The sequence below is a fragment of the Microtus pennsylvanicus genome, chromosome 8 (genome assembly GCF_037038515.1).
Source record: "Microtus pennsylvanicus isolate mMicPen1 chromosome 8, mMicPen1.hap1, whole genome shotgun sequence".
Lineage (NCBI taxonomy): Eukaryota > Metazoa > Chordata > Mammalia > Rodentia > Cricetidae > Microtus > Microtus pennsylvanicus.
Genome location: NC_134586.1, coordinates 3361669 through 3505123, shown reverse-complemented (window position 1 = coordinate 3505123; position 143455 = coordinate 3361669). Strand labels below are relative to the sequence as shown.

At 45.6% G+C, this 143455-nt stretch overlaps 4 protein-coding genes across 11 annotated transcripts; 2 read left to right on the top strand and 2 right to left on the bottom strand.

Annotated features, from left to right (window-relative positions):
- Window positions 1-41292: 41292 nt before the first annotated feature.
- On the bottom strand, window positions 41293-70619 carry Ints13 (integrator complex subunit 13). 4 transcript variants are annotated; one of them, XM_075982270.1, is made up of 18 exons: window positions 70458-70596; window positions 69440-69675; window positions 67956-68030; window positions 62932-63134; window positions 62148-62228; window positions 58376-58466; window positions 56348-56476; window positions 54784-54868; window positions 51128-51217; window positions 50850-50957; window positions 49329-49507; window positions 48203-48373; window positions 47782-47936; window positions 47277-47507; window positions 44835-44974; window positions 42401-42536; window positions 41740-41826; window positions 41456-41641 (listed from the first exon to the last, which is right to left on the bottom strand). In XM_075982270.1, the coding sequence occupies exons 2-18, from the start codon at window positions 69662-69664 to the stop codon at window positions 41602-41604; spliced, it is 2226 nt and encodes a 741-aa protein (XP_075838385.1). In that variant the 5' UTR covers window positions 69665-69675; window positions 70458-70596; the 3' UTR covers window positions 41456-41601. The 4 variants fall into 4 exon arrangements, with proteins under 4 accessions (XP_075838388.1, XP_075838387.1, XP_075838385.1 ...); XM_075982271.1 differs by having other exon boundaries at window positions 50850-50939; XM_075982273.1 differs by lacking the exon at window positions 41740-41826 and having other exon boundaries at window positions 41293-41641; window positions 50850-50939; window positions 70458-70619.
- Window positions 70620-71261: 642 nt separating this feature from the next.
- On the top strand, window positions 71262-92044 carry Fgfr1op2 (FGFR1 oncogene partner 2). Of its 5 annotated transcripts, none has more exons than XM_075982276.1 (7): window positions 71262-71402; window positions 79450-79586; window positions 81515-81632; window positions 83096-83238; window positions 85995-86108; window positions 88312-88425; window positions 90234-92044. In XM_075982276.1, exons 2-7 carry the CDS (start codon window positions 79452-79454, stop codon window positions 90369-90371), a joined length of 762 nt encoding a protein of 253 aa, XP_075838391.1. In that variant the 5' UTR covers window positions 71262-71402; window positions 79450-79451; the 3' UTR covers window positions 90372-92044. The 5 variants fall into 5 exon arrangements, with proteins under 5 accessions (XP_075838391.1, XP_075838393.1, XP_075838394.1 ...); XM_075982278.1 differs by having other exon boundaries at window positions 90214-92044; XM_075982277.1 differs by having other exon boundaries at window positions 71401-72001.
- A 2714-nt stretch (window positions 92045-94758) lies between these two features.
- Tm7sf3 (transmembrane 7 superfamily member 3) lies at window positions 94759-123063 on the bottom strand. Its single transcript, XM_075982274.1, has 12 exons — window positions 122846-123063; window positions 116018-116172; window positions 113811-113961; window positions 112284-112404; window positions 108865-109036; window positions 107361-107538; window positions 103460-103546; window positions 103001-103081; window positions 101407-101559; window positions 99031-99128; window positions 97264-97426; window positions 94759-95306 (listed from the first exon to the last, which is right to left on the bottom strand). The coding sequence occupies exons 1-12, from the start codon at window positions 122919-122921 to the stop codon at window positions 95044-95046; spliced, it is 1698 nt and encodes a 565-aa protein (XP_075838389.1). The 5' UTR covers window positions 122922-123063; the 3' UTR covers window positions 94759-95043.
- Window positions 123064-131952: 8889 nt separating this feature from the next.
- Med21 (mediator complex subunit 21) lies at window positions 131953-137982 on the top strand. The gene is made up of 4 exons (XM_075982269.1): window positions 131953-132046; window positions 135869-135983; window positions 136640-136740; window positions 137511-137982. The coding sequence occupies exons 1-4, from the start codon at window positions 132005-132007 to the stop codon at window positions 137685-137687; spliced, it is 435 nt and encodes a 144-aa protein (XP_075838384.1). The 5' UTR covers window positions 131953-132004; the 3' UTR covers window positions 137688-137982.
- Window positions 137983-143455: the final 5473 nt, after the last annotated feature.

Here is a 143455-nt window from a genome sequence, read left to right as displayed (position 1 = left end):
GCAGCAATGCGCACCTCTCCTGAACACGGAGCCGGGTGGGCTCAGCACAGCAGCAGCAATGCGCACCTCTCTCCTGAACACGGGGCCAGGTGGGCTCTGCACAGCAGCAGCAATGCGCACCTCTCTCCTGAACACGGGGCCGGGTGGGCTCGGCACAGCAGCAGCAATGCGCACCTCTCTCCTGAACACGGAGCCGGGTGGGCTCAGCACAGCAGCAGCAATGCGCACCTCTCTCCTGAACACGAGGCCAGGTGGGCTCGGCACAGCAGCAGCAATGCGCACCTCTCTCCTGAGCACGGGGCCGGGTGGGCTCGGCACAGCAGCAATGCGCACCTCTCTCCTGAGCACGGGGCTGGATGGGCTCTGCACAGCAGCAGCAATGCGCACCTCTCTCCTGAGCACGGAGCCGGGTGGGCTCTGCACAGCAGCAGCAATGCGCACCTCTCTCCTGAGCACGGGGCCGGGTGGGCTCGGCACAGCAGCTCACCCATAGCGCTCAGGTCTTCACAGCTCATCCCTTCTGTATCCTCCACGCAGAAAAGGGATTTTAAACATAATATCCTCTTTTAGAAATATATTTTATTTTATATGTGTGAATGTCTTGCCTGTGTGTATGCCTGGGCACTATAAGCATGCCTGGTGCCCCCAGAGGCCAGAGGAGGGCATTGGATCCCCTGGGACTAAAGTTACAGACCTTTGTGAGACACCATATGGGTGCCGAGAATTAAATCCACATCTTCTTCACATGCATAACCTAGATTTAAGGACTTATTTATTTGTTGGGTGTGTGTCTGTGTGTGCGTGCAAAGGACAGATGAGTGTGGCAGGTTCCCTCCTTGCTCACCCTCTACCTTTTCCTTTTAGGCAAAGTTTCTTCCTGAGGCTGGGCTCTCTCATTCTCAGCCGGGCTAGAATGCAGCAAGTTCCAGCAAGCTTCCTGTCTCCACCCTGGCCCCTGGAGCTGGGATTACAGGTGTGTGCAGGAAACCTGTTTGGTTCTGTGGTTGCTGGGATACAAACCCTGGTCCTCAAGATTGCACATAAAATGTTCTTAACCACTGATCCAGAACACAGATTGGAAACTATGCATACTCTACACATGCGTGTGTGTGTGTGTGTGTGTGTGTGCGTGTATGTGTGCGCATCATGAAATTAAAAAGAGGGCTCATGAGAGGGGAGGAAACAATCTCAAGGGAGGTAGGAAATGGACTATCTGTGATAAGAAGGAAGTTGGAATTTACCTTTGGGACAAAAGGAAACCTGGAGCAGAAGAATGGGGCATGGGAGGGAATGGGGGCCTATGAATGAGAACCAAGTATCGTCACATAAATGTATGATATCACCATAATGAAACCCATCACATTGTAATGATAACCTGGACAGTTAATTGTTAATGGTGAGAAATATTCTCCCACCTAGTTTGTAGGACCACAGTTCTAGACATACTGACACTCCTCAGACTTTCATCTGACAACAGCATCTCGGCCCTGCAAGACCTATCGAGGATGCTGCAGCCAGAAGCACTGTGTTCAGGAGGAACACAAGGTATCAATTTTTGGAATATTGTAAAACATCATGATCATGGGTGTGTATAGCTCAACAGGAGAGCATTTGTTGAGCATACAGGAGGCCTTGGTTTTGATCGCTAGCGCAGAAGAATGAAGAAGTGGAGGAGAATGAGGAGCAGGAGAAGGGGAAAAGAATAAACTAGAATTGAGATTCATCAAAATATTAACAAGAATACCAGTTCGCGAATTAACTCTTTGTCAATATTTATGCAAATAGTGAACCCTGGGACCTCATTTTCCCTATGTGGAGAGTGAGCACAATATGATGCCTACAGTAATGGTCTAGATTAGAAAATACGTTTAATGGCTTTGGCATGGCAGACCCTGGCATAAAGCAAGTGCTCAAACAGATGCTAGTTGTTGAGACAATGGGTGTCACAGGTACCTCACAACCAGATGTCACCACCAGAGCAAAATGCCCCTGGTGCCTGAGCCCCTGCTGGCACCACCTCCAGAGACTTCCTCAACAGCTCTTCCATACACGCGCCAGACCATCTTGGAACACGAGCGAGCACTTGCTAATTGCTGGCGTGTGGGTTCTCTCAGAGACATCACCTGACCTCCTTTAATACATGCAAAAGAAATCATTTTTTTAAACAGGCAGACATGACAAAGGAGTATTGTGACACTAAAATAAATAAATAAATAATGCATTTAATTTTTTTAAGGAGGCTAAATAACCACCTACAGATGCCCTGTGAGAACGCCAACTTCCACAAGCCAAGGCTTTCTATCTTTTCTCAGAATAGAGCACATAAAACCCACAGAGAGACTGCACTGCTTTGCTTGCATCCCAGGGGAAGGACAGACACGCCTACAAACTCTGTAACATGGACATCAGTGTACACAAAGAATGTCGCGTGGCCAGTTAGGGTTCTAACATACCAAGAGAGATTTGCAAAGCATGGTCCCATTTCCAAGATCCCTTGGGGGTCTCTGCACTGATCTCAATTGCTCCTATCAGGATTTGAACCCTGGCCTGACATCCAGAAGCTCCTCGCTGGCTGGTAAAAGCTAACAGGGAGTGAAAGACTTCAGAGAGTCTGCAAAGATGAAAACCGCGTGCTGCAAGGAAGAAACTGGATTGTGTCTGTGTGGAACATTCACGGTAGCAAGCTTTCTTGTCGGACTTTCTTTGGATCCAGCCCCAAAAGAATAACACAGAAACTTATTATTAAGTATGAAAGCTTGGCCTTTAGTCTAGGCTTGTTTCCAACTAGCTCCTATAACTTAAGTAACCCGAATGTTTGTTAATTCCCCATGGGGCTCCTTATCCTCCCACAACAGGTTCACATCTGTTCTCTGAGCCTACTGCAGTTCACACTCAGTCCTCCCATGGGACAACCTACCGATAGCCACGCTGACAAAGGACCTGAGACTTAGGTCATTTTCATGTCACTATGACCAAGTCTATCTGACAGATAGACTTTAATGAGGACAGTCAAGTAAGCAACATGATGTCGTATCTAATCATTTTAAATGTCAGCATGGGAATGTAAACGTGTGTCCTAAGGAAATAAGCTGATGTATCAAAAATACTATCTTCACAGTTACACAGAATTGCTAATAAAGTAAATGGTGAACAACAGCAGATCGGTGTTGGCATGAATCTTAGTCTGCGAGTCTTATGAACATGGCTGGAGGGGTGCTGAGCAGCTAAGAGGGCACACTGCTCTTGCTGAAGTCCCAAGTTCCATTCCCAGTGTCTATATCAGACACGCAAACCACCTTTAACTCCAGCTCCGGGTATCCATTGCCCTCTATGGCCTCTACTAAGATTGCAGTCCTGTGCACACATCCACACACAGACATCCATACATATACATCATTTCCAAAAGAAAATGTAATAATAATTATTTTTAGGATGACAACCAGGTGTGACGGTGCACATCTTTAATCCCAGCACTCAGGAGGCTGAGGCAGGTGAATTTCAGTGAGTTCAAGGCCAGCCTGGTCTACAGAGTGAGCTCCAAGACAGACAGGGCAACACAGAGAAACCCTGCCTCAAAAAAACATGAGTAAAATATAAAAAGAGCAAAATAATATTCCTATAATGCTTTATGCAGTTGCTGTGATGTATTAGTTAGGCAGAACAGCACACACCTCTAATCCCAGCGCTCAGGAGGCTGAGGCGGGAGAAGCACAGATTGAGGGCAGCCGTGTGTGGAAGACAAGAGATGGAAAAGTAGATGGGCATGGTTGAAAGGACGGGCGCCTTCTCTGCTTTCTTCATATAGCGATAAACGACATTTGCTCTTAGGAAACTGTAGCCAAAGGGAAATTACATGATAGGCTTTGTCAAAGACCTAATAATGACACGGTAGACCGAAGGCAAGGCCGAGGAGAGAACAGTGAGCAGAACGCACGGCCAGAGCCTGGAGACGGTCTCTCGTGTTTTCACGGATCTTTTCCAACTGTGGCATATTGTAAGAAACTGCTGGCTCAGCTTCCAGAGTGCTTGTCTACTATGCCAAGCCCTAAGTTCAGCCTCTGCAGCTGCATAAACCTGGGTGTACATCTGTAAACCCAGCACTCAGGAGGTAGAAGCCGGAGGATTATGAGTTCAAGGTGACCCTTAGCTACAGAACAAGCTCAAGAATGGCTCTAGTCATATGTGAGAACCTGTCTCAACAAAAACTGGGCAAGGGAGGTGAGGACAGAGCCTCTCATTCTCCACAGTGAGACACAGCATAGCCGGTTGGGAGGCAGTGGCCTCCCCACCATTCACCTTCTGGGCGGCAACAAAACACCATGACCAAAAAGCAAGTTGGGGAGGAAAGGGTGTATTTGTTTTACACTTCAGCATTGCTGTTCATCACTGAACAAAGTCAGGGACAGGAACTCAAACAGGACAGGATCCCAGAGGCAGGAGCTGATACAGAGGCCCCGCTTACTGACTTGCTTCCCTTGACCTGCTCAACTCACCTTCTTATAGAACCCAGGACCAGCAGCCCAGGGATGGCACCACCCACAGTGGGCTGGGCCCTCCCACATGGATGGCTAAATGAGAAAATGCCTTACAGCTGGATCTCAAGGAGGCATTTCCTCAACCGAGGCTCCTTCCTCTGATGACTCTGTGCCAAGTTAACTCACAACCCAGCCAGCACAGCCAGTATCTCATCTCTCAGGACATCTCGATGGAAAACGTGTGTATTAGAAATTCATGAAGCCTGTTAGGACTGGAATCCACCCATCTTGGCAGAAGCTGACGAGGTTGGAATGCAACCCTTCGTGACAGCCTTATCAGGGCTTGGGGCCTGCCTGCCTGTTTGGAGGCACCGTGTTCCAGGAGAGGGCTGCTACTGAGCCACAGTGTTGGCCTTAGTTACAGCGTCAGATTAAGCAGAGATTTGGCGTCCTTTATATTATAATCTCGGTTCATCAAACTAGAGCAGGTATTGTATTTAACAGTCCTAGCAATAAATGACAGAATGCTGACGGAGATAAAATGCTGATCTCTTTTAAATAGGAACTGTCTATAGATCATAGGCAAATATATGGGCCTCAACTCGGCTCCCAAACGCTCCCAAATCCACCCATCTGCTCTCAACGATGATCCTCACAAGACCCAGGATCTTTCCTGTTAGAAAACAAATTCGTCCTTTAAAAGTCAGGTCTTCAGAGCTGCTTCACACAGACTTTTGTTTCCCCCAAGGGGAAGTCACCTGCCTAGGATGTCACCTCCACTCGGAGCTGTCTGTACAGGGAGACCACAGACACAAGGTTTTAATACACACGTCCTCTCGGACCACCCAAGAGCCTGTCTGTGTGGCAGAACCGCTGAGACACTGCGAGAACAACCGTGGCGAGGGACACAGGAATAGGTGGGCTCAGGAGACTGCAGAATGGTCTCCAGAAAAGCATGCTGCTCCCACTGCAAGCCAACATGCTTCATGACACTTATTGTTGCTACGACAAAACACCTGACAAATGTAATTTGAGGAAGGAAGGATCTAGTGTGGTTCCAGGTTGAAGGGTGCAGTGGTGGAGAAGGCACGGCGGCACCGTGCACGATGACGGGATGCACGGTGGCGGGGCGCACGGTGATGGGGCGCACGGTGGCGGGGTGCACGGTGACGGGGTGCACGGCGGCGGGGCCCACGATGACGGGGTGCACGATGAAGGGGCGCACGGTGACGGGGCGCACGGTGACGGGGCGCACGATGAAGGGGTGCACGATGAAGGGGCGCACGATGACAGGGCGCACGATGACAGGGTGCACGTGACGGGGCGCACGGCGACGGGGCACATGGTGGAGAAGCAGCTGGCCTTTAAGCAGAGCGGTATGAATTCTCCTTTTCTGATTTCCCTCTTCTCTTTATGAGACTGGGACCCCCAGTCTGTGGAATGGTGCTGCCAGGTTTAAGATGAGTCTCCCATCTCCATTAACCTGGTGTGGAAACTCCTACACAGATGTCCACAACTTGGAATCCTTGGTGTGTCCAGATCCTACCATGGTCACATTCCATACCAACCACACAACCTCCTACGCTTCTATAATTTATACAACATTCAATAATTTCCTCTTACTTCTGCTGCATAGAATCATTGAGGGGTCAGTAAGATGGCTCAAGCTACTTTCATCAAGGCCAGCGACCTGAGCTCAATCCCCGAGACCACAGGGAAGGAGAGACCGGACTCACACAGCTGTCCTCTGACCTCCACACGCATACCACGGCATGCACATGCAAATAAAGAAATGCAATAAAATTTTAAGCTAATGAAAAGGTATCGCTGTCATGTTTATAAAAACAAAAGAACCGTTTATATTTACCATGCCCGACACATCTAGGCAAACACATATTTGTGTAAAGACCTACCATGTTGGTTTTTTGGCAGCCATATTACCAACCTACATAAAGTTTACATGGTATGCTCACAGTTTAAAATTATTTGTTTTTAAGGTATTAATGTTTTCTTCTAACAACATTGAGCTACGTTTTCCCCCTTTGCTGTACTCTGTTCAACTTATTCTTAGGCAAAATATGGAAAAACGGGAAGAGATGTCTCAGAGATATGACTCTCTAGGGCTCACCTCTGCCGCATGGTCCAGCAAACCGTGCCTCCCTCCCTCATGACTCCATCAGCATGGCTCTGAGCAGTCACCCTTCACCTCTGATAGCCACTCACTTCTTCCTTTCCAATGACGGGAGTGCAGCTTTCTCTCTCCCCAGCCCCCAACTGGATGTCACAGTTTGGACGTGAAATGCTCCCCCATCCCATGTGTTTGAACATTTAGTCTGCAGCAGCTGGTGCTTCAGGGAGCAAGTGGGGTCTAGCAATGGAAGAAAGCATCTGGGGGCCAGCCTTGCTGTTTATGGCCTTGCTGGTGTCCTAGCTCCTCTCTGGTTTCTGGTTTATCGAGACATAGCAGACTCTCTGGCAGGCTTTCTCTGCCACGATGGATTGTAAGCCTGAAAACCATGAGCCAAACAAAAACCCCCTTAAGTTGTCTTTGCTCATTACTCTGTAGTCTTTGCTAGTTACTCTGTCTCCCGACAAGAAAAACAATCACCACACAGAACCTCCCTTGTGTTACTCTTAGCTTACTTGTTTTTCTTTTTCATTCACAACTAAATCAATTTGTAGCCAATGAGCTCTTGACCTGGAAACAAAACTAAAGATGCCTTTATCTCTCCAATGGCTCTCTGGTAAGGCAAAGAAACAGGAGTGGTTAAATGCTTTACGCTGCAGCTGATTGAAGAAATGGGATGTACTGTGGTCACTGTATGCACTCAGCAAATATTTACTGAGCATCTTGGATGTGCCAAGCACCCTAAGGGACATTTATATGAGAGTGAAGATGAAGTTATATGTACTTACAAGGAGCTTGGCCTACCTACCTAACACCTAGAAAAAACAGTTTTGGAAGCCATGCACAATAGAGCATTGAGAAGAAGGAAGCTACCATTGTGTGAGGCATGGCTAAGGTAATGTCAATCCATCTTACATGAAGAATGATTTCCATAATCAGAACTCAGGTGCCAACTGAATGTTTTTAAACTGCCTTGTATGCATTAGAATTGCATCAGGACGTTAAGACAGGCACAGAGCCTCTGAAGGAGGAGCTGCACCAGTGAGAGGAAGCAAACCTCCCTGCTACTAAACAAAATGCTAAACTCTAAATTCAACTCTTTCGGCTTCACAAAAAAAAAAATGAAACCCCTGGATTTCTCGTATTCCTCTCATTGCTGTACGTACAATGATCCCTGCCCTCGAAAACACACGTATGAACAAACTTATTGTCCATTCCACTGTGTGTTGCTGACAAAACGTGTGACCTGAGTGTTTTGTAACAGAGACCTAGTTAGCTCACAGTTTTTTTTATTTATTTTTTTTTTTTGAGAAAAGGAAGAAAAACAAGTTTCCGCCTCCTCCCAGCCTCCCATTTCCCTCCCCCTCCTCCTGCCCTTCTCCCCCTCCTCCCACCCTTCTCCCCCTCCCTCCACTCCTCTCCCCCTCCCTCTCCAGTCCAAAGAGCAGTCAGGGTTCCCTGCCCTGTGGTAAGTCCTAGGTCCTCCCCCCTCCGTCCATATCTAGGAAGGTGAACATCCAAACTGGCTAGGCTCCCACAAAGCCAGAACATGAAGTAGGATCAAAACCCCGTGCCATTGTCCTTGACTTCTCATCAGCCCTCATTGTTTGCCATGTTCAGAGTCCGGTTTTATCCCATGCTTTTTCAGTCACAGTTCAGCTGGCTTTGGTGAGCTCCCAATAGATCAGCTCCACTGTCTCAGTGGGTGGGTGCACCCCTCGTGGTCCCGACTTCTTTGCTCATGTTCTCCCTCCTTCTGCTCCTCATTGGGACCTTGGGAACTCAGTCCAGTGCTCCAGTGTGGGTCTCTGTCTCTATCTCCATCCATCACCAGATGAAGGTTCTATGGTGATATACAAGATATTCGTCAGTATTGCTATAGGATAGGGTCATTTCAGGTTCCCAATCCTCAGCTGCCCAAGGAACTAACTGGGGACATCGCCTTGGGCTCCTGGGAGCCACTCTATGTTCAAGTCTCTTGCCAACCCTAAGATCTTCTGGAGGCATTACCATCCCTGACTTCAAACTCTATTACAGAGCTACAGTGATGAAAACAGTGTGGTACTGGCATAAAAACAGAGAAAAGACCCGAATTTTACCCACAAACCTATGAACACCTCATTTTCGATAAAGGAGCTAAAAGTATACAATGGAAGAAAGAAATCATCTTCAACAAATGGTGCTGGCATAATTGGATGTCAACCTGTAGAAGAATGAAAATAGACCCATATCTATCACCATAGCTCACAGTTTTGAAGCCAGAGGTTCAAGATCTGAGGCTCCATCTATGTGGCTACTCGAGAGGACAAGTTTGGCTGCATCCAAGCATGGGGAGAATCAGAAAGAAAAGGAGGACCAATGCAAATAAGGCTAAGCGCAAAAGAAACCCATGGTTGGACAACGCACTCACATGGACTAACTCAGCCCTGGTGACTCAACGGCCTCCTGCTAGAGACCACCTCCCACTAGGCTCCACCCCCCACTAGGTACCACCTCCCACTAGGCTCCACCTCTAATTAGGCTCCACCTCCCACTAGGCTCCACCTTCCATAAGGCTCCACCTCCCACTAGGCTCCACCTCCTACTAGGTTCCACCTCCCACTAGGTACCTAGTTTCAATTCTGTTTAAGAGAAGGGCTCACTCAAGGAAGAAAGAAAGGAAGAAAGGAAGAAGGGAAGGAGGGAGGGAGGGAGGGAAAGAAGGAAGGAAGTGAGGAAGGAAGGAAAGAAGAAGGGATGGAAGGAAGGAAAGAAGGAAGGGAGGGAGGGAAGGAAGGTAAGAAAGGAAGGAGAGGGAAAGGGAAGAAAGGAAAGAAGGAAGGAAGGGCTCACTCAGTAGAATGTCCACATCATAGCAATGATAAGGTGTTTATATCTATACATAATTTCCAACTAACATTTTTAAATTATTTCATACATGAAGAAAGTAAAACCTATAATAACCATGTAGATGTTTTTCTTAATGTTTACCAAAATGCAAACGAGTTGAACAAATGGGAACAACCCCTCTCTGGATGATTCAGGATCCATTGAAACAGCCGCACTCTTGAGTTTAAGCTTTGTGCTCTTGTTTATATTTCTGTTTTGTTGTTTTGTTTTGAGCCCAATTTTCCTATTGATTTTGCAAACGGAACACTCCCAAACTGGAAAACATCTCCACACCTAGATGACTATCATTTTTTTCCATTTTTTACAAATAGAAAAAAACAGCAAAGAATCATTTAAATGAGGTGACTCATGCAGAAACCCTCCCCTCCCCACCCTCTCCTCTCACCATTGCATCAGATGTGTCAATCTACAGCTGAGCATAGTAATCTTCCTCCACTGGAGATCTTGTCTGGGGCAGGACCAAAGGTCATCAGTGTCTGGAAATGATAAACAGGTCTGTGTATCACAGCGTGCTGTAAAGTGTTCTTATTTTATCATTAGCTAATCTCTTACTCTGCCTAGTCTCTAACCTAAACTGTGCCGTGGGTGTGTATGCATAAGAAAGCACAACAGAGTTAGCACTGGGTTCTGTAATATTCACAGCTTCAGGGACTTTGGACCACATTCCCCATCAGTAAAGAAGGGCTACATAAACCCTGTTTGTAATAACTCTGCCTAGTTTCAGATGACATACAAAAAAATCATATTACAAGTTCTTGTCAGATAGGTCTTTCACTTCTTTGGTTAGTGTTACTCCAAGATAGTTTATGTTATTTGTGGCTATTATGAAAGGTGATGTTTCTCTGATTTCCCTCTCAGCTTCTTTATCATTTGTATATAGGAGGGCTACTGATTTTTTTTAGTTGATCTTGTAACCTGCCACATCACTGAAGGAGTTCCCTGGTAGAGTTATTGGGGTCACTTATATATACTAACATATAATATGCAAATAATGAAAGTTTGGATTCTTCGTTTCCAATCTGAATCCCCTCGATCTCCTTCTGTTGTCTTATTGCTATAGCCAAAACTTCAAGAACTATGTTGAAGAGATATGGAGAGAGTGGACAGCCTTGTCTTGTTCCTGATTTTAGTGGAATTGCTTTGAGTTTCTCTCCATTTCATTTGACGTTGGCTGCCAGCTTGCTGTTTATTGCTTTTATTATATTTAGATATGTTCCTTGTATTCCTGATCTCTCCAAGACCTCTATCATGAAGGGGGATTGAATTTTGTCAAATGATTTTTCAGCATCTAATGAAATGATCATCTGTTTTTTTTTCTTTCAGTTTATTTATATGATGGATTACAATGACAGATTTTCACATGTTGAACCAGCTCTGCATCTCTCGGATGAAGCCAACTTGATCATGGTGGATGATTTTTTTTGATGTATTCTTGGATTCGGTTTGCCAGTATTTTATTGAGTATTTTTGCATCCATGTTCATGAGTGAGATTAGTCTGTAATTCTCTTTCTTGGTTGAGTCTCTGTGTAGTTTTGGTATCAAGGCAACTATAGACTCATAAAATGAGTCTGGCGATGTTCCTTCTGTTTCTATCATGTGGAACACTATGAGGAGTCGGGTATTAGTTCGTCATGAAAGAAGAGGTTCTGGTAGAATTCTGCACTAAAACCATAAGGCCTTGGGCTTTTTTTAGTTGGGAGGTTTTTGATGACAGCTTCTCTTGCAGTTTATATGTCTATTTAAATTGCTCACCTGGTTTTGATTTAATTTTTGTATATAGTATCTATCTTTTAAAAAGTTCATTTCTTTTATGTTTTCCTGTTGTGATTCAGCTGCCCTCACTCCCCCTGACAAACAGTGGAACTTCCTTGTGGTTTGTAACTGACAAGGATGTTTGTGTTCTTTCTGGCCAGTGGTTTTCCACAGAAGCAGTAAAGGTATAAAAGGCTTTGGCTCAGAGAAAAATAAAGATTGCTATTCATTTATTTTTAATTTTTTTATTGAGAAAAAAAAAGTTTCCGCCTCCTCCCAGCCTCCCATTTCCCTCCCCCTCCTCCTGCCCTTCTCCCCCTCCCCCCTACTCCTCTCCCCCTTCCTCTCCAGTCCAAAGAGCAGTCAGGGTTCCCTGCCCTGTGAAAAGTCCAAGGTCCTCCCCCCCCTCCATCCAGGTCTAGAAAGGTGAACATCCAAACTGGCTAGGCTCCCACAAAGCCAGAACATGAAGTAGGATCAAAACCCCGTGCCATTGTCCTTGGCTTCTCATCAGCACTCATTGTTCGCCATGTTCAGAGAGTCCGGTTTTATCCCATGCTTTTTCAGTCACAGTCCAGCTGGGCCTTGGTGAGCTCCCAATAGATCAGCCCCACTGTCTCAGTGGGTGGGAAGGTGAACCCAAAGAAAAACATATAGTTATCCTCCTGGCTATGAGAAGTAGACAAAATTGCCGGGCAAAAAATTGGGATCTTGGGGGTGGGGTGGATGGGGGTAAGGGGAGATGGGGAGAGAAAAGTGAGAAGGGGAGGATGGGGGGAACTTGGGGAAACAGGATGATTGGGATAAAGGAAGGTTGGATGGGGAGCAGGGAAGCACATGTCTTAGTTAAGGGAGCCACCTTAGGGTTGGCAAGAGACTTGAACCTAGAGTGGCTCCCAGGTGCCCAAGGCGATGTCCCCAGTTAGTTCCTTGCGCAGCTGAGGATAGGGAACCTGAAATGACCCTATCCTATAGCAATACTGATGAATATCTTGCATATCACCATAGAACCTTCATCTGGTGATGGATGGAGATAGAGACAGAGACCCACACTGGAGCACTAGCCTGAGCTCCCAAGGTCCCAATGAGGAGCAGAAGGAGGGAGAACATGAGCAAGGTTGCTAATCTTTCACCTGAAAAGAAGCCTCCGTGTCTCAATCCTGGCACCCCCTGCCAGGCTCGGCATCGAGGCTGCACTGGTGTGGCATTTTCCAATTTTGTAGAGTACAGGTTTTTGTAGTATGACCTAATGATTCTCCGAATTTCCTCATTGTCTGTTGTCATGTCCCCCTTTTCATTTCTGATTTTATTTTAGAACTATAAGTCTTTGAAGAAAGAAATTGAAGAAGATACCAGAAAATGGAAAGATCTCTGATGCTCTTGGATAGGTAGGATCAACATAGTAAAAATGGTATGTATAATTAAAAAAGATAGTTTGTTTTCTTTTAAAAAAATGTAAATATAAAAAAAGAAATCTAAAAAAATAAATAAAAATAAAAAAATAAAGTACCCAAACACACACACACACACATCATATTACAGGAGGAAATAATGACTCACCATAGAAAAATGACACACCATCATTCTTTCAGAGTACGTGTTCCCATCACCCCGGTGAATCTTTTTAGTATCCGCTATTTGTGTATATTTATAGAGATAATATATTTGTCAAAGAAAAATTGAAATCCTCTCTGAACTATGTAGAAACAAACTTTTCTCTCTAATATATTACTAACATAGTGTCAAGGCAGACGTGAGAGGTATAAGATTTGCTACAGTAGACATGCAGAAAGGTCGCTATTTATTCTGTGTTGCTTGCATTACATGTGTGGGCGGGCACATGCCATGATACACACGTGAAGGTCCACAGAGACCTTGGGGCAGTCCTTTCTCACCTTCTGCATTTGCTCTGGGTGGTTGTGGAAAACACCATAACCAAGAGCATCATGGGAGGAAAGGGTTTGTTTGGCTTACACTTCCAGAGCATCCTACAGAGTAGTCAGAGGGGGGCTCACCCCAGAACTGAGGCGGAGACCTCCGAGGAATACAGACCACGACCTCACGCCCTCTCTCTCACTTGCACATGCTCGTTCAGCTTCCTCTAACAGACCAGACGACCTGCCTAGGAAAGGTGCCACTCACACCCACAGTGGGCTGGGCCCTCCTACATTAACTAGAAATAAAAACAAGTTCTTATAAATACCTTTACACACGGAGCCATCTCACCAACCTGCCAATGCCACATCTCGTGGCGTCTCAGCCATCATGGCTGTAACATTTGTGGCTGTGGCTTACCCAGTAATGTTTCCAGTGTCTGTCTCTGGCAGGCTACGTGGCTTCTCCTGACTCCACCCTTTTTTCTCCCAGCACTCAGTCTAGTCCTCCCTCCTAACTCTGCTCCGCCCCACCCTACTCCTCCATAGGCTCAAAGCCGTTCTTTATTTATTAATGGTGATCATAGCATACAGAAGGAAATCCCACATCAGTATCCTGCAGGGAAGTTCATTAAGCTTAGAAAGCAACTCAGAACCTTCAAGGAGTTCCTAAAACTGACCAGATTCACTAGGCTCCTCATTCCCCAAGTGTCTACGAGCAGAAAGAACTCCTGAGAGATACTCTTAGACCAGTCCTTCTGCCTGCTGCCTGGAAAAAACTCTCCAGCTACTCTCTGCCTGCAGGCTGTGCGTTGCCCTCCAGGTTTTGGGAGCTGTCACCCATGCTGGTGTGGGCTTTGGTGATGCAGCTGCCTTTGGGCCACTTCTGCTCCTGTGACTCCTTCGCCTTGCTTCTATGTGGACCCCAGCAGGCTCATTGGTTCACCTTGCTTCTATGTGGACCCCAGCAGGCTCATTGGTTCACCTTGCTTCTATGTGGACCCCAGCAGGCTCATTGGTTCACCAGTAACTCAGTGGTGTCCTTACGTTGGACTATCACTGGTTTCCTATCCTGGGTGAGTAGATGTTTCTCATGTCTCCTCAGGAACAGTGTCATACTGGAGTCTCAGGTGGTTGTGAACAGTATGATGTGGGTGCCAGGAACTGAACATGGGTCCACAGCAATACCAGCATGCACTTTGACCCATTGTGTTGGGAGCTGTGAACCCCCAGATCCTGAATTTCTTGTAAACAACTTGTTTTACCCTGATCTGAGTGCCTACACTGCTCTGAGCACGAGACCCTGATGTCAGGCTGATCGGTCTGCAGCAGAAAGATCCTAAGAGCTGGGGTGTGGCCAGAGCACTATATAAGCTGCCCCTGAACACAATAAAGGCGGCATTCTTGGGGCATTCCTGTCTCAAGGATTCTGGCATCAAGGATGATGCGTGTCTCTGAGTCTCTGTGTGTATCTCAATCTCCAGCCCCTTTCCCGGTTCACGAACTGTATGGTGGAGCATAGAGCGCAGATGGGTGTAGTGAACAGTAAAATGTGGGTGCTGGGAACTGAACATGGGTCCTCTGCAATACCAGCATGCACTCTGACCCACTGCGCCGTCTCTTCATCCCCTGTGACATGGATTGTAAGACACAGTTTGAGAGATTTCAACATCATGTCACACTGTCTTCCTCTCCTCCCCAAGGGCAAAGCCGTCCTTTCCTGGCCTCCTTCTGCCCACAGCCTTGCTCATGAGGAAGACAGAAGCCTCAGAACCCAGCCACAAATGGCTGCCAATGCTCCTAGGCTGACGGGGCCATGCTGCACCTGGTTTGCATTCTGTTAAGAACATAAAGCCCAGGGTCTCCTGGAAAGACCTATGCATGCATGTTTGTAGTCTCTAGTTGTTCTCTCCTGAACCTTTTCCCTCTGCCCACACCAATACATCAAAAGGGCTCTTGTTGAGGTCCCCTGTGACCTTCAGAGGTTCATGCTCCCCCAGTTCCATTTTCATGTTACCTAGCCCACCAGCAGCATTTGCATAGTGGGTGACTTCCTTCTCCTTGGTGCCTTCTACATCCCCAGAGTGTGAACTGTGTCTGAGGATGCAGACTTGAGTGATAGCCCTCGCTCACAAGTTTTCCACCTCAACTTGAACCCCAAAGTCTGTGTGATACTGCCTGGACATCTGCACAGATGTAACAGACACCTTCCAGCTGTGCCCAGCAGTATGTGCACAAGATTATCCTAGCTGTGTAGGAGGGATCCCCGAAGAAGCAGAAATGAGGCCACACAGAGCTCGCTATTCTCCCAAGAAACCCTTTGCAGGTCCCAGTGGATCCTGGAGCCATGGACAAACGACGTGGACAAACGTGGACAAACAACATGGACAAACGTGGACAAACAGCGTAGACAAACAACGTGGACAAACAACACGGACAAACGTGGACAAACAGCGTGGACAAACAGCGTGGACAAACGTGAACAAACAGTGTGGACAAACAACGTGGACAAACATGGACAAACAGTGTGAACAAACAACGTGGACAAACGTGGACAAACAACGTGGACAAACAACACGGACAAACGTGGACAAACAGCTTGGACAAACAACGTGGACAAACAACATGGACAAACGTGGACAAACAGCGTGGACAAACAAGGTGGACAAACGCTTACAAATGTGGACAGAGCTCAACAGCAGTGTCTTCCCTCAATATACACGCTTGCAGTGAAACAACTTTTAAATTGGGCACAGAGAGAGACTAACAACGAAGTAGGAACAATACTCTGTGCGGTCATAAAAGTGACGTGACTGTGTCCAACTCTGCATCTGATTCACCTATCTCCATTTGCTAATATGGGACAGGACAGCGCCTCCATGAGGAGGCAGAGTGAAGTGGATGAGGTAGGCGCCATGATGGAGTGTTAGTACTATGTAAATCTTAGTAGAACACAGTCATTGTGATACCATGACAACGGATCAGATCACTGAGATGGCTACATGGTGACAAAGGGAAGGTGGTGTCTATGGTATGGATACACTGGACAAAGGGAATTCTTGCCTGGGCATGAAAGAGCAGGACAAGAATTCATCAAGCTGTTATTGGATTATAATTAAACATTTAGGCATTTTTTTCTAGAATTTCTCTATTTAATATTTTTTGGACTGCTGCAATTAAGGACAGGAATCTAAAACTCTGGAAAGTGATATTCCAGAGCAGAGTGGGCACGGGGGCAACAGATGTGTCTACAGTGCAACCCTGGCACCCGAGGCTCCAGGACCGTTGTGAAAGGAAGGGTAGAAATATGGTGAGCGCCAGAGGGATAGGGAGTTTGCTGAGATTATTTCCTAAGCCTATCAGATGTCACAGCTGAAGCTCACCAACAGAGCCACCAAACAAGAGACAGCAAGGACAACACTAGGCATGCTGACATGGGTTAGGGAGCGAGGCGGATGAGCAAAGTCAGCCCCAGGTTACAGGGTGGACAATGGAAAAGCAAGTCTCTGAAGCGCACTGTAGGGACAGGAGGGAGGTGAGCGTGGAGAAACGTTCATTTTGATCTCTCTAAATTCCGGGTGCTTGATGAATCTAGTTGATGGTGTAAATAAATTAATTTGAATGCAAGAAACTGAAATTTACAAGACATGATGTGATCAAAACACAAAATTGGGAATAGGCTGGGGGAGGTGGCTCCACAGTTAGGAGAGGGGACCCAGATTTGATTCCAGCACCCACATAGAAACTCAAAATCTCCTGTAATTCCAGTTCTAGGTGATCCAAGACTTCCTCTGGCCTCTGTGGGCACTGCACACACACAGTAGACACTTACACAGGCAAAATGCATGCATAAAATTAAAGAAATAGAACTTTTAGAAAATGCAAAGCTGAATCAAGTGTTACTGAGCAATAAGTAGGGGTGGGAACATGGCCCCAGTGGAGCGCTGAGGATCAGGCTTGGGACTGGGCGCATTACCATGAGTCACACCTCAAGGTTTAAAAAGCGACCTTAAAATGAAGCAGGTTGGATGTTGCTTTAATCTGCTGAGATCAAGTGGGGTGTTGAAGGATCCAGAAAACAAATGGCCAGACGAACCAACATGTCAAACAAAGAACCAGTGTATGGAGCATGTATCTGACCTCCTGGCATGAGGAGATACAGTCCACTGTGTGGGGGAAACATACGGCAGCTGTCCCTTCATACAGTCAGCAAGCTGAGAGAGGCGGATGCTGGCCCCATCTCAATTTGGCCATTTTGTTCAGTTCTGGGTCCCAAACCTTGGGATGGTGCAGGGTGGGTCATCACTCCTCAGACCACCCAGGAGACACCAACAGACATGTCTCCTAGGTGATCTGAAATCTAGTCGAGCTGACAATAAAGACTGACTTTACAAGAGGCTACCTCTTCCACGGGAAAGAAAAGAGGAGCGTTGGGTGCAGAGACAGGCATGTCCATGGGGCGCTACGAGGAGATGAGGGAACACAGGCGGCTGTCCTTTTCCATCTCAATAAACCGAGATGAGAGACGGACACACACACAGAGAGAGAGAGAGAGAGAGAGAGAGAGAGAGAGAGAGAGAGAGAGAGAGAGAGCAGAGAGAGCGAAGATAGCAACTACTCAGGGGACTGAGACAGGAATATAAAAGTTCAAGACCCACAGGGGCTACAAGGCACATTCTGGGCCACCTAAGCAGCTTAGTGAGACCCTGCTTCTAAGTGAAAACACAGAAACGGACAGGCTCCAGGTCAGCGTTGGTGGACTGAGGCCCTGACTTTACTCCCCAGGGCCACAGAAAGGAGGAAGAAGTAAGAGAAGGGCTAAACAGAGGAAATATGCAAAGTCACTGTGGAGACAGAGAGCTGAGCACAGGAGGGAAACCTTTTGTCAATCAGAACACTAACAGACCAGACACGCTCTTCAGAAAGCAGCGTGTGTTGAGGGAGAGGGTGGATATAGCTGCGTTGCGAACACGCACCAAATCCCACGCTCATTTGCACTCCGAGTAAAAGGAGCTGTACAGTGTAGGTGTTGCAGACATCATTAAGTATTAAGTAAATGTAAACCTTTATCTTGAAATGACAAGATGAAATTTATTGCCCTGAAATAAATAGGAACCTATTGCCTTTGGTGGAAACAATAAGGAAAAACATTAATCAGCAGGAATTCTGCTAATTGTCACTTCACTGAGACCATTTCCTCTCTTTGAAATCCATCTGGATGTGATCACAGGGCAAGGAGGGCCTTTGCAGACCCAAAGTACACAGCTGAGTTTGGAGACAAACAGAGGAAATGAACCCTCCATAAATCTGTCGGCCAGTGGGACGCCCAAACCAACAGTTACAAAGGCCTTATCTGCTGCAGTGTGCTGTGACCTGTTCCTCTCTGCTTCCTCAAGCAGGGGTGCTGGCTGCTACACCGAGTGAGTGTGAGGTGAGACAGGCATGGTTTCCGGCTGTTGTGATTTCAGAAGAACGCCATGTGCGGGAGTCGCTCTCAAGGGCACCACACAGTGGCTAGAGCTTCGGTCCTTGGTTGTGGAATCACACCCCTGGCCTAGCTCTCAGAGTAACCTCTATGTTGTCCCTTCAAGGAGGGAAGGCAGTTCACATCTTCCTCCAAAGTTTTTTCTACAGTAAATATCTCCAATGCCATTTTGCATTTCATCCTTCTTAGGTGCTTCCAAAATATTTGATTGTATCCGAGTGTGATTATATTGGAAGGTGTGACTCCGAAGATGGAACCCAGTTGTTTGGGAATCTTGAGAGGACACCCAGATAATCGACATTTGGACTACTGTATTTTGGTAACAGTATGCTTATTGTAGATATAAAATTGATGTATTTGTTACCAAAGCAGTCTTTCATTCACATTCTTAATGTACCCAGGGATGGATGCCTTTACTCTTGACACTAACCTGCTGCTGCCAGCTCCTTGTGACAGGCTGAACAATGGTTCAAAGATGAGCATGTCCTAAGCTCTCAGGAGACGTTACACAGAGTGTTGATGCCCCTGGGCACCTGCCTTCTCATCTCCCTCAAGGAACGGCTGCCTGAGGTCTCCAGGATGGCAGTAAGCCAGAAGCCTCTCCAGTCACACCTCTCACTGAGCATGAGCCAACCAACTCCCAACTCTCCCCTTTCCCACGTCACCCCATGCCCGCAGGAAGTAGCCAGACTTTATCCAAGGAGTCTGGAATGTTTGGTGGAAAGTTCCAAGTCCCCTCCCCTGGTAAATGCTTCAGAACAAACTACACCTCCAAGAAAGTCTGCGAAATGGTGACCCTCCCCAGAGAAGGTCAAGACCACTCCCACAGGCTATTTAAACTGCACCCCAGAGAATGAACACATGGTCTTCCCTGTTTTCCTTCCCCCTCTCCATGTTTGCCTGGGGCCACCCAGGAACACTGGCATCCATTAAACCTGGGCTTCTTCTGATTTGGATTATTGTATCTGTGGAGAGGTTTATTGGGCCAAAAAACCACTTACATCTTAAATTAACCCATTTCTATTATTTTATATTTTACCACATGGCTTGTGGTTTGTTGTTACCTTTTGCTTCTTGGGCAGCTACATGGCATCTTCCTGATCCCGCATTCTTTCTCCCTGCATTCAGTTTAGTTTTCCTGCCTACATCTATTCTGCACTGCCATAGACCAAAGCAGCTTCTTTATTAACCAATAGTAATAAAACATATTCACAGGATATAGAGGGGAATCCCATATCACTGGGAGACCATAGGCAAAGGCTGGAAGAAACCTCTAGAAGCCGAAAAAGACAACCAGACTCCTGGCATTTCTTCAGAAGGAACATAGTCCTGGCATTTCTTCAGAAGGAACATAGTCCTGGCATTTCTTTTAGCCTTTAGGCATCTAGAACTGGAAAAGAATAAATGTGTATGCTGTGGGTGTTTGTTCACACTGACAATATGAGACTCACAAAGAAGCTGAACCTGGAATCAAGAGGCAGAGGCCACAACTGGCTGACTGGAATTAGCCATAGAGATTTTGAAAGGCCAGATAGAGAGGTACAAGAAGGGATAAGGAGAGGCTTAGGGAGATTTTCTGTTGAAGGAGCTGCGGGCTGGCATTCCTGCCACCTGGCTCCTGGCCGCCTGGCTAGCTTATGCCCCAAAATAACAACACACAAACTGTATTCATTTAAACACTGCCTGGCCCATTTCTATTAATGTGTGTAGCACCGAGGTGCGCTTACTGGGAAGATTCTAGCCTACGTCCATCCTGGGTCGGAGCTTCATCGCGTGTGCCTCAGAGAGCAGAGCATAGCATCTGAGATCAATTCCTCTTCCTCCCAGCATTCTGTTCTGTTTACTCCACCCACCTATGTTCTAACCTATAAGGGCCAAGCAGTTTCTTTATTAATTAACCAACGACCTTACTCCATCAATTTTCAAGTTTTTGTTTTCATTTGGGAAGAAGAAAAGAAAGAGTCAGCACATCGCTTCTTAGCTGCTTTCTTGACCTATTGACCTATCAGGTTTGTACCCCAACATCTGACTCCTGAGTTTTTATTGATAAAAGAATAATTTAGATTAAACACATCAAGGGTGTCTTTTTAAGACACTACAGTTCCAGTAATTTGTTAGAACAAAAATAGGGAACAAGTTACTCATATTTAGGTTGGTAAGCATCTTGTTTATGTATATCATAGCTGAACCCCAATATCTAGTCTGGCCTTTACCTCTCTACAAGTTCTACCAAGTTCATGTCAAAATATTTCAAAGAAGAAGGAGGAGGAGGAGGAGAAAGGGAGGAGGAGGAGGGGAGGAGGAGGAGAAAGAGAAGAAGGAAAAAGAGAAAAGGAAAGAATGAATGAATGAAGAAAGAAAGAAAGAAAAAAGGAAGGAAGGAAGGAAGGAAGGAAGGAAGGAAAGAAAGAAAGAAAGAAAGAAAGAAAGAAAGAAAGAAAGAAAGAAAGAAAGACAGAAAGAAAAGGTGTGTGTAAAAGCCAGGCAGGATTGCAGTCCCAGTGGGGATAAAGGGTAGCTGTGAATGCAAGGCCAGCCGGGACTAACTGGTCCTTATTTACAAAAGCTGGGCGGTGGTGGTGCACACCTCTAATCCCAGCCCTCGGGAGGCAGAGGCAGGAGGATCTCTGTGCCTTTGAGGCCAACCTCGTCTACAAGATGTCACCACGCGATGTGATCTCATGGACCCCCATCCTGTACACGGTCTCTAGCTGACCAAGCCCTCCACTCACACACACGAATGTGGATGTGTTACCAGCTGCAACAGAAGTCTGTTTCTCTTCCTGGTGATGACGGGACGAACTCAGATAGCTGTTGGTGGGAGTCTCCTCAAAACACACTCAAGACAATAGAACTTCCACATGCTCCTGAAGCCGTTTCAGGGGTATATACCCAAAGAAGATACAAACAGAACACCAGCAAAATTCATGCTCCCGTAGCTACTGTTCCCTGAACACAACAGCTGAGACAGGATCGACGCGATGGTTGTCAGCAGCAAAGACATGGTACGTGTGCACAATGGAATGATATCAAGCTGTGAAGAGCATGAGATTCTGTCAGTTAGAGCGACAAAGACAGAACTGACTGGAGGGCATTAACATCAAGTGTGCCAAGTGCTCATATGTATGTGCTAAAGACTGGTGTCACAGAGAGAAGAGCAGCAGTGCCCCCAGCCTGGAAGGGTGTGGGATGGGCAGTGGGCACAGGTGCAGTTAGAGAGGAGGACTTCAAATCTGCCAGCAAAACATAGGAAGATAGAGAACACAGTCTCGATGTATTTTAACATCTGTGTTTTAATCTATTTGCATGTGAGGCTGCATGTGTGTGTGCATTTGTGGCTGGGGGAGCTGGGGGGTCAGCAAGAGTCCACCTCTTTGGTTGCCATCTACATGTTTTTGAGATGAGGTCTCTCACTGGTCTGGAACTTGCTCATGAAGCTCGGCTGGCTGACCAGCAAGCCCAGGAACCCACCTGACTGCCTCCTCGGTGCTGGAATGAGAGCCCTGCATCACCAACGCCCGATGGTGTTCTGTGGGTTCTAGGAATCAAACTCGCTAGCACTCCTAATTGAGCCATCTCCACAGGCCATATGGCTATCTATCTATCTATGTATCTATGTATGTATGTATGTATGTATGTATGTATGTATGTATCTATCTATCTATCTATCTATCTATCTATCTATCTATCTATCTATCTAATATCTATCTATCTATCTAATATCTATCTACCCATCTATCATCTATCTATCATCTATCTATCTATCTATCTATCTATCTATCATCTATCTATCTATCTATCATCTATCTATCTATCTATCTATCTATCTATCTATCTATCTATCTATCCATCCATCTGGTTTTTCAAGACATTTTCCTCTGTGTAGCCCTGGCTGTCCTGGAACTCACTCAATATACAAAGCGGGCCTTGAACTCACAGAGATCCACCTGCCTTTGCCTCCCAAGTGCTGGGATTAAAGGTGTGCACCACCATTACCTGACTACTGATGATTTGTTGAGTCAAGATCTCATATAGCCCAAGCTAGCCTAGAATTCACTATGCACTATGACTTCCTAAACCTACTGCCTCCACTGTCTCAGTGGTGAGATTACAAGCTACTCTAGGCTACAATAAACATTACTAATAAAAGCCTAAAAATGACTAATTTATTTAAAAATGTCCAATTAGGATGATTGTGCTTCATATTTGTGATAAATAAGCATTACTCTCACTAACAAAATCTGGAAGAGAAAATAAAGATTTGGCAGGAAGGAGCCGTGCCCAGGGTAGCACACAGTTGCTTTGGGGGCTGAAACACTCACTGTGCCTTGGCAACTCTCCGCTCATTATTTCGTAGCCTGATACATTACTTGGCATCTCTGACACATTTTTACCACTAAACTACATAAAGCACTGTGGCATTTTCCTCTCTTTGTGCTTAGCTTGTCTTTCAGGGGTTCCTCCCTCCCGCCCAGCCTCATGCTGGCTCTTTGTAGGAACTGTCGTCAAATTAACATTTAAAGTGTGCTCAGTAAGCGCCGTGGTTAATCACACGATTATAATTACACAGTTATTACTGATTGTGAGTCGTCATGAGCCATGTCTGCTGTTAGAACCTCTCATCTTCCACACGGAAACAGCTCATCGGAATACTTTATTTCCCTTGACCGAGGTCTGTGCTTCTAGACAACCGCCTCTTGCTCCATCTCTGCTGCTTCCCGGTGACCTGGAGCTCCATGCTGAGTCTCCATGGGCTGGCTATTCAGCTTTTGTGCCCAGTGCTGAACCCGTGGAGATGATGCTTCAAGCTTTTACCACCCAAACTGAATCCCAACAAGAAACAGGAAGGAGAGGGTGGGAAGCACCTGAAGCGTCTGCCCCACCTGCCACTCACTCACTGCAGCCTTCGGACCTCCCCATCAGACTTTCTGGGCTCGGGTTACCCCATCTCCTCCATCTGTCCCTTTGCCATGGGCGGGATGAGCTGTCACTGCTGGTGTTATCTGACTATCCCCGTCTATGACGGACAGATCTGCTTAGAGCTGCTTACACTGAAACCTTCCTCCATCCCCGTACTCTGGCACCTCTCACGGGGCTGTAATGAGATGCAAGTGAAGCTGTCAGCTGGACTCAGAGCAACAGGGGCTGCAAACTGAACTGGATGGGCATCGTTATCCTTCCAGCCACCCACCAGTGTCTCCTGCTCATCCTGAAAGACAGGACTGAGGTTGGCAAGAACCGTGAGGGCCCGGTTTCTAGTCTTGTGTGCCCAGAGGCCTCCTCAACCTCCTTCCATGAAGATATCCACAAGACTTGGATGGAGACTACAGATGGCCACCCTCCGTGGGCCCACCCTCTGTGGGCCCACCCTCCGTGGGCCAGACCTCAGGGGTTTCCTAGGATGGTAGTCATGGAATGAAAGACTTGATTTAAGACTCAGTCCTGGAAAGATTTGCGATTCAGAAATTGAACTTCCAATTAGCTCAGTTTCTTCCAGGTTAGAACTTCCAGTTCTAACTTGAGATTATCCTTTGGCCAATAGGCTAGCATGCACGGGAGGCTAGAACACCAAGACCTGCTGCTCGTACTTCCCAGCTGGGCCCAAGCCAGCCTGCTGACACCCAGGTCCTGAAGGCCAAGGGAGCCCGAGTGTTTGGATTAGCAGATCTTACTAAGAAGAGAGCCAGCTACTCTGGTGTGGGCTCATGTTTATTCTGGCGGAAGCTGGAAGGGAACACTCTCTGTATGACAGGGTTGGGAGGGCGCAGAAGGGAGCCCAGAGGTGAGTGCTCAGAGCAGGACCATCAAGACTCTGGGAACCTAACAGGACTAGGAGCTGCTCTGTCTCAACACTCCGAACTTCACGCTATGTCGGTGATGGCCTGAGCTGGGCCTGGAGCAGTGGGTCTCACCCTTCCTAAAGCGGCCACTCTTTACTACAGTTCCTCATGTTGGGGTGACCCCAGCCATAAAATTAATTTCATTGCTACTTCATAACAGTAATTTTGCTATGATTATGAATCGTAATGTAAACATCTGATATATAGGATATCTGATATGCGGCCTCTGTGAGAAGGTTGTTCTACGGGGGGGGGTGGGGGGGTGACCCACGGATTGAGAACCACTCACTATCTGGGGCACAGCCTGTTAACCCAGCTACTTGGGAGCTTGAGGAAGGATTTAAGGTTCAAAGTTCCCTGAGAGTTCATGTCTCGAGTGGACAACTTACTGATATGAAATTTTAGAAGGGCTGGGCATATAGCTCAACAGTAGAATGCCTACCCAGCACGCGCCAGGCCCCACTCCAGTTCCTAGGGCTGCAAACATGACATTTAATTTAAAAACATAGTCTGTCCTTAGAGTGGCCATGAATGCAAAAATAGCAAAGTCAGGCAGATCTTCACAGCACCCGACATGCGCTGCCTGCACCCTTCAGCGGCCGCCATTCCTAAGAGCCGCCCCAGTTCCTAGCAACGGGGGAGGGGGGTGAGAATGCTGCAGATCCACGGCCGTGAAGGAGAACCAGGGTGTGTGAGGAAATGGTGGACAAATGGGTGCTTGCAGGAGGCGTCAGCCAACCTGGTCGCTCCTTTTCTCACAAGGTCCAAAACCAGAAAAATTGTGATGATGACCTAAAACTCACACGGAGTGGGAGGGGAGTGGGTCTGTGCTCTGCAGAGGAGCAGAATTCAAGATTTAACTTGGAGCCAGGCACTGTGGTTCAGGCCTGTAAACCCAGGTAGGGAAGTAGAGACAAGAGGATCAGAAACTCAAGGTCATCCTCAGCTACATAGTGAGTTTCAGGGCAGCCTGGGCTACGCCAGGCCCTGTCTCAGTTAGTCAATCAATAAGCAGATTCTGAGGTGAGACTATGGGGTTCCAGTTCTAGCAATTCCAGCCCAGAGTTCTTTGAGTATGGGACAGCCTTGTTCCATCAAGCGCCCTTGTTCTCACCTGTAAAGGAATAGCACCGAAAGTCCCTCATAGACAGTTATGAATATTACTGAGAACACACCTGAGGATCCATCGGCAAATGCCAGCTCCGCGTTGGTCTACTTCCAACAGAAGTGCGAGGGTTTCTTCTGGAGAGGTAGCTCAGTGCTTCAGAGCATTAGTTGCTCTTGTAGAGGGCCTGGGTTTAATTCCCACCCACTAGGTGGCTCACCACCCTCTCTAACTGTAGCTCCAAGGGATCTGATGCCCTCTTCTGGCCTCTGTGGGCCCTGGACAAACACCTTACCATATAGAGAGACAAAATAAAACACCCACGCTGTCTTAGGTTTCTGTTGCCTTAAGAGACACCATGACCATGGCAGCTCTTTCAAAGGAAGCCATTTCATTACAGTTTCAGAGGTTCGTTCCATTATCGTCTGTCCGGAAGCAAGGCAGCATGCAGGCAGACGTAGTGCTGGAGCTGAGTTCTTACATCTTGAACAGGAAGTGGTCTGTCTCACTGGGCAAGGCTTGAGCATATATGAGACCTCAAAGTCTGCCTCCACAGTGACACATTCTCCAACAAGGCCACACCTCCCAACTGTGCCACTCCCTCTGAGGGCCATTTTTGTTCAAACCACCACACATACACATAAAATATAAGTAAATCTTAATATTTTTGCATTTATTTATTTATTGGGGCACAGGTGGGTGACTATGTCACGAGTCACTTGTGGAGGTCAGAGGGCATACGAAGGCAGTCCGTTCCCTCCATCCATCTGAAGTCATGGATCAAACTCTTGGTGAGATGGCTCACTGACCCGAGTTCCAACAGTAACTAAAATAGAGGTTTCCTAAGAACATAAGGAGGTCTCATCTTACATAAAATTCTGCTCTCTGGATGAGGCATGGAGAGATCAGGAGAGACATCATTTCAGAAATGGAAGGTGGTGCGTTTTTTATGTACATGAAGAAAGGCTCTCCGTCACGAGAGGAGCTGTTTCTGCTCAAATCTCCTTTCCCAAAAACTAACTGTGGCCCGTGGAAGCCCTGGGTGTGAATGCTGTTTCATAAGCTCCCTACGTGGATCTGCAGGTGCCTGAGAAACAGCCATGCTGAGGCCACACCCACCCGACAACCTGATTGTCTGCATCATCCGCTCTGGCTGTAGTCTGGCCACAGAGGGGCGTACCTGGAGAAAGGGAAGATGCAGGGTGAGCCCACAAATGGATGCCCTGGCCGCTGGGCCTGGTCACTGCTCCAGGTTCATCCCCAGCAAGGTCCAGTGTGCTGGCCTGAAATCATAGGTCCTCAGAAGGTTGAGGCAGGAGGATAACCACAAACTCAAGCCTATCTGGGTTACAGAGTGTCAAGGATAGCCTAAGTGGCTTAGTGTGACTGTTTCAAAATGGAAAGTAAAGATGAGGATCGGGGTGTAGCTTCGTGCCGGACTGGTAGAGCGCTTGCCTAGCATGTGTATAGCCACAGATCCAAGCCCCAGTGTGGAAGAAAAGGGAGAGAGAAAAAGAGGGGAGGGAGAGAGTGGATTCAGTTTCTACAAAAATCTTAGGGAGCTGGTGGGGACCATGAAGCCCTTGGTTTGATCCTCAGCACTGGACAGAGAATCAGGGAGGGAGGAAAGGAGGGAGGAAGGGAGGAAGGGAGGGGATGGGGGAGAGGGACTACCCTCATCTCAAAGAACAAATGTACTCACCTAAGAAATGCAAAGTCCTATGCTTAGAAGGGAAGCAATAAACCCCGGGCTCTGTATTGGTCAAAGTAGAAAGTGGGCCCCATCCTGGTGCGACCTGATTATATCCTAAATCATTTCCATTTGTTGATACACATGTATAATGAAAATGTCACAGTTTCTTTGTATTGTAACTGAAATGATAATAGTTGGTTTCCACATGTTACAGGGATGTTTCTTCTTTAATTTACTATTTCTTATATGTAAGGGTGTATTGCCTGCATGTATGTCTGAATATGTACATGTATGTCTGGTACCCACAGAGGCCAGAAGAGGGTGTTGGTCACCCAAGACTGGAGAAAGAGACAGTTGTCAGCTGCCATGTGGGTGCTGGGAATCGAACCTGGGCTCTTAGGAGGATCACAGTGTTCTTAACCACTAAGCCATCGCTCCAGCCCCAAGTATTTTATTATAGCCTACATGTTTTATTTAGCAAACATGAAGACAAAAAGTTAGATTTTATTCTCGGATGCCAGTCCAACTACCCGTGTCTGCTAGATAATGAGTCAAGAGGCTGAGGTGGGGTATTTTTCAGTAATAATCACTACTCAATATATTTTTATCCTAGCTCTTCTGTGTGTACTATGCCCACAGTGGCTGCTGTTTATCCCAGGCATTTTGACCTGAGGCTCTTCGCCCCAGAGAGCAGCAAGCTCAAACTGGCTAGGGCAACCTTGAAACCCATCTCTTTGAGGAAGTGTTGTAAGTGAACCCTTGGGGACAACAGTGGTTGCTCCTTCTCTTGGCACGTTTGTCAGGCAGGAAGGTCAGTCACGTGGACAAGAAAAAGGCTTGCTTATGGAAACAGGAAGGCCTGATCCAGAAATGAGGGGTGGGGGCTGGAGGTGTAGTTCAGGGTGGCCTTTGTTCAGTCTATAGGGTACCCTGGAATTGGACCTTGGTGAAGGAGAGGTGGGAAGAAAAGCAGGGGGGTGGGCTTGGGGTAGAACAGAGGAAGAGAGAAAGAGAAGAAAAAGAAAAAAAGAAAGGAAGAAAAGGAAGAGGAGATGTAGGAAGACAGGAGGGGGAGGAAGAGGAGGGAGAGGGAGAAAATGGACTGAGCTGGGAAATGAGAGTAAGCAATGCCAGCTGCCAGAGGAAGAGTCACAGTTAGGTGACCAGGCTCTACCCTCCACCCACTTCCAGTTGGCTTGGGATAGCAGTCACCATCAGAAACGAAGGTGAAGTGTGTGTGTGTGTGTGTGTGTGTGTGTGTGTGTGTGTGTGTGCGTGTGTGTGTGTGTGAAGCTAGGAACTCGAGAGCCTATTCTCATTTGCAGACCCAGTGTACCATGGTCATTTAAAGGTCCTGAGTGTGCAACAATCAGCCTATGTAACCCTCAGCCAGAGTTTCCAATCTTATTTGAATACAAACAAAACACTTCCTGCCGGCCCATTAACACCCTGCCAAACAAGTTTCTCTTCACCCAAGTTAGAGAACTGCAGACAAATGCTTGGACATTTTCTTTCTTTTTTTAATTTATTGCCTTTCTGATGTTTTAATGTATTTTTTCATTTTACTTATTTACTTATTTTAGTATAATTCCTAATAGTTACCAAAAAAAAAAAAAAAAAAAAACCTCTCACTTTGCTTGTCCCTCTAACCAAACAATTCCTTGTTTAGGGATACAAAAACCTAGAACCCTTCTGGAGTTACTTACCGAATCCTAATGTCCATGGATGTCACAGCCCCTCCTCCTCCTGCAGGCCTCTGTGTGTATGTGTGTGTGTGTGTGTGTGTGTGTGTGTGTGTGTGTGTGGTGTGTGTGTGAGAGAGAGACTGCCCTGTTTCCTATCTGCCTGCACCCCTAGCTCACATAAGACTTGCAGATAACTAGACCAGCCATTCTTATGAGCTCTTACCCATCTCCTGGCCCACCTTCCAGATGGCTTGCTGCAGCAGGACCTGTGGGAAAGGGAAGGCCTCTCACTGGCCATGCATTTCTCTCCAGAAGATCAACAGCAGCTTACTGCTTCCCCCACACTGCAGGGCTGTCCAGCAGCAGCCTGCAGTGAGTCACAGGGGTGACTGCTTTTGTTTTGTGCCATTTTACTCTAGAGGAAAAGTGAGGCTGTGTGACAGGAAGCGGAAGGTGAGAGTGAAGCTTGCCTCTTGTTGGTTTGATTTTGTTGTTGCTGCTGCTGTTGTGGTTTTAGAGATGGGGTCTCACTATGTAGCCCTGGCTGGTCTGCACCTTGCTATGTAGACCTACTAGAGTGAGGGGCAAGTTCCATTTGCACGGTCCCATTTTTCTTATCTTCTTCAGTTAAACTGGATCTATATTGTATGGCAGCTCAGTGATCAGCTAATTGCTTAGCATTTATGCCTCTGAGTTCAACCCTTAGTATGAAAGGCAGGAAGGGAGGGAGGGAGGGAGGCAGGCAGACAAGACTATTACATAAATCTCTAGAAGGCATATCTACAACTATGTGCCCCAGTAGCTATGAATGCCCAACACAAATTTGTAAACTTACTTAAAGCATTGAGCTTTTTTTCTTTTCTTTTTCGCAATCGTTTTTGTGACTTGGTTGCACAGTTCTCTGGCGTGACAAAATCACATCATGACAACAGGGCAGGAAACCCCTACTAGTCTATTAAAGTACTTGGGCTGAAAACTTTGTTTAAAGCAGTAACATTGTTTCACAAATGTTTGGTGGGAAGTAAGTCATAATTAGGGTCCCAAGAGTTCCAAACCTTGGGGCCAGAGGGGCAGCTCAGCTGCTAAAGCAGGTGTGGCTCTTGCAGAGGACCCAAGTTTGCACCTGTGCACAGCCACCTGGAACCCCAGCTCTGGGGGAACCCCCGTCTCTCCTGGTGATGGCGAGTACCGGCACTCACATGCACACGCACACGCACACGCACACGCACACACACACACACACGTACTTAAAACAAACAACAAAAAAATCCCAAGCCTGGGGTATTGATAAGGTTGAGACCAGCCAAAAGGGGAATTAAATTGAATATCACAAAATACACAGAGAAACAATGTACCCTGAACACTCTGGCAGAAGAAACAGGAAGAGACTCAAAACAACTATGTTGGGATTATTCCACACATGATGCAAGTAATTACAACATCTTTAAAAGTAAGATACTGTAAGCAAAGAACAAGGCATCCTAAATAATAAGACATTTATTTTTAATTTTGTTTTTATTTGTTTTATTCAAGACAGGATTCCTCTGTGTAGCCTTGGCTGTCCTGGAACTCGCTCTGTAGACCAGGCTGACCTTGAACTCATACGGTTCCACCTGCCTCTGCTTCCCGAGTGCTGGGATTAAAGGCATAGATCACCACCACTCAGCAACATTTTAAAAAAAAAAAACCAAACAGAATGTTTAGAAGTCACAAATAAAAGAATGAGCAGACAGGAGTGATCACAGAAGAAATGTCTACACCTGTAGAAAGAGTTTGCAAATGGGAAGACAGACACAAAGGAACCCTGAACATCCCAAACAGAGCAGGAACTGTGAGACAGAAGTTGAAAGAGTGAGATCTAGAGCTAACAAGATGACTCAGGGCCAGGCCTGAGGACCTGAGTTCAGTCCTGGAAGCCACATGGTGGAAGGAGAGAACTGACCTCACAGGTTGTCCTCTGACCTCACACGTGAGCCATGGGTCCTGCACACAAGCACACAACAGTGAGGTCTAATTATTCCAGAACAAGGTGATGATGTAGAGGAATTCGGAAGAAATACTATCTACCAAAATAACAGCTGTGTATTAGTCATGTTTCTATCGCTGGGACAAAATACCTTAAAAAAAAAAGCAACTTAAAGGGAGGAATTTCCCATTAAAAGAAAGCAAAAAGCCAGACACGGTAGCACAGTTCTGCAATTCTAGCACTAGGGGATGGATGTAGGGAGGTGGCAGCAAAGATCGGGAGTCTGAGCTTAAATAAACTCTAGCTCAAAAGCAAAAACAAACAACAACAAAGGAAACAAATGGGGAAGGGGGAGAGGTGACAGCATAGAGGGCTTGCCTATCAAACGGGAGGTCCTGGGTTGTCTTCCCAGCACAAGGTAAATGAATATTAAAGTGGGTATTTAAAAATTCAAATATTTAAGGCTGTTACTTTCAAAATAAGAAAACCAGAAGGAACTTTCTCTTTAGGGCAGGCTAGCCTCCAACTCACCCACTCCCTGCCTTAACCTCCCAAACGCTAGGTTACAAGCCTGTCCCATTCCTGGCTCATTGTATTGCTATGGTTTCTTTGTTCCTGCTTCTGTCAGCCCTGACTGTATGGAAACAGTTCCTGTGTTTGAGCAATTTGTTATGGTGCATGCAGAGCTCCCACTGCCAACAGTGACATGACCATCTTCATTTTGCCAGTTCAAGAGAAACCCAATGATACTTTGTAGAAGGAGCTGTGGGCAGGCCTGCTTTTCGTCCCACCCTGCTCCCCGCATGGTTAGCTTTACACCCGAAATAACAACATGGAAACTGTTTTCTTTTAAACACTGCTTGGTCCATTAGCTCTAGCCTCTTACTGGCTAACTCTCACATCTTGATTAACCCATTTCTAATCATCTGTGTAGCACCACGAAGTGGTGGCTTACAGGAAAGGATTCTAGTGTACGTCCATCTTGGGCTGGAGCTTCCTCGCATCTGACCCAGAGAGGAGAGGCATGGCATCTGGCTCACTTCCCTTCTTCCCAGCATTCTGTTCTGTCTACTCCACCCACCTATGTTCTGACCTATCAGGCTAAGCAGTTTCTTTATTAATTAACCAACGACCTTCCCACATCAATACTTCATTCCACTGATGACCAGTTTTGATTCTCCTCTCTTCACAGTAGCTGAGCCACTTGACAGCCTCATTAACTGTGCATGAATGGTCCAGTTTTCCAGTCAACTGGAAGTAACCATTCTAGACACTATGCAGTTCTTACATCCTAGGAACTATTTGCATGATCCAAGGTCATGCAGATTTTTCTTCTATTTCTTCTTTGATAGCCTTGCTTTTGTAGCTCATGTGTCTACAATCCCTCCCGACCCTCTTCCCCACAAGTTCCCCCCTACTTCATGTGTGTTCCACTGCACGTGTGTATGAGGAGGCCAGAAGTGGGACTCCCATGACCCACACTGTTGTTATTTCTAAGTTTTTGAGATGGTTTTCTCTGTATTGCTTTGGCTGTCCTTGAACTCCCTACCCAAGGCAGAGATTGAAGACGTGTGCCACCACACCTGGCTCCCACATATTGTTTTGAGACATTTCTTACTGAACCAGGAGTATATTACCATTTCAGCTGGATGGACTAACCAGCCAGTCCTTGGGGTCCCCCCATCTCTGCCTCCTGTGTGGGGGCTGCAGGAACTCACTGCCATGCCCAGCTTTTATGTGGGTGCTGGGCCCCACACCCAGGTTCTCATGTTCTCATGACACTGCAGCCATTTCCCGTCCTTCTTCAAGTAACTTTTAAATAGAGTTAACTATCATTTGCTGTCTTTTTCTCAACCTAAAATTCTGAACATGTCCTCTAGAAAGCTGCCTTTAACTTCTAAAACAATCTCAATCTATTTATGAATTTACAGAAACAGCCAATGGCCCCAAACAGCAGCCCACAATTTATAAGGTGCTTCTATATATGTCAGTACAGGGGCCTTTTCTCCTCATTTCTCCCAAAGGGTCTCTTTCCTTAGATTGTGTCGTCTGTTTGCCAGGTTTCTGGTCTGTGAGTTGATATGGAGAAGCCTCTGAGTTCACAGTGGATACATGAGCACGGTACACAGAAATACAGAATAAAAGGTGTAGGAACCCAGTACAAGGGACTCAGTGGGATCACTTGCATGCGCTGAGGCCAAATTCAGTCTGAACACTATTTGGGAAGATGCTGTTTGCAAAGCTGGGTTAATGTCAATGCTGGGTTTTTGTTGCTGCTGTTTTTAAACAGGTTTTCACAGTGTAACCCAGGAAGGTTCAAACTAGTCATCCTCCTGCCTCAGATCCTCCAGTGCCGGGATTACCAATGTGTGTCACCATGCCCAGCATGCTGAATAGTAAAGTTGAGGTCAGGTATATAAAAGCACAAAAACTACTGAGCCCAATAATGGGCCAAGCAGGGTGTGTTGGGGAGGCCCTGCAGCCACCTACTATTTTTTTTTGTTTGGTTTTTCGAGACAGGGTTTCTCTGTGGTTTTGGAGCCTGTCTTGGAACTAGCTCTTGTAGACCAGGTTGGTCTCGAACTCACAGAGATCCGCCTGCCTCTGCCTCCCGAGTGCTGGGATTAAAGGCGTACGCCACCACCGCCCGGCAGCCACCTACTATTGATCCACAGGGACAATTAAGGAGTGGGAGGGAACAAGGCTAGAGAGGAGAGGAGATTCGGGATTTTAAAAATCCTCATAGTGAAGGTGTAAGTCACAAACAATGCCACACCAGTTTGGAATTATGATTAATAGGGTGGTATTTATTTAAAGGGGAAAAAACTTACAGAAAACCGTCCCAGACAACAGCCCTCTGCGCAATCAGAAAGGAGTCTAGTCGCCGGAAATGGAGCAGGAAGCGAAGAGAGTGAGAAGGGAAGTGGCCACTTTTTTAAAGGGAGAGAGACCACGCCCCAAGGGGCTGGTATCTCAGCGGCGATAGGCTGGAGTAGTGGGAGGACCTCCCGCAACATCCATGCGTAATTTATCATTTAGACCAGTATTACTTTTTACAGCACAAATTGGAGCTTTTAATTTTCTTGGTGAGGCACGTTCTCCACTGTGACTGGGAATGACTGGGCCACTGTTGGCTTAGGGGCCTGCGAGAGGCCCCTCAAGGAGTTTCCCGAAGGTATCGGGTTGCCTTGTCTGCCTGTTGTTGACCTGCATTCGTTGGACCAATGCCTGCCTTTACCGCATCTCCTACATATACCTGAAGGCTGAGGTCTCCTGTTTTTGTCATTCCCAGAGGAGATATTATTCCTAGAAATTCTGTGCCTGCAATCCCTTTTCAGATGTCCTAATTTACCACAATTAAAACACCTGGCAGTTTGATGTCTCCTCATTGCTTTGGAAATTGCTTCTCCTACCCAAGATTCATCATTATAGCTAAACATCTCAACATTCATCGTATGCTGAATCCATTCATCCATAGGTGCTGATCTAGACTTTAAAGGCCCAATTATCTTTTTACATTCTATGTTTGCATTCTCAAAAGCTAGAGATTCAAGAAGTATTCATCTAGTTTCTGGGTCTGTTACCCCTATGTCCAGAGCCTTAACTAATCTTTGCAAAAAGTCAATAAAGGGTTCTCTCTGTCCCTGCCTAATTCTGGTATATGATTCAACGCTTTTTGCTGGATCTTGTATCCTATTCCAAGCATTTAAAGCTGCTTTGTGACATAGATACAGTACTTCATCCTCATAAAGAGCTTGGACCTGTGGATCAGCTTATTCCCCTGCACCAAGAATTTGATCTTGGGAAACCTCGACACCTTTTGTTCTTCCTTGCTGTTCCATATGTTTGAATTCTTCTCTGAAATAAATTCCAAACATCAAGGAAGGTCCATTATCTAAAACTGCAGACACTAACTGATGGAAATCATAGGGGGTAGCTCTAGCATTAGAAGCCCAAGTCCTTATCATTTCCTTTACATATGCAGAGTGTAAGCCAAAATTAACAATAGCTTGCTTAATTTCTTTTAGATCATTCATTGCTATTGGCGTCCATCTAGCTTCTCTGACTCCCTTTGAGCCTTTAGAAGTTGACGCTTTGTCAGAATTAAGTATAGGGTATGCCGCTAAAACCCTGGGTAAGCCAGTTTTAATAGCTGGTGTTGGCATTGTATCCTGTCCTTGTGCCTTATTATTCTGTTCACCAGCTCCAATAATTTCTTCAATAATTTCAAGTCTTTTTATTATTGTCTTTATTATTGTCTCTTTTGAATCCTGAATCTCCTGACCTGCATGAGTTTCTAGTAAAGATTGTATGGTTCTTAGGAGTGCCATATTCTTCCTAAATGATAGAATATGCAAAAGAATACTGAAACCTAGTAACCAGTAAATTATCCCCATAGTCATATAAACCTTGCATGATATAACCCATTGTATTGGTAACCAGAACAGTAAAATTCGTGTTGGAAACAAAAACTGCCATATTACCTATTATCCAGCAGGTGGCGCTGTTGCCAAGTCCCGACGAAAATGGGGTCCTGTTTCAGGGTCCACCTAGTATTTGTTAAAAACTGGGAAATGCAAGTTGCTCAACAAAGTAAATGTAATTAAATCAATTCCATACACGGAACCATAAACCCAGAATCCAGGGGTAGAGAAGAAGAGTAACCCGGAACCACGTGACAGAGTCCCCCTGAGGGGTTGCAGCTTTCGGCAACCGGCAACCGCGCGCTCTGGTTCACTCCACTTAAGAGCTGTACTTGCAAGGGAGATTTAAAAATGACTCAGAAAAGAGCAAACCACGCGGGCAGAGACTACGCAGTCCTGTGGAGTTTAAATCCATGTGGGGAGGCAGACGATAGGGTGTGTGGGGACTTGAAGTCAATCTGAGGTGTCTAAAGGGAAAATATAAAGAACTGCAGCAAGAAAAGCCACTGTGTGATAATTTATATTAAACTGCTGGCTCCATGCACAAGGCACAGGCCGCAAGGCACAGGCTGAGGAAGAGAGGGCTGCGCCAAGCCGAACTCCCGGCCGGCAGCCAAGTGGGGGAAGGAGAGTTCCTAACACCAAACGTTGGGTGCCAGATGAAGGCAAAAGTCACAAACAATGCCACACTAGTTTGGAATTATGATTAATAGGGTGGTATTTATTTAAAGGGGAAAAAACTTACAGAAAACCGTCCCAGACAACAGCCCTCTGTGCAATCAGGAAGGAGTCTAGTCGCCGGAAATGGAGCGGGAAGTGAAGAGAGAGAGAAGGGAAGTAGCCCTTCTTTAAAGGGAGAGAGACCATGCCCCAATGGGCTGGTATCTCAGTGGCTATAGGCTGGAGGAGCAGAAGGACCTCCCGCAACACTCATACCAATGGGCTGGTGTCTCAGCGGCTATAGGCTGGAGGAGGGAGGACCTCCCACAACACTCATACCAATGGGCTGGTATCTCAGAAGCTATAGGCTGGAGGAGCGGGAGGACCTCCCACAACACTCATAGCACTTCTCACAATGACTATATTTGAAAATCTTTCAAGTGAAAAATCCCTGCACTCAAAAGGCTAAGGAAGGACTGCCATGAATTTGAGGTCTACACAGGAAAGTGAGATCCTGTCTAGAAAGAAAAGGGAAAAAAAGGAACAGCAATCCTAGAAGTATGCATAAAAACTGAATGTATTTTTTTGTTTTTGGGTTTTGTTTTTTTTTTTTAGCACTTCCCTTTACTAGGAAAACCTAGAAATTTTTATCTTCCCTGTGATTTGGGGCTTGGCATTAGAGCTCCTCTCCACAATAACCAAGGATCTGTGAGAGCCAGCATTCTAGCTGCTTCTCTTTAGTGACTCCAGCTGAGGCACAGCCCAACCCGGGCAGGAAATCACCTGGGGCCACCTGAGAGTGGACTCACTGCTGGTCTGGTGTGAGGTGTAGAATAAAGGACAAGCAAGAGAAGGCACTGGAGGAAGGGAAGAATCTACAAAGATGTGAAGATGGGGTAGAGGCAATGGCACCAGTAGGTGAAGGGAAAGACAAGAGGATGGAGCTAGGAGTAGGGAAGGAAGTCCAGAGGGAAGAGAGACGATCTCTTGCCAAGGAACTCACGAAGCATATCAACTAATACTGGAAACATCACTGCAAATGGGGTAAATTCATTCCTTTTTTTATTTGAAGAAACTGAAGCTTTCATCAGTTAATGTAAAATCTAACCAGTCTGGCAGATAATTTTATATCTTCTACTCCAAAGTCTGCCACTTTCACAGCATGGTGTCCCAACTTTCAGTTTGAAGTCACAAACATCTGGACTTAAATCAAGCCCTCTTTTGTGCCTCTGGACACTTTAGCCTAGTCTGAACCTCAGTTTCCACTACAAACTAAGACACTCATGTTCCCCCTCCTTCTATGGCACACAGCAGCACATCATCTGCAAGACCACAGATAGAGGACTGCCCATGCAGCAGACGCCCAGGCTGGCCTCGAACTCAGACACCCACCTGCCTCTGTCTCTGAGTGCTGGGTGGGATTAAAGGTGTGCACCACTGCACCTGGTTTTTTTTGTGTGTGTGAATTTTTTTTTTATTGATCTCTACATTTTCTCTGCTCCCCTCCCTGCCTCTCCCCTCCCCTTCAATCCTCTCCCATGGTCCCCATGCTCCCAATTTACTTAGATCCTGTCTTTTTCTACTTCCCATGTAGATTAGATCTATGTATGTCTCTTAGGGTCCTCATTGTCTAGGTTCTCTGGGATTATGATTTGTGGGCAGGTTTTATGTTTAAAAACCACTTATGAGTAAGTACATGTGATAATTGTCTTTCTGGGTCTGGGTTACCTTACTCAAAATGTTTTCTAGCTCCATCCATTTGGCTGCAAAATTCAAGCTGTCATTATTTTTTTCTGCTGTGTAGTATTCCATTGTGTAAATGTACCGCATTTTCCTTATCCATTCTTTGGTCAAGGGGCATTTAGATTGTTTCCAGGTTCTGGCTATGACAAACAGAGCTGCTATGAACATAGGTGAGCACATGTCCTTGTGGAACGATTGATCATGCTTTGAATATATACATACCCCAAAGTGGTATTACTGGGTCTTAAGGAAGGTTGTTTCCTGATTTGCTGAGAAATCGCCACACTGACATCCAAAGAGGCTGTACCAGCTTGCATTCCTACCAGCAATGCAAAAGTGTTCCCTTTACCCCACAACCTCTCCAGCATAAGTTGTCATCAATGTTTTTGATCTTGGAATCTCAGAGTTGTTTTGATTTGCATTTCTCTGATGACTAAGGATGTTGAGCATTTCCTTAAGTGTCTTTCAGCCATTTTAGATTCCTCTGTTGAGAGTTCTCTGTTTAGGTCTGTACTCCATTTTTTTAAATTGGATTATGTGTTCTTTTGATAACCAATTTCTTGAATTCTTTGTATATTTTGGAGATCAGACCTCTGCCTGATGTGGGGTTAGTGAAGATCTTTTCCCATTCTGTAGACTGTCGTTTTGTCTTGTTGACCGTGTCCTTTGCTTTAGAGCTTTTCAGTATCAGGAGGTCCCAATTTGTTAATTTCTCTCAGTGTCTGTGCTGCTGGGGTTATATTTAGGAAGTGGTCTCCTGTGCCAATGTGTTCAAGTGCTGATGTTTTTATCTTCAGTGTTATGGCTGGAGAGTCCAAAGGCAAAGCCCACAGAATACCTGAAGCCATTCAGACCAGTTGCCACGGCTCCTGGTGTTCCACAATGTCTTTGGTACAAAGGCTGGCAGACCACTTCCACCTGGATCCTTTAGTGAGGGTGAGCCCACTCCCAGTGTTGGCTGAGATGGCACACTTATATTGCTTCACTAGGTCACTCTGCATGATCTGCTGCCTCTAGAATACTGTTTCTGCATTACTGCAAGTCTAGCAGCAAGCAAGTCTGCACATCTTACCTGGATACTACTTCAAAATTCTCAAAGATGCTCCAAGGGAGTGAAGGGCTAATGTAACTTCAATGGAGAAAACAAAATGCACACGAAATAGTCAAGTCTGTTTTCCTCACTCACCCCAACAGCTCGCCAGATGCCAAAAGAGTATTATCAACTCCACGTTATCTGCTATGCAGCGTCACGCCTCACCCCGCTTAGGGATTTACTAGAGAGCACAGCACTGCAGAACAGCCTGCAGCCCTGGACTGTTGCCTACGCTCATTCCTCTCATGGTATTAACAACTGCTTTATTCACACATTCCCCACTTCCTCAGGGTAGAGCGATTCTTGGTCAAAGCAGCTTCTTTTTGCAGTGGGCACAGTAAGTGCAGAGACCCATAACTGTCAAAGTACGGGGAGTAAGTGACTGTCAGGTGCTCAGCCCTACATGGGTCACTGTACCAACCACTGCCAATATTCAGGGGACATAAAGCAGGACAGGCATACAAGCTAGAGGGTAGAGGGGTCTGGTGAAACATGGTCTTCTGCTATGGTCATTGCACTCGTGAGCTCCCAGTAGCTATTCCAAACACACAGACAGACAGACAGACAGACATGAGATCAGGTCAGCTAACATTCCAGCATGAACAGGGCAGGGCTTGAGGTGACACTCCTCTCTGAGGAGCTCCCGGCACTTGGTATCTGATGGAGGAGTGAGGAGTCACTTTTCTTCAGAGCTGTGACCTCTGCCCAAGCTCTCGTGGATGTGGATGGCCACACAGCTATGTACTGCAGGGAACACTAATGGACTCAGCAGGTTATAAGAAAAAAAGGGGGGGGGCAGGAAGCTGATATGATCAAAAGACATTGTGTGTGTATGTGTGTGTGTGTGAAGCTGTCAAAGAGAAAACACATTTAAAATCTTTTAAAAATAAAACAAAGGGCTGGAGAGATAGCTCAGCAGTTAAGAGCACCAGCTGCTCTTGCAGAGGACCTGGATTTAGTTCCTGACTACCTAACAGTTCCCAACCATCTGTAATTCCAGTTCTTCCATGGGCACCAAGCACACATACAGTGCGCATACATACATGAGGTAAACACTCACATACACTAAAATCCTTTTAAAAACATCAGTATCAATAGTGAAAGCTTGGGGTTCACAGTCTAGCTCTACTACTCTCCTGATGTGGGGGGTCCTTCTGTACATGTGCTGCTTTTACTGGTTGATGAATAAAGCTCTTTGGGCCAATGGCTTTGCCGAGTAAAGTCAGGCAGGAAGTCCAAACATAGATACAGAAAGAGAGTAGGCAGAGTTGGGAAGACATCATGTAGCTGCCAAGGTCAAAGTTGACAGAATATTATCATAAGCCACAGCCTCATGGTGATACACAGATTAATTCATGATGTAAGAGCTAGCTAGGAATCTGCCTGAGCCATTGGCCAAGCAGTGTTGTAATTAATAGTTTCTGTGTGATTATTCAGGTCTGCGCAGCAAAAACAAAAGCGCACAGTCTTCCTCCATCTACACTTTCCCCTTCACAGATTACCTCAATGCATTGTTTGTAAAGACAAAATGAAATATGTACTTAGCATAAGAGAACTTCTTCCAAACTGAAGACGATCTGAATGAAAACTGCCACTCATTTTAAATTTGGTGGAGGAGGGTTTGTATGTAATAAACATCTATGATGTAGGAGGGTCGTCATCTGTCTGTGTTACTGGCCTTTTGATAGGACAGCAGCTTAGATAGGCATGGTAGACAGAACAGAATTCTGGGAGAAAGAAAGCAGAGTCAAGCAGACAGCATAGCTCTCCTCTCTGAGATGGATGTAGGTTAGACTCATGCTGCTAAGCCAGTCATGAGGTGATATACAGATTATTAGAAATGGGTTAATTAAGATGTGAGAGTTAGCCATGAAGAGGCTAGATATAATGGGCCAGGCAGTGTTTAAACGAATACTGTTTCCATGTAATTATTTCGGGTAAAGCTGACCGGGAGCCGGGCAGCAGGAACACAACCCGCTTCCTATCACTACACATCTAAACCGAGTGTTAGATCTAGATGCATTACAAAATCTTCAGAGATATGATTTAGGCAAGGCTCAGGTTTGTTTTTTGGTTTTTTTTTTTTTCCAGCAAATACAAATTGTTTTAACTAAAAAGTAATTCTGGACTGTGTCTGCATGGTGCTGAAACCTAGACTATATTTGGGTAACCTTATCTTAAAAAACAAAACAAAACAAAAAGTTAGAAGAAATGTAGCATTGTACCAAATTGATAAAGGTAAAGTAACACAAACTACTTAAAAATTCTGGCTTAAATGGATAGCAGACAAAGGCCAAGTGTTACAAATAAAACCGAGCCAGTCGTCTGTCCTGGAAAAGTACCCACTACACACCATGCAGACAGATAAGATCCCATATTAAATACTACAAAGCTAACCTAAATTCTGACTGAGTTTTATAAATTCTTATTAGAACTGAGAGAGTAATATATTTTTTCTAAAGCAACAGTCCAATACTTTGCATTTCATATAGTTTAATAGTTTTATTTGGCAAAGAGATGCCTAAGAAGTTTTTTAAAAAACATTTTCAGAGGGAACACCTTTTACCATAAAATAAATTGTGATTTGGGAGGACAAATTTCAAATGTATATATTTTGACTCTGCCAATCATAGAATTAGTACAAAAAAGATATTTTGTTGAAATTCTTTAAAAATGTAAAAACCAGTCCAGGCAACATGGCTATACAATCTTGCTGTAAAAGTACTTATATCAAATTCTGCCCAAAATATTTTTGCAATATACTAAATTTAGTTCCTCAAGTCACTCTTCACTGACGGCTGGCTTTTCCATTTTCTGTCGTCTCCATCCTGAAAAGTTTAGAAAAGGAAAATGAGATGGTAAATTAAAACATTTACTAAAAATCCGTACTTTTACCTACTTTAGCCCATTGGAACTAAAGTCTAACCTATTCACACCAGGAGAATGTGAGCACTTTAAGAAAGGGATTGAAGTTCGGGGTCCTCCAGTCCCTCCAGTCAGTCCAGCCTCCTCACTGCACGCGCACATGAGAGAAAGCAGAGCCTGTGAAGATCAGGGAGCTTCCCTAAGGCCCTCCCTATGCCACCCTCCCTAAGACCCTCCCTATGCCACCCTCCCTAAGGCCCTCCTACGCCACCCTCCCTAAGGCCCTCCCTACACCACCCTCCCTAAGGCCCTCCTACGCCACCCCCCCCCTCCAAGCACAGAGAAGGGAGGTCTCCTCCATTTAGTCAAAGAGTTCTATAAAAGAAATTCCTTTACCAATAAATGGTAGGAGGATTTCTTCTTAAAACAACTGATTAAATAATCACGTCTGATATTTATTCTACTCTAATACTGTAGCATTACATAGATTCAGTGTGTGACTCTCCTGAAACAATGCTATAAGCAACAGTTTTGTAATTATAATCAATAAACCGGGCCTTTTAAGAGCATCAAGGGTCTAACAGGTTAGTCTCTTTCTCCTTAGAGGCTCATAAAAGCAGTTTTAAAAAACAAAAACAAAAAAAATTGCTGCCCACAAGCAAGCAGTTTTCATTTCAGGACTAACAATCAACAAAGCAGTTTCCACAGGAAATTACACAAACCCATTTTCCTCCTTAAGGTGTTGATACAACTCAGCTCTGTTATTGACAGAGTTCAGACGTCCAGCAAACTCCTGGTGCTTTCTGGAATTGGCAGTGTTGATTCTGTTACTCCACAAGGATAATAAGGACACTGGCCCTGGTGTAAGAGCAAAAAGAAGAGAAAAAAGGAAACATAACAAACTTAACCCTCACTTCCGCTGTCCACGTTAGACTGCGCAGGCACTGAACCAGGCCAGGAAAGCTCAACAGAGCTTCAAGAAATGCACAGGGCACTTAGAAGAACCAGCAGCAAGGGCAGTGTGCTCACCAGCCACACAACTGTCTTCTTCGTGGGAGATCAAACAGGTATAAGGAAAGCTGCTGATCACAGGAGACACAATGGTTTAGGTCATAACGTAGAATGAAAGACATGAAGGTGGGAGGGGGACATATGGGTGGAGAGGGAAGCAGGAACTGGGGGTGAGTATGACTCAGATACACTTAATACATGTACAAATTACCTAAATTTCTCATTTTGATCCACAGCGGTGCAGCTGACATGTGAGGTGTATGATTACCAGTAGGCACTGATTTAAATCACACCATTTCTAACTCTGGCAATGGCCTGAGGAGCAGATATAGCAGATGTAGGCGGGTTTCTTTCCCACCATCTGGTTCCCAAATAACCACATAGAAACTTACTAATTATAAATGCTGGGTCAACAGCTCAGGCTTGTTACTAGCTAACTTTTACATTTTAAATTAACTCATGTTTATTATCTATGCTCTGCCATGTGACTCGGTACCTTTTCTCAGTATGCCAAGTTCATCTTCTCTCCGCATCTCCTCGTGATTCTGAGACTAATCTAAATCGAATGGGAACAGTTCCTGCAGTGATGGTCTACAGTTCAGAAGACTGAAGCTCTTCTGTTTTCCAGTTTCTTCTCTTTATATATCAAAGCTTATTCTAGTCTAAACTGTGTTAACAAGCAGCCCCAATATGTTATACATAATATATATAAAACTATATTAACATATATAAAGTATATATGTTAATAAGAAACTCCAAGAAACATACCCCACATTGGGTGCCATAAGTAGGTGGACTTTTCTTTCCCATCATTCAGTTTTCAAATAACCACACAGAAATTTATTATTAATTATAAATGCTTGGCCAATAGCTCAGGCTAACTCATACTTTAATCCATATTTCTTCATTTACGTGCTGCCACATGCTCATTACTTCCTTCTCTACATGCTCTGCTTCCTCTCCATCCGACTGGTGACTCCACCCTTCCTCTTCCCAGTGCACTCAGTCCGTCTCTCAACCTAAGCTCTTCCTGCCTAGCTATTGGCCAGTTAGCTCTTTATTAAACCTATGAGAGTAACACAGTTTCACAGTGTACGAAAGGATTATTCACAGCAGACACCAGAAGATCACCTCAAGGTGACCCCCAATTCCCCAACTGCAAGGAGATTAGGGAAGTGAAGCATCACTGTGTCCCTATGTACTGACAGAGTGCTAAGGTGCAAACCCTCCTGCCTGCTCCCAGGATGACCAGCCAACAGCAAGTGAGGCCGCCCTGCTCTCGCTGTCCAGGAGTCACACAGGCACAAGGCACCAGACAGTCTAATGATTTCCCACGTACTGAGCCCAGGTGACCTTCAAGGACACTAAGGCCCAGACTGACATCAGGAACTTGAGTTCAAGCTCCATCTTTTAGACCTAGAATTACTTCAAGAAGAAAATAAGCTTCTCAGCTTGTAAATAAGATTAAAGGTTTTATGGTAAAATTATGATTTAGAACAATATCTTCATATAAGTTTGGTCAGGTCACATCTTAATTTACTGCTAAATGAGTGTCCCTGCATTCTTCCCTGGACAGCAAGGCTGGGAAGGGAGAACAGCACAGATCTTCTTTCTCACATGTAGAATCTAGATTTCTATGTGTTTGTACATATGTGGAAGAGGGTGACTGAGGAGAAGAGGGGATTGTTGAGCGGCGAGCAGGGACAAGACAGTGTTGTGTGTGGAGGGGAACTGTGAGCAACACCACGATGCATGTGATGAAGATGTGAGAAGAAAACCAACGCCTTTGTGCATTAACTAAAATGAGTACCGAGGAAGGGGCACAGAGGAGAGTCTGTCTCTATAAGCAGCACCAGGCAGTTCCAGGACACAGCAAATGTAAGCTTCTAGTCTGCAATTTCTTCAGTACAGACTTTACAAAAAGCACTTTTCATTTCAAAGCGTTCATTACAGAGTATAGTGCAACTATTTTTCTTTTCTTCTTCTTTTTTTAATGTTGAAAAATGTCTTTAGTTTCAAGGCTGTGAACAGAATCTCCTGATATCTGGACACCAGGAGCTCTTTCTCACAGACACAGTGTGATGTAATACTGCACAAAACAAGAGCTTTGTTGGAAACTGTCCTGGCTCCCAGGGCCGTCCTTACCTTTAGACTTTTCCATGTGTGGCGTCTCATCTATTTCAACAAGGGGTTTTTTGTTTGGAGGCTCTGGGGAGTCAGGTGAGTCCTTTATAACCTCTGCTTCAGCCAACTCTTCTTTCCCGCGTTCTAAAATCCCTTTCAACCTTGCAGAGTGACAGATGAGGAAGCCGAGTTTAATTTACAAGTCTATAAATGGCCCAGTGAGCACACGTCTGTGTATATCAGTTTTCAAAAACATTTGCTCTCACAAAAGAATCTAAAAGTCATATAAAAGAATTTAATGAGTTCAACACAACTTTACTTCCCTTTATAGCAGGAACAGCTCAGAGATTAGCCAGATAAAAGGGAAACTTAAGCTAATAGTTAGAAATGATGTAACACCCAGAGGACATTTCACATGTCTTCTTAAAAATTAAGAAAAAAATCAATTCAAATTACAAGAAGATTATGATCTTATTGTCATGTGTGGTGTGGCCTATGTAATGGGGAATGTATACAGGTTTCATAACTGGGGAGCCTTACTCTAAAGTTTTTTCTTGAGATAAAGTCTCACTATGTATCCCTGGCTGGCCTGAAACTCATTACATAGACTGGGCTGACCTGAAACTCACAAATACCCACTTGCCTCTTTTTCCCAAGTGTTGGGATTAAAGGCCCTACTCTAAGCTTTTATTAGGCTTCTTCAGTAAGAGAAATACTTCTCATTTTTGCACAAGGCCATACTGAAGGTTGAGGCTAAAGTAGTTCTTTCTTTTTCTTATAGTGGGCAGGAAAAAGTGCACTTCTTAAACTGCTGAGAAACGAAGTGCTCTAGCTACCTAGAAATGAACAGGGTTTCCAGACGACTGTCAGTGATTCCTACACTGTGAAGGTGGTCGGTGTGGAAACATGCACGTGAGAGCAGAGGCCATCTGTAACCCAGTGTGTGTGTTTGTAACTTCCTATTAGGAAATGTTCTGCAGTTTTTGGGGATGTATCCTAATATCCACTTACCTAGCTATCTGTAACCCAGTGTGTGTGTTTGTAACTTCCTATTAGGAAATGTTCTGCAGTTTTTAGGGATGTATCCTAATATCCACTTACCTAGCTATCTGTAACCCAGTGTGTGTGTTTGTAACTTCCTATTAGGAAATGTTCTGCAGTTTTTAGGGATATATCCTAATATCTACTTACCTAGCTATCTGTAACCCAGTGTGTGTGTTTGTAACTTCCTATTAGGAAATGTTCTGCAGTTTTTAGGGATATATCCTAATATCCACTTACCTAGCTATCTGTAACCCAGTGTGTGTGTTTGTAACTTCCTATTAGGAAATGTTCTGCCGTTTTTAGGGATGTATCCTAATATCCACTTACCTAGCTATCTGTAACCCAGCTGTGTGTGTTTGTAACTTCCTATTAGGAAATGTTCTGCAGTTTTTAGGGATATATCCTAATATCCACTTACCTAGCTATCTGTAACCCAGCTGTGTGTGTTTGTAACTTCCTATTAGGAAATGTTCTGCAGTTTTTAGGGATATATCCTAATATCCACTTACCTAGCTATCTGTTACCCAGCTGTGTGTGTTTGTAATTTCCTATTAGGAAATGTTCTGCAGTTTTTAGGGATATATCCTAATATCCACTTACCTAGCTATCTGTTACCCAGCTGTGTGTGTTTGTAATTTCCTATTAGGAAATGTTCTGCAGTTTTTAGGGATATATCCTAATATCCACTTACCTAGCTATCTTGCTTGATTTGTAGCACGAGGTAGAAGGTGATACATTTACAATATTTGCTAACTTAAAATGGGGGGGGGGGGCAATATATGCACAATGGCATACGTGTGAAGTCAGAGGACACCATGCAAGAGTCAGCTCTCTCTTTCATCATGTCGGTCCCAGGGATCCAACTCAGGTAGTCAAGTATGGCCTCAAGAGCTTTTACTCCATGGACCATCTTGCTGGCCCACATTTTAACATTTTATTACTTTTGATAGTTTTTACAAATTCAAACATTAAGGTCACATTAAAGGAAAAAGTGTGCTATTCAGGAATGATGTCAGAATTAGGACTGCATGCTCATCTGCTCCAAAGGGCAGCCTGCATCTAACTCATGTAAGATAGTGCCTTCCACACTTGGCTGTGATCACTGAAGCGTGGCCTGTCTCTAACATAAGGGAGAATGTTCTTTTAGGATGGGAGCTTGTGATAAACGCCTGGCAAACCACTCACTGACTGAACATAAAATTATGTTTTTGAAATTTTACAATATTCAAAGAGCATATTGGCATCAAATGTCATCATCATCATCATCATCAACTAGTTAGGAAAAATTAGGAGTTTTGCACCGTTTTAGGTAAAGAAAGGCTGTAACTAACAGTGCAGTTACAGAACGAACAGGCATGGATGGAGTGGATGTGCTACGGGAAAGCACAGGCAAAGGCGCCTGCCAAGGGAACAAGTCACCTGTCTGAGTCTGGCCGGGGTTTCTCAGGCCCATGCTCCTTCACGGCTTGCTCTGACTTGTCCTCCCTGTCTTCCCTCTTCCTCCCTCGCTTCTTCCGCTCTTCTTCTTCCGGGGGTTTGCTCCGACATGCCATCAGACACTCCAAGACTCTTTGATGCTTCTCTGAGTTGCTGACATGAGCTCTGACAAGGGTCTCTAATTCATTCCACATGATACGGTACTGTTCATCTCTGGAGTAAAGGTCAAACGCATTCTCAGAAATGCTCCTTATGTCTAAACATCTAAACTCTCAGTGCTGCTGACCCCACTTGCTATGATAAAGGAACCAGAAGCAGAGATGTATTTCTTTCCCTTCACTGCATGGTGAATGGCGGAACTCAAGTCACACCTACACAGAGCATACACGTACATCCCCTCTGATAATTTACACCTGGAGAATGATCTTACAAAGTAACATCCGTGAAGTAAACATGACGTGTGCAAAAGTAAAGAAAACAGCACTACCTTTTAGGGCCCTTTCCTCTGGTACCCACTGTAGAAATAGGAAGAGGGTCATTTTTCCTTTCCATATCAACCAAGTTGTATATAGTTTTCTGACAGTTTAACACGTCTTCTTCTGTCAAAGACTCTTTCACAATAACACTGGCTAATGGAACGACCTGTTAGGTTAAAACATGAAAGAAAAGAAAGAAGAGAAAAAGGAAATCTGTCTTGAAAAACAAGCATCAAAGCATGAAGGACGAAGTTGGTTTCAAGCTGACTTTAACGACAGTCACAAGGAGGACCCATAACTGCTGCTCTGTCCTCATCACTAATTCTTCAGTCGCAACAAACTCAAAGTGGCACCAATTACAAATGCTTAAATATTTTCTCCAAACATCTTTATAAATACACACTAACCAGAAATGAAGTACATGGGACTCACCGCTTGCATGTTGAAAATGGTGGTCTGTGAGATAATCATGGGCCAGTAGCGGGTGTGCTTTTCTAACTGGTCCTTTGCACGCTCCAGCGGGATCTCTAGACTCGCATCCATTTTATATCTGGGCTCTAGAAAAGGAGTTAACCTGTTTTCCCTCATAAATTCACCAAAATCCTAATGATAACCAGATAAGACACAATTAGAAACTAGTCTAGAGTTGCAGCACGGGTTACATCTGACAGTCACTTCCCTCATGGCCTCTGTCCTGTGACTGTCAGCACAGCCCCTTCTCTAACAGTGGTCCCGCCTCACTGCAAGCCCCGCCCCCTCTCCAAGCTAAAACCTATCAACACTTACACAAAGAAAATGAAGCGCGCCCCACTCCATTCCTATGATTTAACCGCTTTCTTTCAGACCGATCTGCTTATGAAAAAGCTGCCTGACAGAGCCTGAACAACGGTCTTTGAATGATGGAGTCTTAGCTTTTTGTTTGTTTGGTTTTTAGATGTTTGTTACGGTCTCAGTTTTCTACAATGAATACTAATTGGTTTTCAGCCCCTTAAAAATAATTACCCAAAAGTCTAATAAAATAATTAAAGTATATAATAGTTGGTAGTTTATCACGTGTACATATATACATAAATCCACATTTAAGTTCCAAACAATCTCAAAAAAGTAGCCCTGAAATATCAATACACGCAAAAGAAAGCACTAGTCTGTTCCTCTCTGACTCTGGTGTTTTAGGACCCAGACACTTCCCAGTCACTGAATGCATCACAAGGCAGAGAAGACACAGTGATGTCGGCTATCGAAACAACAACCAGCTCCGTTGAGACCGCTGTTCCCCATAACCTTAACATACAACAAGAACTCTTGCTAAATGACTCAAAACAAACATACAGATAGTGAGGTTTATACCAGGGCTGGACAGATGTCCAGGGGCTGCTCTTGCCGAGGGCTCAGGTTAGATTCTCAGCACCCACTCAGTGACTAACAACTGTCTCTAACTCCACTTCCAGAGAGCAGAACACCCTCTTCTGGCCTCCAAAGGAACCAGGCATGCACACAGTGCACAAACATACAGACAGGCAAACCCACACATAAAGTAAACATTTTTTAAAAGTCTCACTGTAATCCGGTAGTCTGTAACTCTTCCTCCACAGCCTTCACTAATCGAAGGCGGATCTTCTAGAATGGATCGAGAGCTGCTAAGGACATGCAAAAAGATCTCCCCTCCATGGCTGCTAAGCATGTGACTGATGACTTTGGAACCTGACTTTCGTGGCTGTTCCAACAACACAGATCGACCTGTCAGAAGCAAGATCAAGCTGTGGGTAACAAACTCAAACAGCTCCTATTTTAGCCAGCAAGGCTAAGCTGGTGCATCTATACTCCCTTAACACCTAGCTTCTCTAGTTTGCACGTTATAAGGCTAGTTTCCCAAACAGTTCTAATGGTATGTTTGCATGCTTTACTCAATTTCAAGGTCACATAAAAACCTCCTTGTGGACTTTTAAGGTGAAAACTAAGCAACCGAGAAAACCTCAGGTTATAAATGCTACACAGCATTTGAGGGAAGGCACAGTCTCAATCCCCTTCCATAGTACTGCCTTGCTTGCTAAAGCCTCAGGTTATGAATGCTATACAGCATTTGAAGGAGGCACAGTCTCAATCCCCTTCCACAGTACCTCAGGTTATGAATGCTACACAGCATTTGAGGGAAGGCACAGTCTCAATCCCCTTCCATAGTACTGCCTTGCTTGCTAAAGCCTCAGGTTATGAATGCTACAGTATTTGAGGAAAGGCACAGTCTCAATCCCCTTCCACAGTACCTCAGGTTATGAATGCTACACAGCATTTGAGGAAAGGCACAGTCTCAATCCCCTTCCACAGTACTGCCTTGCTAGCACAGTTCTGAGTTCCTATTTCACTTACCAAATGCTAGGGAATTTGGATTTTACATATTCTGATAATCAAACTGTATTTTTTAGAGGGAGGGAGGTTCAAGACAGAGTTTCTCTGTGTATCTCTGGCTGTCCTGGAACTCACTCTGTAGACCAGTGTGGCCTTGAACTCACTGAGATCCTCCTGCCTCTGCCTCCCTGAGTGCTGGGATTAAAGGTGTGCGCCCGCCAGCTTCAAATTGTATTTAAGATAACAATGAATAAAAAACTTACAAAATGACAGATTTTTAAAATCAATAGTTCCAAAATTATTATTACATGAAGAGATTTAAAATTTTAAATTTAGAAGATGAAAGTCAGTAATTGAGATGTAAATTACGTAAGTAAAACAAGCCATAAACTTCACGTCTGGCTAGGAATCACAGTGGCGAAACACTGAAAACAGCTACAGTGAGGGTGAAGCCCACACACACTGTTCAGGGCCAAGATGGAGGTCTAGTAGTCCAGGTTCCAAAAAAATGTCAAGTCAGACTTTAAAGATCAAAATTTTAATAAAAATTCTTAAAACTATGCCGGACAAAACTCAGATATAACAACAGCCTGGAAGTCAGGAAGAAAGTCATTTTCCGACCCTCAGACCAGCTGCTAAAGGCGATTCCCAACCGTGTGAGTGCAGAGCACCGTCGGCAAACAGACTCCAGTGACACTGATGACTCCACCTAAGTCACGGATTAGATGATAATTACCATTGAGGAGGAAATTCGTGAGGCAGGAAGAAGGTCTACTGTTTACATCTACAGGTGAGATGCGATACGCTCCAGTGCAATAGTGTAATTCTGAAACAAAAGAAAACACTGATTTGAAGGAATATAATGAAATGTCCTACAGTTAAAAAAAATTTTGCTTATTGAGTCTCTAATCAATGAAAAATAAAAATTCAAACAGAAATTCATGACCCAACATCACACTTCAAAGACCTCTGGTGTTCGGCAATTCTCCCGCTCTCCCAGGGCTGTCTACTCACCGATGCTGTTGGTCCTGGGTGTGCACCACTTCAGGGTCACGGTCTCCTTAAACGGGCCTTCTCTGCTGCTGCCGCCCGAGTGGGTGTCACCTTCAGAAAGTTCACAGAAACACTAACTTTACTAAAGAGGTCACCAACTTCAAAATGATGGTTATTTAAATTTTCAAAGAAAGCTCAAGCTCTGGAAGAGAGAAGAGCTCTGTAAGAACACTCTTTTTACAAAAACAAAGAAGACCAACTAGAGGATAGATATAAACTATGATCAATATCAGTAAGTAATTTCCCTTCAAATGGTTCATTTTATTTTTCCATTCACTAATTTAATTAAGTCAGGGTGCTGCTTTAATAGCAACCTAATAATACAGGTTTCACAGACCTCAAACATCCTAACAGTCTCTCCATGCCCACCCCAATAAATGATGAAGTACAGCCAGTACTCAGAAGGTAGCAGTCTAACATGGACAGCCAAACCCTAGTGTGCTGCTTCACAGCAGCAGGAAGGCTCGAGGAGTGAGAGTGTATGAGGGCAGGCACACCCTGCCCTCATGGAGCCTGCAGTGCCATGGAGCAGATGTCAACCAGAGAGTAAAGAAACGTGAGACCACGAAGTGACAACGTGCTGCAGCAGACACGATATGGGGCCTCCATCAGAGAGCGCTGATCTAGTCTAAGGCAATGGAAAAGCCTCCTTTAGATACCAAGACTGGCTTACGTTCTCAGAGGATGGTGAAGAAATACAGACATGGAGGGAAAACATTCAGGCAAGAGAAGAGCAGATGTCAGGACTGTGTGGCAGTGGTGCAGCAGAGAGGACAGTCAAGCAATGTGGTCTGTTAGACAGCACAGCCGTGAGAACGCGGTGGATTACATTCTCAGTTTACCCTCTTCCTCAGGATGCTAGCTGAGAAAATACTGGGCTTCATTCAAAAGTGGTTAATGGCAGACAAGATAAAGATTATGGTTGTATTTGAGAGACACAAGACGAAATCAAGAATGATAAACTTGATTTAAAAAAGTGTCAGAAACACAGAGATTGTGGAAGTGACCAATCAATGACTGTACATCCTGAGACCCACGCCACGAGAGTGGGCTCTCCCCTGACACCGCCTGGAGCTCCAGGACCCAGAGGCTGGATAGCCCAGAGACCCAGGATAGAACCAAACAGGACTGGAATAAAAACAAAATGTCAATGTAATGAGGCCTAATGATACTCTGCTGTTCTCACAGATTGGTGCCTAGCCCAGCAGTCGCTTCATACAGCAGCAGGGGGAAACAGAGGCAGAGACCCACTGTCAAACATTAGGCCAAGCTCGGGGAATCCTGCTGAAGAGAGGAAGGATTGCAGGACCCAAACGAGTCAAGGACACCATAAGAAAACCCACAAATCAATCAACCTGGGTTCACAGGGGCTCACAGAGACTGAACCGAGAGCCAGGGAGCCTGCATGGGATCGACCTAGGTCCTCTGCACATATGCTGCAGTTGTGTAGCTTGGTCTTCTTCTGGGACTCCTAACAGTAGGAACAGGGCTATTTCTCTTTTGCTGGCTTTTGGGACCTAACTCTTTATACTGGGTCACCTTGTCCAGCCTTACTACAAGGTAAGGTGCTTAGTCTTACTGCAAATGGCTATGCTGTGTTTTGGTGCTATCCATGGGAGGTCTGCCCTTTTCTGAACAGAAACAGAGGAGTGGATGGGGAAGGGATGGCAGCGGGGTGGTGGAGGGAGGGATTGAGAGACAAAGAAGAGAGAGAGAGAAAGGGAAACAGCCACGGGGATGCAAAATCAAATAAATAAGTAGACGAGACGTCAGAGGCATCTCTAACGGAAATGCACAAACAGCTGGCCCGTCCCAGAGCTCACCCAGTGCTCAGAGAGCGCTGACCCGAGGCAGGAGAGCATACAGACACGGAGCTAAATTATGAGCCTTCCACTGAGATCCCGCTCAGTCCTCCTCAGTGAGGCTTACCTAACTTCCTGGTCATAACCACACACAGCCTCTGCGTGCTACAGGAGAACTCTACAGAGGTATGAAGGTTTTAGTTACTCATGCACACGTGTGTAATGTATGGGACCCACCTGCCTCTGCCCCAACTGTGGCTCACAGGTGTCTCCTGGGTGTTGGAGACTGACCTTGGGTTCCTCTGCTTTCACGGCAAGTGCTCTACCCACCGAGCATCTCCACAGACAAGAAATACTTTCACAGTCAAGGCTATTTTATGAAATCTTCTGATTTAAAAAAGAAAAGTCTTAAAAACTGGAATCATCTCATGGGTTCCTAGCGCTCTCCATGACAAGGTCTCTACACTCCCTTACTAAATATCAGCACATACATTTATCACAGTCGTCCCCCAGCTAGTGACTCAGCCAGTGAGCCATCGTCCCAGCCAGCTCACAATTATGGACACATAACACGCTCAACACCAATCATATCATTCTAGCGGTCAATCTACAGAGAACCTCAGGAACCTATATGGTCTTCAGACCTTAACAGACCTTAAAATGTCACTCATTTTAGGAGCAAGTGGATGATTACGATTCATGCTGCGACAGCATCCGCGTCTTTAAAGAAAGACAGTGAAACACACACACACAGCTGCTGTGGGGACAGAGCTCTCTCTCAGACAGTGAAGCGCGCACACACACACACACTGTGAAGCACACACGCGCACACACAGCTGCTGTGGGGACACAGCTCTCTCTCAGACAATGAAGCGCGCGCACACACACACACACACACAGCTGCTGTGGGGACAGAGCTCTCTCTCAGACAGTGAAACACACACACACAGCTGCTGTGGGGACACAGCTCTCTGGAGCGCTCCCCTCTGACCTAAGGCATGAGGGCACAGTGATGGAAACGGAAGTAAACTTTCGTCTTTCATCAGAGTATCAGTTCCTGGACACTGCCTTAGCTCACTTTCTGTTGTGTGATAAACACCATAGGCAAAAGCAACCTGGAGGAGTAAAGGCCTTACTTCAGCTCCTAAGTTAGAGTCCATCTTCACGGGAAGCCAAAGCAGGAACTTGTCAGAATTTGAAGGAGGAACTGAAGAAGAGGCCACAAAGACACGGTTTCCCCAGCCTGCTGAGCTACCTTTCTCAAAACCTCACACCACCTGCCAAAGGCTGGCCCTGCTCACAGTGGGCTGGGCCCTCCTACATCAATTCGAATTAAGAAAATGCCCCCAACCATGCTGTGGAGTTTGAATGGAATTGGCCCCCATAAGCTCAAGGAGGTGTGGACTTGTTAAGGTAGGCGTGACACTGTTAAAGGAAGTGGGTCACCGTGAGGTGGGCTTTGAGGTGCCCCACACTCAGGCTATGTCACTTCGGTTCATTTCCTGCTGCTCTCACTCCTCAGCACACCTGCCTGCATGCCACCAGGGCCTGCCATGACTTAAGTCACCACATGGAATGTTTCCTTCTATCGACAGCTGCCATGGTCATGACGATTCTTCACAGTAACAGAAACTCTAAGACACATGCTCACAGGCCAATCTGATGAAGGAAATTTTTCCAGCTGAGATTCCGTCCTCCCAGGTGGCTCTAATTGTGTCAAGTGGACAAGAACTACGATGGGGACACTGCAGAGGAGTTGGACAGAGATGACGTCAGTCTGTGTACGTGGCCGGAACAAGGGGTCAGGTCTCTTACCACTTCTGAGGAAATCTACATGTGCGTCTTTGTGGTGAAGTAGCTCCACGTCATAGTTGGCGGATGTGTTGGCATGCTGCTCTTCCTTTAAGCAAAGTTTAAGACATTTTAATTACCTGGGTTTGCTTATAAAAAATAATGAAATAAATTACTTTGCTTTTTCTTAAAGTGAGGTCAAATCCATTCTGCCACAGTCAGCTAAATAAGAGGATGGTTGGCGCAGTCATTTATTTAAAGATGCAACAGTTTCCAACAGTGAATCAACTCCACTGTACAACTATGAGCTGAGCAGACACCGGGTAATGACTTTCTCATGCCAGAATCAACACAAATGACTCTTCTAGAAATGTTGAATTTAACTACAAATATATATATTTTCTTGCCAATAGTTTTTATACACAAATATATTCATGTAAGTTGAACTTAAAATAGTTGTTAAAAACAGGCGACAGCATCTTTAAATACTTGCAGTGAGTTAACAGACACCAATTATTTAAAGTAGCAAACACTAACTAATAATCAAGCTTAACAGTTTGTTTCTGGCATTATCTATTAACAGAGACTAGGGGCAAGTGTCAGGTCCAACAAGCAGGTCACCTGCTGCCTTCCCAGCACGTCTTATAACTCAGTTATGAGCATGGGTTGTTATACTATTTCACTTGTTCAAGGCCTCTCAGCAAAGCCATTCTCAAGGGTCTCCTAGAACTCCCAGTAAAGAACCAGCTAATGAAGTTGGGAGGACATGAAATTGTTCATGCAATTTAGTACCCATGGGAGAGAGGCAAAATAACTGAAAACAAGGCTGGGGTACCGTGATTCACATCTGTGATCCCAGTATTGCAGAGCTCGAGGCAGGAGGATCACTTTTCAAGTCAGTATGGACTATAAAGTAAAACCCTGTCTCAAAAATAAGAAGCAAAAAAGAAAAAACTGAAACAGGACTCCAAGAAAGTCACCGTGAGATTTAGGTCAGAGTAGTTACGGACGGATTCAATAGTAACGACTCATTTACCCCCGACTGCGGGTCAGGCGTGTTGCTGGTCCTGACAACTGAACGATAATATGAACAGAGAGCGACAGAGTCCTGAGAAAATCTACGGCTGAAACTATATTCACATCCATGGCTCCTTACCAGGAGAGTGCTAATCACCTCGGAGCCTGAGCTACCCTTCCTTAGTCAGACATCTTCACATTTGGGTGGTGAATGAAAGCACAGGAAATAAAAGATCCACTCAAACAGACAAAGTAAAATCTAATAACACAGCTCTCAGGAAAAGAATCACAGAGAAATAATTTAAGATATATAGTTTGATAAAAATAATAAGAACATAGTTCTTAAAAATCTCAGGTGACATGTTCTTATTAGAAATAGTAACAATATAACATTTGTTCTGTGATCCTTTCTTTTGAATCTCAGGATTTACTGACCTGTTCAAAGACACTGAATGTGGGCTAGCAAAACAAAAATATGACATAAGGAGAAAAAGTAAAGGTTCAATTAAAGTGAATAAGGAATGTCAAGCAAAAAATCAAAAAGCACAGAGGCGCTCTCAGAACTGCCTACCTTCATAGGAATGTTTGTGATGGTCGTTGAAGCCAAGTCAAAGTGTTGCTGTACTAGAACATTCAACTTGGTGGCCAGATGCCGTCCAGCTCGGACACTGTGGACTTCACTGGTCAAAACCGGGGACAACTGCAGGAAAATACCCAAGAAAGGTAACCCATAAGCCATTACTTCACAACAGCCCCATGCGGAGTATTTTACTATAGACCATTAAGTATTGAGTGGCTTTTTAAATGTGTGTGTGTGGTGGGGGGAGAGGAACGTAGAAGTTAGCCAGGATAACTATTTCATCAATGAAGTTTCTTCTGCACCATGTATAATCCATTTACTATACTATGTGAGCAATTGGTACACAATACAGACTGTCATCGTCCTCTTCAAACCTAGACTGGAAGCATGTACTAAATAAATATGTATTGATATTTTATAATTTCTTATTATCAATATGCAAATAAGACTTGAAATCACATAGAGATACTATAAGAAAAACAATTCACTTTATAGAGGACAACACTGCAGATAAAAATTAAGAAGCATCAGGCGGTGGTGACGCACGCCTTTAATCCCAGCACTTGGGAGGCAGAGGCAGGCAGATCTCAGTGAGTCCAAGGCCAGTTTGGTCTGGTCTACAAAGTGAGTTTCAGCAGAGCCAGGGCTGTTACACAGAGAAACTCTGTCTCAAAAAGCCAAAAAAAAAGAAGAAGAAGGAACATGGAAATCACGGCAAACATTACCAGTGTGAGGTCAGGTAGTTAAAGTGTAGAGAACTAACGCAGGGTGTAGTAATGCACTCCTTTAACCCCGGCACCCACAGAGAAACTCTCTTAAAAAAAAAGTAAACTGTTAGGGAATAATATTTTCAGGTACATGACTTTCGTTTACACTGAATTTGCTCGTTCATTTGTTTAACTCTGTGAAGCTGTGCTACTGTGCCTGTCTAAAACACCTGATGTTCCTAATAAAGAGATGAACGGCCAATAGCAAGGCAGGAGCAAGGACAGGCGGGGCTGGCAGACAGCATAAACAGAAGGACCAAGGAGCAAGAACACGAGAGGAGACATGAGCTACACAGCAAGTTTCAGAGAAAAGAAGTAAAGAAGGGAATACAGAATTAAGAAAGATAAAAGCCCAGCGGCAAAAGGTAGCTGGGATAATTTAAGAAAAGCTGGAAAGAAACAAGCCAAGCTAAGGCCAGACATTTAAAACTAAGAATAAGTCTGTGTGTGATTTATTTGGAAGCTGGGTGGTGGGCCCCTCAAAAAGCCAAAAGAGTAAAAACTTCATACAACAGTAAACTAACAAAATTTTATAATTTCAGGGCAATAATAATTAATTTTAGTTACCAAAAAGGAAAACCAACCTACTGTCTCGTTAAAAAAGCATAAAATAATCAGGAAACTACCTAAAATATGATAGAGACAACTTGAAAGTACCATGTAAATAATTCATAGACTAAAGTAATGGTGAACAAGGTTAAACTAAAAATACAAAGTAAAACATTAGCGCATACTATAACTACATAAATGGAAAATTTACATTTCTAAATACAGACTACCAATAAAGATGCGATGTGACTATACTTATTAACCTACAAAATTATTTTTTCATTTAAAATTTCTCTATTTTTTTTAAAGTAAAAGTTAGAAAGTAGGTTTCCCCTGAACATATATATAAGTTGGTTTCTTTGCTATCAGAGGGTATTTCATTAGAATGTACTATTTTTCAAGATGGGTAAAGAATTAAAGTTATTAAAGTAACTAAAATCCACACACTAGGATAAAGTTTCTAGACTTGCAACAGGTCCCATTACAATAAACGTCACTGATGAAGTGGAACAGGAGGCACGTCAAGTCTGTAATTCTAACAGTCTATTCCGACCATAGCTATCGAGCACAGAGGCTTGTTTTCAGACTTTCAGGTACTTTCCTGGCAGCAAGCCCAGCACTCTGATCCGCTCAGTCCAGCACCAGCATAGCTGAGCTCTCTCTCTCTCACTCACACCCCTCTCCGCAGCACCTCTGCACTTACTTCTTTTTTAGGACGATCAGACACAAGGCTGTCTTCACCAACAGGGTAGGTGTGAATCAAGACCAACTCACATTTTTGAATCTGCATGAGACTTAAAAAAAAAAAAACTTTCACTTAAAATGTTAGACTAGATACTGTAAAGAATTCAGAGAAGCAAACTACTTCCACGTTATCACAATAAACAGTATATGACTATACCCACTAGGGCAGGACCATAAACAGACATGACTGCTAATACTCTGAGTTAAGCAGTTACATGGTAGACAACTATTGTATTTGAATGAACGCAGAACTTCTCTGTGTATTTAAATAACACAAACACTGACGTGGGTGCCACAGCCATGCACCAGGGCCCTGCTTTCAACTGAAGGCACTGAGGCAATTCTACTACTGCTGCCACTACCACATGAGAGTCCAGAAAAGGCCTTTTTGTGGAGTAAGAAACTGTACAAAGCAGAAGTATCCAATTATGTGACAATCTTTGCATAATAAAAATCTGTTTAAAGTGAAAAATAACAATAATGAGAAAGGTCTTTTAATTTTCTATAATTATCACAAGGAAAATTCTAATTTATCTATTTATGGGAGGGAGCATACAGCGCACATGTGGAGGGCAGAGGGTAACTGTGGGAGTCTCTCCTTCTGCCGTATTGGTCTGAATTCCTGCTGTTAGACTTGGAACCATCTCCCCAGGGCTCCCCTAGCCTTGCTTTCTGCAGAAAAGCTGACATTCATATATTCAGTGAAGATCCATATATTCTACAAGGCACATTTACACACATTCACCGGTAGCTTCATTGTGCTCTCTCTGACTCTCTAATGTTTCTTACTGAGTCTGGCAGTTTGAATGGAACTGGCCCCCATAAGCTCAGGAAGTGGCACTATTTGGAGGTGTGACCTTACTGAAGTAGGTGTGACCTTGTTGGAAGAATACCACTGTGGGGTGAGCTTGAGGTCCCCTATGCTCAAGCTATGTCTAGTTAGTTCATTTCCTGCTGCCTGCAGATCAAGATGTATGAAACTCAGCTCCTTCTCCAGCACCACGTCGGCCTGCACGCTACCATGTCCTGCCAAGATGATAAGGGACTAAGCCTCCCAACTGTAAGCCACCAAAATGAAATGTTTTCCTTTATAAGAGCTGCTGTGGTCATGGTGTCTCTCCTCAGCAGTAGAACCCTAACTAAGACACTGAGCCATTCTCAAGCGAACTGTAAAGGCCATTACTAAACACTTGAGAACCCTTCTACTAAGAATAGTTCAGTTCCACGTAAGAAAATTAGTAACTGCTCGGTTAAACTGCAGTCCAGTACGACTGCCATAAACATGCCCTTATTGGCTGTGTTGTAACATGTACACTTTGGTCTATTGTCCTGGCAGATGGGACCGAGGTCCTGAAACCCTTATAAAGTCCTAAGTACTATGGTACTAACAGTATCTTCTGCTCTCTACAATTTCATCTTGGATGTAGGTTCTTGACAGTTGGATCCTAACTCTTTAGGTACTACCCTGGGTGGTAGTCCTTCTGTGCTAATGACCTAGGTCACTCTCCACAGTGCCTAGACGGGGAAGATGTCAATGCTATGAATAGAAACTTGGGACCTTCAAGTCCTACCCTGCCATCCTTCAGGAAAGAAAGAGGACCAGGAAATAAATAACCAGTCATGCCTGTGAGACATCTCCACAAAAGTCCCTGTGATAAGAGGCTCAGGGATTGTCTAAGTTAGGGTTTCTATTGCCGTGAAGAGACACCACGACCATGGCAGCTCTTACAAAGAAAACATTCAATCGGGGTGGCTTGCTTAGATTTCAGAGGTTCAGTCCACTGTCATGACAGGGAGCATGGTGGTGCGTAGGCAGACGTGAGGTGGCTATATCTTGGCTTGTAGTCAAAGGAAGTCGACAGAGACACTAGGTGGTATCCTGGGCACAGCGCCTGCCCCCACTTCCTCTAAAAAGATCACACCCACTCCAACAAAACCACACCTCCTCACAGTGCCACTCCCTATGAGATTATGGGGGCCAAGTCCATTCAAACTACCACAGCGATCTTGTGAAACACGAACACATCCACACACGGCAAACACAGCACATTAATCTCCAAGGGGCAAAACTCCTGCACTTAGGACTTTCCCTCTTTGTGCGGTTCACCTGCTCCATCTGCACCCTTCACAGCACACTAGCACACTAGTGTTCACAATCACAGCACACTAACACACTAGTGTTCACAATCATAGCACACCTGCTCCATCTGCACCCTTCACAGCACACTAACACACTAGTGTTCACAATCACAGCACACCTGCTCCATCTGCACCCTTCACAGCACACTAACACACTAGTGTTCACAATCATAGCACACCTGCTCCGTCTGCACCCTTCACAGCACACTAGCACACTAGTGTTCACAATCATAGCACACCTGCTCCGTCTGCACCCTTCACAGCACACTAGTGTTCACAATCACAGCACACCTGCTCCATCTGCACCCTTCACAGCACACTAACACACTAGTGTTCACAATCATAGCACACCTGCTCCGTCTGCACCCTTCACAGCACACTAGCACACTAGTGTTCACAATCATAGCACACCTGCTCCATCTGCACCCTTCACAGCACACTAGCACACTAGTGTTCACTGTCAACTGTCAATCCCCAGGGGGCACAAGTGATGGTGATGGTGTCAGGCTGACACTGTTTCTGAAAGGAAGGGAGGTGTACAGTTCCGAGGGACTGAGCTCTCCATCTGCGGGGCTGTAACAACCCCAGTGACCACAGGACACCCAGATAGTGTCCATACAGCAGCAGCACTGTTCAGTGGAGTAAATCCAACACCTCTGATCATCCCTAAATACTGCTACGAGATAAAGCAAGAATGTTTTCCTTTTCAACTGCTATTTAAAAATAAATTCATACAATGCAAAGAACTGCTACATTATGAACTAGTAAATAATGAGTAATGACACCCACAATTTGCATATTTTATAAGTTCCTATAGCAAGACATGATATAAGCTATCAAAACAAATGTGCATTATAAATGTGTGTATTATTTTATCATTCTAAGCACCTTTCTTGTGAGAGGAAAGTAATATTCTAAAACATAAGGAAAACAGAAACAAAGTCTGTTCAAAGTTACAGCTTTAGGCTAATTTGTTAACTGAGAAATGATGTGGGATTGTCATATATCAATCTGTTGATATCATTGGTTAAGCAATAAAGAAACTGCTTGGCCCTGATAGGGTAAAACATAGGTGGGAGGAGTAAACAGAACAGAATGCTGGGAGGAAGAGGAAGTGAGCTCAGAGACGCCATGCCCCGCTCTCCTGGGCAGACGCACAAGATGAAGCAAGCCGCCAGGTCAGACATGCTGAATCTTTCCCGGTAAGACCGGAGCTACACAGTTTATTAGAGACGGGTTGATCGGGATATCAGAATTAGCCAGTAAGGGCTAGAGCTAATGGGGCAAGCAGAATGGGCCAAGCAGTGTTTAAATGAATACAGTTTGTGTGTCGTTATTTCGGGGCATAAGCTAGCCAGGAGGCCGGGGTGCTGGGGACATAGCTCCGCCGCTCCTATTACAACAGAGAAAAATCAAGGAAATGCTATCAACACTAAAATTATTGCAAATAAGTATGAAAAGCATACCATCACAGGAAGTTAAAGGCAGTTACTTCATCTATGAACCATACTCACTGGTCTGAGTTTGCAGCAAGCTTGTTGTACCATCATAGGAAGTTAAAGGCAGTTATCTCATCTATGAACCATACTCACTGGTCTGAGTTTGCAGCAAGCTTGTTGTGCTCATGAATCGTCTCCTGGACGCAGTCCTCGAGCATCCGCACATGGCTATCACTGTTATTAAAAAGAGAAGGAACAAACACTAAGAAAAAGTCAAAGCCACCATTCAGCTGTATGCGGGTGCTGACACTTAAAATTCCTTCAGCAGGGCCTGGAGGGGGCGCTCAGAGGTCAAGCGCACGCCCCACTCTTGCACAGGACCTCAGTTTGGTCCCAGCAGCTCACAACTGGCTGTAACGCCTGTTAGCCTCTGTGGCACCTGTACTCTTGTGTGCAAGACCCACATACAAACACAACCATACACATACTTTAGAAAATTTACTTCAGCAAAGGCTGTCTTGAGCATACACGTTCATAATACCAAACTATTAGCTAAAAACTCAGTGAAGAAAAAATTATAATATAAACATAATAATATAAACAATTTTCACCAAGATTACTTTTTTGAGACAGTTTTGCTCTATAGCCCTGGCTAGCCTAGAACTCACTACATAGGCTACACTGGCTTCAAACTCAGCGTGATCTTCTGATCCCTGCCTCCCAGGATTGCAGGGATGCATGTTTCTAAAGATGGATCTTTATTTAGAACTGAATATGCCCAGTCTCAATATTAAAGGCAAATAACAATAATGAAATAAACCAGAGAAAGCCATTTGCATATGCTTACATATTTACAGGCTATCCAGAGTTTGTAAAATAAAAACATAATAGTAATAAAATTCTCTCAGGGAAAGGATCACTGTGATCAATAACCCACCTCTTTGCATTTGTAATGCAGATTATTCGTCCTCTGTTCCCAACTCGCTCTGCATTCTCCATGAGTAAAGTGCGAGCCTCATGTTGGTATTCAGTAATTTTGCAAAGGGTCTCCACAGCCGCAACAAGCCCATGCAGAATGCTGCAGCACTCTGGATCCGCCCGAGGATTAGGGGGGCCCACAGTAGCCAACGCTGCCATGAGCTAAGTGAAGGGAGAGACAACGATGTTGACAACAATGTGACACATGAGACAACACATCCTGAGAAAACAAACCAATGCTTCCTTAAAAGGAGCTGGAGAGTCGGCTCAGTCATTAAGAGCACTGGCTGCTCTCACAAAGGGTTCAATTATCAGCACCTATATGACAGCTCACAACTGCTTGTGACTCCTGTTCCAAAAGATCTAACACCCTCACGCAGACATACAAGGCAAAACACTAATGCACATTTTATATATATATATATATATATATATATATATATATATATATATACACACACACACACACACACACACACACACACACAAACTCCCTTAACAAAATACTAGCAAGTCAAATCTAACAACACACACATTATGACCATGGAAGATTTCTGTCAAGAAGGAAAGCGAATTCAGTATCAAGTGGGGAGGGGAGTAGGGGTTACAGAGGAAATATGGGAGGGGAGAGACAACTAGAATTAAGGCATATTTGAAGGGTAATATGGAAACCTAATACAGTAGAAAACTTTCTAAAATACAGACATATATGAAGGCGATCTAAGCGAAATCTCCAAATAATGGGGGAGACAGAGTCCCAAATGGCCATCTCTTGTCACCAAATGAAGCTTACAGTACCAGGATTGAGTTACATCTAATTGAGTTGTTTGCCAAAGGGGCCCCATGGGACCACCAAACCCAGGCTGTTGCCAAGACTACAGGTTGCTCTCCACAAACTGACAGCAAGGCCCCAATGCTGAAGACAACACCTATACATCTCACTGAACAGATATGTCGAGCTGGTGCCTACAGGGCCTTCGCCCCTACATCCCAACATCTTTCCTGCAGAAAGGTACTCTGCACGCACTCAAACACCAACATCTGTATTCTGCAAAGGTATACTAATCTGCAAGATAGGCTAGGGTAATAATGGCACAAAGCTGTGGGAGTAACCAATCAGTGACTGACCTGACTTAAGGGCCATTCCATGAGATGGAACCCATATCTAATACTGCTTGTGTGTTTAATAACCTCAGACTAGAAAATCAAAGACCTAGGACAAAACCAAATAGTGGTCTAGAAATACGTAGTGATAAATGTCTCATAATGGTATCACATCAATGCCTTATTCAGCCATCACCAGAGAAGCTTCCTCTGGAAGAAGATTGGGACAAATACTGAGACCCACAGCCAGATATAACTCAGAGAGTGAGAGACCTGGGAACACTGTGGAGGTTTGAATAAGGCCCATAGGGAGTGGCACTATTAGGTGTGGCTTTGTTGGAGGAAGTGTGTCAGCAGGGGGTGGGCTCTGAGGGTTCCGAAGCACAGGCTAGGACCAGTGGCTCACTGCCTCTTCCTGTTGCCTCTGGATCCAGGGGTAGAATGCTCAGCCACCTCTCCAGCACCTGCATGCCACCATGCTTCCCACCATGACAATAATGTAAACCAGCCCCAATTAAAGATTTTTTTCTTTTGTAAGAGTTGCTGTGGTCATGGCATCTATTCATAGCAATAAAACCCTAACTAAAGCAAACACTCAGCCCTAAACGGGATGTCTCCATAAAATCATTCTCCTCAGAGGTCAGGGAACTCCTTGGAAGAGGAGGTGGAAAAGAGTGTAAGATTCAGAGGAGATGGAGGACACCAAGAACACAACACTCTAACCTAACACAAACAAAGCTTCCATGAGCTCAGAGACCAAGACGCGTGTACGGGCCTGCAAAGGCCTGCACCAGGTCCTCGTGAATATATTTCAGCTTTTAGGTTAGTGTTTTCATGAGATTCCTGAGTGTGCAAACAAGCGGGTCCCTCATTTTTGTGCCTGCCCTCTCTTGGACTCTTTTCCTTCTGATGGTGTTGTCTTGTCCAACTTTGATGTGACAGCTTTTATAAAATTCTTATTACATTTTGTTGTATTCTTAAAAATGAATGAACAAATGAAAACCTAGTCATTAGTGTGAAGTTTTTTAAAGCATTTTATTAAAACTCACCTTGGAAGGGATTATTTCCATTGAAGGACATCCATTAACAAAAAAAAATTAAATAAATTAATTCAACTATGTCACCAGTGAAGAATTTGGTAGACTGACACCTTCTATCCAAACTAAGCAATAGCAGTAAACAAAAGCTACAAGATACCCCATGTTCTTAAATAATAAATGGTAAACTTAATAAATTTAGCCTGAATTTATCTGTGCTCCCTCCACTAAGACCACAATAAAGTAACTTTTAAAAACATAAATCTATCAGTCCTGATGGGGCAGGCATTTATACTAGCTAATGAAGGTGAGGCATAAATTCAAAGTCTCAAAAGTTTACAAAGGGGATCCAGTTCATGGTACAGTGCTTGTCTAGCATGCAAGAAGCCATAGGTGCGATCCCCAAGAACACTCCCACCACAATAAAAAAAAAAGCACAAAATCCACAGATAAAAACGTGACAATATAGACAAGTAAGAGCAGTCTGAGAAGAATCAACGAGAATTATAACAATGAAAAAATGGCAATGAACATAATAGGACTGAACAAGCTAACATCTAGGCACCTACAGGAATAAAAAGACAAGAGGATGACACACCCCACAGAATCTGAGAAACATTTCAGAATAGGAGGGTAGAGTGGAATAACCCTTTGTACACTGTAGATTTGTCTCTGTGATTGGCTTAATAAACAAGATGAATGACCAATAGCTGAGCAGAATAAGGCTAGGCGGGAGAACCAAACTGAGAATGCTGGGAAGGAGAAGGACAGAGTCTGTAGTAACCATCCAGATACAGAGAGAACAGAGATGAATATGCCATGCTAATAAAGGTACCATGTGGCAGAGTGTAAATAAGGAACATGGGTTAACTTAAAAGGTAAGAGCTAATGAGTGATAAGCCTGAGCTATTGGCCAAGCATAGATAGTTAACACAAGCCTCAGCGTGTTTATTTGAGAACTGCTGTGAGACAGGAAAACTCCACCCATAGGAGGTACCAAGCAGCATACAAACCAAGGTTGAGGGAGGGGCTGAAAAATGAACAAATAGCCTGACGTCAGCACACAGCAACTGACTCAGACCCTAACCCACTGACCAATTACCTTCCCCAGACTACCATGCACACACAGCAGAGCACAGGGCAAGGTCCTGGAGCTTTAAGGAAAGCTGCACTGTCCCCTATTTGTCCTATTTCAAACAGGAACTCTATCTGTCTGTGGCTTCCTAAGCATCTAAACATGGCAAAGGCTACAAAAGAACTATAATTTAAAATTTAAACCACCACATAAAACTAGAACTATCCTTGGATAACAATTAGAACTAGATTTAAAGTAGCAAGATTAAATAGAATCTCAGAGCCCTCCTGTGAGTGGCAGACCCTGACGATGAAGTTCACAGCACACAGGTAAAATAGTAGAGGACCTTCTCTGGGGAACTTGCAGGGTCCCAAAGAGACGACCTGTTGACTGTGACATTTTGAGGTTCCTTAAGAAAACCTGGCTTATACCACAGGGAAGCCCAGTGAGGAATACCTACCCACACTGACTCCCTGGTCAGACCTTGCTGATAAACAAGACTGTGCAGCCAAAGGTCAGCAGGCATTAAGTACAGTCTCATCATGGAAAAAACTCTGGGAACATAAAGATCAAAACTGACCTTCAAATGAACCATAATAACCTCCAGTTCTAAAATACATATGCAACCATAAAACAAGAAGACTGACAAAAAGGACATAAAGTACAAGGACAAGCTCTTAGAAATTAAAATATAACTTAAAAACAAGAGTGAGAAGGCTCAAGCAGTCAGTCAAATAACACAAGTGCTCAATAAGAAAAGCGACTTTAACCCAGAAAGTCCAACATCCCATCAATAGATATTCTAGAAAGACACAGAGCACAGACCCAAGAACAGTATCAAATACACAACTCAGAGTTTTCTCTGAACTAAGAATGTAAGGTCCAACCTAACAAATGGGAAAAGACCCACTAGGGCTCACCGAATACTTTCAGGATATAAACGAGGAAAGAAAAGACTCCTAAAGCCTTCGGAATTTACGTAAAATGGCACTGGTGTCTTCAGCAGCATCAAGGGAAACCTGAGCAGAGTGGAGTGAGAGCCTCACAGCTCTGAGAAAGCATCTCTTCTTACCGAACACAGCAATAAAAAGAGCCACATCACACTCCACCAGACAAGCGATCACAGAGGAAACAATGCAATGTGAAAAGCAGAAGCTCATGGAGTCACGCAGCCAGTGCAAACTGGGCTGCAGCAAACTGCTCAACTATCTGATGCACTGGTGGTCAGAGAAAGGCTGAGAAGCTTGAGGGATTTGAACAATGACAGGTATACAGGAAGAAAAAGGAAATTATAGATTCCACAAATAAATAGTCAATAATAAATAAAAATATTTGGCAAACATATTAATCGATATAAATAAACAATATTCCACAAATAAACAATATTTGGCAAAGCAGTGAACAGCGCTTTTATGGATAATACAAAAGCAGAATTCTAAACAAAAATTCTGATAAAACAATTAGAAAGAACAAGGGAAAGGCATGGGGGGAGGATCTTAGTAAATCATCACTAACAATCAGAATAATGTGTAAATTAAGAACTAAATAAATAAGATATGTTAGGTAGAAATTATATTTAAAATGTAAATAAAAACCAGAAGCTAGAGCTGAGATTTGCTTGGGGTGGGTATAACTGGAATGAAAAGAGCTGTTTCTTTTCATATAACTTGGTATTTTAAAACTCTGCAAAGATTCAGGAATTTTAAAAAAATTAATCATTCTTACGAAGTTTTATACATTTAGACAATTTTAAAAATCTAAGCATACCTCCTGTAAGTTTTGGTCTTCTTGAGTCCAAGAATTTAAAACATGAGCTCCTGAGTCACTCACAATGAAATTCACCTAACGGATACAAAGAAACAATTAGTACTCAACTCTAGCGTCACAGGATCACCACCAACTGTAAAATAATGCACGCTCTGATCCATGGTTCTGTAAATGTGAAAGCCTAGGACATGTAGCTGCCATCCAGGCACCCAGTACGTGGGAACGCGGTAATAGATCAAACACTTCTGTCACAAAGTGGGGAAAGTCTGGAGCGGAAATGTGGCAAAGCAGTGCATAAAGAACACAAGCAAATAAACGAACAGGAAAATTTCAGAGAACAATAAATGCTATGAGAAACAACTCGGTTCACTACTCAAAGTCAGGTAGGAAAAGACAGAATTCTCTAGAGAGACAGCCACTGAGAGGCCTTCAAATTGACTACCCAACCAGTCCCAGAACAAGCCAGGGAGAGATAATCCCAAGTATGCAAACAGCAGATGCAAAGGCCTTTAAATTTAAATGCACTTCCAAAAAGGCAAAATCCAAAACAAGCAGAGAGCTGGAGGTAAGCCTAAAGAAACACTTCGGCAGAGCACCGAAAGCCGTCCAAGGCACTGACGGCCAAATGACGGACGTGAACTCCTTAGTAAAAGGCGAACTGAAAAGCACTGTAAGGATGAAAGTACAGCGCAGTGGTACAGTGCCTGCCTAGCATGCACTGGGAGCAGGGATCCTAGCACAAGACAAAGCCCTGTGAGGGAAGATGAGGATGCAAATAATACAAAACACTTGACATCTACTTGCATTACTTGACAGCTTATCTTGAAATATTTAAAATACTGAAACATAAAGGTAGCTTTAATATTTGGAATTGACATTTGACAAATGTCAATGTCTCTTCTCACTGATTAAAACAATAAAAACAACAACACAACAGAACTCTTAGCTTTCTGGAACTGGGAAGGTGGTGCATGTCTTTATTCTCAGCACTTGAGAGCTGAAGGTAGATCTGAGTCTGAGGCCAACCCGGTCTGCAAAGAGTTTTAGGACACCCAGGGGTACAAAACAATAACCTCTCAACATTCCTTCCACTTGAGATACCAGTTGTTCTCAAAGTTTAGTGCCTGTTCCACATGTTACACACTTAGTTTAAGTGCCTGTTCCATACATGTAGCACACGTATGTGTTATACACTTTGCTCATGGCCTAGCACACACACTACCCCCCTCACAGGACTGTTAGGCCAGTGAGTACAACGTATAAGTGTAAGTAAAAAGCACTGTGGAACCCACCTAAAACTTGGAAGCGCTCAGCATCCATGAGCCATCATTACTGCTGGCCATAGTTAAATGCCCAAACAATATTAATCATAAGGAGCAGTTCTGCATACATTTTAAAAAATAGTTAGAAATCTACAGCAAAGTCACATAACTATTTACACAGTTAAATACACCCCAAGACACAAGTTTGTTCATAACACTCACCAGCTTTTTGAAAGGAAATATGTCATACATGATTCTACAATATTCCATGGACGATTCTACTGAGCACGTCCACAAGGATTTGGAGATGGGAGCCAAAGGGATGATCCCTTGGGTCCTATTCTTCACCAGCATATCAAACTCTACATGCTGCCTGCACGACTCTGCCATGTACGGGCAGTGATCCACAACAAACACTGTTTTATGAGATTCGGAAAAAATCTTCATTTTGTCTTAATCTGTAAAAGGATAAACATAGTAGTCAAATGTTGGTACATAGCATTTATCACTTAGGTGTATTTCCCTCAAGATTTGGCGGGGTGACTAAGTTCCCAGAGTTTTGTTCAACAAAGGGCAAGGTTGTGGTGCCAGTTCAAGAGCTGAGCTACATCGTATAATGCTGTCAATTTACCTAACAAAGTGAGTCCCTAATTCTCTTTTCCCTTACAAAGTACTTAAAATAGAAGAAAACGTCTGTACATACTATTTGTATTGGACTCATATTCCCTATATATCACAGATCAATTCTTCAAAGGCATGTATGCTGATCCGTGCTAGGGGCAGAGGGAAAGTCCACAGGAGACTGACAGCAAAAGTACAAGACATTGGGTCTTTCCGTGCCGTCCAAACCCTCATCCTCCCCAGGCAACTTGCAATAAATACACCGTAGGAATCCACCATGTCTCCCAAAACAAGCAGATGCTGAGGACGAACCACTTCTAAAACTTTATAAGGAAAACACAGAATACGTGGTGCAGTCCCCAGGTTCGCTCATAAAAATCTTACAACAGACAAAAAAAAAAAATCCACACTCTAAAAGCACATGGGAAGCAGAAACAAGAGTGTGCAAGGGAACGAACCATCTTAACGGTCCCGCTACTCCCTCTGCCGCTCTGGACCGCCCGGAGCGCCCCTCCACGCACAAGTGCCTCTTGGCAACCTGCACACACCTGGCTGCGGGTGGGGGGGCGGTGTGCAAGGCGAGCGGACGGGGAAGCCCGCGGCAGCGAGGTTCGCTTACTTTCGTGCCTGGTCCTGCAGCGAACGAACGGAGGCCGAGGGAGAAGGCTGAGGAGGGTGGGTGGGGAGTCGGTGCACAGCCGTGGAGTCGGGTACCACCGGCGGAGGACTGCCCCGCTCATCTCCCAACACACCGGCTTCCTAAACGCAGGAGCGCGCGCCTGCGCGTGCGCGCACGAGAGCGCCCTCGGGCCCGCGCGTGCGCACGGCGCCCTCGCACAGCCCCGCCATCTTCCCTTCCCCTCCGAGGAGAGTCCCGAACCGGAAGAGGGCGGAGCTAGTGAAAAGAACGGGGAGGAAGGAAAAAAATGCCTTCAACGATTGTCCCCAATCAACCGTTGGGAAGAACGGCCGGGACGACCTGAGACCCCAAAGCAAGCACTGGCCGCCACGGCCCGGCCTAAACCGGCCCAAACCGGCCTTGGCTCTGCAGAGGCGAAGCCCAGCCCCGCCGCCTCCCCTTCTCCGCCTTCCACCGGCCTCGGAAACCACGCGAGAGTTCGCGAGCGGCAGAGCAAAAGCGTGAGAGCAGACGATGTGGGCGGGGCTAAGAGGGCGGGCTCGGGCCCATCCCCGCCTCTTCTGCCAATCAGCGGCGAGCCCCTCGTCCAGGGGGTGGGAGTACTCTCGCGGGCGTCCACGGAAGTCTCGCGAGGCTTGGCGCTCCGCGGCTGCCGGGAGCGGAGGTTCTGGACCGGCCGGGGATGGGTCGGATGCGCTCGGGCTGCAGGTACCAGCGGCCGCCGTCTTTTCAGCGCCGTGCTTCTGGTCGTTGAGCAGGCGCAGCGAGGGTGGGAGGCCGCCCCTGGACGCCGGGATCTCGCGGGTCCCTGTCGCCGACGGCTGAGAGGGACTGGAGCCGAGTGAGTGGAATAAGACGTGGGCGAGCCCCCGAGCCGGGCTCCCTCTCTCCGTGCTCCCGCCGAGCTCCTGTCCGGGAACCGAGGTACGGAAGATTCGTAAAAACCCCGAGCCCTCACTCGCCGCAGGGCACCCCTTCCGGGTTTGTTTTCTTCCTGCCCGGGCCGCCCGGGAGCTCCGTGGGCGGTGGCGGGAGGGACTTGTCACTGTTGAATTTACCTCCGCGCGCTGCACCGTGTTGGCGACTTGGACTTCGCCACCGTCCTGATTGATTTAATCCCGCAGTGCCCTTCCGAATTCTGTTCCGAGTTGAAGAACTGGTTTTCTCCAGAAAGATGTTCGTAAACTCCAAGTGCGTGCGTTCCTCCATTTTTCAACAGCAGTGCGGTTCTCCGCTCTCGGGAGTGATGTGTGCGGACAGGAGGAGGCTCGTGTGTATGTGTGATCTGCAGACCTTCCTTCTTTCTCCCGTTCTGTGATCCGCAGACCTTCCTTCTCCCGTTCTGAGGTTTTCTTTGAGAGACTGCTGTTTTTATGCTGCTACTTCTATGGTCAGCTACTGATTGACAAGAGGTGTCTGCTCCGAAAGAGCGGGGACTCTTCTGCCTGCTTTTCTTTTGTATCCCGACCGTGATCGACAGTGACATGCTCCTTTCCAGACCACGGACCTCAGAATTATCTAAGGTTCTGTATCTCACTCACACCGAGCCAGGTTATTTCTTCTTTCCCTGCGATCATTACAGTTCCCTTTCTTCCACCACCCCAAACGGGTGTCCCTGTGAAATGCATTATGTCCCCTGAAACTTTCTCAAGTTCTAATTTAAGCATATTGATTCATCGGGGCCTTTTACCGCACCGTCTCAAATCGTATTTTACTTCTTAGTGTCACCTTGTTGCTGCCCCTACTTCTTTACCAGGCACGCATGCCAAGCTGTTGGGTGTTTCCGCAGACCTCTGCCGCTGTTCACCCGGTATAGTCCTGTTGGGATGCTTGCTTTTCCTGCTGTCTCACCGTCTATCAAAACCCAAAACTCCCTTGGGTGACATTGATAATACAGTGAGCTCCCAGAGCTCTTGACATAATTCTGCAGTATTTATTAGGATGTATTATATGTTCAATTATTTGTCTCTCCTGCCAGCTTGAACTTGAGTCTGGAATCATGTCTTACTCATCTTTAAAACAAAAGCTAGCTCGGTGTTGGCACATAGCAAGCATTTTTTATGCATATATATATACATATTTATAATGCAGTCATTCTAAAGAATCTGCTACAAAAATTCTTGGTCCCTTAAAAATCAGAGCATTAGAACCCGAAGGGCCTTTTTTATTTTCGGGTAACTGCCCTTTAACTGTTTTGAATATGAGCAGCCCTGTATTCTAACATGTATGTAATTGTACTTTTGCTATTAGTTGTATATAATAGCATATGCGTGTGCATGCACACACACCTCATGCATCAAATGATTTTGTATTATGCTAGTATCTTCATATCTGACAAGTCGAATTTTATATGACACAAATGTTTTTGACAGTGCTCAGCATATATGTATTCATGCAGAGATCCACTGACTGCCCGTATGTTAGAGATAACTGGTTTAGGTTAGGTTAGTTCTTTGAACACACACAGCCTAGCCACACAGTTCTAGGTTGGTTTTGATTCACCAGTGCTCTTTCTTCCAAACTGTGTTCTTTCAGCTTTAGGATTATCAGATGTCCTTTTTTTTTTTATGTATACAATATTCTGTCTGTGTGCATGTCTGCAGAAGAGGGCACCAGACCCCATTACAGATGGTTGTGAGCCACCATGTGGTTGCTGGGAATCGAACTCAGGACCTTTGGAAGAGCAGGCAATGGTCTTAACCTCTGAGCCATCTCTCCAGCCCCTCGGATGTTCTTCATAGACCTTCAAGTACATTCATATTCATGGGGTAAAAAAGAATTTCTTTAGGTTTTTCTTAACTAAAAGCTAAAAGTAAACAGCTGGCAATTGCTGTTGTGGGTAGGTGGTGGTTTCTCTTTAATCAGCAGCAGAATGTTCTCAACCATCTGTCAGAATCGGACTGCAAATGTCTTAGTGGCAGAGTGGGTGAAAATGGGACTAAAGCAGGAAGCAAAAGTAAAGAAAACTTCTTAAAAGTCTGCCCCTGAAGTCTGAGCCTACATGTATAAAATAATTTAAATATATTATGACTAGTTAAGACAAGCACTGAAAAAAATAGGCAGATACATTTGAGAAGATTCCTTTAAATTGGAGTCTGTTTTTTAAAATTTATAGCAGAATGTGGAGAACAGTATCTCTCCCACGTTACTTACAGGCCAAAAAGGGAGAGGAAGCATCTTTTAGAAAGGGTGGCAAAGCAAATTCATATTATAAAATATTTTTAGCCCTCTTGAGGTTTTGCAAATAGGAAATGAGTACACAGGCTTTCAGAGGCTGCACCACTGTTTTCTAAAATGTTAATAAGATTAGGCGCTGAGTTACCTGTTTACAATTCTTTCTGTGCAGATAGGTTTAGACTTCTGAGATGTAAAAATGTAGTTCACTTTGTTAGTCTTTGTGCAGCCTAGAGAACATTTTTAAAGTAGTTCTTTTTTAAAATCCCAACATAGTCATTGCTTAATATTAATGTATACTTAAAACAATGGCTAGATTTTTGTAGTTATATAAAATTTTCAAATTTTTTTTTTGTTTTTTAAATTGTTCTTTATGTACATCTCCCTTGGTTGACTTGAAATGAAAAAGATTAAATCTTTTAGACGTTCCACTTTGTGGAGTCAGGGGATTTATTCTTTCCACCTCTGGATGCTGAGACAGTTCTAGGGCCCTCAGGTCCAGTGTGGCTTGGAGTTCCAGTCCTGGCCCCACCAGGCTCTAACTCAGCTCCTGTGTTTGGAATCCTTGAGTCCATTTTCTCAGTGGAAAAAAAGGAATGGCACCCGTCTCTTGTCTAAACGGCAAAATAAGGTGGCATTTTTAGGTCCAGAGATCTACCATTTTGAATTAATTAAAATTAGTGGGCCTGCCACAAACTGACAACCTGAGTTTGATCCCTGAGCCCATATGGTGGGGGGAGGGAGCCTACTCCAAGTTGTTAAGTATTACCTAGCAGTTTGGGTAGGATTGTGGTGCAGGCCGTCACTATTTTATTTAAATTTCTTTAGTGATAGTAAACATCTTCCATGTGCTTTTTCCCCCCACCATATGCATATCTTTTAGGGTAAGTATTTAAAGTCTTTTGGCCATTTTTAAAATTAGACTTATTCTTGCTACTTTGACAGCTTTTTGTTCTTTTCTGGTTGAGTGCTCCATCAGATGTATAACTTGGAAATGCTTCCTCGAGGCCAGACTGTCTTAGCTTCTGATAGTCAGTTACTCATCTGGATGAAGCCTGGTTCACCAGCGGTTTTCACGGTTTGATGTTTGTTTCATGCTATTGGTACTGACTATCTCCACGTTACAGAGATTTTCTTTGCTTCCTTTTCCCCTTATAATATTACTGTTTTTCATTTTATATTAAAATTTGTGCTCCATTTTGAGAAAAGCATTCTATAAACCAAATAAGAATTGTATTGAGATTACTCTCCGGCGCATAGGTGTCTGGTTCTCCCAGTGCCATTTGTTGAAAAATGCTGTTTCTTTTTTTTTTTTTTTTTTAAAGTGGATATGTATGTATGTGTGTGCACACATGTGTAGGTGCTCTTGACAATCAGAAGAGGGCTTCAGATTGAAGCTTGAGTTAGTGACACTTGGGAGTGGCCTGACAGAGTGTCTGACCTGTCATCCTCAAAGCTGACGGCCCGCACCGCGTAACCACTGAGCCATCTTCCTAGCACCTGGTTTCTCTGACTTGTCTTTACACTTTGCTGTTCTGTCTTTTGACTCTGTATAGCTCATGCTGGCCTTGAACTCACTGTAGTAATTCATGCTAGCCCCAAGCTTTCAGTGATTCCTCTGCCTCAACCTTCGCAGTGACTGAGTTACAGAAGTGTCCGCACCACACCCAGCTCCCTTTGCACATTTTCAAAAATGGATTGGTCGCCCTCCTGTGGGCCTGTTTCTGCATCTCTGTTCTGTCTCCCTGTATCAGAGCCATCGTTGCTATGCTGTCTGTAAAGTGAGTCTTAAATCGTACGCTTGTATCTCTGCACGATGGTTTCGGTGATTCTAGTTTCCTTGCTTTCTATAGAAATTATATAGAATCAGCTTGTCAGCTTCCAGCTGTATTGATTGATAGCTGAAAACGTTTTGTCTCCGTTATACTGAGTCATTAAATCCTTGAGCACAGTGTTTTCTCCGCATAATTAGACCCTACTTTGTTTTCGGTTAGCATTTTGTAGTTGCCAGCGTATAGATCCTGTATACTTTGATTGTGCTCAAGAATGTCACCTATCTATTATATTTGTTATAATGTATATGCAATCATAAATGTAACTATTTTAAATGTTTCTAGAAACATTCTTAGACACTTGTTTCTTATGAGGTTTTTGTCATTGTGGGTTTTGAGGAATTAATCCATTTAATATACATTACCTAATTTTTGTATATTTAATTGTTTTCAAATTGTCATTGCTAGTTTATGGAAGAACAGTTGGTTCTTGTATCCTACGAACATGCTAAAATCATAGATTATAGGAATTTTATGTTTTACATTTTAGTCTTTGAAAATCTCATAGAATGTATTTTTATTATTTTCATCCTCCAACTTCTCCCAGATCTTCCCCACCTCCCTACCTACCCATTTGTGTTCTCTCTGTGTATCTCACTTGACTCCTGTCTCCTTTTAAACATTGAGAGAAATTGTTTTTATTCTTTATGATTTTTCAGTATAGCAGCATGGATTACAAATCAGAACAGTTTTCTTGTATGTATCCCAGTTGATCGTTCCCCTTACCCTTATTTTCTGTGGGACAATGTTCTTGTACACTGTAAAGATTTGTCACTTGTATTACTTTAATAAAACACTGTTTGACCTACTTAGCCAGGCAGAAAGTATAGGCAGGGCGATCAGAACAGGAAAATTCTGGGAAGAGGAAGGCAAAGATGCAGTCACCAGCCAGATGCAGAGGACGCAAGATGAAAATGCCTCACTGAGAAAAGGTACCAAGCCACTTGGCCAAACATAGACAAGAATTATGGGTTAATTTAAGTTGTAAGAGCTAGTTAATAATAAGCCTGAGCTAATAAGACAAACAGTTTACAATTAATATAAGCCTTTGTGTATTTATTTGGAACTAAACAGCTGGGGGACCAGGCAGGACAGAAACTTTCACATACATTTATTGCTCTGGTAAACTCAACAAAATTGGTATTTGGAACATCCTTACTTGTTATAATTTTAGTGGGGAAAGTATTTAGTCTTTGTACTGTATTCATGAGAAATATTATTCTGTGATTTCTTTTGTTTTTCTCATTCCTTTTGTATGGTTTTGGTATCAGTAATGTTAAGATCTTTTAAATGCTGAATTGCTTTTGGAATCTAAAAGTGTTTGTTTTTCTTTTCTTTCCTTTTATTGTTTGTTTGTTTGAGGTAGGATCTCTCTTTGTGGAGCAGGCTGACCTGATGCTCATAGATCTATCTGCCTCTGCTTCTGGGGTGCTGAGATTAAAGATAGGTGCCGCCATGCTCCACATCTAAGTGTTCCAGTTTCCTTAAAGAGATTGGGTGGTACTATTTGTTTTGTGAGATAGGGCCTATATTGACCTGCCTGACCCTTGAACAAGGCATTGGTTTTATTACTTTTGATGTTTTGTTTTTCAATCAATTTTTAGGTTTGTTTTATGTGTGTGGACTTTTTGCCTGCGTGTATCTGTGTGCTGCAGGTGTGTGCCCATGGAGTTGGTAAGAGGGTGTCGGATCCCCTGGAACTGGAGTTAGTAATGGTCATGAACCACCCATGGGTGCTCCTTCTACAGGAGCAGCAGTGCTGTTGACTCTGAACCATGCCTCCAGCCCTTGGTATATTTTAGGACTTGTCACTGAAGCTCTCTGGATGTGGAGCCTTTTTTGCAGGATATTTTTAAACTCCAGTTTCTTTACTATTTAAACTTGTTAGAAAATAGCTGTAGGAATTTGGTTATGTAACTACAGTGGCTATAATAGTTATTGGTCTGTTACTAGTTACCATTTCTTCTTGTATGACTTTATGTCATTTGTGGGTTTTGAGGAATTAATCTTGTCTTAGTTAGGGTTTTCAATGCTGTGAAGACACACCATGACCACAGCAACTCTTATAAAAGGAAAACATTTGATTGACGTGGCTTACAATTTCAGAGGTCCAGTCTATTATCATCTTGAAGGGGAGCATGGCACATGCAGGCAGACTTGGTGCTGGACCTGGAGTCCTACATCTTGTCTCAGAGGCAACAGGAAGTTAACTGGCTGTCACACTGAGAGAAGCTCAAATCCTACCTCCACAATGACACACTTCCTCCAACAAGACCACACCTCCTAATAGTGACACTCCATTTGGGGACCATTTTCTTTCAAACCACCCAAATATGTTTAATCTAAATATCTAATTCATGTATATGAGATATATTATTCTGTTCACTTGCGTTTAGAGTGAAGTATGGCTCTGTAGTGATTTCTCTTGTTCTTTAGGGGGGTTGGAATGGAGACAGACTGTGTAACCCAGACTGGACTCCTCTTGGTGCACCCACTGCAGACTCCTGGGCACTGGGATGGACCTCCACCACTGGCTCTTTATTTGTTTTTGAGTTGGTTATTCCACCGCCCCCATTCCAGCCTAAGCTTTTACTGTGTGTATTTTCTTTACCTTCTATTTACTTGGGGTTTGTTGTGCCCTTTCCGTACTTTCTCAAGGTTAGGAGTTAGACAATTGATTTCAGATCTCAGACTCTAATACAAACATCTTGTGTTATGCTATAAATTTATCTTAATTATTTTATTGAATTCTTTTCTGAGATTTCCGTTTAGTTCCTTTTCAGGGTTTTTGTTCATGTCCTGTGCTATAATTCTAACATCATTCAACTTTGCATTTTCTTAGGTCCACTGAACTGTTTGATCTTAATTTTTATGTATGTGTGTGGGTGTCTGTGTGGGTATGCACACATGCATCGGAGTGTCTGCAGGGGCCAGCGAGAGTGTTGAATCCTTGGAGCTGGAGTTAAAGATGGTTGTGAGCCTCCAGTATGGGTGCTGGGAACTAAACTACAGCCCTCTGCGAGAGTAGCAAACACTATTAACTATTCTCTTCAGTCCCAAACTGAGCTTTTTAAAAATTATCCTCCTAGAGTCTTGGTTTGTTTTCTTTTTTGTTGCTTATTTGAGACAGGGTCTCACTGTGTAGCCTAGCTGTTTTGTAGCTCACCATGTAGACCAGGCTGGCCTCAAACTCACAGAGATCCACCCAGCTTTGCTGAGTTCTATATCCAGCATTTCTTCCGTTTCTCTTCTTCTGGAATCTGTTATAGGAAGAGACGCCCTGTTTTTCCAGATTTGTGTTTTGGTTTGGAGATTAGCCAGCCTGTTGATCAGTCTCCACTGTGTGGATTTTAGGTTATGCCTGAGGATCCACACTCAGCAAATTGCTGGAACTCTTGTTCACCCCCACCTTGCAGAGGAGAGGCTTGGTCCCTCTGGACTGTGCACCCCGCAGCAGATGGCCAGCTGTTGTGTCACTGCTGCCAAGTGTTGCCCTTGGTGACGCCTTCAGGATGCAGCCGAACACCTCCTGCTTCTGTTCCCTCTGTGTCCAATCTCGGCATCCCCTTTAGTGCTTCGTTAGAACATGCTGAAAGTCGTCTGTAGTGGCTGATGGTATTCGCTGTGGGAACTTCCTTCCCATAAGGAAAACTGAGATGATGTCACTTTATACAAGCTGCAGTAGCTCATCCAGGAGGAGGTTGAGTCTTTAACATGGCAAAGCACACAAAGGCCAGCTCGGCTCTTCAATTTTGAGTGTGCACGTGTGAGTGTGTATGGGGGCGGGGCTAGGGAGCGTTCTTACCCTCAGATTTCATGTTCCCCAGCAGGCAGTACGTGGTATTCCTGACTGCTTTTCCTCTCTACAATGAACAGCCTTAGCAAGGGAAGCTTAAGTAGGGGTCTGTGATGATGTGAAACTGACCTAAGTCCTGATTTTAATTGACTTACTGGTCTCCCTCTAGCAATGAGCTGCACAATCGAGAAGGCACTTGCTGACGCGAAAACCCTCGTGGAAAGGTTGCGCGATCATGACGATGCGGCGGAGTCCCTCATCGAGCAGACCACGGCCCTCAGCAAGCGAGTGGAAGCCATGAAGCAGGTTTGACTTTTCCTGACTGATGTCATTTAACAAAGCCTCGTTGATATTTGGGTGATACTTCAATCATAAATGTCTTAGTCGGTGTTCCGTTGCTGTGAAAAGACACCTTGACCACAGCAAGTCCATTATCATCATGGCAGGAAGCATGGTGGCGTGCAGACGGAGCTGGTGCTGGAGGAGCTGAGATTTCCACATCCAGATCCACAGGCAGCAGGAAGAGGAGGGGCTCACAAAGCCACACCTCCTAACCCTCTCAAATAGTGTCGCTCCCTGGTGACAGGTGTTTAGGCCGTGAGCCAGTGGGAGCCATTCTTGTTCAAACTTGCTCAAACCACCACAGTAACCTACGGCCTAATCAGATTGTTTCTAACTGAAGTTTGCACAAAGCCTCACTCGTGTGTGTGCTTCACTTTGGACTAGGGTAGATGATGTTCTGTGACAGGTACATAGGTTTATTTTAAATCTATAAATTTCATCCTTCTTCTGACAGAAATGCACATTTGAGTTAAAAATAAGTGAAATTGTTAAATCTAAATATATCTGATAAGGACCAGAGTTTGTTATATTATATAATGCCAAGATGTTTATACTTTTCTTTCTAAAAGTACTTGGGTATTGTTTAACAACCAAATATTTTTTGAAATGATGTAAGGAAATATCTAATTTTCATCTATGCAATTATTTCAAGTTCATTTTTGCTGGCATGTTTTAAATCTGCCCTTTCCGTGGGGATGAAGTAGTTTGCTTCCTGTTAATAGCATGGGAAGACATCATCCAGTAAACGACTGCCTTCAGCTACTGTGTAAGCCATCCCCCATAAAGATTTCCAACTTTTCAGAAAGCAGCCCTAGCTGGGCAGTGGTGACATGCACCTTTAGTCCCAGCACTGGGGAGGCAGACACAGGTTCAAGGCCAGCCTGGGCTACACAGAGAAGCCCTGTCTCGGCAGACAAAGCAGCCCTGATCTAAGACTTTTCAAAAGTCACCAGGAGCAGTGGAGCAAGTTCACTCAGTCTGTCTTGCTGTGTCCCTAAAGCACCTGCTCTTTGACCATCCAGTCTGCTGGCAGTGAGGAGTCACAGACCTGGCAGGGATGTGTTTGACACCTGAAGTTGAGAACCAGGAATGTTACGATGAAGTCATTGATAGCTGTCCAGTAAGAATGCCTCAAGAAAAATGCATAATCTTACATTTGGATTCCTATTTAAAAAAAAAAATTCAAAATCCAACCAGGTGTTGTGGCGCACGCCTTTAATCCCAGCACTTGGGAGACAAAAGCAGGTGAATCTCTGTGAGTTCAAAACCAGCCTGGTCTACAAAGTCAGTTAGAGGACAGCTACTACCTACTACGAAACAGCTTTATCTCAGGATGGAGCCTGGGGCCCTGCTCATGCTAAGGAAACTGTACACCCATCCCGTCAGTCAGTGTCTTTCTAGCTTCTCAGCCCTGAAACCACTGTGCTCTCCCAGGGGGTTTGCCTGCTCTAGACTCACTGTGTGAGTTGGACATGAGCTGTATGGCTTCCATCCCTGAAGCCACTGTGCTCTCCCAGGGGGTTTGCCTGCTCTAGACTCACTGTGTGAGTTGGACATGAGCTGTATGGCTTCCATGATTGGCTCTTACTATGTATTAAAAGTCATCTGGGTTGTATTATGTAGCAGCCTTTTTTTTTTTTAATCCATTGCCCAGTAATACTGCAAGGGGACACAGCGTGTCCTGTTTCTTCTCTCTTCAGGGGGTAGATACTTGAACTCCTCTTCTCCTGTTATGAGTAATGGCACTGTGGATGTTTTCTTTTTTCTTCCTTTGGAAGGAATGCTGAGTCGTGTAACACTCAACTCTTGGAGGTTCTGCTCATTTATCAATTAGCAGGTAAAAATTTGCAAATACTGATTTCCCTTTTGTTGTTCTCTAATCTTTTCGTTAGTATCAGGAAGAAATCCAAGAACTTAATGAAGTTGCAAGGCATCGGCCAAGGTCCACACTGGTGATGGGAATCCAGCAAGAAAACAAGCAGATCCGAGAACTGCAGCAGGAGAACAAAGGCAAGGGCTGGGTCTCCTGTGACGCTGGCTGGGGCCCGGCTGGCGCAGTCACAGATCACGGGCTGGAGGTGGCTCCGTGCTTAAGAGCACTTGAGCACCCAGGTTCAGTTCCCGGCAGCTCAGAGCTGCCTGTCATTCCATCTCGAGGATACGACACCCTCTTTGGGGTCACGAGGTACATGTGTGATGCGCAGACATATGTGCAGGTACTGACACATACACATGAAATAGTCAACTGACGTTACTTCTTAATATTTACTCTCCCTTTCTGGTCTGTGTGTGTAGACAGGAGTCACTGCTGCTTTAACCGGTCCTTTCCGTCAAGTCTGCCCTGTTTAGCATTGTCTCAGCTGCTTCTCCTCAATATCTGGGTTTTGGTTTTTATTTTTGTTTTGGTTTTGTTAACCTGGAAAGGAGTCCCACTCCCTCCTCTGTGTCCCAGCCTGGCTGCTCATAGTCTGTGCCATTCTGTCTTAGCTGGAGACTTTCACTCGACTTTTCCCCCATCCTTCAGTGAACCCCGGTTAATAAAACTCAGAAGACATTGGGGTTCATCCTGAAGGTCAGAAAAGCAAAACAGCCAGCTGCTGGCTCTTACCTCTACCTCAGTTTAAAATGGTGATCCTGCCTCCAGGACTCTCAGAATGAGACTGAGCCTGAGAGCTGTCTTGTTTTATATTCCCCTCTAGTGCTGGATTAAAGGTGGCACAGCCAGGTTTCTATGGCAACTAGGGTGGCTACTGAGAGTAAAGGATTGAAGACCACTGCCTGGTCTAAGACTGACCAGTGGGGCTGTTTTACTCTCTGGTCTTCAAGCAAGATTTATTTATTAAAATACAAGTGAAATGTCACTACACTTCAACACAAGCATTAGTCTGAACTTAGAATAAATATCATCAGGCGGATGGCCAGGACTGTTACACAGAGAAACTCTCCCGAAAACCAACAAAGAAGTAAATAGATTTGTTTCTATTTTTATTTCCTTGTACAGAGACCTTCAGTCAATTCCCGGTCGCCCTTCCGTCCTCATCCACAGCTCTCCTCCACACTAAGGAAGCCTTGGCTCCACGCCCCTGGGTTAGGGTTCTTGTTCCTTCCGGGTTCCGCAGACGTGCTCAGGTTCATCGCAGTGCTGTACTTGTGTGGAGCTCCCCCAGTCCAGCCTTACAGTCTGAGATGACTTTTTAAGAAATGAGTTTTAAAAATGAGCACTTTAAAAAGCTAATGAGAGCTGTCTCGGTGGATCAAGGACCCCTGGTGGAGGGTGAAAGTCAATCGCAGGTGTCCTGTGACCTCTGTGCATGTGCACGGCATGGGGACAAACATGCACACACACACAGCATAAAACTTATTTCAGTAAAATATGAGGGTCTTCTTTGTTGCATGTTTCTTTTTAAGATCCCTGTCTGTCAGTGTTTGACATAATCGTAACTCATCTGAATAAAGCACGTTGTTCTCGCTAGAACTGCGGACATCCTTGGAAGAGCACCAGTCTGCCCTGGAACTGATAATGAGCAAGTATCGAGAGCAGATGTTCAGATTGCTCATGGCGAGCAAGAAGGATGACCCAGGTATAATCATGAAGTTAAAGGAGCAGCATTCCAAGGTAATCCCTTCTATGAATTTGACTTGAAATGAAAACTGGGGGACATTGTTAACCTATGTTCAGATTTTTTAAAGAATGAAAATAATCTACTAAAATTCTTGTAATGGGATATATACTACCTTCTTTCTCTTTCTTTTTTTTTTCCCCACGTCAGAGTTTCTTTGCATAACCCTGGTTTCTCTGGAACTCGCTCTGTAGATTAGGCTGGCCTCAAATTCAGAGACCTTCCTGCCTCTACTTCCTGAGTGCTAGGACTAAAGGCATGTGCCACTGTACCCAGAAATATCTTATATTTTTAATTGACATTTTTTGTCATCATCTCCCCATCCCCATTTCTCGTTATGTATTCCTTGGCTTATTCTTCTAACTCCCATTACTTCTGAGTAGCAGGGTCTTATTATCTAGCTCTGGCTGTCTAGGAACTCACTATGTAGACCAGGCTAACATTAAAAGCACAGAGAACCAACTGCCTCTGCCACTCTGTTGGAGTCCTTAGTAACTTTAAAACGGTGCATGCGTGTGTGTGTGTGTGTGTGTGTGTTCAGAAATACTTTTTTAAAAATAAAGGTACATTCAGTTCAAAATTATTTTTGTAAGATTCTCTGCCGCCCCCCCCCCCCCCCCTTGAGACAGGGTTCCTCTGTGAATCTTTTTTGGGGTCTGTCCTGGAACTTGCTCTGTAGACCAGGCTGGCCTCGAACTCAGAGACCCACCTGCCTCTGCCTCATGAGTACTGGGATTAAAGGTGTGTGCCACCACCACCCAGCTGGGTCTCTGTTTTTAAGTATTATTTTTTTCCAGTAATTTTGTAATAGTACCTGTTACACAAACAGAAACTGAAATGCTTTTAAAGTCTGAGCTGCTGAGTGTAGATTGTTTTCCTGAAGAGTCCAGTCTATGGAGGCCACTCATTCTCCTGAAATTCGTGGTGCTGGGGACACCGCATGCTAGGTGACATTTTAGAGGCGAAGCTGGAGTGGTTAGAGCATTGCAGGCGTTTTACAGCTGCTGTCAAGATAAGCAGAATAGTCACTGCTGCCTGCTTGACTGAATGTTAACTGCCAGTGGGAGTGAAGACATTAACTAGATTGGATGATGTAACCTACTTACGACTAATGTTGAAGAGATAGTAATCGTTTTATATATATTTCTCAATGATTAACACATTTTCAATTCTGTAAAATACTTCCGTGTTGATGTCTCTAGCATTTTTAAATTATTCCATCGAAATTAAGTACCTACTGGTATTCTCTGGGTGACAGTTACACGTATCGAAATTAAGTACCTACTAGTATTCTCTGGGTGACAGTTACACATATTGGCCACCTCTTGTGTCAGTTAGAAGAATAAAGAACTAAAATTGGGCTGACTATTAGCTATTTTTAATTTTCATGCCCTAACAAAATGGAAGTCCTTGGGTGTTTAATTGGTCTTTTGAAAATAAAAGCTGTAGTTGGTGTTAGTAACTGTTATGGAGTATTTCAGTGTATATCTAAGTCAGGTATGGTAACACGCAGCTCTTTAATCCCAGTACTTGTAAGACAGAGGCAGGAAGGTTGAGGTTCTAGGCCAGCCTGGCTACGTGAGATTCTGGTTTAATTCTACCCTCCCTCTCCAAAAATTAAGTAAATCTGTAACTAAGGTTTTTTTTTAAAATATATATAAGTATAAAGAATAATTGAAATGCAGTCTTGAAATTCCAAAAGGCCCTCTTATTTTACAATTTGAAAAATAAAATTTTGAAGTTTGAAAGAAGAGTGAATACCACCACCAAAAAAAAATTAAATAAATAAAAGAAATAAATGTGTGGAGTAAGATCTTGTCAGTTCCATATTGTAGCAACTGTGGCAGAGCGAGTGTTTTCTGTAGCCCATTAAGAGCTGGAGGCCTGGCTCTATGGTAGAACATGTGCTTAGCATACCTGAGGCCCTGGGTTCAACACCCCACCCTCCATATACAAACCCACTGGGTGTTCCATTTATCTATGCTATCCTGTTACTCAGAAAGTTAAATAGCCATGACCCTTCGGTTAATTTGTTGTGTAGGTTGAGTTCATCTAAGTGCTGATCCCTGCCTTCCAAAAAAATGACTGTTCAGTTATTTGTTATTAATTCTAACTAATACATATTAATGTTTGTGGTTTTGATTTTTCCCAAAAAGGAGACACTTTGGCTCAGTAAATCAAACATTTAGTACCACCCTGCATTGGCTTAGTCACTATGGGCAAGAGCAAGAGGAATGAAGGGATATGTCACATCACTGTTGAGCTGGGGTGTGATGGGAGGGCCTGGGGAAATGAGTCATCACTACAGCAGTGGGGGGAGCAGTCCTGGAGAAGGAGAACCTTTACACTAGCCTTGAATTAGCTCTACAGGAGTCGGGGAGTGCACAGGCAGAGAAACGAGATGCAGGCACAAGAGTGCCGCGGTCTAGACTGTAGGCGCCAGTGATCTCCCGTGCCTAAACACAGACGTGATTTGGGCACACGAGGGGAGCACAGTTGAGTATGGCTGCACTTTGGCGCATGCGCCCCACACTCACCTAGAGCTTTGTGAGTCCATATTTAAAAACCACTAGGAAACATATCTCCGTTTCATCCAAATAGTTCTACATTATTTTTTTAACAGATGCCTTTTTGGAAATTTTTAAAAAAACAAACATTCCAGCAGTCGGCTAACACGCATGAACTAACACTCATCCAGTTTTTAAGTTACGGATGAAGTCCGTATTAACATTATAACGACTCTGTACTACAGATTGACATGGTACACCGTAACCACTGCGGAGGAGTCTTCCTCGATGCGTCTCAGCACATCCTCGAAGCACCTCAGCGTGGACTGGAGAGGCGGCACTTGGAAGCAGATCAGAATGTACACTAAATCAAACAGTCAGCTTCGGGGATGGGCGACAGCGGGGTCCGTTTAAGAAGCTGTTTTAGTTTGAATTGCTCTTCCAGATTAGACCAGCAAATAAACAAAATCAGTCGAAGAACAGTGTGCTTTTCATGGCCGTGCTGCCGAGTCTAAAGCTGTTTGTCCTTATGCTCCGTGTGTCACGGTCCGTTAGGTGACAGAGACTTGGATGCTTACCAGCCATCTTTTGTTTGTTCTCACTAGATGCCACTGTGGTCTTTGCTGTCATAAGACAGTGCATTTCTGACATTAAATGTAGATCTCTGCTTCTGAAGCCAGATCGGTCTATGTAGCCAGTCCCAGGCTAGCCAGAGCTGTGCAGTGAGACCCTATCTAAAAAAGAAAAATGTATTTTCTTGATATTAACTTTAGCCTTACATTATAAAGGCTAGTCCATAAAATGTAAAATTTTTGTTTTTAATTAATTGTAGTTCTTTGGTTTGAGTTCACAAATAGAAATTTAAAATGCCTTTTGAATTTATAGCTATACATAGTGATGCTTTCTGAAGATCTGGGCTGTTGCTGCAGAGTAGAAATAATAAGTATTATTTATCTATTGTTAATATATTTTTATATCATGTATACAGTGTTCTGCCTGCAGGTCAGAAGAGGGCACCAAATCTCATTACAGATGGTTGTGAGCCACCATGTGGGGACTGGGAATTGAACTCAGGACATTTGGAAGAGCAGGCAATGCTCTTAACCACTGAGCCATCTCTCCAGCCCTTGTTAACATATTATTAATAAAAATGATTGGTTATTATTGATAATAAGACAGACTTGGAAGTGGAAAGGTATCAAGACAGTTGCAGGGTGATGTGCTGACATTTGGGTTTAGAGCTAAAGTTCTTGCTTTGTGTGGTTCTTACGTCTAGTAAGTGAGTTGTTCACGGGGCCTACAATGCATGCTAAGCATCGTTGTGTCTTTTCCTGATGATCTTGTTAAAACAGACTCTGCTGAAAAGTCAGCAGCCTTTTTTTCTTCCATTTTAAAGGCCAGTGCCATGTACTGCGCAGATTGTAAGCTGAGAAAGCTGCTGCGTTCAGATTGGCACTGTGGTCAGTTATCCATGTGTGTCCTCGGTGACTTTGTGGGGCTGCAGAGAATGGCTAGCATTTGCCCTGGGGACTGCTTTGTGCCACAGGCTAGTCCAGAGCTGTCCAGTCCACCTCCCTGAACCGGTGGCATCTTTGTGATGTGGGGGGTACTTAGCCACATGTCACCATTAAGACAGAGGTTGGAAGTGGAGCCCTGGTGTCGGTCCCCAGAACCAAACACAGAAGGGCCTACATCTTTTTCTTTAGGATTAGTAACTGGAGCTGGGGTGTAGCTCGGTGATGGAGTGTTTGCCTGGTTTATTGAGAAAATATTCTCAGGCTTCTGTCTATTTTTAAGCCCTATTGTCTCCTTCACCGAACAAAGTTGTAAGGTCAGGGATGGTATCTTATGACGGGGTTGTGCTTCTGCTGCCTGGTATAGTGCCTGATACGTCACAGAGGTGCAGAAAATAGGAATGAGTGAGAATTTGTAAAACTGACTAATATGGGTATCTATATCATGTGGAAATTAGTTCTTTTTTATAAGGCAAAAAAGCATTTACTGTTTTAATACTCTGTAGCAGTTCGTTAATTTTGCTCAATAATTCTTGTTCAGCAAACACTAAATAAATAATAGACGGATGTAAACAATATCCTTCCTGTTCTTGAGGAGGATTGTCGTCTAGAATGGCTCTCTTGGTTGGCTGGGGATCAGCTTATAGGCATTAATACTGCAGACGAGACTGAATCATAGAGACTTTCTTTCCCATCACTCTAACCATAGGACATGCAGCTGTGAAAGAGACTCCGTGGGCGTTGTGAAACACGTGAAATGAATGAACTGGTTTGCTGTAGGGTGTGATGTATAGCCTTAGCCTTAATTATTCTTTTTTGCCTTTTTTTTTCCCCCTTCAGTTTCTCAATGTAGTCCAGCTGTCCTGGAACTCACTCTCTAGACCAGGCTGGTCTCAAAGAGATCCTCCTGCCCCTTTAATTCTGTTGTTAACATCTGATGTCCACCCAGCTCTGTGTGCCACGTGTCACAAGGCAACATGAGGATGTCATAGCGTTAGGTGGCAGTGCCAGTGACGTCTTCCTCACTTCCGTGTCCTCTTCCTTGCAGGAGTTGGAAGCACATGTTGACCAGATCGCCGAGATGGCAGCGGTAATGAGAAAAGCCATTGAAATTGATGAACAGCAGGGTTGCAAGGAACAGGAGCGAATTTTTCAACTCGAAGTGAGTTTTAAACTTCAGCTACGGGTGGAAAGCATCCCTGCAAACACTCAGCCAGAGAACAGTCCCAATCTTAACACACCCTCTCTTTGAGTTGGTGGTGATGTTTCTGAGTCTGGGTGCTGGTGACAGTGTGGAATAGGCCGTCGGGTATAATGCAGAAGTCGGGGTCATCAGTGACATGAACGCATCAGAAGTGAGAACGCTCATCTTTAAAACAGGCTTGGTTGCTCACGCCTTTAATCCCAGCCCCGAGGAGGCAGAGGCTGGTGGATCTCCGAATTTGAGGCTGGCCTGGTTTACAGAGTAAGCCCTGTCTGTCTAGGAGAAACTCTGTCTTGAAAGAAAAGAGAAAGTTGAATTTTGAGTCTATATTTGTGTGTGTGTGTGTGTGTGTGGAATTTTCTTAATTTCATAATTTTTAAAACTTAGTACTTTATGCTAAAGATCATGTTATAGAAAAATGTTTTATAATGTACAAATTAAGCCAGGTGTGGTACCCCTTTAATTCTAGCACTTGGGAGGTGGAGGCAGGAGGATCAGGAATTTAAGGTTGAGTTCTAGGCTAGCCTGGACTACATGAGATCCTGTCTCAAAAAAAAAAAATAAAAAATTGGTGTGCTAGAGAGCCGACCCAGTGGGTAAACGGTTACTGCAGTGCATGAGGCCCCGACTCTGGATCCCCATGTTCAGGCCATGGCTAGCCAGACCATAAGCGCAGGCTCAACAAGACATCCTGTCTCAGAACAAAGTGGAGTGCCGGAGAGGAAAACTCCTGGCATCAGCCTCTGCCTCCACAGGTACACACACATAGACACATACACCCAAAAGTAAAATTTGAAATGTTCTGCTTGAAGTCATGACCAGGAAATCCCTTACAGATGGCCATAAGGCCTGTGCCTGTCCCTGAGCACACGGTGTCCTCTGTCTGTGCTTCGGGGCAGGCAGCTTTCTCAGCAGTTCACGTGCGCTCAGCAGATGACAGGCAGGCCAGACTGCTGAGGCCAGGAGCAGCTGTGGTTATAAGGTGACAAATTCTTACAGTGCCAGATAATCATTTACATTTCTTTCTGAAACAATAACACCTCGGCTGGGAGGGAAACACAGTAACTACCTCAAGGTATTGTTTGTATGAATTTATAACTAGTCTGAGTTCCATGGGTGTTTGCATCTCCAGTCTGTTTGCAGAACAAGCTCATTTCTGCCTCTTTACCAGCTCCATCTGCACACATTAAGACTTGTAGCTTGCCAGGCAGCGGTGGCACACGCCTATAATGCCAGCACTTGGGAGGCAGAGGCATGTAGGTATCAGTGAGTTCTAGGCCAGCCTGGTCTACAAAGCGAGTTCCAAGACAGCCGGAACTGTTACACAGAGAAACCCCGTCTCAAACCCCCCCAAAAAAAGACTTGCAGCTCTAAGGAGGTTGAATACTGACCCTGTGCCTTTAACAGCATTTGAAATCTGGTTTCTGTTTTTGGGACAGGGTCTCATTGTGTTGCCCTGGCTGCTCTAAAACTGCTGTGTACACCAGGACGACCTCAAACTCATACAGACCCTCCTTCCTCTGTCTCCCAACTGCTGAGATTAAAGGTGGGCATTACTACACCCAGCTTTGCGATCTGTTTAGATTCAAGTTGTGAACTGTCTGTAGCACGTAGTACATGTATGTGATCACAGAGCCTGCCTTTCATGCTGCACCTTCACACGTCTGGCTTTTAGAGGTGCCGTGTACGAATCTTATGGGTGGCCCGAACGTTGGTCTGTGTGCACGGGGTATGAGCCATCTTCAGTTCTACTTGTCTCCTTACAGCAAGAAAACAAAGGCTTGCGAGAGATCCTTCAGATAACCCGAGAGTCCTTTCTGAGCCTTCGGAAGGATGACGCCTCAGAGAGTACATCCTTATCTGCCTTCGTGACCAACAGCGACCTGAGTCTGAGGAAGAGCTGAATGGCTGGCTCTCTGCGCGGTCACTGGCATGGGCTCAGAAGTGAGTGGATGAACTATCACAGACGCAGCTCAGCCAGCCTGTTCCCCTCTACTGTATGTACAAGTGCAGAGACAGGAGTGGATAACCCGTGGTCGTGAACTTGACTGCAGAGTGTAAGTGAGGGTGGAAGAGTGAGCCTCACAGTGCTGCTGGGCGCTGCGGCTCACCCTGAACTCTCCCAATAAACGTTTGGAAGTCCTATGTTAGCCCTTTTAATGTAAGGTTTGCCGTGGTTTCTGAGTGGAAGACTTTGTTCTAAGTCTTGTCCTTCCTGTCGAGTCTCCAAACAGCTTGTGTACCACGAGACTTCCGCCTTGGTCTCCTGTCAACCTTCCCATTTGTTCAGTCAGTTCAGGCGCAGAGGCTCTAGGAATGTGTTACTTGCACCACACACAGAAGGCGTCCACTTACACCATCCCTGGTGCCCATTTCTTTCAGCTGCGGTTGTTCATGACTTGCTTTAGTGTATGCGATGCCAGCTCAGGAAGGAAAGAGAAGGAATACTACTTTCTAAGAAAGACAGCCGTATATAGACACATTTAGTAGGTTAAACTACTTTGAAAGAATGTTTATGGTTCTCAGTTAACAAACTGGCTTTCTTCCTCTCTACTTGATGTTTAAGGATATATGACTGCTCACTGGTGGACAGTTAACATATTTAGTGTGTCAAATGGGTATGGTAATCTCCAAGTAAATTTGGAATTCCTTTGTTTTTATTTAAGAAATTACTCTTTGAATACTTAAAAAGTAGATGCAGGTTCCAGGAACAAAGTTCTGGACCTGAGTCTAAGCCCCATTTGCTTGGTTCTTATAACCTGTGAGGTTTTCCCTACAACCTGTGACTCAGAAAAGGGCAGCGAAGTGCAGACCCCTAAACATTATCCTGTGCAGTTAAAAAATAATCATATTTATAATATGTAAAGCTTTTGAAGGCCACAAGGTACAGAAGTGTGCTTTAACACCAATTGAAACTTAATTGTTACTGTGTAGTGATCAGAACGACAGGATAAAAGGTTGTGATATATGGCTAAAAATATAGTATTCTTATATGTCAGATTCATATTAAGTTAGCACGAACAGAATGTGTTACTTTCAAGTATATCATTTGTTAAGGAAATATTACTTTGCATTATAATTTTACATATTATTTCATGTATTGGTGAAATTCAAAGGACTTCGTGATGAGGTGAGCGGGGTCACAGCTGCTAGGGAAGGGCCAGTGCCCCGACGTTCAGCACTTCTCCTGCGGAGCCCTCCTAGTTTATGCATACATGAATTTATTGCTGAGATTTTTCTATTGGTTTGAAGAGTACCCTAATGTGATGGTTCGTTTATTTGCTCATGCGGGCCAGAAGAAAGGCTAAAAAGAAGAACGCTGCACAGCTGATGGGTCAGGGCAGTGCGTTGAGCAGCTCTGTTGTAAAATGTACTGAGAAGTAATTATTTTTATAAAATATTTATCCTTTGTCTTGGGTATGCTTTTAAGGTTGTGAATATTGAAAGACATTTGCTTTGTTTTTAACAACAGTTTTCCACCACCACCACCACCCCAAAAAACAACTTTATGCTTACATCTGAGAGTGTGTGCTGAAGAGGAGCCTATTTTATCAATAAAGACGAGTGTTTAAAACTGGGACAACCTCAGCTTTAATATCAAAACAAAGCTTACGTTTCTTAAACACAATTTGCTTTTGAAGCTTACTCTCTTTGCAGGAGGGGTGGGTGGTGCTGGGGTTTTTGTTTACTCTCTGTATGCATACATTGTATGTGCTCTGCATGCACTCTGTATGTATGTGCTCTGTGTGTACTCTACGTATGTGCTTTGCGTGTTCTTTGTATGTGCTCTGTGTGCTCTCTATGTGCTATGTGCACTCTGTATGTGCTCTGCGTGCCCTCTGTATGCTGCATCACTAAGCTGTATCCTCAGCCTCTAGACCTATTTGTGTGGAGGTGGGAGACCGTTTGTGCTAGTACATAAGAGAGAAAAAGGGTGTGTGTGCATGCATGTGTATGTGTGTTCACCTATGCGAATGCCTTATTCCTGTGTGGTGCTATAACTCCTCTCAATTCTTCCGCGGTCTCCCCAATCTAACCTATGGAGTATTTTAATTCCCTGGGACTCTCAGACACAGCTCTGCCTGGAGCTCTCACAACCTGCACACTAACCCCTAGAGACATGTCAGACTACACTGCCCAAACCTCTGTGGTCTTCCCCATCCTTGTAAGGGTACAAAGATGTGGCATCTTAGACCATAGTCTTTTTATGTCTTACATTGAATTTGTTAGCAGATCCTGCTGGCTGTACACTCAGAACATTGCTGCTAGCCTCGTCCCAGCCACAGTGGAGTGGATGATAACATGCAACCTCAGCCTTGCGTTCTTTTTCCATTCCAGCAAAATCAACCAACGGAAGTCTTCATCGAGTGCCAGCAGTTAACCCTGTACTCACAATAGAATTACTAATCCTGAAAACAGGCCGTTCTTCTCAAGGAGCTTGGGCCGTAAGACTGCGAGAAGCTGCTTGGGACCCAGGCTCCCTACAGAGGACGACCCCAGACTTGTTACTTTGTGTGGAGCGGCTACCAGCTTGCTCTAGAAGGGTTTCTGATATTGCCTGCTGTCAGAGAAGAGGGAGTAAGGGACTGACGGCAGACCCCACGTGCACCAGCCTGTGAGATCTGGAGCTGATCATGGCCTGCACTGCCGTAGGCCATGCTGGGCTCAAACAGCTTGGTTGTCCTCAGCCACATAGAGAGCTCAAGGCCAGTGTGGGCCTCCTGAGATCCTGTCTCAAAAGTTAAAGAAACTTAGAGGCTGGAGAGATGGCTCAGCTTCTGAGAACACTGGCTGCTCTTCCAGAGGACCCAGGTTCAATTCGTAGCACCCACATAACAGCTCACAAGTGTCTATAGCGCCAGTTCCAGGGTCTGACACCCTCACCCAGACATATAAGCAGGCAAAACACCAATATACATAAAAATAAATCATTAAGAATTTTAAAAGTAAATTTATATATATATATATATATATATATATATATATATATGTATGTATGTATGTATGTAAACTATAACATATCCTGGATTTTCTTCACTTCCTATCACTCTTAAGCTGAGTTTCTAAAACAGCCGTTTTCCAGATTATATAGTTTTGTTCGTAAGCACAGACTTGACCAGTATAAACTAGAGACGTCACAATAGGAAGGCCTTAAGTGTTTTTTCAAAATAGGTATTTATTACAAATATTATACAAGTGGTTAAAAGTCATGAAAATTTAAAAATGGCTTGTATTCTCCCTCCAAGAAAGCCTATTCCCCTTTACAGCCCTGACTGGCCATGTGTCCGGGCAGACAGGATCTCTCCGACATTCTCGCAACTGCAACAGGCATGTGAGAGAGATGACTATAGGCTATTTTTTCTTCAAAAAAAAAAAAAATAATATTGTCTGCTGAAGCCAGACAATAATAACAGAATACGAATTTTTTTTAACAAAAGGGATTCATTTTATATTTCTTTTTCATTATGTTTTATCTTCAAAACATGTTTTCAAAACCCAAACTAAAGACTCCTCCCATTACCTGAAATTTCCGTAACTGACTGTACCGGGAAGAGACTAAAAGCAGCATCAGGAAAGCAGTGGCTACCTCACTAATGTCAGAGGAGCCAGCTCCCAGCCCACAACCCCGTCCTGAGTCTAGCTGACTCCCTCTGAGCTTCGGAGCACAGGAGCTGGGTAACAATAGTGGATCAGCAACATCTTCACAGGGCACGAATGCAGCTGCCCCACAGCACTAGGAAGTGAAAGTTTCATGGTGGTGACAATACCAAGTAACCAGCTTGTCCTGACAGATGTCCACTCATCTAAGCAATTCAAGAGAAAGGTCAGCAGACAACACTGCTTTAAATGGCCCCCAAACAAAAACAGGCCTTCATTTGGGCTATCAATAACTTAATCATATAAAAGCTCTATTACCTTTAATAAACTGAGCTATTTCAATTACAGAAATAACTTAGTTATATAAATTACCACTTCAAGTCTAAGAGGCAAAACAAGGAATTTATGTTGATACATTTTAGGGTAGTTTGCCACTGTTTTTTAAAATAACGTGTTTAAATACTGAAAGAAATGAAGGATTCCTGATTTAAAATATGAGATGCAGCCACATAATCAGACTGCTTTCAGTGAAAAGGGGGAGTTACTTTTCCCTTAATCTTAACAGTCAGGGGCCCAGAATGAAGTCCCTAAAGATCTCTACACACAAAGCAAGTAACTACCCACTGTCAGCCTTCACCTCCACAGTTCACACTGAGTCAAAACTGCTCAAGAAGCTGTGAGGGAAAACAGGGCTTAAGGGAGAACCGACATTTTTATTTTCTGGTGTAGTTTATAAAACACATCAATCATATTCATAAACCAAAGGTAACTTCTAAAGACTGTGGGAATGAGTATCTACACCCAGCCGTTATGGTGACTTATCGTCACCTATAATCCTGACTGTACATGTATAATACTGTACATCAACAGGGCCATCGCCCATCACTGACCGTAGCTGACCCCACACTGGACCTGGGGCAGCCAGGCGGTCTGGATGAAGACGCCAGAGGAAGGCACACTGACCAAGCACTCCGCCTTCTACAGGAGCAGGGGCGTCCGCTCTCCAGCCGGCTGCTCCCTCTGAAAGAACTCCTTGATGTGAGCAAATCGGCCATAGAGCCTCTCTCTCAGCGGAGGGATGTGGTGACTGGGGTCCAGAATGTTCGTCACCCTGCGTTCCCGCTTTTGCTTCCACAGCTTGTAGGGGTGGGGCGGGAAAGGCGGCTGTCCCCTTTCTCTTCGAATCTGCAGTGTGATCCCACTGACGGCCAGCATCCCCCACACAGCCAGGACGATGAAGTCTAGAGGGAAAAATACCTTTGTACTTGCGGACAAAGTCTCTAAAGCTCAGGCTGTACTTAAACTTGGGAAATCCTCCTGACTTACCCTCCTGAACACCAAGATTACAGACATGAGCGACCAAATCCAGATATTTTTATTAAAAAAAAAAAGTATAGCCGGGCAGTGGTGGCCCACAACTCTAATCCCAGCACTTGGGAGGCAAAGGCAGGGGGATCTCTGTAAGTTCCAGGACAGCCAAGGCTACACAAAGAAACTGCCTCAAAAAAACAAAACAAAAAACCTTGTATATGTGCAGCGTATGCAGATTCATGTGCGTGGAGGCCTGAGCGGGCAGCCGGTGTCTTTCTATATCGCTTGCCCCCTTGCTGTTTGGACAGCCTCTCCCATTGAATATGACCCACTGTCATGCTTGGCTTTTTCCATGGGTTCCAAGGATCTCAACTCAGGTCCCACGATGTGGAGCAAGCACTGTACCCACTGGGCCGCCTCTGCAGCCCTTGGTTCTCTTTCTCCTCCTTGTCCCTTTCTTTTTCCTCCCTCACCCCTTCTATTCCTTTTGTTTCCGATGGGATCTTAGTTCTGTAGCCTGACTTGGAACTCACTATGAGCCTGTGCTAGCCTCAAATTCATGGCAATCCTGCCTCAGTTCCTGAGTGCTGGGAGTGCTGTGTATACCACCACACGTGGCTCTGAACTGTGTAACCTTTCGTGTGCGACTGGACTAAATCCACGTCTTCTTTCCCATGTTGGACTTGTATCCAAACATGTATTTCTGCACTTAGAAGCCAAGGTGTGAGGAGATACCCCGGACTTGTTTTCAAAGTAGGGTCTCATACAGCATCCAGACAGTTGAAGCAGGGAGTGAAAAGTCGGCCGTGGAGCTCTCCCTGGAGCTCCAACCTTACATGGACATGCAGTACCCACAGGTGTGGCTGCCCTAGTAACTCTCCATATAAAACAGTCCATTCCCAGGGGGGTGGCCTGCTCACTCACACACAGAGAACAAAGGATGGTGTGAGGTGATACCCCAGATTCCACTGAGCACCCAGCAAAGATGTGGCGATGGGAATTACATCGCTTGTGCTGGGTGCAGACTTTCCGATGTGGCTGCCTTGGGGTCACACAAGCTCTTGAAGCTCCTGCCCAGGCTCTGTAATTACGCCGTGTTTCTCCACGCGGAACTCTGGTGGGATGGATCGTGTGGTGGAAACTTTAGGACGGGTAGACACCTCCACCCCAGGGAGAGAATCCTTTGAACATACGGTGCCACTTCTGACCTCTTACCCCAAGGGGTAGATCTGGACTGTCACTAAACAGCGGCAAAGATCGGCCCTAAAACTCTCCACAGCCCTGGCTGTGCTGTGCCTAAGACTCTAAGATGCGCTCTTTTGCGCTGTGTCTGACCTTTTCTGAAATCAACAGTCTGAAAACTCTGTAAATGTGGTGCTCATTTGTTTCCTTTGGAAGGTTAACAAAGGCCACCGCGAGTTGGGGTTCACACCTACCCTCTCTGTAAGGCTTGAGACAGGATGATCACTGTGAGTTTGAGGCTAGCCTTGGCTACAGAGTAAGACCCTGTCTCAAAGACAAATTAAGATGGAAGATTGGTAATGAGCAAAAATCTTCTGATTAAGGTAACTACATGATCACTGATTAAACATTAACCGAATCGTCAATAAAGGAACAAAGGAATACGTTCTAAATTAAATTAGGGTAGCATTCTCATTCATTCCTCATCTGCCCCCACCCATGGGTGTCAAACAGCTTCCCGATCTGAGAATGGATCTGCTTAGAGGTTTAGGAGACATTTGAATCCTCGCTTATTGGCAGAGCACACTCGTGGCATCTGTACCGTGTTTCTTCCTCAGGCCACAGGCGATGCCTGCGCGCTCCCTGTAGGCTGGGCTAGCCAGCACACTTGAACATCACTGTGATTTCTGGACTGAAGAGACTTACCATTAGTCTGGAAAGGCGCTCTGAGGAGAGCCCCTCGGAAAGCTGTGTTGAGCGCCCTCCTGAGGACGTTCAGAGTGATGTAGGACAGGCTGGTGAACGCGTAACTGTCAACAGCCAACACCACAGAGTAGGAGCCCAGGACTCCACAGGCCAGGATGTTCAGCTGCAGAAGAAGAGAGACAGTCATCACCCACACAGCAAAGCCAGCCTCAGCTCTCACCACTGCCCGGGGCTATGGGAAGGGCCCACATCTTAGCAATCACAAGGGCTAGTGAAAAAGCAAGGTAAAAACCACCTTTGATGTCCATAATGGGATTTGAGAATTTCAGACAGTATATTTTTATCATTTTCTTTCCTGTCCCCTAGCTCTTCCTGGCTCCTCCTACCCACCATAGTAGATTCTGACCACACTGTCTGGACTATCAAAATAGGGCTGACTCAGTGGTTCAGAGCGCTTGATGCTCTTGCAGAGGACCTGGACCCCTCTTCTGGTGTGTGTGGGCCCCAGGCACACACTAGGTAAAGTTAAACCCTGCACAGCACAGCAATGACACCGTTCCACAGGGTTCTGCTCCAGGGTGACTGGCCCTCCAGGTCTGTGCAGGACACTTTGATGTCTGAACCATGGCAAATGCCTACCGATATCCTCAGAATGTGGCCCTGCCGCCGAGCAAAGCACAACCAGGCTGTAGGACATAATCTTCCCCAGAGAACTTGCACGATAAAATCTACTCAAAGGAGCCATCCTGCAGAGGCAGCTAAGACTAAAGTCTCTGGGTTGCTTCGGCAGAGGAAGGTGGCTTGCTCTGCTCCTGTGCTGGCAGGCACTGGCACTCAGAGGGACTGGGGACGACACAGATCCCGGACAGATGAAACGGTAGGAAAGGGGCCACAGATGATGAAGACGGTTTACTCCCCAAGTCTTCATCCCCTGGACAGGAAACAGGACAGCAGTCCTTCTATCCCCGACAGCCCCTCCGGAGGACCAGTCCAGGCCGCTCAGGTGTGTTAAAGCTGGTCCAGAACCTGCTTACCTGACGCTTCATGCCTATCAGCTCCCTTTCTTTGTTTAAGTTGACCAGTCCAAAATCCGGGTAGGGGAGACTACCCCAGGCACCAGAAACAGTTCACAGTCTTAGTCCTCGGCGGTTAAGATGGGTTCAGTTTCCCCTCCACGCTGGTGTGGTGTCTGTGTGTGTATGGGGTGTGTGTGTCCCCTCCACACTGGTGTGGTGTCTGTGTGTGTGATGGGGTGTGTGTCCCCTTCACGCTGGTGTGGTGTCTGTGTGTGGGATGTGTGTGTCCCGTCCACACTGGTATGGTGTCCATGGGGAGGGTGTCCCTGGGGGGGTGTCCCTCCACGCTGGTGTGGTGTCTATGTGTGTGTGGGGGGGTCCCTCTAGCTGGTATGGTGTCTGTGTGTGGGGTGTGTCTGTGTATGTGGGGTGTGTCCCCTCCACGCTGGTGTGGTGTCTATGTGTGTATGGGGTGTGTATACATGGACTTCCGCTTTCAATAAAACTGGCTAAGAGTGTAACTTCTCTCCTGTCTTAATTCTTTGACCGGTGGACAAAGCAAACCTGACCTGAGACCCCCATGATAACAACTTTGAAGAAAACCAAGGATAAACACACGTGACGATCGATCACAGAACAGCCCAGCCGCCAGAGCCCTCCCTAGTGACTAAAACACATGAAGCATTCGATGGGTGGTTCCTGGAGGCTGGAGGGCGGGCTAATGAGTAACCCAGCCACACGAAGCACTTACTATTCTCAGGCAGCCCAGGAAGAGAACTGGGATGAGCAGAGCTACGCAAGAGAAGGTCACCCAAAACACTCCATCGTCACGGAAAACATTCAGGTTTCCTGGAAAAGCGGAGAAATCAAGAATAAACAAGAGGTCCATAAGTTAAATTTCACTGTCTTGGTGTCTGTCTACAAACTCGAGGCTCAAAGTGACAGCCAGGGAGTGCGCTGGCGGCTAGCACAGTCCAGCCTTCCGTAATGGTCAGTATAATCACACACGGCCTGCGTGCATTTGTTTCCCTGGCACACTCCAGCCTTCCGTAATGGTCAGTATAATCACACACGCCCTGCGTGCATTTGTTTCCCTGGCGGCTAGCACACTCCAGCCTTCTGTAATGGTCAGTATAATCACACACGCCCTGCGTGCATTTGTTTCCCTGGCGGCTAGCACACTCCAGCCTTCCGTAATGGTCAGTATAATCACATGCCCTGCGTGCATTTGTTTCCCTGGCGGCTAGCACACTCCAGCCTTCTGTAATGGTCAGTATAATCCACATACGCCCTGCGTTCGTTGTTTGTTTGTTTGTAGACAGGGTTTCTCCCTGTAGCCCTGGCTGTCCTGGAACTCTCTCCATAGACCAGGTTGGCCTGGAACTCAGAGATTCGCCACCTGCCTCTGCCTCCGCAGGGCTGGGATTAAAGGTGAGTGCAGCCTTTGCCCAGCTAACATCTCTTTTCAAGGGTGTGCTCTAGACGGAGTGAGAGCCCCTTCCAGGATGACCTGAAGAGGGCGCCATAGCGCCTTCCCTCCTGGATCTCAGCCCTAGACTCCGATTCCTCCCCCTAAAGTGGGAAGACTGGATTATACTGGGGAGTGGAGGGGGGCTCCTAGTCTCCCCTTCAGCTCAAGCATTTATGAACTTCTGTAATGGGGGATCCCCACGTTCAACAGTCAGAGTAAGCAGTGAACTCAATATGAATAAATTTGAACCACGAGCCCAAGTCCTGCTCATGAAGAGCTCCGGGACAGACTGGATCAGGCTACGGACACATTTCACTTTCTGCAGTCATGGTCCAGTGGGCAGCACGCCTTCAGTGACCTAGAGCTACATGAGGTCATCTTTTACAAACTACGTTAAAAAAATCTGCATGTGGTGACAGACATCCATGTTCCCGGACACTTGGGAGCCAGAAGCAGGTATGGTGGTACACTCAGGAGCCAGAGGCGGTTTGAGCATCCCTGTGAATTCAAGACCAGTGCGGTCTACACGATGAGATCCAAGCTAGCCAGCCTATGGTGAGATCCTGTTCCCAAAGGGGACAGAAGTAAGTAAATAATTTAAGACTTTGGGTTTTCTGCAAAGGCAGCCAGTGCTACAAACTGCTGAGCTGTCTCTCCAGCCCCAATCAGATTTTTGTAAAATTACTTAAAACAAGACCTTCAGCTCAGAAGGAACCCTGCAGAACCAGCCTAGGTGCACCCAAGAGCTGCCTGGGGAAAGGATGAGCGCTGGGGAGGGCGGAGGGTGGAATGGAAACAGGGTAAGGAGAACGCTGGACACTGGACACAACACTAGGCTCCAAGCTCGGTGCAAATCAGGGCAGCGCCCCGTTCATCTGCAGACATACCAGGCCTCTCCTATGACTCAAGTTAGACCCTGGGGGTTTAAACGCACAAAAGTAATTGGCCGTGCAGCAGCTCACACCTGAGATCTCAGCAGTCAGGAATGGAAAGAAAAGGGTCACGGTGAGTCTAAGCCTGCCTGGCCTGCAAAGGAGGCCTCGTGTCAAAATAGAAATAGAGCCGGGCGATGGTGGCGCACGCCTTTAATCCCAGCACTCGGGAGGCAGAGGCAGGCGGAACTCTGTGAGTTCGAGACCAGCCTGGTCTACAAGAGCTAGTTCCAGGACAGGCTCCAAAGCCACAGAGAAACCCTGTCTCGAAAAACCAAAAAATAAAAAAAAATAGAAATAGAAAGTCAAATCTAAAATAAAAACAAAATCTCTGTTCTGACCTGAGAACCCTGTTACCTATCTTACCTGTAACAGCAACCACAGAAAGCCGTCTCTGGGGACATCCTAAGATCCCCTAGGAGGGCTCGCTGAGAAAAGATGATGGCTGTCTCTAAGAGTACCAGGCTGGCACTCAAGTGTCATGACTCTCCCAGGAAGAGATAAGCAACACGCTCCAGGATACATCCTGGACCGGACTCCTGACCAGCTTCACAGCGCCCAAAACACACACACACACACACACAGACACACACACACACACACACACACACACACACACACACACACACACGGCCAGCATGAGAGTCAGCGGCTCCTACCCAGGAGTGAAACACACACACACACACACACACACACCGCCAGCATGAAAGTCAGCGGCTCCTACCCAGAGGCGTGAAGAAAATCCCGGAAGAGCCGAGGAAGCCGAGCACGAGTCCAACACACAGCAGGCAAAGCATGAGGGTCCCAAATCGCCACCATGAGGCCACCAGGAGGATCCCGCCGATGCTGCCGGCAACAGCGGTGAGGACCAGGCGGACTGCACAAGGGAGAAGGCACAGGAAGATGGATCAGCCGGCTTCAACCTCAACTTCAGCCTGCATGTCCTTAAAGACACTGTCACCCCAGGGCTGGGCACAAGCAGGCTTTGTCAGTAAGAAAGCAAAAGTGACAACCAATCTTAAGTGTGGTAGAGGAGAAGCCGTGATGGGGGAGGGGCCACGATGGGGGAGGGGCCATGGTGGGAGAGGAGCCTGATGGGGGAGGGGCCGCGGTGGGGGAGGGGCCATGGTGGGGGAGGGGCCGCGATGGGGGAGGGGCCATAGTGGGAGAGGAGCCTGATGGGGGAGGGGCCGCGGTGGGGGAGGGGCCATGGTGGGGGAGGGGCCGCGATGGGGGAGGGGCCATGGTGGGAGAGGGGCTATGGTGGGAGAGGAGCCTGGTGGGGGAGGGGCCGTGATGGTGGAGGGGCCATGGTGGGAGAGGAGCCTGATGGGGGAGGGGCCATGGTGGGAGAGGGGCCATGGTGGGGGAGGGGCCGTGTTGGGCTAAGGGAATCTTGACATGATCAAGGGGAGGTGGGGGGAGGGACTGTGGTGGGGAGGGGTCCATGGGAGAGTGAAGGGTTGTGGTGGGAGAAGGGCCATGATGGAGGTTGAAGGGCTCTGGCAGGAGAGGGGCCGTGATGAGGGAGGCTGAGGATGCGGCTCGTCTGGCATGAAGCGAACTCCATTAATCTGGAAGGATCAGAACTTCATCCCATCCTCTGCTACACTGTGAGTTGTAGGCCAGGTTTAGTGACTTAAGAAGCTGTCTCAAGAAACAGATGGAGCTGAGGAGAGGAGAATGTTTGAGGTATTTTCCCCCAGTGGGGAGTGTGTGCTATGTGGGGCATTGCCTTAGTCTGTAGTCCACGCTGGCCTTAAACTCACACCGCCGCTTCTGCCTCTGCCTCACACACACTGGACTAACAGAGGCACTTGACCACACCCAGGCTTATCTGGTTCTGTGGCACAGGGATCTCACTGGCTAGGCAGAGGATTTACTGCTGAGCCACTCCAGGCTCAGACCTTTTGTTTTATTTTTGTTTGTTTGATTTTTTTTTTCCTGAGACAGGGTTTCTCTGTATGCCCTGGCTGTCCTGGAAGTCACTCTGTAGACCAGCCTGGCCTTGAACTCAGATCCTCCAACACAGACAAGGTTTTAGTATGTAGCACAGGCTGCTCTCAAACATTTAATCTTCCTGCCTCAGCCTCCTGAGTGCTGGGATTACAAGCATGGGCTCTGACCCTACTTCTTTGCTGTACCCAGAAAAGCAAGCCTAGATGTGGAGGTGGAGCAGGGTTCCAGGCGCAGGTTGTCCATTGTCTCACGCTTCGTGCATACGGCACCCAGTGCAGGTTAAGCACCAGGAGGCACAGTGGCTGCAAACCCAGCAGCTCCCTGTCTGGACCCCCGGCTAAACCATCAACTGTACTCACCGTCGTACTTAAGGGATGTCAGTCTGGTGATGACGATGTAAAAGAAGAAGCCCACAAAGATGAAACCAACGAAGAATAATTCTGGGAGGAAACCAGGAAATGGGAAACAAACAGAAGCCTACGTCAGGCATCTTCACAACGCATGGAGGCATCTAATTTACAAGTCTGCGCCCGAGCATCGAGAACACAGACCCCGCAGCTATTCCCAGAGAGAACTGTCATCCGAGAGGCGGGGAAACGTCAGAAGTCGGCAGTCACGGTTCTGTTATTAAATGGGTAATGGATATACTGGGCCGCAGCACCGGATACAAGTGTGCCCCTCTGTGTGGTGACCGTTACATAATTTAATGGTCACTCGCTAATTTCGCGGTTCATTTACTATGTTCCTCTCTTCTGTGAGAAAGGGCTCCTTTATGTAGCCCAGGCTAGCAGAATGAGGGTCAGCGTGGGAAAAGATACCTGTTTTCCAGAATCTGTGTCCAAAGAAACAAACGAAGAGGCCAAGCAGGGCAAACACGGTGGAGAACACTTTAGTGGACGTTCTTCCTTAAAAATACAGAAAGAAATGAAAATTAGCAGGCAAATGCATCTGCACTAACAAAGAAGCAAAGCAGGAAGGAAAGGAAGGTGAACTGGCTTGAGATCATTGCTCCCAAAAATATCCTGTTCCCCTAGTGAGTTAACCTATGCAGATGATTACTCCCAGTGGCTGCTTTTATAACACGGAGAACCAGACAGCGCAGGCTCTTGATACCCGTGGTGTTTCTCTAGAAGGGCATAGCAGAGCGTGTGCCTAAAACATGTCTATGTCATCAGTGAATAAACTGCAGGGAGAAAAGCGGGGAGACTCAGTTAAAATTCACAGAGGCGTGAACTAAACACAGACCTCATCTACAGCCTGACTCAGTCCACTGTGGTGATGTATGCCTGTCACCCCAGCCCTGGAGGATCACTGTATATTCAAGGCCAGCTGTGCTGCACAGTCAGTTCCCAGCCAGCCTGAGACTGAACCATCAGGGCCCAGAGAGGAGGCTCAGTGAGCAAGAACGTTCCTCGAAGAGGAGGCTCAGTGAGCAAGAACGTTCCTCGATCTTACAGGGGACTAGCGGCTCACATCGGGCTCTAACTCCAGCTCTACAGCATCCAGCGCCCTCTTCTGGCCACTGCTGGCACTGCACTCACAGAGTCCACAGGCTACATGAAAGCAAAGCATCCACATATGTAAAATAAAAGCAAACAAATTGCTCTGTTGTTTTTTTAAATATTTATTTATTTATTATGTATACAATACTCTGTCTGTGTGTATGTCTGCAGGCCAGAAGAGGGCACCAGACCTCATTCCAGATGGTTGTGAACCACCATGTGGTTGCCGGGAATTGAACTCAGGACCTTTGGAAGAGCAGGCAGTGCTCTTAACCACTGAGCCATCTCTCCAGCCTGCTCTGTTGTTTTTAAAAATAGATAGCCATTATCAAGAGAAAACACCACTCAGCAAATTCACCTTCCTTGGAAACCCTTCAAAAATGAGCATCAGGAAACAGTCCTTCAATAAGAGCAGACGCAAAACACCCACACTCGCTGAAAACCTCACAAGCGGGTCAAAAATTCAAATGCAACAGTGATGTGGGGCTCCCCTCTGTATCCTGTGAGTATGTTTTATTATCATTGGTTAATAAAGAAGCTGCTTCGGCCAATGACTTGGCAGAGTAAAGCCAGGTGGGAAATCCAAACAGAGGTGTAGAGAGAGTAGGCGGAGTCAGGGAGATGACATGTAGCTGCCTAAGGAGAAGGACACTGAGACCTACCCAGCAAGCCACAGCCTCGTGGCGATACACAGGTTAATGGAGATGGGTTAGTTTAAGATGTAAGAGCTAGCTAGAAATCTGCCTGAGCCATTGGCCAAGAGCTAGCTAGAAATCTGCCTGAGCCATTGGCCAAGCAGTGTTGGAATTAATATGTTTCTGTGCTATCATTCGGGACAGAGCATTCAGGAAACTAAAGCGCAGTCTCTGGCTGCACATGAGTGTCCAGTGGAGACAGCATGAGGACACGCGTGTAAGCAACAAATGAATGGTGTGATTCACGGTCAATCCACAGACCTGCTTCTCTCAGAACCAGACTCTGAGAGCAACCGAGCAGACGATAAAAATGTGCACTCTGCTTCAGAATGTGGGTGACTGTCACCAAACTCACGGAGCTGGCAGGATGTTCTGCCTCTGGGGCCTGGGAAGACAGCTTACTTGGGAAAATGTCTAACAAGCCCGAGGATGGGAGTTCGAATCAACACTCACATAAAAAGTTGGGTGCGGCAGTGACTGCACCCTGTGCTGGGAGGTGGGACAGGAGGACACCTGGGGCTTGCTGGCCAGCTGATCTAGCCAAAGTGGGGAGTTCCGGCTACAGCAGGAGACTCTGCCTCAAAAGATGATGTGGAGAGTGACATGGGAAGACATCCAACATCAGCCTCTGGCCTCACATGCACACACATGAACACTGTCTCTGGCCTCCACATGCACACATGTGCACACACATGAACACTGTCTCTGGCCTCCACATGCACACACATGAACACTGTCTCTGGCCTCCACATGCACACACATGAACACTGTCTCTGGCCTCCACATGCACACACATGAACACTGTCTCTGGCCTCCACATGCACACACATGAACACTGTCTCTGGCCTCCACATGCACACACATGAACACTGTCTCTGGCCTCCACATGCACACGTGTGCACACACATGAACACTGTCTCTGGCCTCCACATGCGCACACGTGTGTACACACATGAACACTGTCTCTAGCCTCCACATGCACACACGTGTGTACACACATGAACACTGTCTCTGGCCTCCACATGCACACATGTGTGCACACACATGAACACTGTCTCTGGCCTCCACATGCACACATGTGTGCACACACATGAACACTGTCTCTGGCCTCCACATGCACACATGTGCACACACATGAACACTGTCTCTGGCCTCCACATGCACACACGTGTGCACACACATGAACACGTCTTAGTTACTTTTCTATTGGTGTAAAGACGCACCATGACCAAGGCAACTTATAAAATAAGTTGAAACCTAGAGCCCACTCTGCCCCACAGGTGGGCCCAGACCCCCCCATCCCATCCCACACCCTTGGCTATGTGACTCCTGTTCTCCAGGCTCTGATGGTCTCACTGCCAGGCTTATATCTCCAGGCAGGTGTCCAGGAGCAGGGCTTGGCATGGCTGTCCCCTCTGCCTGGCAAGTATGGAGCCCCAATGTGCTCCTGCCTGCAGGGCCTTCACCAGCCACGTCACCTCACCTTTCTCATCTGCAAGCAACTGCTCCCTGTCCTGCTCTGTGTTTCTTCCTGGTACCCATGAGCTTCTCAAATGCTACTGCATATGTGTATGTGTGTATGTGTGTGCGCGCGCGTGCACAAGTGTATGCGTGTGTATGTGCGTTATGTGATATGTATTATAAATACAGCATACCCATCTTATCTCCCTTACTATACACACTAACACACACACATTTATACACTTATACACACTCACACACACATTCATACACACCACACTCACACACACATTCATACATACACCACACTCATACACAACACTCACATACCACTCACGCACATTCACACAATTCTCTCACACACACCACACTCACACACACACTCACGCACACCACACTCACACACACACACACCACACTCACACACACTCACACACACTCACGCACACCACACTCACACACACTCACACCACTCACACACACACACTCACACACACTCACATACCACACTCACACACACCACACTCACACACACTCACACCACACACACACACACACACACTCACACACACACACACTGTATATGGAGGGAAACTGACCCCGAGTAAATGTGCAACGACCTGGCTTGTCTGTTGTTATTGCAGTACTCTGGTTTTGCGCTGATGTGTTCTGTCGCCTTGCATGGAGTACAGTAATATAGCACCTTTTTCAGATTGATTTGCTTTATTTTATGTGTTGAGTGTTTTGCTTGCATGTGGGTCTGTGCACCACATGCATGCCTGGTGCTCACAGAGGTCAGCAGAGGTCGGCAGATCCCCTGGGACTGGAGTTACAGATGGTTGTGAGCTGCCATGTGGGTGCTGGGAGCTGAATCTGGGTCCTTTGCAAGAAAGTGCCCTTAACTAGTGAGCCATCCCTTCCAGAGTGGGGGTCTTACAAACGGTAACGACTGAGTGAGCAGAAGCTAGACAAATCTCTGGAGAATCCTAAGCTCTTCACTAGTAGAAACTGATCTGCGAAGCCAAGGACGCATTTGTCCGGGCTGAAGTGCACACACTTACCAGGAGAGACACAGCTCCCATCCCCTGACTCCAAGCTGCAGGCATACGTGTGCACAGGAACATAAGCAGCAGACGCATTGAGGAACGGGTCCCAAACGATGACATTATAAATCACTCCTTGTCCCGGGAGGGAAGAGAAGGACACGGTTGTTTTGTCATCTGCTGTCAGGGTAACCACCTAAAGCCAAACATAACAAGCCGTGTTTACGTGGCCTCTTAGAGCCGTGGTCACCTGTACCAACCAGGACAGAGTCCCCAGGAGGGACTGACAGCTGAGGGCTTTGGGGGAGGGAAAGTCAGCTTCCTTCTGGGAAAGACTTTATTTTGATGTGCACATGCCTGTGTGTGTGTGTGTGTGTGTGTGTGTGTGTGTTACTCACAGAGTCCAGAAGGGGGCGTCAGATCCCCCGGAGCTAGAGCTACAGGCAGTTTCTGAGCTGCCCGATGGAGGTGCTGGGAACTGAATCCAAGCCCTCTGCAAGAACAGCAAGTGCTCTCAACAGCTGGGTCATCTCTCTAGCCCTGAGAGTCAGTCTTCTTTAAGAATGTAGCCTCTGGCTGGAGAGGTGGCTCAGCGGTTAAAAGCACTGGCTGCTTTTCCAGAGATCCTGGAAAATTCCCAGCAAGCACCTGTAATGAGAGCTGGTGCCCTCTTCTGGCAGAACACTGTATACATAACAAATAAATAAACCTTAAAAAAAAAATCCAGACAGTGGTGGTGCACACTTTTAATCCCAGCACTTGGGAGGCAAAGACAGGTGGATCTCTGTGAGGTCAAGGCCAGCCTGGTGTGCAGAGAGAGTTCCAGGACAGGCTCCATAGCTACAGAGAAACATTGTCTTGAAAAACAAACAACAAAGAACGTAGCCCCTGTAGGCTGACCATGCTCCACTGGATGGCTCATACCCGTAAGTGTACGGTCAGCACAAACTGCACTCGGTAGGTTATTTGAATCAAACAAGGAGACAGAAGCTGGGAGGGAGTTCAGGGGTGGAGCTCGGAGGAGTTAGAGGGAGGAGTTAGGAGCAAATATGATTCAAATACATTGCATTCATGTATGAAATTCTCAAAGAATTAGCAAAAATGTTAAAAATATTAACCAGGGCCAGGAGGTGGTAGCGCACACCTTTAATCCCAGCACTCGGGAGAGACAGGCGGATCTCTGTGAGTTTGAGGCCAGCCTGGTCTACAAGAGCTAGTTCCAGGACAGCTAGGGCCGTTACACAGAGAAACCCTGTCTCGAAACAAAACGAAACAAATGAACACCAATGGATATATCCCTCAGCTGTTTCTCAGTTGTTAGACTTTTCCCTTTACACTTTCCAGAAGCTCTTGTCTAAGTTATTGGAGTGTAGAAAAAATTATCACCTACTTCCTTCCCTGCGTCAGGATGATGAGGGCACAGACATGGCTGCAGTCGAAAGAGAAGTGACTCTCTTCTCAAATGCTAAAATCGTGTCAGAGCACCCGACCCAGCCACAGGAGCAGCAAGATCCAGACTCACCTTGACCGCACTGGCCTTCACCTGGGGCACCTGGGCCATCCTCTGAAGATGCCGGAGCAGCGAGGCCTCGGTGAGGTCGCCCTCGGGAAGGAAGTACTGATACACCTCATACTGCAGCCTCCATCTGGACTCCTGGCCTGTGCTCACGTCACACGGCGGGGGCTCTGTGCCTCTAAAGCCAACCAACAAAACTGAGCATCAGTGCCTTGTGGCTCAAGTCCTGTCGATGGGAAGGAGCCGGGGCTCTGATTTCAGTCTTCTGTAGGCACAGCTCCAATTTTACCACCGTGGAGCCTACGTGGTATCCGAGAGGGAATTAGCACACAGCGATGGGCTGGGCTGGCGTTGCTCAAAATCCACACCGCAAGTCCCTGCCTCCAATGTGACAGCATTAGAAGTGGGCTTTGGGGAGGTAATCATGAGGGAGGAACCCTGAGTGGGACTGGTGTCCTCATAGACGAGCCCCGGGCAGATCTCAGGCATACTTCCCTTTTCATACGGACTGAATATGAAGTCTGCAACCCACAGGACGGCCCGCGAAGAGCCCACAGGTGCCACCTTCAGGAGTGTGAGAAGGACATTCCTGGCGTGATGCACGGCTGTAACTTGAGAAGCAACTTCAAGTCAAGCCTGGTCTACACAGAAACTTCCGAACCAGCCAGGGACACGTGTGAGGAAATCAATCAATGCCTACAAGTGAGTGGATGAGTAAATTCCTGCTGCTCATAATCCACTCATGGAGTTTATGGTACAGGTCGACAGTCCTTAATCTAAAAACCTGGAACCTGGAACTTCCTGGGCTCTGCTAAGATCTGAGGTGTCAAATTTGTTACTATTCTGGGTTCTCAGATCAGGGATGTTCAGCCGTTAAGGTCTATTCAAATTTCCATCGCTTCTGGCCCCAGTGCTTCAAGTAAGGGATGCTTAGCCTATTCTTTGAGGAGGCGGCACTGACTATCACAGACACAGACAGACACACACAGAGGTTAAGGTAGACAGTGGCACTCACTATCACACACACATGCACACACACACAGAGGCCGCAGTGGACAGCGGTACTGACTATCACACACACACACACACACACAGGCCGCAGTGGACAGCGGTACTGACTATCACACACATACACACACACACACAGAGGCCGCAGTGGACAGAGGTACTGACTATCACACACACACACACACAGAGGCCGCAGTGGACAGCGGTACTGACTATCACACACACACACACACACACACACACACACACACACACACACAGAGGCCGCAGTGGACAGCGGTACTGACTATCACACACACATGCACACGCGCATACACACACACACAGAGGTTAAGGTAGACAGTGGCACTCACTATCACACACACATGCACACACACACACACAGAGGCCGCAGTGGACAGCGGTACTGACTATCACACACACATGCATGCACGCGCACACACACTTACACACACACACAGAGGCCGCAGTGGACAGCGGTACTATCACACACACATGCACACGCGCACACACACACACACAGAGGCCGATGTGGCTGAAAGGAAAACAGATTCTAAAGTGGGCTGTGCCGGGAACATCTTTGCTATTTGATAGTGTATCATGTGGTTTAAAAGATTTGATTTTATTTTTAATTGTGTGTTGCACATACACGGGCACAGACTTGTGCACTTCTAAGTGTGCGTACCCATGAAGTCCAGAAGAGGGAGCCCAACCTCAAAGGCCCCTGAAAAACGTCTCTATAAAATGAAAACAAGATCAAATAACAAGAGCACCCAGCACTGCGGCAGGCGGGTGGGCGGGCTGAGAGTTTTCAACCACTCCTTGCTATTAAAGTGGAAACTGAGGCAGAGTTTTGCAAAATTATATTAGGGCTATGGAATGTCTTCTATATTTAAATGCTTTGAGAAAACTAAGACAGGGCTGGAAAGACAGTTCAGTGGTTAAGTTCACATATTTCTCTTACAGAGAACCACAGCGCCCACACTGGGCAGCTCACAACCACCTGTAACTCCAGTTCCAGGGTCTTGTGGGAATTACTTTAACTGTGTAAAGGTGTGTTACATGTTTCAGCTGCCCTCGTTAACGATGTAAAGATGTTGCATTTGTTTCGCCTTGCCTGCCTAAGGCACCTGACTGGTCTAATAAAGAGTTGAATGGGGCTGGAGAGTGGTTGAGAGGACTGGCTGCTCTTCCACAGGTCGTGAGTTCAATTCCCAGCAACCACATGGTGGCTCACAACCACCTGTAATGAGATCTGGGGCCCTCTTCTGGTGTGCCAGCATACATGGAGGCAGAATGTTGTATACATAATAAATAAATCTTAAAAAAAAAAGTTGAATGGCCGGCAGCTAGGCAGGAGAGGGACAGGAAGAGCTGGAGGGCAGAGAGAAAGAATAGGAGGAGAAATCTAGGCTTGAGAAGAGAATGAGAGAGAAAAAGAGAGACACCAATGGTCAGCCAGGCAGCTGCCAGCCAGCAGACATGGAACAGAACATATAAAAAGAAAGAAAGGTAAGAAGCCCCAAGACAAAATGTAGATAAAGAGAAACAGATTAAATAAGAGTTAAGCTAAGACTGAGCATTGGTAACTGATAAGTCATTGGGCCATGATTTGGGAGCTGGTTGGTGGCCTAAAAGAAAGCCGGCTACCCCAGGGCTACACCAGGGCTACACCAGGGCTACACCAGGGCATCGGGCACCCCAGACTTTCCAGGCACCTGCACTCCTGTGCACACATCTGTAACCAGAGATTGTTCTTCTGTTTTCCGGCCACCCAGACCTGAATATGCACACAGAAACTAGGTTAATTACCACATTGTTTGACCTATTAGCTCAGACTTCTTAATAACTAACTCTTACATCTTAAAATAGCCCATTTCTATTATTTTATATTTTACCACAACGCTGTGGCCTACTAGTAGGCGTCTTTCTCCTTTGGTGCGACATGGCATCTCCCTGACTCCGCCTACTCTCTGTATCTCTGTTCAGATTTCCTGCCTAGCTTTGCTCTGCTAAGCCATTGGCCAAAACAGCTTTGTTCATCAACCAATAAATCAGCATCTATACAGAAGGACATCACACATCACATATCCACATATACATACACACACTTAAAAATAATAAAAATTTAAATCTTAAAAAAAAGAAACTAAGATATACTTCCAAGTTCGCAACAGGCACATATCACACCTGTCTCCTCAAATAAAGAATTCAAAATGATTAAGGAGAATATTCAGTATAAACAATAGCTCAAATATTAGCATTGAGATTTAAATTATGCCAACAAACCCCCCCCCCAACAAAAAGGAATTCAACTTTACTCTAGAAAATGATGGTTTGAGACAGTTGTCTGGACCTGCTCTGAAGTCAAGAGTACCCTAGGAGGGGTTTCAACAGAAGGGGTTTGGTCGCCGTACCTTGCATAGCCTAGGTTGGCTGGTGCAAACTTGATAGTTGTTTCAAAAGAATTATAGTCCAAGTAAATGTTGGGATCGATATCTAAATCAAACTCCAAATTACAGCCTCCAGGAATGGGATCTGGAGGAAAAACGATGAGATTAGTAACCCAAGAATTCTTATCGCGCTCCAGGAAACAGATCTTTCACGAGAACTTCCTGTATAGCAATCGGTCAGCACAGAACACCAGTGTTTTCTGCCATATCATGACTGGGGTTCGAAAGTGCACGGGTCCCTCATTCCCAGTTCCCTCAAAATGTCCTTCTCAAACTCAGGGCTGTATGCACTGTACCACAGAGCTGCCCCCCAGCCCTACTCCCAAACTTGAGCAGTCTGAATTTCCCCTCCACACCATGGCTTAGCCATCGCTGTGAACCTGGCTCTCGTCCCTACGCTGTCAAGAGAACTCTGACTCACCGCTGCTGTCACTCGGACACTGCTGGTCACTTCTCTGGACCTTACTATGCACCACTCCTGGCTTGGGGGTTCCTCCTCCCTCCAGAGATCTCAGCCCTGAACTTACTCCGCAGTAGTTACCACCAGCCCAGTCCTCACCTGTGCTTCACACTAGGAAATGATCAAATTCCCCCAGGTGTCTGGGTTCCTGCTTGAACCATCTCATGCATGGCCTTGGCTTTATACCCGCTGTCTATCCAATCTCACTCCTCCACCCCAGGCCAGCACTCTAGCTGCCAACCCTGAGCTTCCAATCTGAAGTCCTACAAGCACCTCAGATTCGCTGTGCCCCTTTCAGAAGTCACTACTGACTCCATGACACCCATAAAAGAACCAGCTCCTCAGGCAGCACCATAGCGAAACCGGAGATGGTGCCATACGATTGTCCCGACGGGAGCCCCAGGCTCCTCTCTAATGCAGCCACTGTTCCACCCCCCCCAGCCCTGGCTCAGGACCTGAGTTCAGATGTCCTCACAGCCGTACCCAGTGCTGACTCTGCTCTTTCTTCTTCATGTAGCTGAGGCTGGCCTTCGACCTGCGCGGAGCTGACTGTGAACTGTTAGTCCTCTTGCCTCCACCTCCCCTGGGCTGGATTACAGGCATGTGACACAGTGGCTAGTTTTCCGGACATGGAACCCAGGGTGCCATGCATGCTGGGCAAGCACTGACCAACCAAGCGACATCATTAGTCCTTCCTAAAGATGAAACAGACTACAACACTCCTCTGCCCCCGTTATCTGCTTCCTCTGAACACACCTTAGCACTGTGTGCAAACGCGTCTAAGGCTCCTTGCTCCCTGGCTCCAGACACCCATTGCTGGCCACTCTCCAAACCCTGCACCTCCCTTAGGACAAGCCTGCCACCACCTCTGCCTACAATAACGTGTAACTGCGAAGGGCTGGTTCTAAGGCTGCTTTTTCTGCCTCTCTTACACTGTAACACTCCGATCAAATAAACTGCACTTGTAATAAACAATCTTACCAGCGTAATTTTCCTTGGGTTTCCACAGATGAACTCAGACAGGAAATTACCTCTTTCTGAGTAGGAGAGCGGAATGGCCATGTTTTGAACAGGTTTGGCTTCTTTCGTCTCCAAGTACCAAGTGCACATAGTCTGCTCAGGTCTAAGCATGAAAACCAGCCCTCTGTCGCTGCCTGTGCCTGAGGTGCCCGGGAGGAGGGTCTGCATTTGGGAAGCAAAGCCACCATGAAGAAAGAAGTGAGAAGTCACATACACTGCAGAGCTACCCAGTGTGTGTGTGTGCAGTCCTCCCCAAACCCTTCATCTCTGTGTTCATACATCCGCACCTTCGCAACACACCATCATTGAGGGCTGGAGATGGCTCCGTGGTAAGAACACTGGTTGCTCTTCCACAGGACCTGAGTTCGAATCCCAGCACTCACATGATGGCCCACAACAGTCTATAGTTCCAGTTCCAGGGGATCTGATACCCTCTTCTGGTCTATTCAGACACATATGTGGCACACAAACACATATACTGAGAACAACACACCCGTATAAAATACAGTTCAGAATCTATACTATTGCATCAGTCAGTCTGAGCCGCTGTAACAAATACAACAGGGTTTAGGGTTTATAAACACAGCAGAGCGAGGAAGAAGCTCTTGGGGAGCATGTTTAATAGGATCGATATCTTAGGTTGGTAAAGGCTTTCTTGTGACACCTCCCAGTTACTGCTTTTAAGTATCTTTATGGGTATCTGTGCGTATGTATGCACGTGTGAACACGTACATATGCCAGGTGTGTGAGCATGCATGTGGAGGCCAAAGGCTGGCACCGGGTATCACCCTTTATTCCTCCTCAATTTATTATTTTAATTAATTTATGTATTTTAGATTTATCATTTGTTTTGTTTTTGTTTGCCTGCATGTATGCATGTGCACCACGCGTGTGCCTGGGGCCCTCCGAGGGTGTCAGATCTCCTGAGATTGGAATTAGAGATGGACATGAGCTGCCCTGTGAATGCTGGGGACAGAGCCCAAGCCCTCTCCAGGAACAAGCGCTCCTAACCGCCGAGCCATCTCTCCAGGCCCTCCAGCTTATTTTGAAGACAGGTTCTCTCACTGAACCTGGCTCATTGATTGGCTGGACTGACTGACTGGCCAGGGAGCCCTGTTTCCATCTCCAAGGTGCAGGGCTAACAAACACACACAAGGCCCAGCTGCCTTCTTGTTTGTTTTGGTGGGTTCTAGAGATCAAATTCAGGCCCTATGGACTGGGCCATCTCCTGGGCCCTCCGTTTCTACTTCTTAATGCCAAGACCCTAGGGGTAAAGCACTTGCCTCTCAGGTGCAATGGCCTGGGTTTCGGTCCCAGCTTGATTGGGGGGGGGGGGCAGGGAATGTGTGGAATAAATGGAAACTCCAGGAATTGTACACTGAAGTTTTCAAGTATTACGGTTCAATTGACGGAATTAAGATTTATTCTGTCAGGTTCTGAGGCTAACAAGACAAAACAGGAGCTTTGACCCCAGAGAGTTCAGTTTACAAAAAAAGCTTTGGTCTTAAGGATTTATTTATTTGGTCACCATCTTTATCTTGTGTGTATGAGGATTTTTGCCGGTATGCGTGTCTGGTGCCCAGCCCGTGCAGGCTAGAGGAGACCGTCAGAGCCTCAGGGACTGGAGTTAGAGATGGTTGTGAACCAGCACAGGAGTACTGGGAACCTAGGCCTCTGCAAGAGCAGCCAGTGCTCTTTAACCACGGAGCTATTTCTCCAGCCTCTGGGAAACCTTTTCCTTTAAAACAAAGATCCACGTAAGACAGGCGGTCTCAGCCTCACTATGCAGCTGACGCTGGCCTTAAGCTCTTAGCCCTCCTGCCTTCGTAATCAGAATGATCTCGGAAGGCTGAGTGAATGAGAAGAAAACAGGTTCCAGGTGAGTTTCAATTTGGCAATCCTCAAGGGAGCTGAGCGAGTAGAGTCTGTGGCTTCAAAGGACCCCTTGCCTCAATAAACAAAAAACAGGAGAGTGCCCCGCCCATCAGGGGGACAGAGGAAGGACACTGCTTTTCACATAGTCATTTCTAGAGCCCTGTGCAGTTCAGTCTGTGAAGGAGGGGGACGGGGGATGGCTTAGGCAATGAGACTCTGTGACCAAGGTGACGGGGCCTTTGCTGAAGACCAGGCCCACGCATACATGTGGACGTTAGATTCTAACATGCGAGGCTCGGCACTGTAGAGACAATCTCTTTACTGAATCATCCTTTGTGCTTACCTTAGTGAACGAGACGGTGGTGTTCTGATACTGCGAGTGTATTTGGAAAAGAAGAAAGGTCACATTGCTTGAAATATGGCGCAGAATGGCCTCCTGCGGAAGGGGCCTGCTGAGCAGGAAGTATGTGAACTTTCCCACAGAAAATTCAAGAAAACCTACAATGGGAAAATGTTCATTACAATATTGTACCTCTAGTATCAACTATGCAAATTTTATTCATAAAAAAATGTACAATGCTAATGCAACCTTCAGAAAAACCCCTTGAGAGCCAGGTCTGGTGGTGTCTGCCTGTTCTCTCAGCGCTTGGGAGGCTAAGCAGAGGGTTCTATGTAAGTGAAGGCCAGCCTGAGCTCAGATCAAGGACCCACTGTTGTGTGGGTGGTGCGTGTGACGAGGAGGAGACGTACAGATTGCAGCCCAGAGCTCGCGTCTGGCATGGCTACCCGTACCAGGCCGGCATATGACTGACCCCGTCAGCAGTCACGGATAGGAGAGCGGCTCCGGGGCCCTGCCCTTCTTCAGCTGTGAGCCACTACTGAGCCTACCAGTCTCCAACAGCTGCTTTCACACCATGTATGAAAATGACAAACGGTTTAATTCATTTTTTTAAAATGACACTGTCTCAAGAACACCAGTGTGCTTCCTGGCCTGTCTGCTGCAGCCGGGTCAGTTTTCCTGGCCCTCGGGATCGCTAAGGTCTCACTGCGCAAGGAGCGCTCAGCTCATTTCTGTCCTCCATTTTCATGTTTCAGTCACACACAAACTACACACACATACCACACACACACACACCATACACACCCCACACATACACATACACCACACACAGACACCACACACAACCACCACACACACAACATACCACATACATACCACGTACACACACATACCACACACACGTATCACACATACCACGCATAACACACCCACACCACACACACCACACACATACACACCACACACACACCACATACACACACCACACATATCACACATAACACACCCACACCACCCACACCACCCACATACACCACATATAACATACATCACATACACACACCACACATACTACACACACACACCACATACATACACACAACATATACACCACGCACACACACCACACATATACACCACTCACACGCCAAATACACACACATACCACACACACACACATACCACACACACACACCACATACACACACATACCACACATACACACACACACACACACACACACACACACACACACACACACACACACACACACACAGAGTTCCCCTCCTTTTCTCCATCTGGCAGTATCAGCAGTAAGATCACTCTGTCTGTACCTAAGACTTGTGCAAGCAAATTCACTAGAGCTCATCTCTCCAAAGTGTCCCGTGCCCCCCCCATCATCTCTCGTGCTTGCCTCCAGTGGGCTCTGGAACATGCTCTGGTGGACTTAGCATCAAGATGCATCATGCTTATTTCCACATATGTGCAAGAAGACATGCAATTGTTCGACACGGACCACTTACTAGGTCACAGGCATCTGTCTGTGTCAATGTTGATAATTGAGGGGCTGTGGCTGTAACTCAGTGACAGGGCATGTGTGTATCACATGTGAGCCCCGGCATCCATACCAGTACTGACGGGAGGAGGTAAATTCTAGCCCGGCCCTTTTGAAAGCTATTTAGCATCCCCTTGTATGTATGTATGTATGTATGTATACATACCATATTTACTACACACATACTGATGAGCATAATCACTGCTATTCTAGTATGAAAAACAAATCAGGAAAACAGCTATGTATGACATGCAGGCTTTCAATCTCAGCGCTCAGAGGTCAAAGTTAGCCTCGGCTAGACAGTGAGTTTGGAGATAGCCTGCACTACAGGAGACTCTGTCTCACAGTTCTCCAAAATAAAATAAAATAAAATATGTTTTGTCTCAAGGGAGAGTTTCTATGAAGCATACAGGTCAGATGATAAACTTCTGTGAGATTTTTGCTGCCATGTAGTAACAGATGACCTTTGTCCTTACGGTTAAACTGTAGCTAAGGTGTGTTCCTGTCTGAAAACGCATAAATGAAAGCCAACAGCCTGAGACACTGCCTCGGGAACAGGACTGACTGTTTAAGCTGAAGCCTCTGCCTTCAAGAACTCCACCCAGCCTGCAGAGAAGATGCTCACGGAGGCCCCACCCCCACATGCCCGTGGCAGGAACCAGGCAGAAGAAGGATAGTGAAGGTGGGTGGGTAGACATTGTCTATGGCATCTAAAGCCCAGTCCTGTTGTTTTCGTATCAGTAACATTAGGAACAGGCACCCTAAATTATTTCTCTTTTCCAACACAGCTCCTATCTATCACATTTTCTATAGTTATCAGAAGTGTCCTTATCATAAGGAAATCACAATATATCCTGGTTGCTTGTGACAATCATGGAGATGAGCTGTTGTCCACACTCTCCCAAATCCCTAGCAGTAGCTGCAGATTGAACTTAAAACCAAACACTTGTTCAAACAGCACAGAGAAGGGTTAGAACGATAACTCAGTCGGCAGAGGGGCTTGACTGAAGCCCCACACTGGATCACAACAGTACATAGCAGGTGCTGGATGCAGCAATCCCAACACAGGGGAGATGGGTGGAGGCAGGAGGAGCTGAAGTTCAAGTCACTCGAAGCTACATGGGTAGTTCAAGGCCAGCCTGGGCTAAACAAGACCCTGTCCGGAAAAACAAAACAGAAAGTTCTCCAGGTAACTGAGAACTGCACACAGACAGCATGTTAGTGAATAAGAGAGGCGTGAGCACATCTCTCCATTCCTGACTGAGCTGTCTCGTGTACAGCAATGAGTGGCCATCCAAGAGCCATTGCGCAATTTGTATAGACAATTGCATTTTAACCCAAGCTTATGTGGTTTCCCTCCTAGCTACGCAGGTCTCTGACCGATCTGATGATCCAGTGTCTGGCGCTGGACCAGTGGCCTGACAGCAATGCTTGTTCAACAGAGACTGAACTGTGTGCCCTGAGGTGAGGTAATTATCTCCTCAAGGCCTCTGTTCTCTCCCGCACGAGGGAGGTGACTATGTTACAGAAATCACTGCACTGATCAAAGCACCAACCAAATGGAAAATGGTTTTATAACCATCACGAGCTTCCTTAGCCTGCCAGCACCCTGGAGATGCAGCGACTCACGGTAAAAGAAAGGCCAAAACCATCCAGGAATTCTCAGATTGGCCCTACAGAGAAAGCAGCCGGGAGCGGATGGACATTCCCTGAGATGCTGGGCCGGTCGGTCGTAAGCAACAATGAGGGGACTTCCACAGAGTGACAAGAGACACTCCACTGGGGCCTGGAGGATAGCTTAGTGGTAGATGCTTGCCCGGGGTGCTGGGTTCAGTGCCCAGCACTGCCAAAAGCCTGGGGGGACGGGGGAAGGGCAGTGAGAGATAACTCCATGTCCTAACATATGAAGCCCTGGGCAGAACACACACACACACACACACACACACACACACACACACACACACACGTCAGAGAGACAGAGAGACAGAGAGAGGAAAGTCCAGACAGCTTTTACCGCATACATGATAGAAACTTCATTTAACTTTTCTTTTGTTTGTGTCTGTTGTTACTCGTTTCTTTTCTGGTACTGGAGAATGAGCCTAGAGCCTCTAGGCACTAAGCAACTAAGCAAGTCTACCACATTCCCACAGCCGTAGCTCCTCTATAATATTTGATTTTCAAGGTAGGGCCTAAGTTGCCCATGGCGCCCTTGAACTTACTCTATCGCCCAAAGGGGCCTTGAAATTCAATCCTTCTGCCTCAACTTCCCAAACAGCCAGCTGGGTCATGTCAAAGCCTGAGACACCAGACCCGGCCGGAAACTCCAGTGAATTTCTTCTCACAAAAGAGATTTGGCAAGAGAAGACATACCCCAAATACATCCTGCAGAGGTTAATAGGAGCCGAACTTCACCTCCAAGCCCTCCGGAGAAGGAGGCACCAGACACATTTGACGGGAATAATTATATCTTATGACTGGGGGTGGGAAGAAGACAGACTGCACATCAAAGGGCTTTTACAGAGGGGCAGCCAGTCAAGGCGAGCCTGCTCACACTGGGCTCTGGACCTCTGCTTTGTTCCCACATGAGCTTCCCATCCTTAAACACAGTCACCTTTTCCTTCCACTCTCCACTCCCAACCTTTTCCTCTTTCACAACCAGATCCCTATCTTAAAACCACCAACTCCTTCTTTTGCTGTGGTATTAAGAGGTACCTTGGGCTTCCTTCCTTGGCCACTGGGCACGCAGCAGCCAACTTCAGAACCGACAAAGCCTAGCTTCCTACTGCTTCTACCCAATGCTGAGCAAAAAACGAGCCAGCCCCTTCATCAGGCTGGCGTTCAATTGTCCCTCACCAATTTTAACCATTTGAGGGTTGTTGGGTTTTGTTGAGATGGGGTCTTCTTTTGTAGCCCACACTGGCCTTGAACTGGAGGCAATCCTCCTGCCGCAGCCTCTGAAGTGCTCAGAATTACAGTTCACCTACTGATTACTTGATTTTACTGTCAGATGAAGTCATTAACACAGACACACACAAAAAAAAATTAAAAGGCAAGAACTGGGGATGTAGTCGAGTGGTGGCATGCTTGTCTGCTATGTGCAAGGCCCAGGGTCCAATCCTCAGTTCCACAAAGTAAATGTATAAACTCACAGGACACACGATGATGAACACACGGCCTTTCAAATATCTCTGGAAGTCGCCACATACATTTATATGCAGGGCGGCCCATGGCCCTACTCAAAGCACTTTCCAAAGTACAAAGTTTGTGCCCAAATCAACTCTTAAAGGGCACGTTTCCAGGTGAGCAACTGCACAAGAATCTAAAGCCAAAATGAAGGCACCCAGGCAAGCAGGGAATGGGACTCCAAGAGAAGGTGGCCACTTAGACAAAGAGACAAGCCCCCCACCCAGCCTGTCCAAGGAAGCCGCTTCTTCAGCCATCCCAGGACCACCAAGCCACCTCCCGGGTCCTCGGTCCCCTCATCCTTCAGAGTCTGGCAGATCTTTCTAAATTACAAAGGTTGTCCAGTTCCTGCCGCTTGTCTATTAACAACCCAGCTGCTGCACCAGAGGGTCATGCAAGGCGTGGGGAATTTAAGCGCTGATCAGCTGCTGAATCCCTGGGTCCCATCCCTCTCCCGTACAAAACAATACTAACACAGGGCAGAAAGAACAGCACACAGCAGTGGTACTGTGCTGTAATCAAGTGAGAGGAGGGTAAAAGAAATTACTAATTCTCAGCTTACTACTTTTCTTTCTCAACTTTTGTGTAAAAAAATCTAGATATTAAGTACTAAAACTCCAAACTAGAAATTAAAAAAAAAAAAGTCTGGCTCCCAGCCCTCCAGACTCAGCCCAAAACTCAACCCTTGAGCACTCACCTTCTTCAGAGGGCTGTTTCAAAGACTAGGATTCATAGAAAGATTACACAGGAGGCCTCATGCTGGAAAAGGGTTTTGTTTTTTGTTTGGTTTGGTTTTTTGTGATAGGGTCTCATGTAGCCCAGGCTGGTCTCATATTCTTTATATTGCTGAATCTGACTTTGAACTCTTGATCCTCTCGGTCCACCTTCTAAATGCCGGGGTTCTAGGCATGCGGGCACACACACACACACACACACACACACACACACCGGTCCCTGTGGGCTGGGGAGAGAAATCAGGACTCTACCAACTGAGCCGCATTCCCAGTCCCCATGTACCCATAGCGTAAGCACCATGCCGTTTTTCAGGGTGCCACATCGGGGTTGCCACCAGCTGTTCATTCACTTAGCGAAAGTCTAGAGCCTCTAGAGAGGAGATCGTTATCTCTGGGCTTTGAGGGTTAGAGGCTCAGGCAATGAAAGGACCTAACAGACAGCCAGAGGAGAGCGCTTCCCCTCACTGTAAGCCAGAGTTTTTTCAAGAAAATAGGACGCGTGTGTGTGTGTGTGTGTGTGTGTGTGTGTGTGTGTGTGTGTACGCGCGCGCGTGTGTGCGTATTTCAACGTTGGCCTTTGCTGAACAAAAAGTTCCTAAAACGCGGTCTAACCAAGGATTTTTCAGAGATAAGCATCTATGGGGTGAAAAAAAACGATCCCAACACCCAGAAGACTGTTATCTTTGTGGCTTGTCTCAAGCTCAAAACAAGGAATGTACTTAACGTCTCCGGGAAAAGCACGTGATCACAGCCTGGCACAATTAGCGCTTTTCACATTTCCCATTAACGCCCCCTCCACCTCACCCCGCCCCAGTTGTCGCCTAAACCCTTTTCACTCAGCGCACATGACCTAGGATTTCCAGCCCCATCGCTGGCTCGTTTTTTCCTCCCCAACTGCAAAATTTGACCCGTTAGGAAAGCATTTAGATGTTGGACTGTCAAAGCCACTGCTACTTGGAATGCCTTGGTTCCTCGACAGACTTAGCTGTCCCGTAGCAGAGGCGTTAGGAGTGGTTTTAGCTTTTGTTTGGGCCTGACTCTCACTCCCCAGGCTAGCCTCGAACCCCTCATCCTTCTGCCGCAGCTTCCAGGGTGCTGAGCTAACAGCCATCAGCTTAAAGGGCCATTCCAATGTGTCTACTTAAAACTACAAACATGGCTGCTCCCGACCGGGAAGAAGTCTGAGAGGGGGGCTACTTATCTCTCCCCGGTTCCCTGCCCAAATGAGGCACTGACAGCATGGACCAGGTTCCGAACCCGCGGCCGGCCGGAGGCGCGCGTGCAGTCCCGGGGAGGGCTGCGCGGACCCGGGCGGCCTGCGGCCTTGCCGGGGGAGCAGATGCAGTTCGGGAAGCTCACCGTCGCTGGAGTTCGCCTGGGCCTCAACGGTGCCCGCCGCCAGCACCCCCAGGACGAGCAGCCGCAGCGGCCACATCGCTGCCGACCCCGGCGGAGACGCGCGCTCGGGCGGGCGGGCGAGCAGGCCGGGCGCGCAGGGTCGGGGTTGCTCCCCCGGAGCGCCCGCGCGCACCGCTCTCCCGCCGCCCCAGTCCCGCCAGGCGCGCTCTTCCGGCTGGATGGCGGCGCGCGTGCTCGCCCGGCCCCGCGGGCGCGCGCCTCCTGCCGCGGCTCCCGGGCGGGGCGGGGCGCTCACCGCTGGGTCTTTCTTTCCTTTTTTTTTTTTTTTTTTTTTGGTTTTTCGAGACAGGGTTTCTCTGTGGCTTTGGAGCCTGTCCTGGAACTAGCTCTGTAGACCAGGCTGGTCTCGAACTCACAGAGATCCGCCTGCCTCTGCCTCCTTAGTGCTGGGATTAAAGGCGTGCGCCACCATCGCCCGGCTTTTTTTTTTTCCTTTTTTTTTCAGTTTATTTGAGACAGGGTTTCTCTGTGTACCCCTGGCTGTCCTGGAACTTGCTCTGTAGACCAGGCTGTTCTCGAACTCAGTGATCCCCCTGCCTCTGCTTCCTTAAAGATGTGTGCCACCACAGCCAGGCTTCTTTTATTCTGAGACCAGTTCTCCTGTTGCTCAGGTTGGCCTCCAACCGCTGAGCCTCTGCAGGATGGCCTTGAACTTCTGACCTCTTGCCTCTTCTTCCCAAGGGAGATAAACTTGTACCATTACCAATGAACTTTATTTTATTAAGATAGGGTCTTGCTACGTAGCCCGCTTTGGCCTGAAACTGACAACAGTTCTCCTGCCTCATCCTCCCCAGTGTGCAGTTATAAAATGGAGTAGAATCATGGCAGGGTGCACCTAGCCACAGACAGGTTGTTCAGTATCTTAAAAAGCAGTTATAAAAAGGGCACTGGAAGTCGGTCGGTGGTGGCACACGCCTTTAATCCCAGCACTCGGAAGGCAGAGGCAGGTGGATCTCTGTGAGTTCAAAGTCAGCCTGGTCTACAGAGTGATGTTTCAAGACAGACAGGGCTGTTACACAGAAAAAAAACCTGTCTTGAAAAACCAACCAAACATAAACAAAACAAAGGAGATTAGGAAAAAAGCAAAGCACAGACTTGGGTTAATAATATAATCAGTATCTTTTTTGTTGTTGTTGTTTTTGAGACTTGTGTTTCAATAGAAGATACCAATGTCAAAGCCGGCAGTGGTGGTGCGCGCCTTTAATCCCAGCACTAGGAGGCAGAGGTAGGCGGATCTCCTGAGTTCGAGGCCAGCCTGGTGTACAGAGTGAGTTCAGAACAGCCAGGACTACACAGAAAAACAGTGTCTCAAAAAACAAAGCAAAAAAAAAAAAAATACCCCCTGTGTATAGTCCATCTTTATATGGCTTGTTTTTCTTTACTCCTTTAATCTATAACTGTCTATGAGAATTTTTGTTTTCCCCCTGTAAGCCTAAACCTTTTCTAAAATAATTCAATTAACTTTTTAAGTGAAGAAGGCAGAATGGCTGGTACCTGTATTTCCAGCATTTAGGAAGCTAAGGCCGCATGCTTGCTTAGAGTCAGAAAACACAAGCTGGACTATTTAGTGAGACTCTGCTTCAAAATCATCATAATGATAAAATCAATAAGCAAGATAACGTAATAGACACTAATGGATTCCTTCCTATGCAACACGCCCTAGAGCTGTGATTCTCAACCTTCCTGACGCTGCGACCCTGTAATACAGTTCCTCATGTTGTGGTGGCCCCAACTATAAAATTACTTTTGGTGCTACTTCATAACTGTCATTTTGCTACTGTTATGAATCATAATGTAAACATCTGAACATCTGATCTAATGTTCTTGGGCCTCTGGGTATGCTATGAAAGATAGCAAGAAGGTATCCATCACTTTCAGGGAAGAAAAACAGAATAACAGAAAACATGCATCTCAAGTCACCACACCACACGCATTAAGTATGTGCCTGTGACTTTCAAGCATCAGTTATACACTTTGTGATCCTTTATTTGATGAACTTATTGTTTTATGTTACATTTTTTTTTGGTATTGTGAGATAGGGTTTTGGGTCTTTCACTGATAGCCCAGGATAGCCTAGAATTCACTACATAGCCCAGGCTGTCTTCAATGTCCAGCAGTTAATCCTGCTGCAAAATAGCTTTTAGTTGAGGCCTGACACCTGTTTGTGTTTAACGGCCCTTTCCAGAGCTTGGGGGGTTATTGTTATTTTAAATTTGGTGTGTGTGTGTGTGTGTGTGTGTGTGTGTGTGTGTGTGTGTGTGTGACTGAGACATTGGAAAACTGCTACCTTCTACAGCAATGGCCTGAGCTGTTTACAGCTGCCCTCAAAACTATTTTTGAAGCATTTGCTGAGTTAGTCCTGAGTACTGATGATGTGGGATGTCCTTCTGTATATGTGTTGCTTTTATTGGTTAGTGAATTAAGTTGCTTTGGCCTGTGGCAGGGCAGAATATAGCCAGGCTGGAAAAGAGATATAGAAAGAGTAGGCAGAGTCAGAGAGATGCCATGTAGGTACCAAAAGATGCCTGCTGGAACCCTACCAGTAGGCCACAGCCTTGCTGTGAAAACGTAGGTTAATATAAATGGGTTAATTTAAGATGTAAGAGTTAGTTAGAAACAGTGCCTAAGTCATTGGCCAAACAGTGTTGTCATTAATATAGTTTCTGTGTGATTATTCAGCTCTGGGCGGTCAGGAAACGAACAAGCAGTCTCTGTTTATGAAATGGTGCCCAATTTCAGATACACAATAGGACAGATTCAGACATGAAAGACCTCTAAATGAGACACAGTGTGTTTAAAAAATGTATATAGGCTTGGAAGAAAGAAGAAAAAGAGTATAGACAGTTAAAAAAAGAAATAGTTTTAAAAATAAAGCAAAGTCTTTAAAGAGACAGTAAAAGTAATATAAAAGAGTACAGACAGGGGCTGGAGAGATGGCTCAGTGGTTAAGAGCTCTGTCTGTTCTTCTAAAGGTCCTGAGTTCAATTCCCAGCAACCACATGGTGGCTCACAGCCATCTATAATGAGATCCGGTGCCCTCTTCTGGCTTGAAGGCATGCTTGCAAGCAGAATACTGTATACACAATAAATAAATCTTAAAAAAAAAGAGTTCAGACAGTCATAGATTAAAGGAGTAAAGAAAAATAAGCCATATAAAAATGGACTATACACAAGGGGTCTGGATTATGTATATTATTGTGTTTTCTTTGAATTTTTTTGACTGCAGAGAGACATTTGTTTCTGAGGGCTGCTAAGCTAAACCAACATAAAAGGTAGCTTGATATCAAAATTTGAGTCTAAGGATATGTTACTTTGTTTCCACAGATGAGACCCTGTGGATTCCTTTCAGGCTAATGTGGTTTGATGGAACAAGACCCCCTAAAAGGTCTCCATGAACCCTAAAAATACTTCACCCAACAAACAACAGGAAGTGGTTTGGAAAAAACTATGCCCAAATTCCCAAAATGATTGTTTATAAATGTTTGTTTTCATTGGTATGGATCTTGGTGGAAGGAGAAATCAAGTTGCTCCCTGACTTCTACTGTGGTAGGTGTGCAACCTCCCCTACACACACAGAAAATGAGTACATAAATAAAAAAAATATGAAAATAAAATTTTACATCAGTGTCAAGTAATGTTCAAAGTGCTGTTCTGAGCAAAAGACAGCGCTTGGCACTAGGCACTGACCCTACAACCTGCTACAACCGCATAATCATGTGTGGCTGCTAGCAACGTTTCAGGAAGTAACTGACCTATTTGCAGTGTTTAGAAAAGGCAACTAATTTATGAAGCAGGGGACACATAGCGTTTTTTTCCCTTTAAAATATGCATTTATGGTTAAGCTCATAGCAAGACAGGTTTCAGATATATCTATCTTAGGTAGTCAACGTTTAAAATATTAACAAGAAGTTGAATTAATGAAATTAATGATTTTCCCTCACATTTCTGTATCAAAATGCTATATTTAAGCCGGGCGGTGGTGGCGCACTCCTTTAATCCCAGCATTCGGGAGGCAGAGGCAGGCAGATCTCTGTGAGTTCGAGACCAGCCTGGTCTATGAGAGCTAGTTCCAGGACAGGCTCCAAAACCACAGAGAAACCCTGTCTCGAAAAACAAAAAACAAAACAAAACAAAATGCTATATTTAGGATCTGTGTCTGCTGAATAAGAAAATATGATTTTTAAGAGATATGTTCAAATTTTTAAGGTTTGCTTATAAGAAAGCTTTGTCAACCTAACCAAACACCAGAGTCTCTCCAGAGACTGTTATACCTCTGGGGAGATTCTGCTATTTCTTTGGGAAGAATAGAGCATTGCCATGGGAACAGACACTGCAAAGGGGTGCACAGGCCATAGCAAACTGAGGACACAAAAGGGCTGAGGCAGGGGAAGTTATCAAAGACAAAATTAGGAGGTTACATCAGACGTTTTGAAACAGGAGCCCCTCGCCACAACTATTAGTAAAAGGAGTGTTGACCGTTTGAAGTGCCACCCTGAGGTGGAACAGTTTCTGGGCCCCTGTCCTTGCATAAGCATGCTTTTAAAAACTGCACAAGTGCATGCGTATGTATGTGCAGGCACACGTGTGCACGGAGTCTGAGGCAAATCTTGGGTGCCGTTCCTCTGGAGTCCATGTTGGTTTTTAATTTTGTAAGATGGAGTCTCTCACGGGCTTGGGGCTCACCCATTTGGCTAGGCTGTCTGACCAGCCTTAGAGATCTCGACAGCTTCAAACAGTGCATGGCTTCAGTTTAAAACGTAGGCAAACATTAATTAGGCAGTGAGATACACCTTAATCCCAGCACTCAGGAGGCAGAGGCAGGCAGATCCTTGTGAGTTCATGGCCAGCCTGGTCTACAAGACAAAAAAAAAACAACAAACAAACAAAAAGGCTGTGGATCTGTGTTAGCTTGTTGACACTTTAGTACAATTATGAGATAGTCAGCTAGTCAACAAAATATCTCTTACTCATGCTTCTAGAGGTTCTATCTGTTATTGATTGGTCTAGTAGTTTGGGCCAAGTGGCAGCAGATTATAATGGTGGAATTTACTCTATGGCCAGGACACAAAAGGAGAGAGAGGGGAAAAGACCCAGACTCCCTTGTCCCTTTAAGGGCCACCCCAGTTACTGAAGTTGACACCTCTTGGAATATAGTCTTTCGTCACCTTCCAGTAGTAACACATTGTGGTGTGTGGACTCGTGGGAGACTCCTAAAATCCAAGCTGTAATAGTTTTTCCTCCAGACAAGACTCAAATATTTGTATACATGATGGAGGTGGGTCTTGTATCTTATCTGTTGCTTTCATTGGTTAACTAATAAAGAAAACTGCTTGGCCTGATAGGACAGAAAATTAGGTAGGTGGAGTAGACAGAACAGAATGCTGGGAGAAAGAAGCCGAGTCAGGCAGTCGCTATGATTCTCCCTCTCCAGACAGACGCAGGTTAAGATCTTTCCTGGTAAGCCAGCTCATGGTGCTACACAGAATATTAGAAATGGGTTAGATCAATATGTAAAAGCTATCCAATAAGAGGTTATAACTAATGGGCCAAGCAGTGTTTAAAAGAATACAGTTTCCGTGTAATTATTTCGGGGTATAAGCTAGCTGGCTGCCAGGAGCCAGGTGGCAGGAACGCGGCCCGCAGCTCCTCACAACATATACATATTTTGTTTGTTTGTTTTTGAGACAGAGTTTGTGTATGGCACTCAGGAACTCTTGTAGACCATGGCAGCTGCATGCCTCTGCCTCCTGAGTGCTGGGATTGAGGTGTATCCCACCGCCTGGCTCAGATCCACAGTCTTAAAGGGACTCTTCAGATAGTGCACAGGTATGGGAAAGCCAGTGGTTGGGTGGGGCTGAAGGGGGTGGGGAGTTGAGAGGTGGGGGTAGGGGCTGAAGTGGATGGGCCTAACAGAAGAAGACTTATGGGCATGATTGAACTTTGGCTAAGAATCTTGGCCCTTGCAACATGGGTGGTCTTGAGGTGGGCCCTGTACTGCAGACACTCAAGTTCTCTTCCATTGGGATGAAAAACTAGGAACTCTTTATTGAGCACACTTAATAAAATGATATTTTGATTAATCCCACTTAATACAGTGAAAGCTACAGTCTACCAATCAATCACCAGCTCTTTTAACTTTTCATTCAGAAATGATTAACCAAGCTATCAAGATGGCTCAGCGTGTAAAGTGTTTGCTGCCCAGCCTGACAACCTGAGCTCAATCCCTGGGACTCACCTGAAACAGAAAACTATGCCATAAGGTTCTTTGACCTTCAGATGCATGCTGTGGCATATGCACACATGCGTACCACACACACATACATAATGCATACACACAATAAATCATTTTAAAATGTTTTTATTTTTCTGCCTGCTCTTACTTTTTTGCATTTGTATAGTTAAGCCTTGAACTCACAGAGATCTGCCTGTCTCTACCTTGAGATTAATGATGTGTGTTACCATGCCAAACTTTTTTATTTTTTCGAGACAGGGTTTCTCTGTGTAACAGCCCTGGATCTCCTAGAAATTTCTCTGTAGACCAGGCTGGCCCCAAACTCATAGAGATCCGCCTGTGTCTGCCTCCTGAGTGCTGGGATTAAAGGTGTGCACCACCACTGCCCGGCTAATTTTTGTTTTATTAGACATGGTCTCACATGTAGCTCTGGCTGGCCTGGAACTTGATATGTAGACCAAGCGGGTTCCAAACTCAGAGATCCAAACTGAGATTAAAGGCAAAGCCTACCACACTGGATCATTAATTTCATTTATATGAGGAAGTGCAATACCAGTGGAGGCTCCCAGTTTGGCCACAATGGTAGAGTGACTGTTGGTGGCAATGAAGGGAGCTGTGACACAGAAGTGGAACTTCCCAGAGACGGGTGGGACGAATCCCAGAAGCTGAGATACTCAAAAATCATTTCCTCGACGTTTTCAAAATACCCTTCCAATTGTTGGAATTTTAAATCCCCAAAGTTGTATGTTAATAGGATTTAAGAGGGGAGAGACCTTTGGAAGGTAACTGGGTCCTGAGGACTCTGTAGTTTAATGTGATTAAAGCGTGCTCTCTCTGGGTCTGGTCATAAACATGTAGACAGCACCACCTGACCAAATGAAAACAAGGACCCAGTCCATCAAAGCCCATAGTTCTGGGAAAGTCTCTGAATGTGCTAACCTTGCTTTTTGGCTTGTGTAGTTCTGCTTCTGGCTAACTGTCCTTGTTAACTGCAGTGTGCCAACCCGGGATATACCCACCCACCTCCAACACCAGGAAGATACCAGGAATAGTCAGTCTGGGGTCTATGATAAAGAATTTGTGGGAAATCCAGGAACCAGGCATTTGAAGATTCAGACTCATTTCCTATCAGAATGTCCCCAAACTACCAGCAATAACCTTCCGGCTATCACTCTGTAGACGGTTTTCTCTCACAAATAACGTCACAGACACTTATAATTAATTACGGGAGCTTGGCCTTAGCTTAGGCTTGTTCCTAACTAGTTCTTACAATTTAAATTAATCCATGTCTTATTTTTTCTGAGATAAGGTTTCTCTGTGGAGTTTTGGATCCTGTCCTAGAACTCACTTATAGACCAGGATGACCTCAAACTCATAGAGACCCACCTGCCTCTGCCTCCCGAGTGCTGGGATTAAAGGCGTGTGCCACCACCACCTGGCTAACTTTTTGTTTTATTAGATTAAATTGGGATTAAAGGCATGCGCCCCCACACTGTGTACCACGTACCATGATTAATAAAAACCCAGAGACAGATATTTGGGTCAGAAAAACAAAACAGCCAGTCACTGGCTCTTACCTCTACCTCACTCTGAATGCTGATCCTGCCTCCAGGAATCTCAGAATGAGACTGTGTGTGAGTTCTGTCTTTGCCCCCCCCCCCCCCGTTTTATATTCCTCTTTCGTTCTGGGATTAAAGGCATGCACCACTACTGCCCGGCTTCTATGGCAAACTAATATGGCTACTGAGATTAAAGGTATTTATCACCACTACCTGGTTTGTAAGGTTGGCCAGTGGGGCTGTTTTACTCTCTGATCTTCAGGAAAGCTTTCCTTATTAAAATACAAATGAAATATCACCAGGCAACCCATGCATTTTAATTTACATTCTGTTACGTGGCTCTGTACTGCCCATCCTCCTTTCTTTGCGACTGGCTGGCTATCCTGGCTTTTTTTTTTCTTCCCAGAGATCTCTCTCTGCCCGGAAGTCCTGCTGCCTAGCTATTGACTGTTCAGCTTTTTATTACAACAATCACAGCAATACATCTTCCTTAAGATTGAACCTGACAGACTTGCTTAGTTTTCCTGGACCCTCTCTTCTGGCTAGAGTCCTCTCTTTCCCCAACAGCCACACAGAACACACTAGTTACCTGTGTTGACTACATAAGTCTTATCTCCAAATGCGTTTCCTCCGCCTTTATCCCTTTACCTGTCATTCGTTCCTCAGCACGGCGGAGTTTAATGCTTAGTTTCCCATGCTTTCCGTTTCTAGTGTGTCAGTTTCCCCAGGAACCCCTACTCAGAATTAAAGCACGCACCGAGTCTCCAATTGGGTTAGCCCCTCCCTCCCCAATCGAACATGACACCCTCTTTTAGCCATTTTGATTTCTTGGTAAACGTTGGGTGAACGGCTTGCCGTGTATATGTTTGGTGCTCCTTCTGGAAAGTAAAAGTGGAGGAAAGCAAGTATTCCAGATAATGCAAAAACAAAAACAAAAACAAAAAAAAAAACAAAACCCCCAAACAAACCAAAATCGCACACAAACAAAACACGCTCCAGGCCAGCCAGGACCGCATCAAACGGAGCAAACACACAGGACCAAGGAAGCAGCGATCTCTAGGGCGGTCTCAGCGCAGCGTGAACGACAGCGTGGGAAAAAACAGCCATCCCTGGGGCGGTCTCGGCGCAGCGTGGACGCGGATCCGCCCTCCCGTGCACCGCCCACACCAGTGTCCGCAGAAAGCCCCGCCCCTCCCCGGCAGCGTGCCACGCCCCCAGAAAGGGAGCCCTGTGATTGGCCCAGACCCTCCATAAATTGCCCAATCGCGGCCGAGCTGGGTGCTTTGGCGTTTGTGCGTCCTCGGCAACATGGCGGATCGGCTCACGCAGCTGCAGGACGCCGTGAACTCGGTGAGGGTTCCCGGCTCCAGTCGGCCTCCCTCTCCCCGACGGGAGGACGGCGGCCGGGCGGGGGCGAGCAGGAAGGGCGCCGGGAAGATGCGTCGGGCGGCCGGGCCTCGGGAGGCCGCGGGCGGGGTCTGAGCTACGGCCCGCGGCCTGTCCTGGGGAGGGGACCCGGTGGTCTGTCCTGGGGAGGACATGGAGGCCTGTTCTGGGGAGGGGACCCGGTGGTCTGCCCTGGGGAGGACATGGAGGCCTGTCCTGGGGAGGGGACCCGGTGGTCTGTCCTGGGGAGGACACGGGGGCCTGTTCTGGGGAGGGGACTCGGTGGTCTGTCCTGGGGAGGACACGGAGGCCTGTCCTGGGGAGGGGACCCGGTGGTCTGCCCTGGGGAGGACATGGAGGCCTGTCCTGGGGAGGGGACCCGGTGGTCTGTCCTGGGGAGGACATAGAGGCCTGTCCTGGGGAGGGGACCCGGTGGTCTGTCCTGGGGAGGACATAAAGGCCTGTTCTGGGGAGGGGACCCTGTGGGCTGCCCTGCGGAGGACCTGGTGGCCTGTCCTGGGGAGGACATAGAGGCCTGTTCTGGGGAGGGGACCCTGTGGGCTGCCCTGCGGAGGACCTGGTGGCCTGTCCTGGGGAGGGGACTCAAGATGCGTGGCTAGGTAGTGGGGAATGAGTGTGCTCAGGTCCCAGGGGTCCTAACCAGCTGAGCTTCGCTAACTTTGTCCCTTCTGGCTGTTATTCTTGCATACTATGCACAAGTGGTAACTACACACAAGATAAACAATACTTCTGACCTCCTCCTAGCCCTCTAACCCCCACTCTCTGGAGGCAGAGGCAGGCAAATCTGAGTTTGAGACTGACAGCCTCAAAGCCAGTTCTAGGACAGCCAGAGCTGTGTAGAGAGAGGGACCCTGACTCAATAAATAAAAAATAAAAGATACTTCTACTTATTCCATTAACCAATCTCAGTGTTGTTCTGTGCCTGTGGGGTGTCTGCGTACTGGAAAAAAACAACCCTAGTCCCTGGTCAGTGTTTTCCTTATAGGAAGTTATAACTTGGCTTCTTGATAATACATCACTTTGAGAGGACTTTGAGATTGTGAATCTACTTATAGGAAAACTGCCTACTCTGCAAATAAAGTAGTTTTTAAGTTGAGGGGCTATCCCTAAATGTTGATGAATTCACAGGCTGAATTCTTCTTTGCAAAGATTTCCCTGGGCTGTCTGCCAGCCTTTCCCAAAAGAGTACTCCTTTGAGACTTTACAAATCTTAATAACGCAGTGTAGGAGCTTATCTCAGGAAAAAAAAATGCATCTTCGTGTAGGTCCTGTAGTTAGGATGGTGAGGATACACGTGGTCTTGACTCATCTTAGGAACACTGATAGTTTGGCTAACATGGATGCCTACTGTGTCTGTAGGCAATATGTTTAGAGAGAGCTATTCCTCGAGGACCTTGGAGAGATGTCATAAACTCCAGAGACTTTAGATGATGAAACGCCGGAACTGCCTAGGGAGTTGGAGTGGACTGTTTTCAGCTCGTAAGCGCTAAAGTAGATGGGGGCCTAGAGCGATGTTAACACTTGTTCTGACATCTGGAAATGCCCGAGTACAGCTCTGTCACGTTCATCTCTGTAATATATTACAGAGTAATATGTATATGCAGTACTTGTCGTGGGGTTGGTTTCAGTAACTACATTTCTACAGTTGAACAGTGGGTCTCGAAAGCATTTGCAGGGCAGAACACCGCTGTACTGAATACGTAGCGATGGGTTTTCCAAGTCTTATACCAGTGCTGCAAAATGGAATGCTGCAACTTACAAATGAAGTCAGCCAGGCTAGCTTCTCAAAGACAGCTCAAATTTTTGTCCCTGAAATAATGATAGCAAAACAATAGAAATGCTATTTCCTGACTAGAACTAGTAACTGAGGCTCAGGGATCAAGATTAGTGAGAAGATGGAGGAGGGTATACATGTGTTTGGTTTGCAGGTGGTGTAAATGGAAACTTTCAAATTACTTGAACACTTTTTTTTTTTTTTTGAGGAAGAGTCATCTTATGTAACTCTGGCTGGCTTAGAACTCCAGGTAGTCCAGACTGGCCTTAAACTCGCAGAGATCTGCCTGCCTCTGGCACTCATGTGCTAGGAGCAAAGGCGTGCATCCCATGCCCCAACAACAAACACGCATTGAACAACAAGATTACAGTTTGAGTCTTGAAGAATTATAGTTGTGGTAACTTACAGTAATTTTTTTTTTCATGTAGTATGGACTGGCCTGGAATGTCCTGTGTAGTTGAGACCTTGAACGTCTGTTCTCCTTCCCGTCTGAGTACCAGAATTACGTGGATGTGCTGTCGCTCCCAGTTTTCTGTTCAGTGCTGGGGATCCAGTTCAAGGCTTCATGTATGCCCAGCAGGCAGTCTACCAGCTGAGCTAGATCATGTGGTTGCTGGGAATTGAATTCAGGCTGGACCTCTGAAAGAGCAGCCAGTGCAAATCTCTCCAGACCTAAAAGTACTTATTTTTGCTTGAAATAAGTATTGGCATATCTCAATACTTATATAAAAAAGAATCATAATTGTAGTTTTTTTTGTTTTTTTTTTGTTTTTTTTTGAGACAGGGTTTCTCTGTAGCTTTTGGAGTCTGTCCTGGAACTAGCTCTTGTAGACCAGGCTGGCCTCAGACTCACAAAGATCTGCCTGCCTCTGCCTCCCGAGTACTGGGATTAAAGGCGTGCGCCACCACCGCCTGGCGGTATTTTGTTTTTGTAGACAGAGTTTCTCTATGTAGCCTTTACTATCCTGTAATTTGCTTTGTAGACTAGGCTGTTCTCGAATTTAGAGATCTGCCGGCCTCTGCCTCCCAAGTGCTGGGATTAAAGGCGTGTATCACCACCACTCGGCTTCTGTTTGGTTTTTTTTGCTTTTTGTTTGTTTGTTTTATTAAGACAGGGTCTCCTGTAGCCCAGGTTGTCCTCAGACACTCAGGACTCTGAGGTTATCCTTGAGATTCTCATCCTCCTACCTCTGGGATCACAGCTGTTTACTGCCATGTACAGTCTAAGCAGTGCTGTGGGTCAAACCCAGGGCTTCATGTGTGCTGTGTAAACGCTCTGCCAACTGAATGAACTCAGTATTTCCCTGTGTGGTTGAAGGAGGCATGGGTGTGTGCGGGTGCACTTACTGTGTGTGCTTATGTATCTTTCTCCTTATGTTTTGAGCAAGCCTCTCACTGAACCAAAACCAGATGATCGATGTGACCGCAGGGTCTCTGATGTTGGTCCGGGAATCCAAATTCGGGTCCTCGGGCTTGCATAATACTTACCTAACCCCAGGTTCTCTGCAAAAGCATTTTATTTAGTATCTGTTTCTTAGCCATTTAGTGTCTGTTTCTCTTTTGCAATTTGTACATCTCCTGGAATGGATATCTGGTTTTATCTGTGAGCGGCCTTTTCTTGGGAGCTCAGTCTCCAGAGACACTCGGAGAGAAGAAAACAATCACTTACGGATCAGTCTCCAACTTTCTCCTGTATCAGTTCTTTAGGCTAGATTGAGACATTTAATTTAATTTCACCTAGACTGATACCAAGCTTAAGTTTCTTTGTATGATTAAACCATTTAATCCAAGATATATGTAGATTGCTGGTAACTGGCTCATTTTATATACAAACTCTATCGTTGTTAGTAATAATGTGCTCATTTTATGTAAAAATACCCCTTTTGTGAGGAGTTTGCTTAGAGATCATTGTTATGAAGAAATTGTTGCCATGTCTCAGCATCCTTAAAGCTGACAACCTTTTGTAACCGTGACTTTTTGTTTTTTTCAAGCTTGCGGATCAGTTCTGTAATGCCATTGGCGTGTTACAGCAGTGTGGTCCTCCTGCCTCCTTCAGTAACATCCAGACAGCCATCAACAAAGACCAGCCAGCCAATCCCACGGAAGGTGAGCTCTCCTGAGTCGGGCTGACGTTTCTTCTACAGGTTATAGTGTCTTTGTAAAAACGTGACTGTGGTTGGAGTATATTACTATAAGTTTTGCCATAAATGATTCTTTTTTTTACATTTAATTCTGTAGCGTATTTGTGGGTGTACCTGGCGCAGCATGCACACAAGAGGTCAAAGGATCTGGAGCTGTTCTCTCCATCCATCCTGTGGGTTCTGTGGATCAGACTCGGGTCCTTAGACTTGGGGGCGAGTGCCTTGTCTGCAAAGCTGTCTCAGAGATGGCTAAGGAATGAGTTTATCTGCTCAATTCATATGCCTCATAATTCTGGTCACGTCCAGTAAAAGTTGCTCCCTTAGGGGAAAAGTTGTATGAACTGAGCTGAATTTGCCTGTGTGACCTTAGTAAGAAAAGTGTCTCATTAGTGGATTTCTTTGCTCAAGGCACAAAAACATTGTCCTAGTAAAGGAAATGACCTGTTAGGCTAATTCCCAGTATGAATTAATATTGAGTGTGTGAGCAGTATTGGTATTCTAAAATTATGCTTTTATCATTCAAATTGGAAAGTTAGCTGAGCTTTTCTAGTTTTATTAATTTATAATTTCTGCTTATGGAAATGTAAGATTTTGATAATTTAACTTAATTTTTTTCTTCAGAGTATGCCCAACTTTTCGCAGCACTAATTGCACGAACAGCAAAAGATATTGACGTTTTGATAGATTCCTTACCCAGTGAAGAGTCAACAGCTGCTTTGCAGGTGAAAACTCTTTTCTTTATAAAATAACCAGTGGTGGAGAACTTTGAATTAAAGAAGGTTATGACATTCAATTTAAGATTAAATTTCAAGCGGGAGGTATTTTGGGTTTTGTTTGTTTATTTTGTTTTGTGGTTAGATCCAGGGTCTCACACAGTAGGCAAACACTTGATAAATGGGAGCTAGCACAGCCTCTGGAAGATGGCACCAAATAGTTGTCTAATTTTAATTAACTTAAAAGATCATCAAGTCATGCCAGATATGGTGGTACACGCCTTTAATCCCAGTACTCGGGAGCAGAGGCAGACTGGTCTCTGTGAGTTCAAGACCAGCCTGGTCTACAGAGTGAGTTCTAGGACAGCCAAAGATACACAGAGAAACCCTGTCTCGGAAAACCAAGAAAGAAAAAATTCACAAAGATCGGATGTTGTGTGTATCAACACTGAGCAGTTTCACCTCAGGTAGAAGTCTCCTGTGCCCCTCACCTTGTGTGACCAGAAGAGAGAGAGGAGATAGGCATTCAGAATGTGGAACAAAACAATGCCTACGAGCGTGTGAAAACAGGGCATGTATGTATTTACACACCTATATATTCTGATTGAAAATTAGTCTTCTAATAACTCATGGAGAAAAAAATTAAGTTGATATTTAGAAAACCTGTTACTAAAAGAAAAGGCAATGATTGGAAAACCATTCTGATTTTAAAATAAATACTTGTGCTTTAGTTTCTGTCCATCCATCTCTGAGTATAATAAAATTCATGTCTTACAAAGGCTGCTAGCTTATATAAGCTGGAAGAAGAAAATCACGAAGCTGCTACCTGTCTGGAGGACGTTGTTTACCGAGGAGACATGCTTCTGGAAAAGATCCAGAGCGCACTTGCTGACATTGCGCAGTCACAGCTGAAGACCCGGAGCGTCACCCGCAGCCAGTCTATGCCCGACTCATAGCGTCGCGGACGCGTGACTGAGAAAAGACTGTTGAAGGCCGCATCAGACCAGGACTTGGCCCTGCCAGCAGCTACAACCGATGCTGCGACTCTGACCTTCTCAACTGGTTCTCACTGTCTTCTGTTTCCACAGGATAAGTCAAAAGCCTCAACGTTACTATTGCCCTGGAGCCATCCTCAAACATCATCACGTCATTTTTACCTGGCTAGAATTTTCAGGGTAGATACTGTGCTAACGATCACGATATAATTAAACAGACACAAACATACAATAAAGCTCTTTGATGTTTTGTGTATGTTATTTTTTCTTTCTTTTTTTTTTGGTTTTTTTGAAAAAGGGTTTCTTTGTGTAGCTTTGGCTGTCTAGAACTCGATCTGTAGACTAGACTGACTTCAACTCACAGGGATCCGCCTGCCTCTGCCTTCCTACGGGCTGGGATTAAAGAGGTCTGCGTGCAGTGAGGGACGGAATCCAGGCCTTGTGCGTCTTGTGTATGCTGGGTAGGTACTCTGTCCCTGGGCCGTACTCTCCCAGGGCTGACCTTCATTGTGTTACTACAGCCCTTCCAAAGGCAGAGATACGGGGCACTGCAGTTTAGAGAGGTGTCCTGCCTCCTAAAGGTGGTGCTATATAAACTTGGGTCTTTGAGGAAATGCTTCTGAAAGTCTTTTTAAGAGCTAAGTAAGATGTCATTAAAATTGTTAATAACCATTTCTTTTCATCTTTTTATTGTTGTTTCTTGAATATATATATATTCAATATGTATTTATATATTAGGCCCCCACTGTAGAGCAAACCTGTAATCCTAGCCCTTAGGAGGCTGAAAAAGGTGGATCATGAATTTGAGGTCAGCCTGGGCTGGTAAGTTCTGGACCAGACTTGGACACATGACAAGACCCTGTCCCGAAATCAAAACAAAACAAATAAAACAAAAAAAATTATTAAAACAAAAAAGAAACAACTAGAGCTGACAGGAAGTAGTGAGTTATCGGAAAAGCTTTCTTCCTCCAGAAAGTCACAGATCCTAGTTTGTCTCTGCCTTTGTCTCTGTCTTCACTGTCCACGGGGCTCCAGTGCTGTTGTGAGATGTTTGTCTCTGTCTTCACTGTCCACGGGGCTCCAGTGCTGCTGTGAAACGCTTGTCTCTGTCTTCACTGTCCACAGGACTCCAGTGCTGTTGTGAGATGTCTGTCTCTGTCTTCACTGTTCACGGGGCTCCAGTGCTGTTGTGAGATGTTTGTCTCTGTCTTCACTGTCCCTAGGGCTCCAGTGCTGCTGTGAGACGCTTGTCTCTGTCTTCACTGTCCACAGGACTCCAGTGCTGCTGTGAGACGCTTGTCTCTGTCTTCACTGTCCACAGGACTCCAGTGCTATTGTGAGATGTTTGTCTCTGTCTTCACTGTCCACGGGGCTCCAGTGCTGTTGTGAGATGTTTGTCTCTGTCTTCACTGTCCACAGGACTCCAGTGCTGCTGTGAGATGTCTGTCTCTGTCTTCACTGTCCACGGGGCTCCAGTGCTGCTGTGAGACGCTTGTCTCTGTCTTCACTGTCCACAGGACTCCAGTGCTGTTGTGAGACGTTTGTCTCTGTCTTCACTGTCCACGGGGCTCCAGTGCTGTTGTGAGATGTTTGTCTCTGTCTTCACTGTCCACAGGACTCCAGTGCTGCTGTGAGACGTTTGTCTCTGTCTTCACTGTCCACAGGACTCCAGTGCTGCTGTGAGACGCTTGTCTCTGTCTTCACTGTCCACAGGACTCCAGTGCTGTTGTGAGACGCTTGTCTCTGTCTTCACTGTCCACGGGGCTCCAGTGCTGCTGTGAGACGCTTGTCTCTGTCTTCACTGTCCACAGGACTCCAGTGCTGTTGTGAGATGTTTATCTCTGTCTTCACTGTCCCTAGGGCTCCAGTGCTGCTGTGAGATGTTTATCTCTGTCTTCACTGTCCCTAGGGCTCCAGTGCTGCTGTGAGATGTTTGTCTCTGTCTTCACTGTCCCTAGGGCTCCAGTGCTGTTGTGAGATGTTTGTCTCTGTCTTCACTGTCCACAGGACTCCAGTGCTGCTGTGAGACGCTTGTCTCTGTCTTCACTGTCCACGGGGCTCCAGTGCTGTTGTGAGATGTCTGTCTCTGTCTTCACTGTCCCTAGGGCTCCAGTGCTGTTGTGAGATGTCTGTCTCTGTCTTCACTGTCCCTAGGGCTCCAGTGCTGTTGTGAGATGTCTGTCTCTGTCTTCACTGTCCCTAGGGCTCCAGTGCTGTTGTGAGATGTCTGTCTCTGTCTTCACTGTCCCTAGGGCTCCAGTGCTGCTGTGAGACGCTTGTCTCTGTCTTCACTGTCCACAGGACTCCAGTGCTGCTGTGAGACGCTTGTCTCTGTCTTCACTGTCCACAGGACTCCAGTGCTGTTGTGAGACGCTTGTCTCTGTCTTCACTGTCCACAGGACTCCAGTGCTGCTGTGAGATGTTTCCATCTTGATCCACGTTCAAATATTTTTTTTCCCTTTTAGGTTTTTCGAGACAGGGTTTCTTTGGGTAACTTTGGAGCCTGTCCTGGAACTCCCTCTGTAGACCAGGCTGACTTTGAACTCCCAGAGATCTGCCTGCCTCTGTCTCCTGAATGCTGGGATTAAAGGCGTGTGCCACCACTGCCCAGCTATGTTCAGATACTTTTAACTTACTTATCCTGTAGTCTTAAATTTCCATTTCTTCATAGTGAGGTGGTACGTTTTCTTGAATTGTGGATTCTTTCTCATTCTCTATTTGAAAGTACGTCTGATGTTTTTTTCTTTAATTTTATTAGGTTTATTCATTTTATATATTTTATCTGGAATTATACATGTGCACCGTATGTGTTTGGTGCCCTCAGGGGTCAGAAGAGGGTATCAGATCCTCTGGAACTGGATTGCAAGCATTTGCACCATAATGTGGGTATTGGAAATCGAAGCCTGGTCCCCTGCAAGAGCAACAGGTGCTCTGTCTCTTAACCTCTGAGTCGAATCTCAGTTCCTCTCTCAGATCTTACTAACATGTAGACCTTTATTGTTGTATTTTAATCATATACTTCTAGTATATCAGTAACTCAGTGGTGTTTTTTCCATTTTACATGAATTTGTTGTTGCTAATGTTTGTGTCAGCATTTGCAACTGGGGTTGCTCAGCCAACTCATGGATCTCTCTCTCTCTTGTCCAAAGCCTTAAATTTCTGAAGAACCCTTGAAAAACATGTCCAGAGCATTCTGAACCATCATTTCCTTCATAATCAAGCTCTCCTGTGTTTCAAAGTTCAGGAGCACCAGGCCTAGCTACAAAAGTTACCATAATTTATTGGTTAAACCTAGACATTTGTGAACGTTTTGTTGCTGCTGTAACACTATGTGAGTCATTTACCATCAAATCTGAGAAAGCCTGTCAGAATAGCGTCCTGTTTATGGGTGTTTAGTCCTTGTCTCCCACTGCTCTGTCTCCCCACAACTCAGTCGAATTTAAGAAACCAGTTTCATAGTGAACATCTTTTACTATAACAGCCATCAGGGTCTTTTAAAAATGGTACTTTATTTTTATAAATATTTGCTTTCATATATGTATACAAACCATGTGTGTGCCCAGTGCCCCTGGAGGCTGGAAGAGGGCATTGCATCAGGAACAGGAGTTAGAGATAGCTGGGAGCCACCATGTAGGCACTGGAAACTGAACTCAGGTTCTGTGCATGAGCAGTCAGCCACCCCAGTGCTGAGCCATCTCTCCAGTCCCAATAATGGTCTTTGTTTTAAAAAACCTTTAAAGAGAGCATCCTCTGGATACTTCCAGAGAAGGTAGGGCAAAGTTGGACATACAAATTAACTTAACGTTTATTTCCTGGAGTCTTGGCATGCCCTTCTTGGTATAATAACAGTTTTCTGGCATCCTGCTTTCATTACCATCCTTCTGACTAGGTACTGCTTAGCGAGCTACCAAAAAAGAGACTGCGCGTGAGCAGTGAACTTTACCATGGCCGTCGTTCCCTGCAGCAGCGGGGACAGTAAGACCGTTCATTGAGTGATCTCAGACCAAATCCAGGTTTCTGGCTCTAAGGTCAACCTGATACATGTCAGAACCCAGCCAGAGAAAATGGAGCCTACACGAGGATGGGTGGGTGGTGGGCAGGAACACACCGTGACCTGAACTGCTTAGTTATTGCCCTCGGGAAGATGGAGTTGAGGTGTGTGACCACACGGAACAGCCTTTCTCTGCATTTCACTGTTATTTGCCTCTTTAATTGGTCTTTTGGGGATGGGTGGCCAAGCCTGGCTGTTGGTGTTGCTAAAGCCAGCTCTCTGACTCTAAAAACTGTTAGCACTAAGAATCATTGACCTCAGGTCAATGAGAACATACTAGAAACAATGAAATCCAGAACTATAGTGGGATATTGTTGTGTTTCAATAAATAAAGCTTGCCTGAAGAGCAGAGTGCAAAGCAACCACACTAGTCAGCCATACCGGCCAGAAAGTGATGGCACAACCTTTAATCCCAGCACTAGAGAGGAATATAAGGTGGGAGGAGACAGGTATCACACACAGTCTCTGTCTGAGGATTCCTGGAGGCAGGATCGCCATATTGGACTGAGGTAGAGGTAAGAGCCGGTGACTGGCCACTTTGTTTTTCTGGACTTCAGCTTGGATCCAATATCTGTCTCTGGATTTTTATTATTCGTGCTACAGAACTTAATAAAATAAACGTGTATCCAGCTAAGTGACAATATTTATGTGAGAGCTCTAAGATTCACCTGCATGCCCTCATTAGGAAAGAAGTTTAAACCTGAGCAGAGTTTCCCGCTGAGTTAGAGAAAGAGAAGGAAATACAGAGAGCAACAGAGACTGGAAACAGCCATATGGTGGAGAAAGCACGCCTCAACGTTAGCGTGTAAAGGCGCAGAACCAGCAAGCCAGTTTGGTCATGGGAAAAGAGGTGCCATACATTAATGATATTAAACAAAAAGCCAAAACCCAGCATTGATCTTAAAAACACTAAGGATATTTGAAGTTAAAGGTATATGCCAACAAATCTGAAAATCTTGACAGATAGGACATTCCTAGAAAAACAGTTTAGCAAGTAATACAAGAAGATAAATGCATTATGCCTCCTTAGGCTTTGAAGGCGTAAGTCATAAACAATCCCACACCAGTTTGGAATTATGATTAATAGAACGGTTATTTATTTAAAAAGAAAAAACTTGTAGATCACCATCCCAGACAATGGCCCTCTGCGCAATCAGGAAAAGAGTCTAGGAGCCGGAAGCAGAGCCGGAAGCAAGAGAGCGAGCACACGGATACCGCTGCTTTTTAAAGCAGATGAGACCACACCCAAGTGTGCTGGTATCTCAGCGGCTATTGGCTGAAGGAGTGGAAGCAGCTCCCACAGCACCTCCCCCTTTTGTTTAAGTAAGAGTTCTAAACCTACTACGAAATTATATACAATAAGAAAAAATATCCTATTCTAACTAGCTTAAGTCTTGTATAATAAATAACTTGGCCAAGTCATGAGAGGAAAGTAACTACATTTATATAGTCTTCAACCCCATCTAAGATCTGAGAAGGGAAATAATATTACCTGAGTAATTAGGAAGTACAATCAAACAACTTCCAAAACATGCAACAAATCAGAAAGACAACTGGCTACCTGGGCAATCACCCAAAGTCACGTTTGCAGTGTTGAAGCAACCAACTTTGGCTAAGGCCTAGAATAACTGACAGATTATTTTTAAAAGGCAAGAAAATTTTTAAAACCATCTTACCC

Bases quoted from the DNA above. Each gene is read 5' to 3' on its own strand.
- Ints13 (XM_075982270.1), bottom strand. From the start codon at position 69,664: ATGAAGATTTTTTCCGAATCTCATAAAACAGTGTTTGTTGTGGATCAC. The intron at 58,467-62,147 runs GTGAGTATGGTT...TTTTTTTTTAAG, and splicing joins CTTGCTGCAAACTCAGACCA to TCTCATGCAGATTCAAAAAT. The intron at 41,827-42,400 runs GTTTGTGTAATT...GTGCGCGTGCAG, and splicing joins CACCTTAAGGAGGAAAATGG to TGAGGAGGCTGGACTGACTG.
- Fgfr1op2 (XM_075982276.1), top strand. From the start codon at position 79,452: ATGAGCTGCACAATCGAGAAGGCACTTGCTGACGCGAAAACCCTCGTG. The intron at 79,587-81,514 runs GTTTGACTTTTC...TCTTTTCGTTAG, and splicing joins GAGTGGAAGCCATGAAGCAG to TATCAGGAAGAAATCCAAGA. The intron at 81,633-83,095 runs GCAAGGGCTGGG...TGTTCTCGCTAG, and splicing joins ACTGCAGCAGGAGAACAAAG to AACTGCGGACATCCTTGGAA.
- Tm7sf3 (XM_075982274.1), bottom strand. From the start codon at position 122,921: ATGTGGCCGCTGCGGCTGCTCGTCCTGGGGGTGCTGGCGGCGGGCACC. The intron at 97,427-99,030 runs GTAAGTGCTTCG...CTTCTTCTGCAG, and splicing joins TCCTGGGCTGCCTGAGAATA to CTGAACATCCTGGCCTGTGG. The intron at 95,307-97,263 runs GTAAGTCTCTTC...TTTTCCCTCTAG, and splicing joins AGCGCCTTTCCAGACTAATG to ACTTCATCGTCCTGGCTGTG.
- Med21 (XM_075982269.1), top strand. From the start codon at position 132,005: ATGGCGGATCGGCTCACGCAGCTGCAGGACGCCGTGAACTCG. The intron at 132,047-135,868 runs GTGAGGGTTCCC...GTTTTTTTCAAG, and splicing joins TGCAGGACGCCGTGAACTCG to CTTGCGGATCAGTTCTGTAA. The intron at 136,741-137,510 runs GTGAAAACTCTT...TGTCTTACAAAG, and splicing joins AGTCAACAGCTGCTTTGCAG to GCTGCTAGCTTATATAAGCT.